This window comes from Solanum verrucosum, unplaced genomic scaffold (genome assembly GCF_900185275.1).
Source record: "Solanum verrucosum unplaced genomic scaffold, falcon-dt-bn FXZP01000263.1, whole genome shotgun sequence".
Classification (NCBI taxonomy): Eukaryota; Viridiplantae; Streptophyta; class Magnoliopsida; order Solanales; family Solanaceae; genus Solanum; species Solanum verrucosum.
Window position 1 is genome coordinate 730,606 of NW_026020353.1, and position 144,179 is coordinate 874,784.

At 33.7% G+C, this 144,179-nt stretch overlaps 3 protein-coding genes across 6 annotated transcripts; 2 read left to right on the top strand and 1 right to left on the bottom strand.

The window, feature by feature from the left end:
* Positions 1 to 25,992: 25,992 nt before the first annotated feature.
* LOC125837583 (protein ENHANCED DISEASE RESISTANCE 2-like) lies at positions 25,993 to 41,987 on the top strand. Of its 3 annotated transcripts, none has more exons than XM_049516676.1 (20): positions 25,993 to 26,141; positions 26,644 to 26,718; positions 26,816 to 26,869; positions 26,948 to 27,063; positions 28,305 to 28,435; positions 28,528 to 28,574; positions 28,659 to 28,759; positions 28,983 to 29,078; positions 29,145 to 29,209; positions 29,287 to 29,358; positions 38,704 to 38,850; positions 38,939 to 39,228; positions 39,598 to 39,658; positions 39,768 to 39,946; positions 40,473 to 40,574; positions 40,731 to 40,781; positions 40,867 to 41,010; positions 41,456 to 41,551; positions 41,655 to 41,756; positions 41,845 to 41,987. In XM_049516676.1, the coding sequence occupies exons 1-20, from the start codon at positions 25,998 to 26,000 to the stop codon at positions 41,947 to 41,949; spliced, it is 2,178 nt and encodes a 725-aa protein (XP_049372633.1). In that variant the 5' UTR covers positions 25,993 to 25,997; the 3' UTR covers positions 41,950 to 41,987. The 3 variants fall into 3 exon arrangements, with proteins under 3 accessions (XP_049372633.1, XP_049372636.1, XP_049372635.1); XM_049516679.1 differs by having other exon boundaries at positions 25,996 to 26,141; positions 26,651 to 26,718; positions 26,803 to 26,869; positions 41,845 to 41,986; XM_049516678.1 differs by having other exon boundaries at positions 26,001 to 26,141; positions 26,803 to 26,869; positions 41,845 to 41,986.
* A 16,696-nt stretch (positions 41,988 to 58,683) lies between these two features.
* On the top strand, positions 58,684 to 75,380 carry LOC125837579 (peptide chain release factor PrfB1, chloroplastic). Of its 2 annotated transcripts, none has more exons than XM_049516673.1 (7): positions 58,684 to 59,005; positions 59,304 to 59,375; positions 61,853 to 62,073; positions 62,621 to 62,824; positions 68,297 to 68,512; positions 74,331 to 74,517; positions 75,072 to 75,380. In XM_049516673.1, exons 1-7 carry the CDS (start codon positions 58,792 to 58,794, stop codon positions 75,374 to 75,376), a joined length of 1,419 nt encoding a protein of 472 aa, XP_049372630.1. In that variant the 5' UTR covers positions 58,684 to 58,791; the 3' UTR covers positions 75,377 to 75,380. The 2 variants fall into 2 exon arrangements, with proteins under 2 accessions (XP_049372630.1, XP_049372631.1); XM_049516674.1 differs by having other exon boundaries at positions 58,704 to 59,005; positions 59,313 to 59,375.
* A 1,143-nt stretch (positions 75,381 to 76,523) lies between these two features.
* On the bottom strand, positions 76,524 to 87,215 carry LOC125837577 (protein SUPPRESSOR OF GENE SILENCING 3). Its single transcript, XM_049516671.1, has 6 exons — positions 87,077 to 87,215; positions 79,497 to 80,481; positions 79,065 to 79,359; positions 78,706 to 78,950; positions 77,973 to 78,130; positions 76,524 to 77,252 (listed from the first exon to the last, which is right to left on the bottom strand). The coding sequence occupies exons 2-6, from the start codon at positions 80,460 to 80,462 to the stop codon at positions 77,021 to 77,023; spliced, it is 1,896 nt and encodes a 631-aa protein (XP_049372628.1). The 5' UTR covers positions 80,463 to 80,481; positions 87,077 to 87,215; the 3' UTR covers positions 76,524 to 77,020.
* Between the last annotated feature and the right edge of the window lie 56,964 nt (positions 87,216 to 144,179).

Consider the following 144,179-nt stretch of genomic DNA (forward strand, 5'->3'; position numbering starts at 1 on the left):
AGCTTGTTTATTCTTCATTCGAGAATGAATTTTCTCAAGGGGGAGATATTGTGACACCTCGAATTTGAGAAGATGAAAAAAATGATGTTTTCCAGTATTTGGTGTAGAGACCAACGGAAGCCACCGATGGACCATGTGTTAGACCACGGATCATAGGTGGGGTCTCATCGTTGGGTTCCAGAATTAGGGTCGCTGATCCCACCCATGGAATACCAGTATGGTCTGTGGTGGACCGATGACGGACCGTAAATTTGGTCGTACGTGAGGTTCAATAGCTATTTAGAGCAAAATGACTTTTGGGTCAACTTCAACTGGTCATATCTTTTAGTACAAAATGAATTAGGTGGCCTATCATAATGTCTTGTAACTTAAAATACATTTGCGACTCAAAAACACCAATGCATAGATGTGATATCGGGGGAGGTATATAATTGAAAATAGTTAAGCATACCATATAACCCTTATATTTAGTCATTTTAACGGTTAAACAAAAGTTTTAGGCCAAAGAGATCAATAAAGAAAAGATTCAAGTTTAAAGGTTCATTGTAGAGGAATACTACAAATGATCTCATTTCTCATATGACTTTGAACATGCATATCTCCTAATATATAACGAGTTAGAGGGACTAAACCCTTTCCAATTAAAGGTATTTAATTCTAGTTTCTTGAAAAATAAACGGCTTGTTAAAACGATATCGGAGTAAGAAGTTATGTTCGTTCTACGACAGACGCGCGCACTACCCAATCACTGCAGGACATGTGGCACTTTAGAGAAAGTCGGCCAAACTTGTTGTTTTTAGATTAGAAGTTTGGGATATACTTTCTCATACACTCAAGAACGTGTAAGGACTGGTTTCAACTTATTTCTTCAAGTTTTTCTCATCTTCAATCCTCTAAAGCTTAAGGTAAGTTGGTTTCTTCAAGAATCAAGTGTCTTCCTCTCCATAGACCTATATATATACTTGGCTAAAAGTTTTCTTGAAGAAAAAAGTATTGTTCTTGGAGAATAGAAAAGGGAAAGGGCTGCTTTTCTTGGATATATAGGTATGACTCCCCTTCTATCTTCATAAATAGTCTTCCAAGGATGCTTTAAGTATAATTTGCGGGTAGGACTCACGGGACGGTGATAGGAAGCCGTGAGTCCATATTTTACCCATTGTATTTGGTGTTTTAGTGAGGAGGGAGTTTGTAGAAAGTTGTGTTGGTTGTTGTTTTGACCAAATGAGGGGTCATTGGTATTGTATTGGGGAAGTAAGTTGGTTACATTAAAACGGAAGGCGAGGTATAGAGAACACAACTCTTATAGTTCTTGAAAGTTTGTCGCTCACCAAGTGTTTGATGAAATGCCTAAATCGCTAAGAATATGTTGTAGCTGGTTATATGAGCTCCTATTATTTTAATTTGTGGCATTAATTCTCTACCAACTTAAACTATGAGCTTATAAAGGAATTTGACATCATTAACAAGGAACCCATGGGATGGTGATCGGAGGCCATAAGTTTTACTTTTATGTTAAGTATGGATGATTAAGGGGGCTGGTTCTTTATGGTTAAAGGATTGAGGAGTATTATTGAACATGTAAATAAGTGATAAGCCTACTTGGAAAGTAGAGAAAGAGAAGGGTGTGGTGATACACCATTCATCTATGGCAATTGTTGAGATTGTCACTCACGAACTATTATTGTGTTTTTCACATTGTTGTGACTCTTGATTAGTTTCTTATACTATCATATTATGACTTTATGTTACAGATAAAGTTGTGAGCAAAGGAGTTTGATGACGTAAGATAGTAAGTCCCAAAGTAAGGTATGTAAAGCTAAAACCTCTTTTGCCATTAAGGCACGACCTAAACTCGCATGTTCTTCCGATAAATGTCACTGGAGATTCTATGATACTTGAAAGAAAGTTATCCTATCTTATAAACCCTCTCATATTGAGTCTAAACCTATAGAGTTACAATACTCTTCAAGGAAGCAATACATTTCACACAACTACATTTGTCTACAGTTGAAACTCTTAGAAGTTAGCGATGTACATGTTGGATAAATTTAAAGAAAGCAACCAGCCACAGACTATTCGTAAGGGTATAGTTCACCAGATATATGATTCTCAAGATAAAGAAAGTAATCATGAATTGTATCACGATCTATATGATTCATGAATTAATTTTTATAAGTAATTGCAAGCAGTTGAGATTATAGACTACTCTGTAGCGTGGGGTGGGTATTTTTAGGGCTACTACGTACGATGGTACTCTGTACACAGAATTCAGATATAGTCAGATAGAATTTCCCATCATGAATTCACCTGACTGATAAAGGCCTGCGGGAAAACCATACAGGAGCCCTGGGGGCGTACCTTGATAGACTTCGTTACCAGACTATGGAATTTCACGCATGGTCGTGACAGTGGGCTACATATGCCACACATGGTTCACTAATCACCGTTAGTAGGCCATCATGTGATTCCCTGACAGTTAGTTTTACAAAGAGCAAAGAAGTGATATAATGAAGTAAAGATATCTCTTAGGCAACTTATAGGGGTTATATATATAAATGACTAAGCCATGAAATGTTAGATGAGGACCCTTGAGGTTGGTCACAATTCCAGCTACGGACTATGTCTCATACATACACATGCTCAGATTTGCCTATCTTGATAATTGATGCATTTTAACATTTTTACAAGTCTACTTGTTATTCAGTCTGCTTTACATACCAATACATGTTTTATATGTACTGACATCCCTATTATTTTGGCGTTTCATTTGTATCACTACAGGCTCAAGTACTCATGACAACAAGCATTTTCAGTAGACTAGAGACTCCCAGTTTAGCACTTGGTATGCTCTACCTCTACCTGGTGTTATCATATATTTGAGCCTATATTTTGCTACGTATGTACATATATCATAATGGGTATGTCGGGGACCTGTCCCGACTAGTTATCAGATTCTCAGAGGCATACTCTTTAGAGTCTTCATAGACTTAGTTTTGTTTCTGTTGTAACATAGCCCAACGGGCCCTTTTGTTATCTATGTTTTAGTATGTGTCTTCATATAGATTCCGCTACTTATGAATCTTCAGCTTTAGCATGAGATTAGTAAGATAATTAGCAGGTGCCTGTGTATATCCTTGATGTCCGCCCCTTTCTAGTTAGAGGTGTGACAAACTTGGTATCAGAGCCAAAGGTTCAATTGTCCCAGGGAGTCTATGAAGTCGTGTTTCGTAGGACCTTTCTTATAAATGTGTTGTGCGCCATATTTATAATTTAGGGACTACATGGGCATTTAGGAATTTGTCCTTCTTTCATAATCTAGATTGTGCGATACAGCTAAGTCATAGAAAGTTAATTTTGACTCGAACTTTTTTTTCATTTGTGATTCAGATCATGTCTAGTACAGGCAAGGATAAAGAAGGCCTGAGGTCCATTTCTAGTACTACTCATGAGGCACCAATTTTAGAGCAGTTCCAACTAGTAGGTAATCACACCAGCGGTCAACAAAGCTTGCCATGTCCTATGTTTCCAGGTCCTCAGATTCCCATGACAGAAAGAGCTACAGGAGTTCCTACGCCTCCAGTAGTACCAACGATAGTTCATTTACCGCCTGTACCGCCACCAGGTGCCTCAGAGCAAGATCTTAGAGGGGCAATACAGTTGCTCACTTAGTTGATAGCTGCTCAAGTCCAAAGACAAAATGCAGTTGTAACTAGTATGGTTCAGGAAGAGGTAGTTGGATCCAGAGTACGTGATTTCCTCCATATGAATCCCTCAGTATTCACAGGTTCTAGGGTGACAGAGGACCCACAATGGTTTATACATGAGATCAACAGAATTCCTAGGGTCATGCATATATTTGAGACTGAGGCAGTTGAATTAGCCTCCCATCAGGACAAAATGCTCCTCCAGCAGTTTGGAAGGAGTTCTCTAAGGCCTTTATGGGGCACTTTCTTCCACTAGAGCTTAGGGAAGCGAGGGTTGATGAATTTTTAAACTTTCGACAAAATAACCTTAGCATTAGGGAGTATTGCATGTGATTCACTCAGTTAGCTAGATTTTCGAGATGGTTAGCACCCAAAATGCAAGGATTCATCACTTCATTGGTGGACTTGGGGATCATTTGATTGGTTCTTGCACCGTTGCTGCATTAAATCAGGATATGGATATTGCAAGACATATGGCACGTGCTCAGCAAATACAAGACCTTATACAAAATCGTAGAGCTGAGAGATATAGGGAACAAAAATAAAAGGGCTAGGAGTGTTGGAATATTTCATGGAGATGCTAGAGCTTACTCCAATAGAAGTCCTCCCAAACAGGCTCAACCACTAGACCGCTCTACTGCTAGTGCCCCAGCACAGTCATCGAGACCCAGGCAAGAGCAGACTCAGACCTCGAGGGTACCTAATCCCCACTACCATAGAGTTGCTAGTCTAGGACTACCGCCTCGACCTACTTGCAGGCACTGTGGCCGATCTCACTTAGGAGAGTGTCGATATAGATCTACCGCTTGTTATGGGTGTGTAGTTGAGGGTCATAAGATACATCATTATCCCAAGTTTCGAGTGGAGGGTATAGGTGATATGCCACAATATATTGGCTCTACAAGAGCATCCTCACCATCAGGGCCTTCTTCATCACGTGGCCCTCAACCACCACTAGGGAGAGGTATAGGCAGGTGTAGAGGATCTGGTTCTGGAGCTGGCCCAAATCGAATGTATGCACTAGCAGGTTGTCAGGATTCAGAGGCATCCCCAGATGTGGTTACAGGTACCTTATCTATTTTCTCTTATGATACATATGCATTGATAGACCCAGGGGCTACCCTATCATATGTTACACCATTTGTTGCTAAGAAATTTGGAGTAGAGCCAGAGTTATTACATGAGCCATTTGCAATATCGACTCCGATAGGAGAATCTGTTATAGCTAGAACGGTCTATTACGGGTGCCTAGTAACAATATGTGGTCGTGACACATTGACAAATTTAATAGAGCTGGAAATGGTTGATTTTGATGTCATTATGGGCATGGATTGGTTGTTTTCTTGTTATGCAACAGTTGATTGTCGAGCCAAACTTGCTCGATTCCATTTCCCGGGTGAGCCAGTCCTAGAGTGGAAAGGTAATTCTATAATGCCTAGAGGAAGGTTTATTTCCTATCTTAAGGCACAAAAGTTTATAGACAAAGGGTGTTTATACCACCTTGTCCGTGTAAGAGACCTTCAAGCTGCGAAATAGATGGCGACTCTTCACTCTGTGCCCGTTTTGAATGAATATCCAGATGTGTTTCCTGACAAACTTCCTGGACTACCTCTAATTAGAAAGATTGATTTTGGTATTAACGTAGATCCCGATACCCAGCCTATATCCATTCTGCCTTATAAAATGGCACCAACAGAATTGAAAGAGCTAAAGGAGCAGCTAAAAGATTTACTTGACAAAGGTTTCCTTCGCCCTAGCATATCGCCTTGCAGTGCTCCAGTACTATTTGTACGCAAGAAGGATGGAATGATGCGGATGTGTATAGATTACAAACAGCTTAATAAAGGGACGATAAAGAACAAATACCCCCTTCCAAGGATAGGTGATCTATTTGATCAATTGCAAGGATCTAAGTGCTTTTAAAAGATTAACTTGAGATTCTGATATCATCAACTGAAGATTTGAGAAGTAGATATTCCCAAAACAGCCTTCCGAACGAAACATGGACACTTTGAGTTCCTTGTCATGTCATTTGGACTAACAAATGCTCCAGCAGCCTTTATGGATATGATGAATATGATTTTCAAACCCTTTCTTAATATGTATGTGATTGTATTTATAGATGACATCTTGATATATTCACCTGATGCAGAGAACATGCAAATCACCTGAGAGTTGTCCTACAAACACTCAGAGAGCACCAACTATATACCAAGTTCTCTAAATGTGAATTCTGGATGAACTCTGTGGATTTTCTTGGCCAAGTGGTCTCTGGTGAAGGCATTAGAGTAGACTCCCAAAAGATTGAGGATGTAAAGAGTTGGCCTCGACATACTGCTCCGACGAAAGTGCGTAGTTTCTTGGGACTTGCTGGATATTACCTCAGGTTTGTAGAGGGCTTCTCCTCTATTTTTGCACCATTGACCAAGTTGACGCAGAAGGCAGAGAAGTTCCAGTGGTCCGATGTGTATGAGAAAAGCTTCCAAGGGCTGAAAAATAGATTGACTAAGGCGCCAGTATTGGCCTTACCAGAGGGTACAGAAGGGTATGTAGTTTATTGTGATGCTTCAGGAATTGGCCTAGGGTGCGTCTTAATGCAGTAAGGGAAGGTGATAGCATACGCTTCTTGACAATTTAAGAAACACGAACAAAACTACCCCACTCATGATTTGGAGCTTGCTACAGTGATATTTGCGCTTAAGATTTGGCGACACTACTTGTATGGGTACATGTTGATATATTTAAAGATCATAAGAGTCTCCAATATCTTTTCATGCAAAAAGATTTGAATATCAGGCAGAGAAGGTGGCTAGAGTTGTTGAAGGACTATGATGTGAACATCCTCTACCACCCAGGTAAAGCTAAAGTGGTAGCAGATGCTCTTAGTCGACTATCTATGGGCAATCTAGTACATTTACCATGTGTACAACAGGAAGTAGTACGAGATGTTCACAAATTAGCCAGTCTGGGAGTCCGACTTCTAGAAGTCGAAGATGGAGGCGTAGTCGTGCAGAATACTGCTAAATCATCATTAGTGGCATTGGTGAAAGAAAAATAGTATGACGACCCAATATTTCTATAGTATCAAGAAGGGATTCGTGAGCACCGAATTACTGCATTCAATTTAGCAAAAGATGGCACCTTGAGATGCCAAGGCAGACTGTGTGTTCCTAACATAGATAGGTTAAGGCAGAAAATCATGGATGAAGCACATTGTTCCCGATACTCAATTCATCCAGGCTCCACAAAGATGTATCATGACCTTAAGGAGGTGGAATGACATGAAAAGGAATATTGCGGAATACGTGGCACAATGATCCAATTGCCAACAAGTTAAAGCAGAACATCAGAGGCCCGGTGGCCTAGCTTAGACTATAGACATTCCAATATGGAAATGTGAGGCTATTAATATGGATTTCATTACAGGTTTGCCTTTCTCTTTAAAGAGACATGATTCTATTTAGGTGATCATGGATCGGTTGACTAAATCAGCCCACTTCTTGCCATTTAAATCCAATAGTACAACTGAAGAAGATGCCAAGCTATACGTAAGAGAAGTTGTTCGCTTGCATGGGACTCCACTATCTATTATTTCAGATAGGGGTGCCCAGTTTACGGAACATTTTGGAGATCATTCTAGAAGAGTTTGGGCACACAGGTGAACCTTAGCATTGCATTTCACCAACAAACAGATAGCCAAGCCGAACGCACTATTCAAACACTCGAACATATGTTGAGAGCATGTGTTTTAGACTTTAAAGGTAATTGGGATGATCATATGCCCTTGATAGAATTTGCCTACAACAATAGTTATCATTCAAGCATTGGCATGGCTCCATTTGAAGCCCTCAATAGGCGTTGGTGTTGATCGCCTATTGGTTGGTTTGAAGTAGGTGAAACTCAAATATTAGGACCAGGCCTTATTCACCAAGCCGTTGAAAAAGTAAGGTTGATAAAAGAGCGACTGACAACGGTTCAAAGCCGACAAAAATCATATACAGGCGTATGCCATAGAGACATAGAGTTCCAGGTTGATAACTGGGTATTCTTGAAGGTATCCCCTATGAAGGGCGTTATGAGATTTGGGAGGAAAGGTAAGTTGAGCCCCAGGTATATTGGGCCATATAAAGTTATACGTAGAGTTGGCCAGGTAGCCTATGAGGTGGATTTGCCTCGAGAGTTAGCTACAGTACACTCGGTTTTCCATGTGTCGATGTTACGCAAATGCTTAGGAGATCCTACACAGGTTATTTCCATATAAGGTATAGAACTCTCAGAACACTTATCTTATGAGGAAGTCCCAGTGGTAATATTGGACCGACAGGTCAGGAAGTTGAGGACAAAAGACATAGCATAAGTCAAGGTACTTTGGAGAAGTTAGAATATAGAAGAAACCACATGGGAAGAAGAGGTTGACATGAGGGCCAAGTATCCCCCACTTATTTCAGTAGCCACACAAAGGTTCTTAAAGTAATAACTCCTCTCATTTGAGTATCAGTTTTGCCCGCACTTTGTAGTACTGCTTTATTATATGTTATATGTTCAGGTACTTGAGATAGTTACCACATGTTCCTCAGAGTTGAAACATCCACAGTATAAGCTATGTTATATTAGTTAGTGTAGTTTCCATTCTAATAAGGTCAAGCAGAGCCTAGTGAATATATGTTGCGTATTATTACGTGGTGATGCTCTGTGAAGCATTATGTGTTGTATCTTGGTTGGCTGACAGGTTTTGGATAGGCCTGTTTATAAGAGAGTTTGAATCATCTTAAGAATTTGCCTTCATTCGAGGATGAATGATCCAAAGAGGGGATAATGTAATATCCTGTAACTTAAAATACATTTGAGATTCATAAACACCACTGCATAGATATGATATCGGGGGAGGTATATAATTGAAAATGGTTAAGCATACCATGTAACCCTTATATTTAGTCATTTGAAGGGTTAAACAAAAGTTTTAGGCCAAAGAGATCAATAAAGAAAAGATTCAAGCTTAAAGGTTCATTGTGGAGGAATACTACAAACGATCTCACTTTTCATCTGACCTTAAATGAGAATATCTCCTAATATATTACGAATTAGAGAGCCTACATCCTATCCAATTAAAGGTATTTGAGTCTATTTTACATCAAAACAAACCGCTCGTTAAAAAAATATCGGAGTAAAAACTTATGTTCATTCAACAACAGATGCGCGCACTGCACAATCACTGCAGGACATGTCGCACTTTTGAGAAAGTCGGCCAAACTTGTTGTTTTTATATTGGAAGTTTGGGATATACTTTCTCATATACTCAAGAACGTTTAAGGACTAGTTTCAAGTTATTTCCTCAAGTTTTTCACATCTTCAATCCTCCAAAGCTTAAGGTAAGTTGGTTTCTTCAAGAATCAAGTGTCTTCCTCTCCATAGACCTATAAATATACTTAGCTAAATGTTTTCTTGAAGGAAAAAGTATTGTTCTTGGAGAATAGAAAAGGGCAGGGGCTACTTTTTTTGGTTATATAGGTATGACTCCTCTTCTATCTTTATAAATAGTATTCCAAGGATGCTTTAAGTATAATTTGTGGGTAGGACTCACGGGACGGTGATAGGAAGTTGTGAGTTCATGTTTTACGCATTGTATTTGATGTTCTGGTGAGGAGGGAGTCTGTAGAAGATTGTGTTGGCTGTTGTTTTGACCAAATGAGGGGTCAATGGTATTGTATAGGGGAAGTAAGATGGTTACATTAAAACGGAAGGTGAGGTGTAGAGAACGCGACTCTTATAGTTCTTGAAAGTTTGTCGCTCACCAAGTGTTTGATGAAATGCCTAAATCGCTAAGAATATGTTGTAGCTAGTTATATGAGCTCCTATTATTTTAATTTATGGCATTAGTTCTCTACCAACTTAAACTATGAGCTTATGAAGGAATTTGACATCGTTAACAAAGAACCCGTGGGATGGTGATCGGAGGCCATGAGTTTTACTTTTATGTTAAGTGTGGATGATTAAGGGGGCTGATTCTTTATGGTTACAGGATTGAGGTGTAATACTGAAGACGTAAATAAGTCATAAGCCTACTTGGAAAGTAGATAAAGAGAATGGTGTGGTGATACACCATTCATCTATGGTAATTGTTGAGATTATCGCTCGCGAACTATTATTGTGTTTTTTGCATTATTGTGACTCTTGATTAGTTTCTTATACTATCCTTTTATGACTTTATGTTATAGATAAAGTTGTCAGCAAAGGAGTTTGACGATGTAAGATAGTAAGTCCCGAAGTAAGGTATGTAAAGATAAAACCTCTTTTGCCCTTAAGGCACGACCTAAACTCGCATGTTCTTCCGATAAATGTCAATGGAGATTCTACTATACTTGAAAGAAAGTTATCCTATTTTATAAACCCTCTCATGTTGAGTCTAAACCTATAGAGTTACAGTACTCTTCAAGAAAGCAATATGTTTCACACAACTACATTTGTCTATAGTTGAAACTCTTAGAAGTTAGTGGTGTACATGTTGCATAAATTTAAAGAAAGTAGCCAGCCACAGATTGTTCGTAAGTGTATAGGTCACAAGATATATGATTCACAAGTTATGTGATTAATTAATTAATTATTATAAATAATTGCAAGCAGTTGAGATTATAGACTATTCTACAGTGTGGGGTGGGTATATTTAGGGCTACTACGTGCGACGCTACTCTGTGCACAGAAATCAGATACAGTCAGCTAGAATTTCCCATCGTGGATTCACCTGACTGATATAGGCCTGCGAGCAAACAATACTGGAACCTTGGCAGTGTACCTTGATAAACCTCGTTACCAGACTATGGGATTTCACACGTTGTTATGACAGTGGGCTACAGATGCCATATAGGGTTCACTAATCGTTGTCAGTAGGCCATCATGTGATTCTCTGGCAGGTAGTTTTACAAAGAGAAAAGAAGCAATATAATGAAGTAAAGATATCACTTAGGCAAATTATAGGGATTATATATATAAATGACTAAGCCATGAAACGTTAGATGAGGACCCTTGAGGTTGGTCACAATTCCAGTTACGGATTATGTCTCCTACATACACATGCTCAGATTTTCCTATCTTGATATTTGATGCATTTTAGCATTTTTACATGTCTACTTGTTATTCAGTCTCCTTTACATACCAGTACATGCTTTATATGTACTGACGTCCCTATCATTTTGGCGTTTTATTTGTATCACTAAAGGCTCAAGTACTCATGACAACAAGAATTTTCAGTAGACTAGAGACTCCCAGTTTAGCAGTTGGTAAGCTCCATCTCTACCTGGAGCTATTAGATATTTAGAGCCTATATTTTGCTACGTATGTACATATATCAGAATCAGTATGTTGGGGCCCTGTCCCGACTAGTTATCAGATTGTCTAAGGCATACTCTTTAGAGGCTTTGTAGACTTAGTTTTGTTTCCGTTGTAAAGTATCCCAACGGGCCCTTTTGTTATCTATGATTTAGTATGTGTCTTCATATAGGTTCCGTGTAACGACCTGAGAGCACCCCTAGTCGTTACCGGCGTATTCAACCTCTTGGAGGTCTTATACAAGCCCATAGCATTCATCATAGCATTTATCATAGAAAAATAGCAAAAAATTTAAAACTGTTTCATAATATAACACAAGACATAAAAGTCACCTCATTTAAACCTTTAATACAAAATCGAAGTACTACGTCTCAAGGTAGCCATCTTAAAACACGACTACAACACAAGAGGGACACAGCCTTTACAATACAAAAGAAACTGCTATCTAGTACATAGAACTTAAGGAAACTATTTAACATAAAGGTCCTTGATTCTTTAAGGACACACCCGAACTTGGGAATAGTAAGCCAAGTTCATCAATTCTAGGAAAGGCCTTTTAGCCACCACCACCTACACTTGGTGTAAAAACATGAAGAAGAATGGTGTTTGTACAAAAATGCACTAAGTATGATAACCATGCAAAACATGCTTTTAAAAGGACATTTAGTTGGAAACTATGCATCATGGATTTTTAGAGAAACTTCATGAACATTTAGTACAATAGGCACAATATAAATCCATACATCATCATACATACGGAAACCATTCATAATAGCACATAGAGCCACTTATAACATTTTAGGCACATTCAATGCATACAATACATTACCTTCCTTTTTATCTTAACTCCTTTCCTCAAGCAACCCTTAGGGAATACTTGGTGCAATGTATCACCTTAAGGTTACCAAAGGTGGCCTTACATATAGCCTTCATCAATCCAACCACATATATTCATAGAGTCATAAGCACACCATAAGACATAGTCTTCACATAGGAACCATCACCTAAGACAACCCCTAAGTCACACTAGTGCAATGTGCAAGTAGCATCCCATAATACTACTCACACCAAGTGTTCCTAGGAAGCCACCATAGACTAGGCACATCATATTCAACAAGTCACAACATCTTCATTTAACATTAGACATAAGACCAACATACTTCATAACATCATATAAGGACTCATTCATTTACTACATCATTAGTCATAACCCATTTAGTTCATATCATATGTAAACCACCCTCACAACCCCTTCCCAAGTTCACTTGTGCAATGTACACATGGAGTCCCATACCCCCACATATACTAAGCAAACCCACTAAGAAGTCATAAGTGTAATTCACATGCATAAGCATACTTCATGTCTTGACATAAGTAGAGTAAACCTTAACATGCTTTCATATTAGCATACATAGACCATAGTCTTCATTACATTAAGAGCCTAATCATAACCTCCCTTAGAGTCCACTTGTGCAATGCATAAGTAGGGTCCATAGTCCTACCTACACTAAGTAACTCTTCAAGAAACCATAACTAGAGTTCATATTCTTAACTTAGTTCATTTCTTAACTTTCGGGAGACATTGCCATAATCGACATAGACCATGTGAGCTACATGGAATCCGGTGTTCTACTCCCACATCAAAAAGAGAGGGTACTACTTGCCAAAGTAGGACCTACATGCATAATAGCTATCTAGTGGATCCACTAAGCTAAGACATACGGGGGCACGTAGTTATGGAACAAGGAGATTGCTACTAGAAAACCTTGACTTACTAAGCGTGGAGGTTTCCATCTCATGAGACAACATTTATGTTGGGAACCCGGACTTGCTAAACGTGAAGGTTCTCTTGTGGGAAGCCGGACTTGCTAAACGTGAAGCCTCACTCTCATTTTTCATGTTCACTCGGTGCTAAGCTCCAACTCCCTTTTTAAACATCTTTAAGCCTTTATTTAACATTAGTTCATAAGGTAGGCTTTAGGGACTTAATCCCTCATATCATATAGTTCAAAGGTTTCTAAGATGAGAATGACCTTTCATCATAGAACCTACACTATATGAGAATGACCTTTCACATAATCATACCATATTCATAACATAGTATAGTTTAGAGTACAATTAAGGAAACCTTTCAAGAGACTCACTTTCACTAGATTATCATAAACCTTATTCATTCATTCATGTGTGTGTGTACATATGTGAGAAAGCCTTTCACATAAATACCTTTATACAACACATATTCATACCCTGCTAATCATACACTATGCATGCATAATAAGATGTAGGGGTTCATATAAGAGTTAACCTTTCAATAGACAGCATAACACATCATATTTATAGCTATACATGTAGAGTATGTGTGCATATTAGTCCTCATAGTGACATAATAGCAACAACATTGATATTGAATGCACTTCCCTTAAAGGGATCACCACACATTCACAATGTCCCCAAATCATGAGCAATTCACATATAAAGCCCTTAGGGATTCTAGACCACACACCCACACTTCATCATAGGAGACAAGGATACATTCAACATTGAATAGGTACTCCTAACTTGTATATGATCAAACATTCATATAGGGGTCATATAGGTAGAGGTCATTCCACAATACTACCTAACATAATCAATCATATAGACCACACCTTATCCCTAACATTATCATTCACATTATACTCCTCATCATCAACACACTTTAAACATCATGCTAGCATTGAGGATTTCATACATAACCTTCAAAGCATAACTTCATAAACATATGCATCATAATCATCAATTCACTTCACATCTATTGTCTTCAAGGCCATGATCTCAACATGCATAGATAGACAAGAAGTGAACACCTCCACCATAAGTGGATCAAACCACACAACATCAATTCTCATACTATAGACTAGAAGTTAGGTCAACTTACCAATTCTCCAAGCCATGATCACCATGGATCAATCCTCAACAATTCATAATCAATTGACATAGGTAGAAATAGGAATCAACAATGTAATTCAATATCATAAACAAAGTCTAAGTACAATTCCATAAACAAAGGGATCAACCCATAACTTTGCCCATAAGGCCATAATCCTCAAATCATCAATATACCAACAATTCAACATGAATAAGTATAGATAATAATAATAAACATCAATAAAATCTAATCTAAACATAAGTTCACCAATAGAGATCATATTCACAAAGACCCACATCATAGGACAATTTTCGAGAATTTGGGGATCATGGGTTCTTCAAGAATTCCTTTGAAAATTATCTTAAAAACCTTAATTCCACATTGATTCATCAATAGAATGATTTAGAAAATCGTTTGATAAAGGACCCATGTTTAGATTGAAAATTGGGAATTTTGGTCTTTGAATCACTTTTGAAAATCTTTGATAGAACTCCTTGAATAAAAGGTTATTCAAGAATCAAGAGTTAGCATACCTTAATTATTGAAGACCCATGAAATTGAAGAAGAAATCAGTTGAAAACCCATCTTCTAGCTTGAGCTTCATCAAGGTCTTCAATGGAGTTTTTGAGAGAAACTATTTTGAGAGGGAAGGGTCAATTTGAAGAATGGGGTCTAATTTTAGGTTTTGGGGTTTTAACCAACTTAAAATACCCTAAAATAGGTAGAATAACCATTTATAATAACTCCCCAAAGTACCCAAACTACCCCTCACTTAGTTGGACCTTTTAAACAAGTCAAACTTGAGTTTTATTCTCGCAAATTTTGTCGGGAAACAAGTTCGCGACGCGGAGGTGTTCCCACAAGTTTTCTGGAAATTAAATTCGAGACAGTAGAGTCTGCGACATGTCCACGACGTGGACCAAACATTTGGCCCTTGGTGGAGCTAGTTCGCCACGCGAACATGCTCCCTTCAAGCATAACTTCAAGCTGTCTTGGCAGCTTGCTTGGCCAAGGTTGGGGTCCTCCTCGGGGACCCTTAGGGTGGCCCCCAGGGCGTCGTATCAGAACTTTTTGACCCTAAAAACATTTATTAAGACACTAGGGTCACCTCCACTGATTTTAGACTCCAAACAACATACTAGAACACACCAACACGTAAAAGACTAGTTTCCGAACGTCTTGGTCGTCCCTTGACGTTTGACTTTTAAACTCTTTAAAGCTAACTAAAAAGTCTATTATTCATTATTTTAACAAGTTATTAATGCATAAAACTCATGTGAGGCTCTACTTTATCTTACTTCATTTTGAGGGTTTTTACATTCCACTGCTTAAGAATCTTCAGCTTTAGCATGAGATTAGTAAGATAATTAGCAGGTGCTTGTGTATATCCTTGATGTCCGCCCCTTTCTAGTTAGGGGTGTGACACCTATGACCTATCAAATTAAATATAATTGAATCATCTTTCCAAACCTACGAGTTTTCTAAAATCCAAGCTCGGAGTAAAAATTTATGTTTGTTTTAGTGAAGCCCTGTCAGGCAGACCTTGAACCACGACCCAGTTGACGGGTAGTGGTTCAAACGATGGCCCATCTATCCCCTCGTGAGTGGTACTTCGTCAGCTTTAAGTCAGGGTTGCTTTTGTATTTTCCCCTATGCTTTGGTTACTTAAACTACATCATTTGATGACTAAACTACGTCGTTTTACTCAGTCTAAGCCTAATACTCTAGTAAGACATACCCAAAACCCTTATTCTCCAAAAAATCATCCAAGTTAGCACGAAAAGAAGAGAAAGAGGCGTCAGTTTCTTTCAAGAACAAGCACCAATGTTCTTCAAAGTTCAGCCCAGAAATCCAAACTCCGTAGATTTTGTCACCACATATGTGGGATTTAACTAGTGGATTTCTTTCATCCACTAGGTCCCTAGAATTCAGCCAGTTCCTTGATTCTTCATAGTTTGTTTAGACCTAGGGCTTATAAATCCTTGGAGATTCATGGTGATTTTTGCTGATGTAGATCCTTAGTCAAAATAGTATGTTTTCTTGGAAACTTTGCATAAATGTTTCATTCTCAATTAGCATGTCAGTATTGTGAGCTACTCAGTATTTAGTGCATTTTAGCTTCATGAATATTCAGTTTGGAGTAGACTTAGCATCGAGTTGGACTAGGGTTCAGCGTACCCTCAACATCCCAAAACTGTGTGCCCGCATAGGGTTATAAGTCCCCTTTATTATGCATCAAGTTTAGGGATCATGCCACGGTCATGCCTCTATACCTCTTGCAAAATATATTGGGTCCTCTCGATAGGGTGTATACATCGGACTCCATGTTTAGCTCACGTGGTTTATGTCAGTTAATAGTTGCTCCAACAGTTCAACTCTTAGTGCAATGACCAGGTTTTCAGCATTTACATCAGTATACAATTCAGCATGTTACCTTCATAATTAGTACTTGGTCATTGCATTCAGTTCAGTTTTCAGTTATACTTTAGTACACATCTATATCCTTATTTAGATTATATCATTGCTCAGTTATGCATTGTTCAGCTTATATATTTTTTTCAGCTTAACATATTTATATCTGCATGCTCAGTACATTCCAAGTACTGACGCATACTTTGGACTAGGGTTCAGGAACTCAGTATCCAAATAACGCTTAGATCGATTCGCGATTCGACTTCAGCAGCTTCAGTAGTGAGACTTCATACTTCGAGGACAATATACATGCTTTCTATTTTAGTCTTTATTTCCCATTTTCAATTTTGTTAGAGTTAGCTGGGGGCATGTCCCGACAACTCAATTCAGTAAAGGCTTTTCAGACATATTAGTAGATTCTTCTTGAGTTGTTATGTGGTTGTTTCTGTTATAACTAAACTCATATTGTTTTATATATATTCAGACTAGTTGAGTTTTTCCCTATTTCAGATATCCACTATTTTTAGTTTCCGCATAGTACATATTTTATGTAGTCATTCGTAGTATACTTGATATATGCCAGACTCAGGGTTAGCTTGGGGTCACTTGTAATCCTAGGTCCCCTGTTACATCTAAGGGGTAGCCTCTGGGTGTGACATAAATACAACTAAATAACCAAGTAGTGTTTGAGGAGTGTACCTTAACCATTGCATGCACTTTTTGATTAGTTGTGGCAATCTCGTCAAGCTCTAGAAAGTTCTCATTCCAGAGTACTATAATGCCTCCTGGTTCCCATTAGCTAGGAAATCTATTAGTTTATTGAATGGAAAGCTTTCGAGGATTGTTTGGTGACTTTTCATTTTAGTCTCCAATAAAGCAACAAGTGGTGGTTTGTGCCAATTAAGCAGTGATCTAAAATTTCTCCTACAGTTGGCTCTGTTACACCTTCTACAATTTCATATTATTATATTCAATACTTTTTTTTTGTTTCGGGGTACTATCAATGGGAGGTTCCTCCTGGACTCTACCTATAATACTTGATTCCTCAGTAATGTGTTCATTATCAGTATGTAGATCCCTATCTGAGGGTTTATCGATAAGGATTAATTTTTTTTGTACTGAACTTTGTAAATCATTATTTTTATTTCTTTTAGTACTGTTATTTCTTTCCTAGTTTCTCTCATTAGTTTTATTGTTTCATCTATTTCCACTTTGTTCATAGTAAGAGGGTGAGCTGGTGGTGGGAGCGTGAGTGAGACGGTACCTTGGAGGGAGATAGTATGTCATCCGGCACCTAGTTTGAGTTGCCTATAGATCATGTTTATACCATCACTGGAAGTGGAATCCCCTGTTGGTACGCCTATAGTGGGTTGTAAAGGAGGTCCCCCATTTGGTTTGGTAAAGGAGATGGAAAATAAGGCATCTCCTCTGGGTTGTGTTGCTCTAGTGGGTGCAATAGCGATGTCTCCCTAGTGGGTATGTGAAAGAAGGGGATATGTGGGAATGGGTAGCTCATCTGAGTGTTGAGCACAGTAGCTAGTCACACCTAGTTGTTGCATGCTTCCATTACTAGAAACATCCCCTCTTATACGACCTGGGCAAAGAAGGATGGGTTTTGTACTACTATCACAACCTATCTTCCCTTCATCATCACTCTCAAGGAGAGTGAGTGTCCCTAGAGGCTCATCTCCAGCCACGACATAGATGTCGCATTTGGAGGTGGAGTTGGAGTGGCGTATAGTTGGGTCTGGGTTGTTTGTGTCGTGGAGTTTTGGTTGGGTTGTCTGGGTTCTCCATAGTAGGGATGTTTGTTTGATAGTGAGCTTGGAGTAGTTGTAGCCTTTCTCTTTGGTGCCTTGCTTGGGAGCTAAGGGGTGAGCGAGGCATCCTTTACTTTTTTTGGTAACTTTATAGATATAGAGTTGGTAGGAATAATAGTATTATTTTGAGGTTGATCTTTTTGGCTTTTAACACTAGTACTAGGGATAGTAAAAGCAGTTTCTTATTTTAAAGTATTTGTATTGGATAAGTTGGTTTTGGAAAGGGGGAAGAGGGAAGTTCCTAGGGTTTGGGGCTAGATGGGCATCCATCATTTCACTAATAACTGTAAAATAGCTGGAAGAGGTTATGACGCTGAGTGGATCCACGTGGGATGGCTGAAGTGGAGTTGAAGAGTATTTTGCTGAGGGGTCCTTGGGATTAGATAGCTTATCTTGGGTGTATCCTATATTTTGGTATGTAGGGGGTATTGTAGGGTCTTTTGGTAATGTTTAGGGATAGTGTCACTATCTAGGCGACTCTAGATGCTAGGGGTTGGAGTAGAGGTCCCTAGAGTTGTTGAAGAGGCGTTAACCACCATTTCTTGAGGAAAGTCAATGTTTGTACTAGTGCTTGCGTTGCAAGTATTATCATTTGGTTTACTATAATTAGTTATTTTATTTTAGTTTTTGTACTTGTGTTACCCTTAGTAATTATGTCTTTAATATTAATATTATTTGTGGATTTAGTAATAATATTTGTAAAGTTGTCGACCTTACTGTAGCTAATATTAGTTTTATTATTATTTTTATTAAGTGTTTCTTCCCCATTAGACGTCACTGCTAATGTAATCACTCGAAGTAGGAGGATGTGTGGGGGCCTACTCATTGATTGTTGGAGCTGGTGTACTTATCAGATTCCCTCTTTGTTGGGAGTGCTTTCCTAATTTGTTAGCTAATGTATTCCCTTGATTTATGTGTTGCGGCTTTGATTTATATTGAAAGAGTTGTGAGTCAAGATACTTATCTGATTTGGCTTCGAAAATCTTTACGTTTATGCCTGATGCATTGTATTTGGCTGGGCTTTAAACTCCTTTCGTTTCCGTGATAGATTTTTGTGTTGTGCTTTGCTTGTGTTGTTTTTTTAAATTTTACTGATTGCCATTGTGCTTCCTCTTCCTTGGTTTCGTCTGCTGCCTCTATCTCTCACGTGTGTATCCTAGTTTATGTGTGTGTTGTTGATGCGCTGATTGATTTTGGGTTGGTTGTTGGGCATGATAGTTGTGTATGACCCACACAGCCACATTGCATACATAAGATGCCCTTTCATTCATAAGTGATACCCTATTTCAATTTACCTATTTTGATGTGCCTCTTCACCAGAGTGCCAATCGGGACTTCGACACAGATCCTTGCATAATGCCCTTGGAGTGTGGACGATGTGCATATGTCTGTTTTGACTAGCTGCCCCATTTTGTTGCCAATTGTTGCTAAAATTTTACGAGCGTAGTACTGTGTCGGCAGCTCTAGTAGTCTTAACCATATGGTTGAATAGGTTTCCTTTGCTATAGAGGCTACAAAATTAGGCTGCCAGCATTTGATAGAGAGGAAAAAGCCATTGATGAACCAAGGTCCATTGTGAAGAGCTTTGTTCATATTTTCCTCTTTTAAGAATTTGACCATGTAATAGTCATACCCTTGGTCAATTAGGAGTATATATTCGGTTACTTTCCATAGCGTTGTTAGCCTACTTTTCAAGTACATATGTGTCATTTTCTTTCCCATAGGTTTAATTATTACTGAATAGGACCAGGGTTGGTATATTCTCATCATTTCCTCGTTGGATAGGTGGATATTATCATCATCCTTCATACTCCAGTGTTTGTCTTTGTTCCCATATGAGATTTGGCTATTCTTATCTTTATGTATTTCTTTGTCCACTAACATGGCCTCTAGTTTGTTGGTGGGTATTAATTCTATTGGACTTGTTTGTTGGTAAGGACTTTGGAAGAGCCATTGTAATTTTGCCTAAGGGAACTAAACTCAATATAAAGAATGATATGTTCTCTCCCAAATCTCGGAGAAACTTGTTGAATTTTAAAGATATCCATGAAAATGGTTATCATATCCAATTAATTGATGAAAAAAATCATGAATATCTTGGTATCACCAAGAATGTCTCTGTGCAGACATGTGTTATAGACAAGTTCCTTGCTTTATCTTCTGTGTATTGGACAAGAATTAATGAAATTGAGGCACATTAAATATTAAATAAGAAATTTACTGATTCCAGTACTTTGGTACTTTGGCATGATGGTCTGGGACATCCTAGGTGTATAATGATGAGACGGATTATAAAAAATTCAAATGGACATCCATTAAAGTACCTAAAAAATCTTTTAAATGGTGAATTTTCTTGTATTGCTTGATTTCAAGGCAAGTTAATTGTGAGACCATCACCAACGAAAGTTGAGATTGAGTCCCCCTACGTTTTTGGAACGTATGCATGGAGATATTTGTGGACCTATTCACTCACATAGTGGGTCGTTTAGATACTTTACGGTCCTAATAGATGTTTCTTCTAGATGGTTTCATGTGCCAATTGTCATCTCATAACTTGGTATTTGCAAAATTGTTGGCACAAATAATAAGATTAAGAGCACTGTTTTTTTATAATCAGATTAAGTCTATTCGTCTTGATAATACTGCAAAGTTTTCATCCCAATCATTTAATGATTATTGTCTATTAATTGGGATAAGATTTGAACACCCTGTTGCTCATGTTCATACTCAGAATGGCTCCATGGAGTCATTAATTAAACGTCTGCAGTTAATAGCAAGATCATTGCTTATGAAAACTAGGTTGCCCACTTCTGTGTGGGATTGCAATTTTACATGTTGCAACACTTATTCATCTCAGACCGACAAATTGTCATAAGTTTTCACCAATGCAATTGCTTATAGGTGAAGAACCTAATATATTACATCTAAGAGTTTTTGGATGTGATGTGCATGTGCTTGTGGCACCACCAAACCACACTAAGATAGTCCCTCAGAGAATGTTAGGAATATATGTTGGATTTGAATCGCCCTCCATTATTGGCTATCTTGAACCATTAATAGGAGAAATGTTTATTGCTCGATTTGTAGATTGTCGGTTTGTTGAGACAATTTTTCCAAAATAGGAGGAGAAAATAGTGAAATAAAAAGAAAAATTTTGTGAAAATTTTTATCATTGTCTCATATTGATCCATGTTCTTCTATTTTTCTATTTGTGAGCAAGAAATACAAAAGATTATTCATCTGCAAAAATATGCAAATCAAATGCAAGACACATTTACAAATTTGAAAAGGATTACTAAATCACATATTCCTGCAGAGAATGTCCAAATTCGAATTGATATCCCTATAGGACCATCCACTAGTGTAATAGCTAATGAGTCAAAAGCACGCCTAAAGCGTGGTAGACCATTGGGTTTCGAAGGATCAAAATCTAAGAAAAAGAAAAATTAAATGCCTAGATGACACTATGAAATAATCTCATATGAAAGTTCAAAATTTGAATAATTTTGATATCCATGAAGGAATCAATGAACTTGAAACTCAAGGATATAATGAACCATCCATAAATTTAAGAGATGTTGAAACTAATTTGAATCGATCAAAAATAGTGGTTGATTATGTCTTTACATATAATGTTGCAACAAAAATCATGCAAGATAGTGAGGATCTTGAATCTCAATTAGTAGAATGTCGACAAAGAAATGATTGGCTGAAATGGAAAGAAGCAAATCAATCAGAGTTGAATTCACTTGTCAAGCATGATGTTTTTGGACCTATAATTCAAACACTTAATGATATCAAACATGTTGGATGTAAATGAATTTTTGTGCGAAAAAGAAATAATAAAAATTAAATACAAAGGTATAAATAACGTCTTGTGGCACAAGGATTTTCACAAAGGCCTGGTGTCGATTATGAAAAGACATACTCACCTATTATGGATGCAATAACACAACGATACTTCATTAGTTTCATGGTCCATGAGAGACTTGAAATACATTTGATGGATGTGGTTACAACCTATCTTTATGGATCGCTTGAAAATGATATATACATGAAAATCCTGAAGGATTTACGATGCCTAAAATATGTAGTTAAAATCTTGCAAAATGTATTCAATTAAATTGCAAAGATCATTGTATGATTTGAAACAATCTGGACGCATGTGGTATAGCTGTCTTAGTGAGTATTTGTTTAAGTAATGTTATACAAATGATGCAATTTGCCCATGTATTTTTATAAAGAGAACAACATCGAAATTTGATGTACTTGATGTTTATGTTGATGACATGAACCTTCTTGGAACTCCCATAGGGCTTCAAAAGGCAATTGATTATTTAAAGAATGAATTTGAGATGAAAGATCTTGGTAGGACAAAATTATGTCTTGGTTTACAAATTGAGCATTTGACAAATGGTATTTTTATTCATCAATCTACCTACATAGAAAAAGTGTTGAAAAGAATTTGTATGGATGAAGCGCATCCATTAAGTACTCCGATGGTTGTTCGTTCACTTGATGTGGATAAGGATCCATTCCGACCTAAAGAAAAGAACAAGGAAATCCTTGGTTTTGAAGTACCATATCTTAGTGCAAATGGTGCACTAATGTATCTTGCCAATACTACAAGGCCTGATATAGCATTTTCTGTTAATTTGTTAGCAAGATATAGTTATGCTCCTGCTAGGAGACATTGGAATGGGATCAAACACATTTGTGATATCTTAAAGGGACAATTGGTATGGGCTTATTTTATTCTAACATTTGTAGTCCCAGTCTTGTTGGTTATGCTGATTTAGGATATTTATATCTGACCCACACAAAGCTCAATCTCAAATACGATATGTGTTTATATGTGGGGGTACTACCATATCTTGGAGATCTACAAAGTAGTCTATTGTAGCCACTTCATCAAGTCATGTTGAGATAATAGTCATTCATGAAGCAAGTAGAGAATGTGTGTGGTTGAGGTCCATGATACATCTCATTCGAGAAAAATGTGGTTTGGGTGTGATAAAATACCCACCACTTTATATGAAGATAATGAAGCATGCATAACACAACTAAAGGGAGGATTCATAAAAAGAGATGTAACAAAGCACATTTCACCAAAGCTTTTCAATACACGTGAGCTCCTAAAGAATGGTGCTATAAATGTACAACAGGTTCGTTCAAGTGACAATGTGGCTGACCTATCCACCAAGTCTCTACCAACTACAACTTTCAAGAAGATGGTGAATAAGTTTAGAATGCGAAGATTCAAGTCCTTGGATTGATGTTCTCATTAGGGGGAGTTAATACACGTTGTACTCTTTTTTCTTACGAGGTTTTGTCCCACTGAATTTTCATTCTAAGGTTTTTAATGAGGCAGCCTAGATGTGTATTAATAGATGTGTACTCTTTTCCTTCACTAGACTTGTCTTCTTTTTTTTACAAAAAGTTTTTTTTTTGTAAGGTTTTTAATGATGCACATAATTTATGAATTACACATTCAACGGGGAGTGTTATAAATATAGTGAATGTCTATCTATTAGAAAATATTTAGGAACCCTATCTTTGGGATCAAGTCAATTTTCCCCTATAAATAGAGGGGTCTCTTTATTGTAAAATCACCCCTCAAGAGAAAAAATAAGTCTTCTCTCTTCTCCCAACTTTCTTCATCTTATTTATAGGTTCATAACAATTTTAATTTAATTAAAAAATTTATAATAGATATTTAAAATAATTTCTTTCTATAAATAATTTTAACATTTAAAGTGCATTGATACTTGTCTTTTTCATAATTTGACTCTTAAAAGTACTTTAAAATGATTATACAAACATAGTTTCTTATCAAAAACATTTTTCAAATGAATAAACCAACATAAATTGTTTTTTTTTTCAAATGTACTTTTTTGAAAAACTATTTTTTTTTAAAATGCTTCTAAAAATAGGCAGTTTTTAACAGGCTGAACAGGCCCTAAGTTTTTTTATCTTCTTTAAATAGAAATAAATCACTTTTTTTACGCTTTGACCAATACTTGAAAGGTGTTAAGTGCCCTCTCTTAATGATCATTCATTAACTTTCAAAGTAAGCAAACATGTTTCAATATGACAGTTTTCCTCTTTGTCATAAGGTATTTCAAATTTATATAATGGATCACTAGGAATGTATTTAGAATCTCCTTAAATTTACTTTTGATTTTTGACTTTTAAGTCAAAAGGTATAAATTAAAAAATCCTAATTTGTGAATTTGAACTTATTTTTATCTTTAACTAAAACTTTAGTGCTTATAAAACTTTTTAAATTTATCTAAAACACTTAAAAGAAATTAAAAATACTTAAATAAATCAATTCAAATAGGTTCTTAATCTTGATCAGATGAGAAAGCCTTTAAATTATGATCAGAAAAATCACACTACAAATAAGGTCAACTAACTGAAATTTTAATAAATATTAAATAAATAATATATATTTAATTCTATAGGTAGGTAATATCAATAATAATTAAAACTACAATAAAATATATCATATTGAAAACGAAACATAAATACTTCAAAATCACTATTTGAAACACCAAATAAAGAACAATAATTTAAAATATTATAGTAATAAATGCATACAAGAGGATAATAGGGATTTTGGTTAATTTGTTAAAAAAAAAAAAGAAGATAAAAGTAAATATATAAATATTGACAAAAGTTATCATTAACAAATTTAGTTACTTCCTCCGTCCAATAATGATTGTCTAGTATACTAAAAATAGTTGTCCAACAATACTTGTCCAATTTAGAAAATTAAGAGATAATTTACATTTTGTGTCTATTTTAACCTTGCTATTAAATATTATTTTTATCATCTAACACATTTCTCAAAACATTAAATTTAATAAAGTCAAAGGATAATATAGTAATATTACCCCAATTATTTATTGTGTTATTATTTCTTAAAGTGTGTTCCAAGTCAATAGCAGACAACTATTGTTGGACAGATGGAGTAATAAGCTAAGCGTATATATTGATTTACTATTAACTGTTATAACCTACGGAGTTGCTAAATATACTAATTTTCTCTCGTATAAATTTTACATTAATATTATTTTATTATAAGCTTCATTTTGAAATTGTTCAATAAATCTATATTATGATTATATTTATCAATTGATCGCGCATTGTGTCGTGGTTTTGAGTTCGTTGGCTTGTGTTCTAATAGTAACCACAGGTAGAAAGCGGGGATCATGGTCCCTAGTCTCGTTTTTGCCAAGCCTGATTTTGTATGGCATCACACAGGTACTATTAGTACTAAAAAGATTTTTTATTTTTTTTAAAAAAAAGAGTTTGTGATTACATGATAATATAGATGGACAAAACTTAAACCAAAAAAGAGAAAAAAGATATAACAAATTGTTAAGAGGTTTGTAATTTGTGTGATTAGTAAAATTGGTTGAGAAATGATTGGTGGGGTGTTGTAATATCCAATTTTGAAGAGAAGGGAAGAGAGTAAATATAGGAAGTTGAAAGTGAAACAGAGAAAATAATGTGAAGAGAAAGGAGAGAGGAGAAAAAAAATTGAGTATTTGTTTAAGCGCGGAGAAGAGGAGAAACTGGAAAAGAAACAGAAAAAGGGAATTCAAGCATTGACAGTTTGCCAAGAAAGTGTCATAAAACAACTCCGGCGGATTGATTCTCTGATTCCATTTTGTGGGATCAGAGGATCATATCATTTCATTTGTCACCCTTCACATTTTGCTTGCTTTCGTATCCTATGAATGGTTCCTCTCAAAATTATGTATATGATATTTGAATTTCATATGTAGAAAATCTAATCTAATCTTAGAGGAAAAACGAGAAATGGGATTGCAAGGAAAAATGGAGGGGTGGCTTTGCCTTATGAGATTGAACAGGTTTGGTCTGCAATATTCGCGTAAAAGGTATTTCATTCTCGAAGACAACTGCCTCAAAAGCTTCAAATTCATTCCCACTTCACCAACAGAGGTACTGCAATCATATTCATCGATAAAAAAAGTCTATGTTGGTAGGTGCAGGGGCAGACCTATGTGAACGACAGGGGTTTACCCAAACTCCCTCGATAAAAAATTACATTGTTGTATATAAAGGGTAGATTTTCAATATTTCTATATATATACTAATTTTGAACCACCTAAATCAAAGAAGAGAGATAGCCCAGTGGTATTGGACTGTGCAACTTGGGCTACTTCCTAATTTTTTTAAATGTAATTCTTTGGACTTTGTACTTTGCACTCTAGTTCACACATTTATATTTTTATTTTCCAAACCCGTGAGTGAAAATTCTGAATCCGCCACTAGGTAGGTCTATTTATGCCTTTGCACAAGTAAACTCCTCTCTTTATCCTTTTGTTACTTCTTCGTAAGTCAGTTGAAGCAAGGTACTAGATGGGCTTTTAGAATTGTTTCATCTTTAATTTATTCATTTGTATGAGAATTATATTAATATTGGATTTCCGTTGTATGTTAGGAGCCAGTAAGAAGTGCAATAATAGACTCTTGCATCCGTGTCACCGACAATGGAAGAGAGACCTTTCATAGAAAAGTACTATGTTTTTACCTGTTTCATACTTTTAAGGCTAAATCAAGGGTTGCCTTTCTCCGGTTTTTTCTTATTAAATGATCTCAGTTGCTCCTTGTAGGTGTTATTCATTTTCACCTTGTATAATACCTCTGATCACAATGATCAACTCAAGGTACGCTCCGTTACCATTACTAAGTGAATTCAGGATATAACTCAGATATACAAGTCATTATATTCATCTTTTTTGTAGTTGGGAGCGACCAGTCCTGAAGAGGCCGCTAATTGGATACATTGTTTAAAGGATTCTGCACTCAACACAGAAAGAAGCTTAAATGCCCCTTCAAGAAGAAAATGGCAACCTTTCAGGTTAACCTTTAATTTTATATTCAAATAACTATTTGTACAACATATACACTAGAAATAAAAGATATATGTTGTACCTAATTAAACAACGAGCGTTAAGAAAATAAACTTTGTTCAACTCAACCTCAAAAGTCAGCTTACAAAGTGAGGGTTGTCCAATACTATGTAAGGAGACTACTCATTCCGTTCATAAATGTAGGCATGCTAACATCCTATGCACACTACGGATTGTACATCTTAAGTATGGATAACATATTAATATTAGGATATACATTAATTACATGGATTGGACTGGCTCTGATATCTTGTTAAGAAAATGGATCTTGGTCCTAACCCAACCTCAAAGCCAACTCATGAGGTGAAGATTATTCAGAAACCACATAATGAGACAACAACTCATTCTCTCAATACGTTGGACAATATAACAACTATGACATATAAGAATAAAATGAAATCTGAAGTCTTTCATTTTCTTACCACCCTTCATATTTTTTTCTTTCCTTTATTAATGTCATCCACATACTTTACTTTGACATGTTGTGTTCAACCAGGGGTATAAGCTTATAATAAAGTGCCACGTGGTTTCTTATTTTACTTTCTGTTTGCAGAGATTTGATCTTAGGTTCTTGTATATCTATTTAGGCAGGCAGCACTGCTTAGACTGCTCATAAAATGAACTCCATTTTGTTTAATACCAAGTTGAGCATAAGGGAGCATTATGGAATATAGTGTTTGATTGATTAAACAGAAGAACTAGAGATTCTATTAAAATAATGAAATACACTTCCACATAGTTCTCAACTTGTTTATATGTAACTGTGACATAGTTGATGTTATAGTGCCCTTACATGATTGAGTATAACAACTGAAGGTTATTAATGAAGAAATAAGCAATTTATCCATTGAGAATTAGTTTGGATTGGATACTCAAGGAAAAGATTCAAATATGCCATCGAACTTTGAGAAAAGGTTTATCTATGTCATCTGTTAAAAGTTTGGCTCACATTTCCATTCGAGAAAAGTATCATCCATGCCATTATTTGTTAACTGAAATGACATAGATGAGCCAAAGTTTTAACGGATGACATGGATGAGCGTTTTCTCATAGTTCGATGACATATTTGAGCCTTTTCCCTTCTTTAAAATATTCAAAATTGATTGCTAGTTCACTTTTTGGTCTTGGTGGCTTTATCCAGGTGGAGCAGGGTATCTGTGCTCTCTGAATTGTACTTATGGTTTTGCAGGTTGAGTGTTTCTAAAAGTATTGCTCATAAGAGCTCCATTGATATGGCAGCTGCTTCTTTTATGCATGTCGATGCGATGACATTTGATGTTATTGCTCCTTCTCCATGGAAGATATTTGGCTGTCAAAATGGTACCAGTTAGATCTTTTTTACTTTATATGAAAGAAGACTCATATTACGTAAGACAGAAATGATAGATGTTAACCTTTGTGTTTTCACACAGGCTTGCGGCTGTTCAAAGAAGCGAAGGACAAAGGTTCAAATGGGAAGGTATATGCTATTTACATATGTTATGTATGAGTTTCTTGATTTAGGTAGATATTTCCTTGGTGTGACATTTGTTTTGTAACTCAGCAAAGGGATGGTTCTCCAGCGATAATGGCAGTAGGTGTGATTGAAGGAACATCTGGGGCCATTTTCCGCACACTCATGTGTCTTGGTCCATCAAGAATAGAGTAATATTTTTGACTCCTCTTACAGTTCTTTCGATTATTTGGCATATACTTGTTTCAATAATAATTATGAGCTTGTACCGTTTCCTGTGTGATGACTAATATAGTCAACCTAAATGGAGTTGAATAATGTTCTGCGAGGAAATTCGTTCATGTCTTTGCAATTTGACAAGTTCTAATTAGTCCAAATTCTGAAATGTACCTCTTTGTACTTCTCTTTCTACAGATGGGACTTCTCTTTCTACAGAGGCTGTGTGGTTGAGCACCTCGATGGTCATACAGATATAGTACATATTCAACTATACAACCATTGGCTTCCCTGGTGAGGCGCATAACTATTACAAATTTGACCTCATAGTGTAAGTTTGGATTAACACTCATTTTGCAGGGGAACAAAAAGAAGAGATTTGTTACTACGGCGTTACTGGAGAAGAGAGGAAGATGGCACATATGGTAATCAAACAAAATGTTTTATGAACTTATTAAAAAAAATTGCCATATGCTGAGTTACTTACTCTATCTATATGCAGTTATTCTCTATCATTCTGTCATTCACAGCAAGTGTCCGCCACAAAATGGATATGTTCGTGCTTGCATTAAAAGTAATGTATTTTTTAACTTTGAGATTCTGAAATGGAATTCGTATGTCATGTAGTAGTTCCCATTTCCATTCTATGGTCACCATGCCTATATCATCTAAACCTCAATAATAGGATAGTTGGGATTGGCTATTCATCATAAATTGACTAGTTTTATGTCGGCTGCCGACCTACTGCAAGCCACCTTCTTAACAGGTTTGGGACTGATAACATAAGTAAGCTCAAACAGGTGAACCACTCCTATCCTTCAAACATTATTTTCTCACCGATAAATTTTCAGTTTCAAATGTGTAAGCTTAGCTTCCTTTTATTGTTGCACTCATTTCATTCTTTGTCATTGCCAATGAGGTTCCAACATTATCCTTCATATACCTAGAACTTATTCCCAAGAATCCTAAAGGAAAAAAGGGTTATTGTACCATAACACTGTCCATTGGACAAAGTACGTGTGTCGGCAAGATCTGATGATCTCTTGTTTTCAGATTCATACTCAAATAGGTTTCTTCAAATAGTGTCATTTGAAGTAAAACATGAATCTAATGTTCTTCCTTTTTCTAATATATTAAAAGCGGCAAAGCATGTTAATAAATATTTAATGAGTTTTAAAAGCTTAGCTAGTACTTTCTGAATTTTCTCAAGTATAAATTGGTATTGTATTCTTTCATACAAGAAAAAGATGTAGCGATGCCTACTTGTTAGAATGGATGCGTCCACTAGTGATGACTGGACCAGGTCCCTCAACAGAATAATACTGAGGAAAATAAATAACTCAAAGTAAATCAAGCACAAGGATTTTACATGGAAACCCCCTTGCTCAAGGGAGGTGAAAACCACGACCTGTACTCATAGGATTTCAACCCAAACTCCATTTCACTCAAACGGAGCAAAGTTTCAGATTACAAACTCTTGCAACCTAGGAATTAAACTCTTAATCCTTTCCCACTCACTGTAGCAACTCTACTACAAAAGAAACTAAGCAATAACTCTATTGCCCACTAAACCCACTAACTCTAGTTGATCTAGAATTCAACAACCCAACAAGGCTAACTCTAGCCACCAACTCAGATCTCGAAGATAAGAGCATAAACAAGCAGCAACTTTGTTGCACTCACACATCAACTAACTCTAGTTGACACTCCTAGGCAACTCTACCCAAGAGAACATCAAAACAATGATGTAAAGAGGCTTGCCTAAAACATAGATGATTCGACTAACTAACTCTAGTTAATCTGACTCAACCTTTAGACTTAGACAATCAACCGATCTACTATCCTTTATAACTTAGGAGTAGATTTATAATATAAGAACACAAGACACAAAGCTTAAAATACAACAAAGACTCTTCAGCACTCCATCAGGTCCCTTGCTGAGTATGAGCAGTGTTTATCCTTGAAGATGGCTTCTTCTTTGTAAGCTTATGAATTTTTAGAATTCAAGACATTGTTTGCCAAATCTTGAGTTGTGTCTTTGGAGAAGAGACTAATATGATATGGACACAAACCCTTGGAGCAAAGTCATTGGCCGAGAGCCTGCTACTCTAAAAAGTCGTGTACCAACCATGTCAGATTTGTCAGCTTTTAGAAAGTTGTCTTTTGTCTTTTTCATGTACGCGGTCTTTCCTCGACCAGGACCCTTATTAGATCTGAAAGTTTGTTAAATCATCTACACTTCAAATCAACTTAAAATAACAATTTTCCTCTTTTTGATGATGACAAACTAATATCCAACCACTTCAACTTTCGTCCCTTGGTTTCGCTCATGCCCCCTATCATCGGTCCCAATACCAAAAGACCAAGTCTTTCCTGGATCTGGTCCCCTGTTATATCCCGAAGTTTGTTAAATCATCAAAACATAACATCAACTCCAAAATAACATTTTCCCCTTTTTTGATGATGACAAACTTATTCAACTTCTCCCCCCTATCAGTATGACTCTTCAAGTAACTGGCATTGGTCCTTTTGTTTCATCATTCCCGAGGTTTGTTAAATCATCAAAACTTCAAATCAACTCCAAAATGACCTTTTTGATGTTGACAAACTTATTCAATTTCCCTCCTTTAAATAGTTCCCCCTATCATTATCACCAGGTCACTCTTTCAAGTTGCTAACATTGATCTCATACCTTAACAATTTCCCCCCTTTTGACATCATAAAAAAGAGTGAAAGCAGTAAACCAAGTTGACAAAAATGCAGTTTAAGCGAATTCATAGCCACTTGGGCAACACTGAGCATGACTAAAAATGCATAAAGTAATGAGACAAGTCAGTAGAAACAAGGCTTTTTTTCATTCAGAAATAAAAGATCAGCAGTCAAAACATTGCAAATATTATTACGAATGAGAACTAGGACAATACCCACAAAGTTACAATAGAAGAGGAAGAACAGGGACTAACACAAGAATTTAGGAAGAGAGGGGGGGGTCTTAGGAGCAAGGGATTGAAAGAGTAAGGTTAGTAGAGCATTTTCCTGAGCATGGTTTTGCAGAAGCCTCTCTTGAACTTCAACATTTTTTGTTACCAGGGCTTCATGTTGAACCTTCATGGGGTTGCCAGTTCTTTTCAATCTGGTCCCTCTAATTGTGCTTTCAGAAGTTGAGCCTTCAGGAAAACTTTTTCAGTATCCCTGTTAGCAAGAGCAACTGTCATAGCTTCCAACACAAGCTTGAGTTTCTCAGGTTCCACCAATAGCTTAGACATATTACTCTTTTTCTTTGGTCTTCCCTTCCACACATTCACATGCCAAGTCAGAAGGTACCCATATCTCATGTTATATGTACCATCCTTAACAGATATGATCATGTGCATGTGTTCTAACATTATGGCAGAAAGATTGATAAATTCAAACTTACTCAAGGGCTCAAGATTAACAGATCAGCAGCCAAAGAACCATTTTTTTTGTTTTAAAAAGAAACCTAAGCAAAAACACCTTAATGACAAACTCAAAGAACAATGAATATTCCCCTTTAAGATACTTCTTAGGAATACCTGCACCACTGAGATTTGAGAGTTTGTTGACTTCCATAACAAACTATTGAACTAGAACCTCCAACATCCAACTTGATCTCTTCCCTCGGGCATAATCAGAATATCTCTTGAAATTTCCTCATTCAGATCGAAGAGATAATTGCCTACCCGAGTATTTAGACTCCCATCATCTACAACAACCATGTTGTAATAGAAGTCCCTCATTTCTGACTCATGCAACCATGTAAGTGACCTTCAAACAAATGGGTCCTACTCTGAATCTCTACAACATCAATCAGACTCCTCATGCTTGATTTTGTTTTTCATTTCAAGGTCAGACACCCTCCTATTGAGAATATTTTGAGTTCTCAGAATATCAACCCTTTATTTTTTGGACATCATCTTTTCCACCTTTTTCTTTTTGCTTGTTGAACCTGGTCCCTCTTCTGACTCAAGAATTTCTTCATCAAAAAATTCTTGAAAAGAGGACAAAAAAGGGTTTTGAAAATTTCTTATTTTTAAGGGGATTTGAATTTTCTGGGGAGATTGAAAGAAACAGTGAGTACAAAAGGGAGTGAAAAGGTGTATCATGTCTCCTAAAATGAAGTGTCATTTGGTATTCAAATGATGGGACAACCGTCAGATACTTGGATGGCAAACACGTGGTAATTGCAATGGTTCTCATGCATAATTCAAGATGCAATGTTAAGAGTTCTAACCTTCGAGAATGGACCGGGTCCCTCTCTATAATTTAAATGTAATTGCTTAGATCTATCTTGACCTTTCTTTTCCTTCAACAATTCTACCATGTGCATTTACCTACAAAAAAAGTATAAGACTGAATTTGCTAAAACATATATAACTGAAAAACAAGGATACCCACTCCCTTTACATAGTCATGAGAGGGTTAATTGCTTCAAGCAAGATCCATTCAGTCAAGTTTCAGCATCCCCAACTTCAATTTGTTTATCTCGACCAGGTCCCTAGTCAAGTTTTTTTGTGAAGATATAAGCAATTTGATCTTTGGTCTTTTAGAATTGCATGATGATATTTCCTTTGTCAACATTATCCCTCAGAAAGTGATGCCTCACATCAATATTCTTAGTCCTTTTATGATGGAGTGGGTTCTTAGACATATTGAGAGCACTTGTGTTATCACACAAGAGAAGGATAGTCTGACTAGACAATCTAAAAACTTCAAGTTGTTGTTTGATCCAGAGGAGTTGAGCACACCAAGTTGCATCTGCTACATACTCTACCTCAGTTTATGAAAGAGCAACTGAATCTTGCCTTTTAGTTCCCCATGAAATGAAAGATGAGCCTAGAAAATGAGCCATTCTTCATGTACTCTTTCTATCAACTTGATACCTTACATAATCAGCATCAACATATTCGTCCACATCAAAAAAATCTCCTCATGGACAGAATAGAACCAGGTCCCTGTCTTCTTCAAATGTCTCATGATTCTCTTGGCAGCCTTCAAATGTGATTCCTTCGAACAAGCTTGGAATCTTGCATTAATTCCAACAGTGAAAACAATATCAGGTATGCTATCAGTGAAAAATAGCAAGGATCCAATGATTCCTCTATACGTTGTATCATTTACATCTGGACCAGATCCATCAGCATCCAGCTTCGAGTTGGTCCCTATGGGATTATCAATTTTCTTAGCATCCAAAATGTGAAACTTCTTCAACAACTTCTTGTACATTTCTTGACATACGAAGGTACTTTTAGAAGTTTGCTTGATTTGAAGCTCCAAGAAGAAATTTAATTCTCCTATCATGCTCATTTCAAAAACCACTACTCATGAGTGCAACAAACTCTTCACACGGCGGTTGCTCCAAAGATGATATCATCGATATATATTTGAATGATCAGAAATTTCTTTCCTTTTGATTTCAAAAGGAGGGTTTTTTCAATTTACATCTTTGGAAACCATTGTCGAAAAGGAACTTGGACAACCTATCAGCTGGTCGAGGAACCAAGTGTCATGCTTTGCTTTTTTCAAATTGAGCTTGATCAGCTTCTTCATTCTCACCTTCAAAATCAGCATTATTAGTTTGAACTGCATCATCTTTATTCAAAATTGTGTACCAGACTAGGTCCCTCACTAGGTTCATCATTTGTATCAGCTTCTTTGGGATTTCTGGATTCCTAAGGAGGATGTTCTTTAGCAAGTTCACCGTTTAGAGTGTCTCTCTGAATCTAAAGGAGATTTTTAATCTCAGAATTCTCTTTGTTCAACTTCTCAATTCTTCTAGACTCATCAAAAATCACATGAACACTTTCTACAATGCACAATTTTTTTATATACACCGATAAGCCTTGTTGGAGGAAGAATATCCCACAAGTACTCTTTCATCATTATTAGGATCAACCTTACCAATATTGTCCTTCCCAATGTTTAGAACAAAATATATTACGACCAAAAGCCTTTAGTTAACTCAGTTGAGTCTTTCTATTGTTGAGCAGTTCATAAGGAGTTCCGTTGAGGATTAACCTGATCAAACACATGTTGGTCACATAGAAACATAGTCCAAGTGAACCTTGAGAAGTCATGCACGATCACAAGAATATACTTCCTTCCTTCTTTGATCTAAGTCTTCACTAGAACATACAGATATATATGGAGAAGCTCAAGAGTTTTTATGATGCTTTCTTGCTTCTTCTATTTGAATGATGAGCTGGTTTGCTTCCCCTTAACATGAGTATTACAAACTTTTTCATCTGCAAATTTCATCATTGGTAGACTATGAACCAGGTCCCTTGACACAAGTTTGTTTAGTAGAGAAGCACTCACATGTCCAAGTCTCATGTGTCATAGGTCAGTATTCTCACCTTGAGCACTAAGGCAAGTGAGGTTGTTACTACGAGTAGTGTTTAGATCAGCAATATACATGTTCTTGCATCTCTTTTCTGTCAAAATCACCATCCGAGAGATCAAGTTTGTAACCACACATTTATCTGATAAGAACTTCACTCCATTTACTTTATCACAAATCTTTGAAACACTTAGAAGATTGTACCAACCCATTGACACAGTACACAACTTCAATGGAGTGTTCCACAGACTATCAAGTCCTGCCTACACCAAGAATGTAACCTTTCTTGCCATTGACAAAAAAGATACATCCACCTTGAAGTGCCTTGAGAGAGAGGAAGTTTTTAGTTTTTCCAGTCATGTGCTTTGAGCATCCACTATTCATGAACGAACACTGACCGATGCTAACTCCTCTCACTTGCATAGCAAATCACTTCTTAGCCTTCGGAACCTATTTGAGACGGAGTTCCCAATAAGCAGATAAAGGAGTGATAATTTCCAGTAAGGCAGACTGGTTTTCTTCAACTTAGGACACAACTAGGGCCCTTCTTGTACATGTTCCTCTATTTGGAATAGTTTGAAAAACTTTCTTCATGTTTTTTCCAAACAAGACAATCTTTCTTAAAATGTCCATTTCGACCACAATGCACACATAGCAAATTATCAGCAACAGAAACATATTTGTTGTGAGGATTGTATGATGGATCTATCTTCTCACAACCCAGCCCTCTTCTGTTGTTGTTACCCTGAATAATTAAATGTGTAAGCATTTTAGAGGACGTGGTCCATTTGAGGGATTTGTTTAGTTCCTCTTTTATACGAACCAGGTCCCTCTCCAACACATGATTTCTTTCTAAAGCCAAATGCATCTTCAATTTTAGCAGTGCACAACTTATTTTAAAGTTTAAGCTGCAAGTTGTTGGCCTCGTTCTTTCCTTTAGAAATCATTGCGGTCACCTTTTTTATCTTTTCCTTCGGTTCTAGATTTTCAGTGTCTAAAACAACCATTTGTTTTTCTATATCAGATGTTTGGGTAACCAGAGTAATTTTTCCATCATGAAAGATGTCTAGGCTATTGTTTAACAGATCCTTCTCAGTGGTTAGCTCACTGATCGAATCAATTAGTACAAGAACTAGCTTTCTCAATTTTCCAATAGAGAAGATATTCACATTTTGCTTGAAGTCAGATAGGGTTACCTCTTCATTATCATCATCCTCTTCTGATTTTGCCATGAAGGCAAACATATAATCAAATATTTCTTCGTCTTCTTTTAAAGTGAACATGGAAGAATCATCAGGGTGTTCAGAATCACCTGAATCACTTGAGGTATTTCCCAGACGACCAGAGCTTTCTAAACCATATAATCAGCAGTTTCTCTTCTGCTTGAGTTGTCAGCGACTTGGTCCCTTCTTTTGTCCTTGTCTCCTCCAGACTTGACATATTCCTTGTGCTCACCCTTGTGCATAGGGCTCTCTGATGAAGTGACCTGGTTTACGACACTTGTGACACAAGTCATTTGAGTTTGTAGCCTTGTCAAGATTTACTTTCTTCATCAGATCTCCATGTTTTCTCACAATTTTTTGAAATCTTTAAGTGAGATGGGCCATGTTCTCGTCTACTTCAGGGATTTCACTTTGTGACACCTTTAGAGCAAGTGATTTATCCTTTTTTGCATCTTTCTTCCGATCAGACTCATTAATCGGATTCAACCTTTTGTCTTTACCCTTGAGAATGAGACCGTCCTTTCTTCTATGCATCTCATGAACTTGAAGATGTTCAAATGGAGCATCCAGCGTCAATACTTCAAGATCCCTTGTCTCATCAACAATATCAACTTCATCCATCCAAGATCTGGGAAGAATGTCTAATATCTTAGTGACTTGCTTGCATGCAATGATACGTTCTTCCAGGAACATGGCCTCATTTATAATGGTGAAGAATCTAGTACGCATATCATGAATAGATTCACCTTCTTTTATCGTGAAGCTTTCAAACTAAGTAGTGAGGAAATCCAACTTAGATTTCTTTATTTGCTTAGTACCTTCATATTGTGTTCTTAAACGATCCCAAATTTCCTTGGCTGATTCACAGAAAGAAATTAGATCATATTCATTAGCCCCAATGCCACACATTAACAACTTTCTAGCTTTGTGATTTTTCTCAATTTTCCTTTTGTCGGAGTTATTATATTGTTGTCGGGTTTTGGGAAGGACCCTTATAACATGCCTATCTTTTACTTCTATATAGTTGGCACATAAGGATTTTCACGAATAACATCCCATAGCTCACTATCCTTGGCCATAAGTCATACATCTAAAAGAGGTGGCCTTGTAGGAGACTGACCTTTTTGCAAGTTTAGTGGAGTCGCCATTTTTCACAAGAATCGCTCACTTGATGTTACCTAGATAGAGAGCCCGAGCTTTGATACCAATTGTTAGAATGGATGCGTTCACTAGTGATCACTGGACCAGATCTCTCAACATAATAATAGTGCGGAAAATAAATAACTCAAAGTAAATGAAGCACAAGGATTTTACGTGGAAATCCCCTTGCTCAAGGGAGATAAAAACAATGACCTGTACTCACATGATTTCAACCCAAACTCCATTTCACTCAAATGAGCAAAGTTTCATATTACAAATTCTTGCAATCTAGGAATTAAACTCTTAATCTCTTCCCCCTTACTGTAGCAACTCTACTACAAAAGAAACTAAGCAAAAATCTATTGCCTACTAAACCAACTAACGCTAGTTAATCTACACTTCAAGAACCCAACAAGGCTAACTCTAGCCACCAACTCAAATATCGAAGATAAGAGCATAAACAAACAGCAACTCTAATGCACCCACACATCAACTAACTCTAGTTGACACTCCTAGGACACTCTACCCAAGAGAACATCAAACAATGACGTAAAGAGGCTTCACTAAAACATAGATGATCCGACTAACTAACTCTAGTTAATCTGACTCAACCTAAAGACTTAGACAAACAACCGATCTATTATCCTTTATAACTTAGGAGTAGATTTACAATATAAGAATACAAGACACAAAGCTCAAAATACAACGAAGACTCTTCAGCACTCCATTAGGTCCCGTGTTGAGTATGAGCAGTGTTTATCCTTGATGATGGCTTTTCTTTGTAAACTTATGAATTTTCAGAATTCAAGACATTGTTTGCCAAATCTTGAGTTGTATCTTTGGAGAAGAGACTAATATGATATGGACACAAACCCTTGGAGCAAAGCTATAGACTGAGAGCCTGCTACTCTAAAAATTCATGCACCAACCATGTCAGATTTGATAGCTTTTAGACATATGTCTTTTGTATTTTTCATGTACGCAGTCTTTCCTCGACCAGGTTGTTTGTTAGATTCGAAAGTTTGTTAAATCATCAAAACTTCAAATTAGCTTAAAATAACACTACTTTTCAAATTTTTTTACTCCTTCATATTTGTTCTGCTTGATTTTTCCTTTTCCTAGGACTATGTCTTAATTAAGACATGCATGAGTTCCCTTACATTTTTTTTTCTGATGCATTATTTTGGAAATTGTTTAGGTGGTGGACATGTTATAACTCCAACCAAACATGATAAGCCATCTATTATTAAGCATATGATTGCTATTGATTGGAAGTTATGGAAACCTTATATGAGGAAAGGGGCTACGGTATCCATGACCATCCGCTTCCTTGAGAGAATTGCTGGTATTTTTCAGTGCACAAAAAAGAAATGGACCATTTTATAGTGCATGTTTCATTGATATGTCTTGTGTTGTCTTCTTTTATGTTACAGCATTAAGAGATATGTTCAAAGCAAAGGAAGGGAACTACTTCTCAGAGTTGTCACCGGCTGTGCTGACAAGGGATATTGACCTGCCTGTTAGTGAAAAGGAAGAGATCAAAACAGAAGTCGATTATAAAATGATCACGGATGAAAGAGTGACAAATGAAGCAAAAAATCCAGTATCCTCAAATCTCACCAGATTGGATGATGCAGCTGATGAGTTTTACGATGTTCCTGAACCATCAGACGACGAACACCACGCTTGGGCTTCAAATGCAAGTCCAGAAGTGGGTTGTATGGTACACTCTTGTATCTAAATTTTTCAATATCTTGTATTACTTTTTAGAACTGGTTGAGTATGAAGTCATTTATCACACTATATCAAAAACAACTTTTAGCAGCACTAAATATACACATTAACAAAGAGTTTGAAGTCTTTACCGACATTAGTTAACTGTCATTAGATCCAGTGTCGCTATAGGCCTTAGGAACATTTACAAAGAATGCTAATTGCCACTAAAAATACATATTTAGCGGCAATTAAGCTATTATCGTTAAATAATTGCCGCTACATTTTTTTTGTTGTAGTGTCATTATTATATCCTTTATCAAAATTGTTAAATATTGAATTGTTTCATGGCAAAGTTCTTTCATCCCTTAATTTGCAGGAATCTTACCACACAAAATTGACCACGGCAAATATTGTGAAAAAGTTACACGATCTTACAGGTTAGTGTTGTTCTATTAAAAGGCAGTGACGACTTGAAAATGAAGAATGCTTTATTATTGTTGTTACTCTGAGTTAATGATATGTTATCTACGTTTTCAAATGTTGCAGTTCAGAAAAAGGGTTATATGGACTTGCAAGAAATGGCTCGGGATCAAGAGTGTGTGTCATTTTGCTATGGAGAAACTCTTCAAAAAGATCAAAGTTTTGGTATGCCCTGCAGTTGGGCTGCTGTCGATCCATCGTCATTTTTGATTCGTGCTGATAGTTACTTGGCAGACCAGGAAAAGGTTCTCTCTCTTATTAGTAATGACTTGTAAAAGATCACGCACTGTATAATACTCTTAAAACTTACGGTTTTTAGCTTTTATATTATATGTCACTTAAAAAAAGTAAATCCAAACACGTTCGTCATACCCAACATTTGGTTTTTAGCTTATTTTTGTACTTTTCCAGCCTAAAAGAAATTGTTAAGCACTTTTTGTGTTTCTCAATCACCTCTAAAAATAAAATTAAAAAAGCTTAAAAGCCAAAAGGTGCTTAAAATAAGTCAATCCAAGATTCCTAGATATATGCTACATATAGTTGTGGCATGAACATTACATAAGAATAGGACTTTGTACAAATGGTAACAAATCCCCCTCAAGAAGAGGCGGATGAAGCCTTCCCTTTAATATTGATGTGGAAACAAATTTATGCATAAAAATTTCAAGAAATAGTATATATGAACCCATAATTTCAAAAATACAAACCTTAAAGTTGAATCCATGGCTTGTAAATGATATATTGATTGTAGTAGTTCATCATTTCTGTTAGGTTAAGGCCAAGAGTACCTTGATGCAAATGGTTGCAGCTGATTGGTTAAGATCTGACAGACGTGAAGATGACCTTGCTAGTCGTCCCGGAGGCATAGCGCAGGTAACTTGTCATTCTTTTTGGGACTGATGCCAATAAGGTGAATAAATGTGATAAAAGAAGGTTGTAAACAATAAAAGCAATCAATATATTCATGCGACAAGTTCCACCTTGTTTTTCTATAGATTGCCTATCTAAAATTTCTCTTGCAATGTACAGAGATATGCTTCTCAGGGTAGGCTGGAGTTCTTTTTCATTATCAGCATCCAGGTCATTTCTTCAGCTTACAAATGTATAATCATCAAACACCTAGACTTTCTAATCTTAAATATTCCTGTTCCGTTAAATGGATCAGGTCCCAGGTGCAACCACTTACAATCTTGCTCTATATTACATGTTGACATCTCCTTTGGAAGAAACACCGTTACTTGAGCGCTTTGTCAATGAAGATGATTCTTTTAGGAATTCAAGATTTAAGCTTATACCATACATCTCCAAGGTTGGTATATTAGGGGCATGAAGCAAGAGTTTAGCTAAACATAATACACATAATACATAAATATGCCCTTTAACTTGGCTTCAGCTGACATTTTTGCTCTCCAACTTTGAGTGCGCAACAAGTAGACACTTAAACTTGTATAAAATTGAACAGATAGACATGTTCGTCCTATATGGCGTCCTACATGACAATTTTGTGTCCTATGTGGCATCTTATGTGTATTATGCCACATAGGACATGCGTGTTTATTTATTGGGTTTTATACAAGTTTAAGTGTCTAGTTATACACACTCAAAGTTGGAGGGTATAAATGTCAGTTGAAGCCAAGTTAAAGAACATATTTATGTATTATGCCAACATAATATAAGCTAAAGTTCATTTCTCTTCACTTGGATGAATATACAGGCATCCCATATTAAACCTTTTACTGACTAATAATCCATAGGGATCCTGGATAGTGAAGCAGAGTGTTGGTAAGAAAGCTTGCTTGGTTGGTCAAGCACTAGAAGTGCATTATTTTCGAGGAAGAAATTACCTAGAGGTAAAATGCACGACTAAAGAGGACATCATTACTGACCAAAAAGCTCTTTTCTGTTACGCTCTCATTTCAAATACTAACCAGGAAATTTGTGTTGATATTTCAGCTTGGCATTGATGTTGGATCATCAACAGTGGCACGGGGTGTGGTCAGCCTTGTTCTCGGATACTTGAACAATCTTGTTATCGAAATGGCATTTCTGATACAGGTATAAACCATCGTCTTCTTAATAAAATACTCTACTTCTTTTCTCATCTTGAAAATAGTTGCATATTGTTTAATTCATATTTTTATAGGGTAATACACCAGAAGAACTCCCAGAGTTTCTTCTAGGAACGTGTCGATTGAACCATCTAGACGTATGCAAATCGATTCAAACAGACTCTGTAAGCATCAGCTAAACATAATATTTTTCAGAAAAAAAAGTTGCATTACTGCAGGGGTTTATTAATCTAGCAGAAGAATGAAGATAGGTAATGGAAAGCTCATATTGATTGATTCATATTTTTATTTTGTTAATATATCCATGCACCTTAATGATGGTGATTAGGCATTTGCTTAATCTATATATGTATTAATTAATATAGCAAAAATACATAACAAGTGCCTTGGATATTTATTCAATCCATATAGGCAAATATAGGCATTCTTTTACATCAAATTCATTTGAGTTTAGAAGTATATATTTATTGATTTTTATTTGAAGATGGGGGGTTATTAATCTGTAAATTTTTCTCAATTTCAAATAAAATTTCCACTCTTGGAACATACAAATTCTTCAATAACTGCTCTTGTTAGTTTCTATATTTTATAGATTTAAGTATATGTTTGGCAGCAAGAAAGAGAGTATTATAAATTACTTATTTAAATGGCATAATATAATAAATATGCTCTTTAACTTGGCATCATTTCATATTAATTATATCCTTCAACTTTGAGTGCACAAGTACACTTAAATTTGTATACAAATAGACACACACGACCTACGTGACATCCTACATGGAAATTTGCATCTTATGGGGTGTCCTACATGTATTATGTCACATAGGACTCATGTGTCTACTTGTTCAACTTTGTAAAAGTTTAAGTGCCTACTTGTGTACACCCAAAGTTAATGGTATAAATATGAAATGAGGCCAAGTTAAAGGATACATTTATGTATTATGCCTATTTAAATTGGTGTGTACACTGCCCTTAGAGATACTCATAGTGTTACCATAATAATAATAATTATGAAGTAATGGTCATTATGTGGAGTTAAGTAATATTTAGTGTATCTCGACATAAAACAATTCTTTGAGGACGCGAGTAATAACTTGTGAGTTATTGTTACAACAACATCTTTAGCGTATCTCGACATAAAACAATTATTTAAGGACGCGAGTAGTAACTTGTGAGTTATTGTTACAACAACATATTTAGTGTCTCGACATAAAACAATTCTTAAGGACGCAAGTAATAACTTGTGAGTTATTGTTACAACAACATATTTAGTGTAATCTCCTAACTGACAATGAGAGTGTATATGGATGGGTTCATTTGAGTTTATCAAATATCAAATCAAATTATTTGTGTCGAATTTTCAAATCTATAAACCAAAGCAAATTAATAAAACTCAGATTTTTCAACCTCGATTTTTTTTTTCTGACTAAGTATTCATAAAATATAAAAAGGCATGGAGTCGTAGAAGCTGCTAACAAGAACATCAAAGAGATCTTGAGAAAGATGATTGATAATCATAGAGGTTGGCATGAGATGTTACCATATGCTTTATTGGGATACCAAACCACCGGTCGAACATCAATTGGAGCAACTTCGTACTTGCTAGTATATGGGGTAGAAGCAATGATACATGATGAAGTTGAAATACCTTCGTTGAGGATCATTCAAGAAGACGAACTGAGCAATGTTGATTGGGTTCGTAATCAGATTGAACACTTAGCCTAAATGGATGAAAAGATGATGACCGTTGTTTTTCATGGTCAATTATATCATTAGAGAAAAATTTGTGCTTTCAACAAAAGAGTGATATTTCGACCATTTGAAGAAGGACAATTAGTCCTCAAACGTATTTTCCCTCATCAAGATGAGTACAAGGGAAAATTTGCACCGAATTGGCATGGACCATACATGGTTCGTAAAGTGCTATCCGGAGGTGCTTGGATCCTGTTAGAGATGGACGGACAAGAGTGGCCAAAACCAATCAACTTACATGTTGTCAAGAGATACTACATCTGAAGATTAGTTTTTCTCTCATATCTTTCCTTGTAATCGTATCATTTGCTTACAATTACTTTTGCTTATTTTTTATATGTCTATAATAAACTACGTCTTACTTGAATTCTCAAGAATGAGATATGTAGGCGGCCTCAGTCACCCTTTTATCATTTTTTTTTATATTTTCTTGTGTTTAAACTACGTGTGACCTGAATTCTCAAGAATAAGATATGTAGGTGTCCTATGTCGGCCTCAGTCATTTCCTTATTAAAATTTCCTATTCTCTTTATGTTCAAAAAGAAGGAACTACGTTTGACCAGATTTTTGCCTCAAAAGAATACGTAGGCATCACAACGCACGGTTATATACCCCATAAAATTTCCATTTCCCTTTATAATGGAAACTAGGGCAGGCTTTTTAGAGGAACTTAAAAATTCATAATATAAAGATCTTTCCCCAACAAGACAAGATTGAGGATGCATCAAAAAAATGCAACTAGGAAGAATTTTTGAAAAGATCTCCAAAATTCTGCAAATCTTCCTACCAGAATTTCAAGAAATGCCAAGACATTCACTGCTTCTCAAAAATTTCATCAAGTACTGTCAGAAGTTCAGAGTTAACTTCAAGTAATCTTCGACGTGATCAAAAGCTCACGATCAACTCCAAATGAACCCCAAAATTGCCAAAAATTCAAAGTCAATAATCTTCCGATTTTACAACTTAATGGAATTTCAAACGTTCCAACCAAGCTATCGTATATGTCAAAATCTCAAACTGGAGTGTTCATTTAAGCTTTAATGTGACATGAGACTTGGCAGTGACACTCCCCAAATTACTTTTCAAAAATATAATTTCCTTAAAACTGTATACATATATCAAATTAGTTTGTATAAAATATAGATCTATCTTATGTCTACCAAGAAGCGAGAAACTAGAAGCAGTCAACCAAAGATAATGAGAGGAGGAGTAAGCAATCAAAGAAGTCAACACATATTAGTTCATTTAAAACTAATAAAAAAAATTATGGATGCAGGTTTACAAGGATATCATATATGATATCACCATATCCCTCTGTACAACAAATATGAAAAAATCAAAAGAGAAAAAACACTCAAGGATGACATTTTTTTCTTGGATACAGAAAATGATATTGATATTACTGAGACAAAAGCAAGCAATTTGGTATTTCGAGTAACAATGTCTTGCTCATATTTCCCAGAAAAACAGGATCCACAACGAACATACAAGTGGTCAAAGGAAAAACAGGTGAAAGCACTGAGAGGATGTTACTTTAAGATGTACAAATGACATTCATATCGCATTTCCTAGCATTAAAGATGTCTGAAGGGCATACATCAGACACATCAAATATTGGAGAGAATTTGAAGTGCAACTTGCCAAAAAATATCCATTGTCACGTTAAATTCGAAAGAGGCTAACGTTAGAGGATATTTGTAAGTCACATCGATACCGAACGTGGTCATGTGCATTGCCAAAAGGCCATTTCACACCATGTCATCAGAGGTGGTGATGTTATTGTCGAGAGGGCCATCAACATTAAATTATAAGAGATGATAATATTATTACCGAGAGGTTCATTCTTATTATATTATTGAAGGTGATAATATCATTGTCAAGAGGGTCATCAATAATATATTATCAAAGTTGATAATATCATCACCTAGAGGGCCATCCATATTATATTATTGAGGTGATAATATCATTGCTGAGAAGGCCATCAACATTATATTATCAGAGGTGGTTCATTGTCGAGAGGGTCATCCATATTATATTATTGGAGGTGATAATATCATTGCCGAGAGGGTCATCCATGTTATATTATCAAGGGTGGTAATATCATTTGCCGAGAGGGTCATCCATACCATTTGCCAAAAGAGGTGATATCTTGCCGAGAGGGCTATGAACATATTACATCATATAAATTCATCGTATATGGTGTCAAAACTAGAGGAGGCTAACATTCGAGAAGTATATTATAATCACACCAACTTTGGAAGGGTGCTCTATCTGCTCTACGTCAAAATCGGAGGAGGCTGACGTGCCAATGTAGTAAAGACAATACTTTTTCTATTTAAATTACAGTTTCTACTAATAAGTATTATCTTAGTCTTTATCGAGAACATCCAAGAAGATGCGGTCTCAATTAAACCACATGTGCAGGTGTCATTTAAAAGGATGCAGCCCAATGTGTAACTTTATCTTAACAGTGAACTGGGACATAGTATACAGATGAATATCAAACTCTTTGGACGCAAGCAGAGGAGAGACTTACACCACAATCAAACCACAGCCATATCAGAAGGCATGTCGATATTTTCTTGGGGTCTTTTAGTTTTAGTTTCGCATCCAGTGTAATTTTCAACTCCAATTGGAAGCAAATCGTCAAATCCGAGTGACAATACACCAGAAGTTTTGAAAATTATGTCCGTGTAAGTTCTTACTTATGGATGTGAAGAGCTCCAAATTCATGACTAAAAGGTTGCAAACCTCTATTTCATAACTTGACTTATTTGTCACTCTTCCTGAACCAAAGGTTATCTTAGCATAATAGATTGACTTACCAACCAATGGAGTTGAACCACAAACAACCTGATTCCTGGGGTCAAGGGATATGTAAGGTGGGCTCCATGTTGAAAACTCAGATGTATTCCCACAATCTCTCTTGAGTCTTATTTTCGAGCATTTCGATCTCTCCATAATTTTATTCCAGATATCTTTTGAGTTTTTTTCCAAAAAATCATGCGCCAAATCAAGCGTTGTTTTGAACTATAAATGATTTGACTTCTCATGTAACTTGAGATATGTAGGAAACTCAATGCCAGGGTCCGATCATAATTTTTTTTTAATTTGTATCGAGTCTTTCTTTCAAAGAGATGGAAATAAGTTCGGTCAAAATTAGATTCGTCAATCTTCTTTGTCAAGTTCTCTTTCATCAACCCTATCCAAAGTATGGGGTAGTTGTTGACACCCAATTTTGACCCTATGCAATTTGAGTTAATTATTGAGCTTTTTCAATTTCAAACAATTTGAAATAATCGTCTTTGAAAAATCCTAAAATATTTTAAATCTTTCTCTAGTTAGTTTTGCTATTTTTGTTTTCCAGAAATAACTATATAATTTTATATATTGATGTATATATAATTTTTTTCTTTTATATAAATATTTAATAAATAGCCTAAAAATAGTGTTTAGTGTAAATACATATTTATTTCCTTTAAATTAGCGAATTTTATAATTATGTATAATTAGTTTTCCATTTTAAGTAATGAACTTATGTCTTGATAATTATTTTGTCTTGTTTAAATTAAGAAGCTCAAATAATTAATCGATAATTATCCATCTCATTTTAATTCTGTCTGAATTTAGTTATTTGACTCAATTTGATTATACCTAAGTCTAATTCGGTTAGAATAGCAACTCAAGTGGTCAAATTTTAAATAAAATAGGTCATATTCTTAACTCTTGCACACATGTACACATATACATATATTTGCAGACACTCTCCCACACTCTCCTCTCTCTTTTCCTTTTCCAGTCCTCACGCTCCCTCTGTCTCTCACGCCCTTCGCTCTCCCTCTTCCCCTTTACCACATCATCTTCCTCAACTCAGAAGGCCATAACCCTAGCCCTAAGCTATCGCCGATGTTACATAGCCATCACCTCATGTCTCATTTTTTCCCTTTTCCAGGGATTTCTTGTCTACCTTGGAAGAAGTTTGAATTTTTTTTCAATTGCCTCAACAAATTCCCCCCAAAACGTCCAATCTTCTCCTATAAATAGCCCTCTATACTTAGTGATTTGGAGAGCAATCTGAAGTTGGATTTTGAGGGCAAAGAACATTGTTCTTGCAAAGATAAACACACAAAGTTTTAACCCTCAAATTTTTTTATTTCATTTCGTTCATTGGAGTTCTCGTTGGAGCTTCAGTCAGTGGTGGTGAAGTCCTCTTTCTTGTTGTCTCGGTTTGCTGCCAGAAAAATAGTGGGATGAAACCTGACACCATTATAGAGTCAATTTTGATGAAGTACATGCCTCAGAAGTTCAAATGCTAGACTATATGCAACATGATTTGTGAAAAATATACATCATATACACTGATATACATCACGTGTATTCAAAACGAGAATTGGGTTAAAGCCCAAAAATTGTAGCGAATTTGGCCCAAGTAGGGGCCCGAATTCATTATCTCTTTGTTTTTCTAATTGGTTTGATTATGTTTTGACTAATTTTATTTAATTATTAATTTTGTTAATTATCTTAATAAGATTCCTCAAAAGATGAACGGTTTCCTTTGTGTTGGTTTACTTTAATAAATTTTATTTTATCAACTCTTGCTTTCCTTATTTACATAAATCAAATATTTTTAGTCAAAAATTTCACTTCTCTTCAATTAATTTAAGGTAGTTTCATGCCTTTATTGCAAAATTGGTTTAAGGCATGATCTTTAAAGTGATTCAAATAAATTCCTACATAATCTATTTTTAAAGTTTTAATCTTAATCTATTTTTAAAGTGTTAATCTTAATCTATTTTTTCTCAAGTTTTAATCACTTTCTTTTTGTTTCAAAAGTTTAAGTTAGGTTTCCTTTTTCTAAAAGCTCCCCAAAAAATGTTCTTTACTTAATTATTTTCTCAAAATTTAGTCAAATATTTCAATTAAATCATCGGATAACTGCGTGTTAGCGGTTATTTTAAGTGCTAATACCTTCTTAAAGTAGAGATAAGAACTTCTTACCTATTTTCTCTAAATTCTTAAAGGTTTATCTAAGACCTTTTTAAATTAAGTTATCTTAATTTTAAAAAAAATAAATTTAAGTGATTGTTCTTTTTCTAAGTATTTTTTAAAAATTATTTTATACTTAGAACATTTCAAAAGCGGTTTTTCTAAAGATAGTAAAATCAAGACATAACATACTTTCTCCATCCAACAATAATTGTCCATTATACTATTTTAGGATATCCACTAATACTTGTCCACTTTATGAAATCAATAGATAATTTTACTCTTAGTCCCTAATTTACCCTTATTTTTAATTATAATCATTTCACTATTATATTTTTCAAAACATTGTATTTATTATATTCAAAGGGTGATATAGTAAAATTATCCTTCTATTTATAATTTCTTAAGAAGTGTACACATTCAATAATGAACAAGTATTATTGAACAGAGAGTACAACTTAACAATAATCATACTCACCTACCAACCCCACACACACAAAAAAAAGAGTAAAAACGTAATCATCAATGAACATACACATCCAAAGTAGGATTAGATTGTAAAAAAGCATTATAACAAAATAATACTTCTCAAATTTTGTAATTTTAAATATTTTATAATATATTGAACTGATGATAAATTTTATATATTACTTTATTACTCCCTCCATTCCTATTTACTTGTCAAATATTTCCTAATTTGATTTCTCCTTTTATTTTGCATTTTTGACAAATCAAGGAAGGACAAATTTATTTTCCAATTATACCCTCAATTTATTAACATTGAGCTAATATCTTTGCAAAATGTAGTGAGTAAATATGTTATCAATTAATAGAAATAAAATAATAAATTCATTATTCGAATCATTATTTTCTTAATAAATTTACCAAGTCAAAATTTGACAAATAAAAATAGATCCGGGGAATATTTACAAGTGTTGTAATCAAGGTGTTTTTCTAGAAATGTGTGTGGCCCACTTTAGTACTAAATGTATTTACCTTATTTTTCCTTTTAATTTTGATATATATATATATATTACTCTTATTTAGAAATGGGAGTTTGGAGGACCAACATTGCACTAAAGAGTTGGACTAAAAGCTATAGAAATTGTACATTGAGGCCCACCAAAAAGATGAACTAAAGTAACTTCATCTACTTCTACTTTTTCTACACATATTTTTCTTTAATAAAATAATTATTGCCTCCATTTTTTTTTTAATTTTTAACATTTATTTTTAATTTTAAAACATTGGAAATTTTATGTTAAAAATTTAAATAATAGAAAAAATGATTTATTTAACTTTTATCATCATCAATACTACTAATTTATTTGACGTTTTTTCTTAATCTTCATCTCATCATTAATGTTATTTATATAATTTTCTTAAATCACTTATTTTTTCTTTTTTAACTCTTTTATATATATAAAAGTTGGATATGTAAATGATGATGTCACATTTCTTAGAAGCTAAGATTACTATTTATCTAATTTCTCCAAATTTTTAAAAAAAAATGAAGATATCATACGCAAATTTATGGTTAAACTTAAACTATTTGATTCTCGAAAAATAAAAAGTCTCACATAAAATGGGACAGACAAAGGATAACTCTCAATTAAATTTATTTCACTTTTTATTTTCCATTTTTAACATAATTTTTCAAGTTGGATTTCTAGGAATTCTATAGTAGACTCATTTAAATTTTACTTTTTTGTTTTAAATTAGAGAACTTGGCCGCACTTCGCGCGATCATTTAAATTAAATATTTTTGATTAATTTTATATTTACTTAGTTGTTTAATCGTAATATTATTATTTGTCTTAATAATATGAAGATTGTGAAAAAAAATAAAGCTTCACAAATTTTACATCTATTAAATGAGGAAGAATATATTTTTTATCAAATAAGTTAAAATATATTTGCTAATAACAAATTCTTCCATTGCATGAAGTTCATCCTTTAATATATAATATATATTTCGATCTACCATTCTCCTTAAATGTCTAAAAAATATCTCATAATGTCAAATAAGACTGTAATACTCCCTCTGTCCCTAATTACTTGTCCACTTTTAAATTTACACATTTATTAAGAAATCAATTAATGACATAGTGAGTTTATCATTTTACCCCTATTAATTATGAAGTAGATGAAAAGTTCTGCAATTTTCAAAGTAATTAGTCATTTAATTGAGGGTATAATAGGTAAAAAAATATTCTTTCTTGATTTGTCAAAATGGACAAGTAATTTGAGACAACTATAAAAGGAAAAGTAAACAAGTAATTAGGGACAGAGGAAGTACTAAACAAATGCATCAACAAATGAAATTTATATTAAAAATATATTGAATAATGACGTAATGATACCTTAATAGAATTTCCTATCCATTTACAAAAAAAAAACCTTCACCCTTTCAATTTTGTTATATCTTCTTATTTAGTAGAAGAATCATCATTTATTATATTCTACTCCACCTTAATTTATACCATCAGAGTTTTAAGAATAAACATTAAATTTTAAATCGAAATAAAAATTCATTGAAAAATGACAGAAAAAATAATAATAGTATATGAAAATTAAAATAAGGTGCAAGAAAAGCCTTTTCATGATAATTTTTTGAAATATATTGACAACAATTAAAATGAAGCTGTTATTTTATCTTTAAAATTAAGTTTGATTGAATTGAATTAGTACAATGAGAAAAAATATTAAACTAATGACTTTTTCATGTTATTAAATGCATTTTATTTTTAATTGAGTAGTAGATTAAAAGTTCCGAATTAGGATATTAGAATAATATCTTACTCTCTCCTTAATTATTATGGTATTGCAAACATTTATTTTCCTTAAATCGTGATTCATTTTCCATTTACAGTTATATCCAAATAATTTCTAATGTATTGAATGTGGTTATGGGATATTGAAATAATATCTTTATTTTTCCTTAATCATAATAAAATTATAATTTAACATTTATTTTTCTGAAATGATAATTTTGTTTTAATTCCTAGAACATGTTGTTTACTATATTAAATGTAATTATAATAAAACATATTGTATTTAGTATGACAAAAGAACTAAAAAATTGGAGAAATTAGATAAATAGTAATCTTAACTTCTAAGAAATGTCACATCATCATTTACATATCCAACTTTATATATATAAAAGAGTTAAAAAAGAAAAAATAAGTGATTAAACAAAATTATATAAATAACATTAATGATGAGATGAAGATTAAGAAAAAACGTCAAAAAAATTAGTAGTATTGATGATGATAAAAGTTAAATAAATCATTTTTTCTATTATTAAAATTTTTAACATAAAATTTCCAATCTTTTAAAATTAAAAATAAATGTTAAAAAAAAATCGAGGCAATAATTATTTTAAAGAAAAATATAATCAAAATTGTCAAAAAAAATTAATAAAAATAAATAACTATCTATTAGTAAGAATGGTGTCACTACATTTTCTATTTTAACTTTATTGTTACGTATGGATAGAAACTTTTACAAGAACAAATGATCCAAAAATTTAAAAATAATGATTCCTTAAATGGTGATTCCTTTTCCATTTACAACTTTTCAATTAATTTTTAATGTATTATATATGGTTATGGATATTGGAATAATAATTTTATCTTTCCTTAATCATAATAAATTATATTTTAACCTTTTTTTTTGTGAAATGATAATTTTCTTTTCATTCGTACAACATATTGATTAATATATTAAATGTAATTATAATAAAACATGTTGTATTTAGTATGACAAAAGAATTCAAAAATTTTAAAAATTAAATAAATAGTAATCCTAACTTCTAAGAAATGTCACAAATATATATATATATATATATATATATATATATATATATATATATATATATATATATATATATATATATATCTCTAAGAAAATGATATAAATTACATTAATGATGAAATGAAGATTAAGAAAGAAGTAAAACAAATTAATAATAATATTGATGATGATAGGAGTTAAATAAATCATTTTTTATATTTTGTAAATTTTCAATATAAATTTTTCAGTCTTTTAAAATTAGAAAATGCTAAAAAAATAAAACTAAAACTAAAAATCGAGGCAACAATTATTTTAAGGAAAAAATAACAAAAAATGTCAGAAACATTGATCAGAATAAATAAGTATCTATTGCTAAGAAGGTGTCACCACACATTTTCTATTTTAGCTTTATTATTACATATAGATAGAAATTTTAAGATGAAGAATGATCCAAAAATTTTAAAAATAACAAATCAATTATGTAAAAATACATGTGTAATTCTTATAAAGTTATAATAACTAATTTCTTCAAATAAATAATTAAATGAAAGAAAAAAAAGTAATTAAGAAAATAATATAAATAACACTAATTATGAGATTAATAGCATTGATGAGGAAAGGAACTAAATATGATCATCTTTTTAAATTCTTTTTAAGAAAATATATATAAACTTTAATTAAAGATAAATAAGAAAAAAAAACTTTAATTAAAGATACAAAAAATCAAGACAAAATAAAAGAAGAAAGAAATTAGAAGAATAATGAGATTGAAAGAAATAATATCTAATTTTCTCTCTTTTCAAATCACAAAATAAATTTTTGCTTGTTCTCCTCCTAATTTGATACGAATTCCATAAATAGAATGATTTTTTCTCCAAATAATTTTTCTTACCCTTTGAAACACTAATCGGACTTCTTATAAATTTCTCAACCACAATGAATTTTCTCTCCTTGTAGGAGGAGGAATAAACATTTTTTCAAAAAGTCTTTTATTTTGAAAAGAATTTTTTGTTACATAATCTCTTTCTTTACATCAATATCTTCACAAGAATAATGAGATATTCTCTCTTTCTCTTTTGTTAAAAAAGTCACATGACCTAGAAATTTGATGGACATCTTAGCGACAAAAGTTGATACCATATATTGATCATTATCGTCAGAAGAAGAAGAGTCAAAGTGAAGAAATTTGTTCTTATTTGTTACAAATGCTCAACTATTTTGTTTTTATTTTATAGGCTAAATAATTATAAACAGTTATAAAAAATGAATAGTTTTTATCTTTTCATCTTCCATTTTCATTTACTTAAATCTATATTAGTGTAATGGATGTTATAAAGGGCATAATTAATCGGGTATGACATAAATACTTTTTTTTTAAAATACAAATAAAAAATACAAAATAAAGATAAAATGTCAAAAAAAGGAAAAAAAAAAAGATGAATACAAATATTGGTCATAGAGAGATGCCACATCAAATTGTCAATATTCAGCTTTATATATACATATATAGGTTCATGCCCTTAGATGTTATTTTATTACTTTAGTTGGCATCGACATTTTTGTAAATCTGATATCTACTTTGGAACATTTATAATGTGGCATAGGCTGACAATTGAGATCATAAATTTAAAATAATAAAATTTAATTTATTATAATACTAATATCAATATATATATATATATATATATATATATCATTTAAAAAATATATAAAAAGTATTATAAATTGTAATAATTAACCGCTTTTTTAAAAAAAATCATATAACTAATTTGATTTACACTCCAAAATTCATAGGTGTCACCTAATTTACACATTAATTCTTCATTACTTAATATATGTAATTATATCAATGACATATAAATTGAAATTAAAAAATACATATTTTATTTGAAAATCACGTAATAGTACTATAAGGTATAATAATTAACAACTTAACATATTTTAAAATTTTAGTTGACTCTCCGAATTCCATATGTCTCATGTAATTGAGACAGAAAAAAACATATATTGGTTTAAAATTAATAAAAATATTATAAATTATAATAATTAACAACTTAAAATTTATAAAAAAAATCCTTTAAAATTTTTTAGTTGGCTCTCCAAATTCAATCGGTATTACAATAATTAAAACATAGAAATTAACATAGATTGGACTCCTGCTGACATTTATGTTTCCTTTTTCTAAATTTTTTCTTTTATACTTTATATAAATAATTTTTTATGTAAAAAGTATTATAAATCATAATAATTAATAGCTTAAAATATTTCAAAACATATAAAAAGTTTTTGTTAACTTTCAAAATTTCATCTATACCGCATAAATTGGGAGAAATATAGATATATAGATATTTTAAGTTGTTAATTATTGTAAGTTATAGTACGTTTTATGTAATTTTCATATATATTACTCGGTCCTGATTTATGTGATACAAATGAAATTTCAAAAGTCAATGAATTTTTTATAAGTTTTTTTTTATATTAACTTGTTAATTATTGTGATTTCTAATATATTTACGTAAAACATACTCTAAATACAAATAATTAGCAACTTAAAATATATAAAAACATACTAAAAAATTGATTAACTTCAAATTTCATATGTACCACATAAATTAAAACAGAAACAGTAACATATATTGGGCCCCGTGCTGGCACGGGGTCCCATATCTAGTATATATATATATATATATATAAATGTTATGTTAAATAATTATAAATCATAATAATAAACAATTTAAAATGTTTGACTATATTTTAAACAGAAAAGGGCCTAAAATATCCTCGAAGTATTGAAAATGGTACAAAATTACCCTTCATCCACCTATTGGCTCCAAAATACCATTGTCATTCACCTTTGGGTCCAAAATTAACCACTTATTTAACGGTTTTAAATTTAAATTATTTAAATATTTTTTGGAAAAATGCATAACTACCCCCAACCTATGCCCGAAATCTCAGAGACACACTTATACTATACTAAAGTCCTATTACCCCCTCAAACTTATTTTATAAATAATTTTCTACCCCTTTTCGGCCTACGTGGCACTATTTTGTTGGCCCAGCGCGTGTTGACAATTTTTTCAAGCAATCTGGTTGATAGTGTCACGTAGGCCGAAAAGGGGTAGAAAATTATTTATAAAATAAGTTCGGGGGGGGGGGTAATATGACCTTAGTATAGTATAAGTGTGTCTCTGAGATTTCGAGCATAGGTTGGGGGAGTACTTATGCATTTTTCCATATTTTTTTAAAATACGTGACACTCAACTATTGATTATAATTTAATTTAGAACAACTTTTACATATAGCAAACATAAAAATCATATTTGTATGTTATAGCTATAATTTGCATAATTACGCTCCATAACATATTCTATGTTTGCTATGAAACTTTTGATTTGTATAATTTGCTAGATACATCCAATTTCATACAAATTGTTCAGTTTTGTATAAATTCATTTATACATTGTAATTTGTATAGTAAGATATGTATTTGTATAATTATAAGTGTATAGGACGAAAATATATGTATTTGTATTTGCATATACACTTTTCTCTTGTTTTATACAAACACAAACACATTTTATACATTTGTATACCGAATGGGTAATTGTATACCCAAAATGGCTAATTGTATATCGAATCAGATGACAAAAAAAAGGGGATGTTTGCTGCGAATTGCAAATAAAATAAACTATGACTATAACATTTAATTTGAATTAATAATTTGCTATTTCATACAATTTTCCCTTTAATTTATTAATATAATTTATAAACCCACCCATTACTAATTAAACCTGACCCAATTAATAAGCCCATCCCAAATCCACCTTATAAACAAAACCCTGAACCCTTCCTTTCCAAGATTGTTTTTTAGCAACTTTCACATATAACAAACATGAAAATCATATTTGTATGTTATAACTATAGTTTGCATAATTGCGCTTCATAACAAACTTTATGTTTGCTATGACTATTAATATGTATATTTCGATATACATATACAAAAGAAACAATTGTATAATCTGTTTCGGTATACATATACAAAAGAATCAATTGTATAATTTGTGTTTGTATAAAGCGAGAAAGAGAGAAAGACAAAAATAAAAGTGGGGCAGGGGAAGATCTGTATTTATATAATCATAAGTGTATATGATGAAAATATACGTATTTGTATTTGTATATACAATTTTCTTTCGATTTATACAAACACAAAGGCAATTTATATATTTGTGTTTGTATAAAGTGAAAGAGGCGAGCGAGATCTGGGAGAGTGGCGAGCGATATCTAGGAGAGAGGAACGAAAAGATATGTATATATACATTTTTCTCTCGCTTTATACAAACATTAACACATTTTATATATTTGTGTTTGTATAAAGTGAGAGAGGTGACGAGAGACTGCCCAAAGAGAAACGAGAGTGGCGAGCGAGAAATTCAGAGAGAGGCGAAATGACAACAGTTTGCTACGGGTTACAATTAAATCAAACTGTGATTATAACATTTAATTTAAGTTAATAATTTTTATTTTATATAATTTTTCCATTGTTTTTTTCTCCGTCGATTTCTCCTAGGTTTATAAGATTAACAACCAGAAGCCATGGAAGCCAAAGAGAGAGAAGTAAAGAATATCATAACATTGTGTACGAAGTCGGAGAATTTTCTGTAAATAGGATGAAAAGAGAATCTGTGCTTAATACCGTATATTAAAGAGTATAGGAGCAAAGAAGTGACAGAAAGTCATTATTTTGGGATGGGTGGTAAAAGGATCAGTGCCTTGATATTATAGCTGTATAAAGTTGAGTAAAATGGTGAAGAAGAATCCAACAAGTGTGATACTACTCTGTTCCTGTATAAAAATGGAATTGAAGCGATTGGCAATCTTATAAACGTAGGAGAAATTGATTGAGAAAAAAACAATCTTAGAAAGGAAGGGTTCAGAGTTTTGTTTATTAGGTGGATTTGGGACGTGTTTATTAATTGGGTCGGGTTTAATTAATAATGAGTGGGTTTATAAATTATATTAATAAATTAAATTATAACCAATAGTTGAGTGCCACGTATTTAAAAAAATATTTAAGTAGTTTAAATTTAAAATCGTTAAATACGTGGTCAATTTTGTACCAAAGGGGGATGACAAGGGTATTTTGGAGCCAATAGGTGGATGGAGGGTAATTTTTTACCATTTTCAATACTTTGAGGATATTTTAGGCCCTTTTCCGTATTTTAAAAATAACATAAAAAGTACTAAAAATTATAATAATTAATAATTTAAAATACTGAAAATATTATAAATTTTGATTGAGTCTTAAAAGTCTATTAGTGCACATAGATTAAGACAATGAAAATAACATATATTATTTAAATTATAAATCACAATAATTAATAATTTAATAATTATAAAAAAAATTAATTGACAATTCCATTTGTATGGTATAAAAGTTACATCTCTCCCATTATATGATTTACTTTTCTTTTTACACTTTGTTTGGATCATTGTTACCCATTGTATTGTATTGTATCGTTACTATATTTATAATGTTTGTTTTGATTGTTATTTAAAATGTGTTGTATTGTATTGTTAAATTCCATTGTTATGTAACAATGAAAACCCCCATTTTATGGAACAACCAATTTGGTGTGTTTCCATTGTTACTTAATTTCTTTTTCCAATTATATCTTTACATAATATTTCATAATATTATTTTACCCTTTATCTTATACTCCCTCTGTCCACAATTAATTGTCATGATTTTCTTTTTTAGAGTCAAACAATAAGAACTTTGACCAACATTTTACGATGTATATTTTCATCATATAGATATGCAAAAAATTGCAACTTATAGTACTTTTCGTATAGTTTTTGAATATCTAATTTTTTTTTTAAAAATATCGAATTAACCTAATCTAATTTAACTTTAAAAATTAGTCAAATTGACTTTCGAAAAGCGCAACATGACAAATAAAAGTGGACAGATGGAGTATTATTTAATTCTAGTCAAACCTCCTACCATAGAATAATTAAGGATATTTTAGTAAATTTATAAATTACAATACAATACGATACAATCAAACCAAACAATAAAAATGTTATTAAACAACAAACAATACAATCTAGTCAAATATTGTATCAACCATACAATACAGTACAATACAATACAATACAATACATTATGAAACAATGAGTAACAATGATTCAAACAAAGTGTTAGTCAATTTAAAACAAAATCACAGATTTCTATATTTAGTAATAATTTAATTTTAAAATGTCTATTTTATTATTATGAAATGATAACTTATTTTAGACCATAAAATTTCAAAAGTTTATTTTTATTTTATAAATTTTGTATTAATTTAAAGTAACAGATATAAATTGAGACGAGAGAGGAGAGAGCTGGTGGTTTGGGAGTTATGGATTAGTCGACAAATTGTTCCATACACTTTATCTCTTTTCAAGGCAGAGACAGGTGGAGACAGCTTCTTTCTCCAGCCATGGAGATTGTGGTTCAAAGTTCAGTTGGTCAATATTCGAAACCCTTCTACAGCTTAGCTAGAAACCGAATAATGGCAGCATCAGTTCCAATTACAAGAGTTAAAGCAATGGATAGGAGAAGAGAGGGAATTTCACAACTCACTTCTCATTCTTTTTTTCCTGCTATTAGGAGAATAAGAGCAATGCATAGGAGCATCACTTCTTCTCCAACGGGTATCTACTTTTTTGTTCCTGCAACTCCCTCGTCTTAGAGATTTTGTTACTTTACCTTTATCGATTGTAAACTATATGTAACTTTAATTTTCAAAATTCCACTAACGATGAGTTTATGTACTTCTTAAAATTGGTGTAAATTGGGACGGAAGGAGTAATTCTGAGTTTTGAATTATTAATTGTCACCTAGCTTCTCAGAAATATAGTAGTTTGGGCCTTTAATTTGCTACTATTTGTATTTATCAGAAAAAAATAATAATTGTGCTTACTATGTGGTGTTCCATTAATTCCATTGAAGGTGATACAGTTTCTTTTGCAACACCTGAGGTGGGAGTTAGCAATACTGAAACACGTGAATGGGCGATGCAAGGTAAATTTATACAATGCCAAAATGATGTTATTTCAGCCTTAAAGAAATAGTATGATGAACGCTTGAGATTTTCTTTTAATAATTTTGATAAGAAATTTTGGTTATATTGGATCGTTGTACTCATTAACGTCCGAGGTGCATTCTGAACTTCCTTTTCGCTTTCTTGCATTTTGTATTATGTTTTATTTTGGATAATGGTGGTCTCTGGGCAACTTGTATACACCTCGACTAATTCCACGTGACACCTGCATTTTGTCTTATGTGTCTTGTCTGGATTTTGATAGAACTTTTAAGTTGAGACATAATGTTTGGACCATGGAAACAAAACAATGTGTTATGGTGAAGTATCTATGCTTAGCTGCATCTAGATTTTTACTTCAGTAGTATTTACATGTATGTTCTTCATTTGTAGTGGTTGTGTGGCCATGCTTTTGTAACTTTGTGACAATATGTCCTAGAAGAACTGCACACCTGACACCTTAATAGCAAGGCATTATGTATTTACCCATACTGTGCTGTTAAACTCTTGTTACTGAACTTGACAAGGGGCTATAAGACTGTAAATGTGTTTCTCCATCCTACCATTCCACATCAACACCTTTTAGAAGGTTGCACATTCAGAAGTCTTTGTTTCAACAACTAGTTGAATATTCTATGGAGTATGAGGGGAACTGTAAGCCCATGAAACCTGTACCGACAGATCAACTTTAAGGAAATGAAAAGTTCTATTGTCAACTTTGTAATAAATTTTGCGTTTCTTTTAGATTATAAGTACCAATATTTTGGTGGAGTGATACCTAAATTTTTTGCAAGTGCAATATTACCGTGCAACCATTGCCATAAACCCAGGCAGCCTTCATAGGAAAAAAAGGAATTGCCAACTATTTGAAAGAAATGGAATGAGTGGGACCTTAAGAAAATAACATGAAGGTGGTGGCTCAGGGGGTGTTGAAGCTAAGATGCTAGGGCTCCTTATAACAGAGAAGTTGTCAAACATTAATGTTATAAAGGTTGTTTTTGTTCTTCAGGAGAAGGGGTCATGATTGATGAGGATGGCAAAACATATCATCAATCATAAAATATGGGTAACTCATGGGTATCCACCAATTACACTCTCCTTAAAGTTTGTAACGATGTAGAAACCTATAAAAGTACACTTATTAAGGGTGTGTTTGGTATGAAGAAAAAATATTTTTGAAAAATAATTTCAAATTTTCTAATTTTGATTGACTTAAATGTTTTGGAAATATTTAAGTGGCTTATTTTTCTCTAATTTAAGAAAAATGATTTCCGTACATAAAGTAGGGGGGAAAATTCAGAACTTTTTTTTAAATCACGAAATAATTTTTCAGAACTTCCCTTAAACCTCACCACTTAAAACTGGTCCGGGATCCGACTTCCGACCCCGACTCGAGACCCAAAGATTGACCTCCCAACCTCAATTCAGGACCACTAATTTTCCAAAAAAATATATTCTAGAAAAAAATGAAAAAATATTTTCCTTCATACCAAATACACACTAAAAGGAGAAAGAGAATAAGAGAAAAATCTTGTAATTTGAAAGTATTTATTTCTTTACATAATAAGAAGCAAAGTCGAGTCGGATATTCTATCAATTTTCACCTAACTAATTTTGACCAACCCATATCCGACTCTACCCACCCATTTGCCACCTCTAGTTGAATGTTTGTAGTTTGGCATATGTGTGTACCTTACTTTTTATATTGTAGTTCATTTTGTTAATTCCAAGTGAGCCATCTATTTATTTTTTGCTAGTAAGGAGTTATACGAATAGTTTATTCATTTAATTTTTTTTTTAATTAATAAAATTGAACTTTTTGTTACCTTTCTCAGAAAACAAAATATTTCCAAGGGATTTTTTCATAGGTGAAACCATGTGCTTCAACAAAGTGTACACTTCAAACAATGACGTGCAAAGTAATCCAAACGAAAAGCAATTGGTTCTTTGAATCTCAACTCCGAGGAGTTGGATTATATAGACATTATTGTATATTGGATGTTGAAATAATTTATTTTGATTATAATTTGATTATTGTATCACTAAATTTATCTATGTTTTTGTATTTTTTGAACTTTTAATATTTGTGCACTTGTCTTCCTTGTGAGATTACGCTTTGTTTGTTGTTGTTGTACGCTTGTCTTCAAAGAAGCATGCACTTCACTTCTTGCTTTTCGCTTCAAACTGCATGGACCTTATCACTTAATTGCGCTTTTCAATTTTAAAAGACTGCTTCTGAAATCACGTGTAGGGAAGGGACTCTTTTTAGTCATCTTTGAATGAAATTCACTTTTCTAGAAATCGAAATTCAAAGTTGTGGATGGCAAGTAGCTTCTACAGTCACAATTTTCTGGGTAGCACTTAATCTTTGTGCAATCTTCTGCTGAACTTTTCATGTTTTATGGAGTATTTGGCTCCTTATGTGTTGGAGTGTTTGTACTGTTTTATATGGCCACAGATTTCTATACTTTAAGGAAGGATGTAGAAACTGTCTTAGAGCGTGTTCAGGAGATCAGAGCTGCTGCTGGTCTAAAGCAATTACAGGAGGATCTTGCTGCTTTAGAAGCAGCAGCTGCTGATAGCTCTCTCTGGGATGATCGTGCTAAAGCTCAGGAAACACTTCAGGCTTTGACTGATTGCAAAGACAAATTAAAGCTTCTCCGTGACTTCAAGACACAGGTACCTATACTTTCCTTCAAAGAGAGATGGAGAGCAGAAAACACTTGTACTATGTTGTTTCCTTGTTAATATCAAAACTCATTTTTCCATTTTTGCTGAAACATCTTTGTACTATAATAGTCTTGCACTGGAGGTCCTATTGTATCTTGTGAGGCGTATGTCACCTTTAACTTTGATTTGTCTTTGCAGTAAATGGTTAATGGTTCAAGGACATTTAAGAATCCAGTGGTTACTAATCTTATTCTTCTGGAGAATCTCCTTCATTTCCCCTAAATACCTCCTTCTGTCCATAGTTTGGAATATTGATTAAAAACTAAAGAGGAAGATAATAGAGTGGACAGATGTCCATTTGAAAGATTAAAAAAAAAACATTTTTTCCCCTTTGATGTGCAATTAAAAAATTTGCAAAGCTTTTCTGTTTGGGGCACTTCTAGAATTTTCTTCTAGTCCTTGAAAACATCTCAGGTATCTCACCACGTATTTAGATATTTATTCATAAATCAGTGTCAGTACGACAGTGACAATTCAGTAATTCACACTTCCACAGGCTGATGATGCAGAAACGATTGTTAAGCTCACTGAGGAGATGGACTCAATTGATTCAGTGTTTCTTCAAGAGGCCTCTGGTATCATAAAGGAATTGAACAAGGCACTGGATCGTTTTGAGTTGACTCAACTTCTTTCAGGCCCCTATGATAAAGAAGGTGCAGTGATTACTATCACAGCTGGTGCGGGCGGCACTGATGCACAGGTAATGCTGGATCTGTAGCAAGGGGCAAGGTCTATTGATTTTTTTTCTTGATAACCTCGGTGCTTGGGTCAGTTTTCGCGCATCTCGACTAATTCAACGGGATATGTGCCGCCAAATACTAGGTAATCTGTCCACCAATGCTAAGGCTAGTGTTGCTTAATTGAGTGAAAACCAGGAAAAGAACAAAAGAAAACTTATGAATATGAAGGAATAAACTAGTAAAAGGGAACGAAGAACTAGAAAGAAGAGAGCTTATGAATAGGAGCGGAAAAGTATGTTCTATTTCACTGCAATTAAAACTTACATTTATAATATAACATTAACTTCAAATACCTAAATATCAGCACAAAATCTGCTGAAAATAACAAACTCCTAACGACTAGGAAAAGAAGTTATCTCAAGAAAACTAATTTACTGCAGTAAATAAATAAAGCTGCAGTCCTAAAACATACCATCTAACACTCCTTGCTTTAGGATCTGCACATTCCTAGTTTCTTTCTGAAAAACTCAAACTTGTCGAGGGGAAGGAGCTTGGTGAAAATGTCAGCAACCTGCTTATCACTTTTGCAGTAAAGAAGCTTCACTTCTCCATCTTTCTGCACGTCTCTCGAGAAAAATAACTTAACCTTGAAATGTGTTATGTATCTTTAGGGAATGATCGATTCACAGGCGATATATAAATTCAACTCGTTAAAGGGAGGCTGAAACCTTAGAGTTCATTAAAAGAGAACTCCGATCTCTTCAACTCTTCAAAAGGAGACTGAAACCTTAGAGTTCAATGGAAGAGAGAACTCTAATCTCTTGCGTTTTGTTGAAATATGATTTCTGATTTATTCCTCAAAAGCCTCTTTAAATAGGAGTCTTATTACATCAATAGGAAGTCTAATTCTTATGAAAGTAGGAGACCTAAATCCTATTCCTGTTACGACCCAAGGTAGACCCTAGGTGTAACATGGCGTATAAGACCTCGAGAGGCCCCATACAAACCACTTAGCATACATCGTACAAGATAATAGAAATCAAAGATTTAAAAGACACTGTCAAAACATACAATTTTGTAAAACAAGCGGAAGTTTAACAATGTTTCAAAGCCATCTAGTACAAAAGAGTAATTGGGACATAACCCGTACATCAAGATCAAAACTAAAACGTAAAGACAGTATGAAATAAAGGCTTGGTCCTCGGAACATGAGGACTCACCAATCTTTAACTTCTACTAAGAGATCCTTAGCAACGGAGGTGCGAATCTGGAGCGTCGGACCCTACATTTGGGGATAATGTAGGCAAGAGTATGCGTTAGTACAAATATGTACCAAGTATGATAGCAATGCATAGAGTATAAATCATGATAAAGGGACATTTTGTGATATGCAATGACCAAGCTAAAACACGATAATAAAGAGTTAGAAAACATACGTCATAAAACATGGTCAATGCAAGTAGACATCATCTTAAAACACATGTGAGATACTTCTTGAAGTAACCTTGATTCATTAATGTGGGAGGATTACCTATAACCGACATGTAAAACCATGTGAGTTATTAACATGGAATCCGGTGTCTACCCCACACCGATAAGAGGTGTTCTCACTTGCCAAGGTAAGAACCATGAACTTTCTAGCTTACGTGGATCCACTAGCTAATGTCTATCTAGACAACCTATGATGGCGCATAGTTTATGGGACACGGGTAATCGCCACTTGTCCACTCGGTACTAAGTATACCTCCCACGGAATATTCATTAGTCTTATTCATCTTTTCTTTAAGGGACTTGGGTAATCACCTCTTGTCCTTATCTCATGTGACATGGGTAATCGCCTCTTGTCTTTTGTTAGAGGGCATGGGTAATCGCCACTTGCCTCATCATTAGAATAACTCCTTAACTTTGATTCATTTTAGGTGAGAAGACCTTTCAACCTTAGAATCCTTTATGATAAAATCCTTTCACAACAATCAACAACAACAACAACAACAACATATATGCTTTACTCTCAAAGCAACTTACATGAGATGGACATCTCTACTTACGCCAATTTTCTTTGTTTGAGGTTGATAGACCTTATATGCTTTGGAAATAGTACTATAGCCTATAAAGATGCCAGGAACTGCGTTCTTATCAAGTTTATATCTTTTAACCTGGGCACATAACAGAAACACAAGCAGCCAAAAATCCTAAAAAATTGCAATGAGGGTTTATGACCATACCATACTTTATATGGTGTTTTATCCTCTACTGCTCTAGAAGGAAGTTTGTTTTGCAAAAAAAATAAAATAGCAGTGCTAGTGGCCTCTGCCTAGAACATTTTTGGTAGATATTTCTCATATATCATGCACCTAGTCATCTCTATTATACTTTGGTTTTTCCTCTCACTGACTCCATTTTGTTGTGGACTATAAGACAGTTAGTTGATGTTCTATACCAGCTTTGTCACAAAATATTTTTAACTACTCTGAAGTGTACTCTTTCCCATTATCATAATTCAGACCTTAAAGTCTAAATTGTGTAGCACTTTGATTTTCCACCTTTGCTTTAAAATTCCAAAACACATCAGCTACTTCTGACTTGAATTTTAAGAAAAAAAATCCAAGTCAATCCTATTAGATGATCAAAAATACAATGTAGTTGTTAAGAAGTCTCACATCAGTAGAGGAATGGGAAATTGATCTCCTTATATGAACTTGGACAAACCTTCCCTCATGAGCTAGTTTTTGGGGTTGAGTTAGGCGCATGTGTCATATCTTTACAGTAGTAAAGACTACCATTCAATGATGGTGTTCTGTGAGGTCCACGCATATCTGTATGTATGAATGGGCTGAAGCTTTCTTGATGGTCTCCAAGTTGTTTTTGGAAAGGGGTACCTGTTCATCTTGCCAAGTAAACAAGCTTATCACTGATTTTGTATTCTTGGTAGATCATTCACAAGTTTCTTTCTTTGCATGAACATCATACCTTGATGATGAAAATGACCCATTCTTATATGCCAAACTTCTGTAGAGTTGTCTGACATAATAAAAGCTATCTGATCTTCTTCCAAAGGTTCTTGCCCTCCATTTTGACCTTGAATACTTCATGACCTGATGGATCTTCTATCACACAAGCCTTTTTTTTTAAAGAACATGTTGAATGCTTTCTCCATTAGGCATTGATTGACCAACACTGATCAGGTTCCGATCAAGGTCTTGGACATACAAAATATCTATGATAAACTTAGATCTAGAGCAACTTGTAATGGCTATGGTGGCAACACTCAGCATTGTAAATTTTAACTTTCTTTGTCTCCGTGTTCCTTAACTCTTTGAACAACTTTTTATCAGATGTCATGTGGTTAGAACAATCATTATCAGTTAACCAACTTTGACTTGAATCAAGGCATGTGAAACTGGTTGCAAAAAAAGAGTTGATCTTCTTCTTTTTAATCAACGACTTGAGCTTCAACTTCAGGCTGCTGAATTTTGGCTTTGCATATTACAACTTCATGACCCTGTGAATTGCAGTTGTTGCATTTTGCATCAGGTCTCCTCCAACATAAAGGAGGGTAGTTAGCCTCTTGCTTTTAGTAAAATTCTCACTATTTTGTCCTTGTATCTTCTTGTTCTGCTTCTTCTAGTTTCTTCCATCTTCTTAATGTTTGACTAGTAGGGCTCCTTCAACAACTCCTTCCGGTCTCATTATACGGCGTTGCTCTTGTGCTTGAAAAGCACTTAAGAGCTCTGCTAATATAATTTTGGACAAGTCCTTAGTATTTTCTAAGGTTGTAACAGTAGCCTCAAATCTTTTAGGTACCGTTAGAAGGACTTTCTCAACGATCCTTGAATCGTTAAAAATGGAACCCAACAATCTGACACGATTTGCTATGTTAAGAAGTTGATCAGAATACTCCTTTATGGTTTCACTTCCTTTCATCCTTTGCAACTCAAACTCATGTACCAAATTTAGCACTTGCATTCCACGAATCCTTTCATCTCCTTCATACTCAGTCTTGAGATAATCCCATACCTCTTTTGCTGACTTCAGGGACATGATACGAAAAAAACGGTGGATGAAACTGCAGTTTGCAACATGCCTTTTCCTTTGATTTCATGATTTTCTCTCTCCTTGTGATGTTTGATTTGCACCATCGTGGGATTGTTTGGTAAGGGAACAATCTCTTAATCATCTTCTACAGCCTCCCAGGGATCCAAAGCTTCTAGCTATGTCTGCATTCTAACGGCCCAGATTTGATAACTTTCTCCATTGAAAGCTGGTGGTGCCATTGAAAAAAAACTTGTTTCTCCGTCCATGGAATGCAGTGAAACAGATTAATGAATACACATAGGTCCCTCAAGAATAAAATGCTCTAATACCAACTGTTGTTTAATTGAGTGAAAACTAGAATAAGAACAATTGAAGACTTATGAATATGAGGAATAAAGATAGTAAAAAGGAATGAAGAACTAGAAAGAACAGAGCTTATGAATAGTTGTGGAAAAGTACGATTTATTTCACTGCAATTAAGACTTACATTATAATAAAACATTTATTTCAAAAAATAAAACATTAACTTCAAATACCTAAATATTAGCACAAAATCTGCTGAAAATAAACGAACTCCTAAAGACTAGGAGAAAAAATTATCTCAAGAAAACTAATTTACTGTAGTAAATAATTAAAGTTGTAGTCCTAAAACATAGCAACTAACAGATAGGACAGATGGGAAGAAATTAGCTAATGGTTTCTATCTTTGTTGGGATTTGTATCTGAGACCTCATGGTTCTCAATTCACTTCATTGACCACTAGGCCATACCCTTGGATACTAGGTCTATTGATTTTAGGACATGGAAGTGTGAATGTTTGTGCATATGAACCCGGATGATTAAAAATTTCATACTCGTTCACATTTTTCATGAACTTCATCATGGGTGTTCACCTGAGGCGGTGAGATAGTTTTCGATACATTCTGCCAAGTGTCAGTGTTATTTCATATAAGCTGATCATGATAATGCTGTAATGAATTTTATAGAGCCAGAAAAGTTTTAGGTGCCTTGCTACAGTGTAGAATTTCATTCTTTGCTGTGATCATTAACTATCATTGTCCATACAGATCTCAACTCAGTATGTCTATTTCTATTTAAAAGCCTTTTTATATGATCGAACAGATGATTTAAATGTTTTTGAGCTTACAGTTTGCTCATGACGAAGATCTCAAATAAAACATGATATGACATATTATTTTTTATTATTCATCTCTTCAAAAAGAATCGAACAAAAAAAAAGATATGATGTGGAGTAGACATGATTGAAGCTCTCTAACAATTTGTATATTTTGCTTTGAAACCTTATCTTGCTTTTTCTTCATTACAGGTTTGGTCCATCTATTCTCTACTAGTCCTGTTTCATCAGAAAGTTTTCAAGTCTTCAAAAACTTGCAAAATCAGTGTCACAATTTTCATTACCTCTTTTACATAGAATATTTTGATTAATTCCAGTGCAGGATTGGGCTGACATGCTTCTCAGGATGTATGTGAGATGGGCAGAAAAGCAGCGCTATAAAACGAAAGTTGTTGAGAAGTCTGTGGGAGAAGAAGCTGGGATCAAGTCAGCCACTGTTGAAATTGATGGACGGTATGCATATGGCTACCTGTCTGGGGAGAAAGGAACCCACAGGATTGTTCGACAGTCTCCCTTCAACTCTAAAGGCCTTCGTCAGGTTATATATCTTTATGTGATAACACTCTTTTGGGCCTCCTTATATTCTGTATTTTCTAGATACTCACGCATATATGAAAGACTTCGTATGAGTTTGAGTGGGCTACTTCATACCAAAAGTCCCTAAGCATGATAATTATACCGTGTGAGCTTGCTTACATTGTCAGTCCCAAGTCGGAATAAAGGGTGAGAACTAGCGTAAAAAGCCAGTTCATGATGAATTCTCACAATAGTATCATTGGGACATACTCATCAAGGAACACATTACATCGCCACCTGGATGTGATGAAAAATAAGCTAGTGATTCTGTCAAATTACCAATTGGATGTGACGGAGTATGAACTGCGGTTCCTGCATCAGTGGTGGCCTGGTGGGTACGAGTAAAGAGGTTAGTACTGCCGCATCAACACCTTGATGTAGTACAACATAGGAAAGGGTCCCATGTCATGGACAAATCTAGGTAAAGAAGCTAGTATACATCCTGGATATGGTAAAAATAGGGAAGGGTTCCCGCATGATCAACTGATGAGGGTAGGAAAGCTAGTCCAAGAGAGTTGAACTTGAGTAGATAGCTGGAACATAGGCTTTTTGATTGGAAAGTCGATGGAATTAGTAGATACCTTAAAAAGGAGGAAAGCTATATTGCATAACTACATGAAACTAAATGGTCGGGGCAAAAGGTTAGAGAGATGGCAACTGTGAGAAATATAGGAAAAGAATATTATTGAATTGTTGTTGTGTCTACATTATTACATTGAGACCCTATTTATAGACCCTAGAATACAATCCTTTACCAAGTAGGATACTATTTAGTATTCCTATATCTATTTCTATTCCTATTCCTATTCTAATAGGATTGTATAAACATATTCCTATTCTAACACTCCCCCTCAAGCTAGTGCATACAATTCATGTACCTAGCTTGTTACAAATGTAATTAACATGAGGACCGATGAGGGGCTTGGTGAGATATCTGCAAGTTGATCACTCGACTTCACAAAATTGACAGTCAATCTCAATGTGTTTGTCTTCTCATTAAATACTGGATTTGATGCATAATGTCAGTCAATCTCAATGTGCTTAATCTTCTCATGAAATACTGAATTTGATGCATAATGCCGATAAAATAGAGTGATAAAATTACAGCGTTGAACTTCCCAAACCTAACTTGCAAAGACTGTTTCAGACCATAGAGTGACTCACATAATCGACATACAAGGCTACTAAACTCCCCCTGAGCAACAAAGTGCTCAAAATCTAGTATAAAGTACATGGATCATGTTGGAATCAATAGATTAGTCGATATTAAACAAGTCACCGAAAAATTGGCCGAAACATGCTCATATGCCGGAGTATTAGATTTGATGGCTAAAAGTAGTCACAATCTAAGAAATAAAATTATATGGGTAGGGTCGGAAAGATGTCACGACCCAACTAGAAAATAAAAATTATATAGGATAGTTCAAATTGATGGAACAACCCCATTGAAAAAGAGAAATAATATGGGTAGGGTCGGAATGATGGCACGACCCTACTGAACAAGAAAAAATTATACGGGTAGGGTTGGAATGATGGCACAACCCTATGCAAATCAGATTTGAGGAGTCACCGGAAAGACGAATGGAACTATGCAAATCAAATCTGAGGAGTCACTGAAAAGACACATGGTACTATGCAACTCAGATATGAGAAAATAGTTCAGAAAAAATCCACGGTACTACGCAAATTAAATATGAGAAGTAGTCCGTAGAGATGCACAGTGCTACACAAATAAGATATGCAAACAAAGGTAGTCACCGGGAGGATGGCATGGTGCTACACAAATTAAATATGAAAAAATAGTCACCGGAATGATGGCACGGTGCTACACAAATTAAATATGAAAAGTACTCACCGGAATGATGCACGGTGACCCTACTTTTGCTAACATAATCGTTGACCGGACGGGCTGCATATATGGATAATAGCCGCCCGCCGGCAGCGGAAGCTCTTTGATTTTCTACCAAGATCGTAGAGGCACTGATACCATGTGAGAAATATGGAAAAAGAATATTATTGAATTGTTGTTGTGTCTACATTATTACATTGAGACCCTATTTATAGACCTTAGAATACAATCATTTACCAAGTAGGATACTATTTAGTATTCCTATATCTATTTCTATTCCTATTCCTATTCTAATAGGATTGTATAAACCTATTCCTATTTTAACAGCAACATAAGCGATAAATTATGGTATTGTGGGATAGAGAAAAATAGTAATGCGGTGGGAGCTATTGTAGAACAAGAACTTAAGGATTAAGGTTGTTTGGATACTATTATTTCATCAAGTCTTGCATGCGTAAATGAGAACACTTAATGTCATTAGTGCCTACGCTCTGCCAATAGGATTAGATGCAGAAGCTAAACCTAATTTTTTGTCAAGATATGGATACCTTGGTTCAAGTGAATCCAAGCAACATATAAGGTAAAGACTGACAGTTCTGAACATGTAGAATTGTCCATGGGGGATATGGTTATGGTACTAGGGGTGATGAAAGAAAGGATACTCGTGAGTTCACCCTAGCTTATGGTTTAGTTGTAGCAAACATATTTTAAAAAGGGATATTCTCGCCTGATAACATTAAATAGTAGGGTAATCATAGTCAAATAAACTTTATCCATTCTAAAAGACGTGATAGAACCATATGTCCGGGGGTTGGAATTGAAGACTGCTAACCAATTAGCGTTTCAAGAAAAAACTTTAGGAGGAGGGAACATTGACTTATAGGGGGACACTGACATCTAGTGGAAATCCAATTGTAGTAAGAAAGTAGAAAATGATGTGTTAGGCAAGTCTAAAGATAGGACTTCAACCACAAGAATCCTAGTGTTAGTATAAGGAGATACTAAGAGTTATTAGAGCTAAAGAAAGTGTTATAGGAAGTTATCAGATGAAAAAGAGGAAGAAGTTGTTGAATATTATAAGAGAGCTAAGAGGAAAGTTAAGCTTAAGAATATTATTAGTAAAAATCTAGGGAAAAACTAGATGGATTGTACCAAATGTTAAGGTCACAAGAATGAGAGAATGACATGTTTAAACTATCATGGTTAAGAGAGAAGAAGCGTAAAGACTTAAACAAGTGTACATAATGAGATCAATGGAGAGATGCTATTTTGATCAATTGTTCAACTCGAACAACGATTATCACATTTTGGATCTCTATATATTTGTACACAATATAAGCTTTAGCCACTCATAGAATTAGGCCATAGAGGTATAAAATGCATTGAAAAATATGAGAACTGGAAAAGTCTGGTCCAATGGTGTCTCTATAGAAATTTGTGAGTTGCTCGGAAAAGTTGGTGTAGGATTACTAACCAAGCATTTTTAATGTTGTACTAGGAAGTGATAGAGTAACTTGATTTATATTTTATAAGAATAGAGGAGATATTTGAAGTTGTATGAACTATCGTGACATTGAATTTATGAGTCATATGAACTTTGTAAAGGATTGACAGAGCGGCATATTGACACCACATGTTAGGTCTAGGGAGGGTTGTGTATACGAAGCCTTACCCCTACTTAGTATACTCTTTCCTGATTTTCATAAGGGGTTTTCAAAGTATTCAACTTATTAAGTATGGTAAGAAGAAAGTATGGACAATTTCTAGTTCTCATTAATTTTATCCTACATAATGTTGGTGTGGGATGCATTTAAATGGAGAATTGTGGTCAGTTAGGATTTATATAGCCGACCTTAACTTATTTGGGATTAAGGCGTAGTAGTTGTTGGTTGTTTTATACTTAATTGTAGCACCAGGTGAGCTATTTACTATTTAGAAGCAACGTGGCCCAACAGTCCAAGCTTATTTCTCTTGTGCTCCCATTGTTGTTTGCAACATGTTTGAGTAGTTTCTCTTTCCTAAAATTTAAGTAACAATTTGCCAAGTGGATACGTTCTGAGGTAACTTCAAAGGGTTGATTTATTTTCCTTCCATGAGTTTGTTGTGAAACAAGGGAAAAGGTAGTTCTCCATATCTGATATCTTCCCAGAACTCTGACTACTTGTCTTGAATATCATTTGATAGTTATTGCAGAGAAAAGGGAAGATAGTGATCTTTTTTTTCTATTTAATATTGGATTATTAATTCAGTCAAAAGTGTAACCAAAGAAAAAATTCTAGATCCTAATAGCATTTCTATGAAAGACACCGACAATATTTGAATAAGCATTTAAACATATTTAAGAAGTACCAGTCTGTGACTGTTTTCTGATTAGATAGTACTCCCTCTTTATCATTTTATATGATGGTATATGATCAAAGTATGGAATTTAAGATGTTAATGTGACATATATATTATATTAATGACAGTGAAATAAAAATATCAAAGTAATGGTTGAAAGGCATTGATATGGAAAACATTACATCAAAGTTTATAAGTTGAGTAATTTAATAAATTTGAATTATTAAAAGTTATACGATAATAGAATGATGCCAAACAATTGGGAAGTACCCAAATTAAAAAAAGAAGAAAATGGTCATGTAAATAGAATTGGAAGGAGTATATCTAGAGTAAACTCTCTGCATAATCTTGAGAGACATTGCTGCAAATGAAACTTGGGAAGCTATCTCTGATGGGAGAAAATGGTTATGCTTGCTTCTTTATGGTACAAGTTACCTGATTGTATAATAAGAAGGAATTTGTGTACATACACTTGAAAAAATTCAGAGTATGACAAAAGAAAAAGTAATCTAGGGAGAAAATGGGTTTGCTTGCTTCTTTATGGTCTAACAAGCAAAGAACATTGATGGGGATATTGGGAGGGAAAAAGGCGATCTCTGATACATCTAGAGGGGGAGCAAAGATTTTGTTTGCCTCTTTATGGTCCAAAGAGCAAGAGCTTGTATGGGTTTATTGTGTTGATTGATCTAAAGTGCAAAATAGAAAGTATTGGTGGTTGATCGATTTGTTTCACGAGTATTTCCAGTTTCTATTCTTTTATTTTCTTTGGGCATAATCTCCCTGTAATTGCTGTAGCCTAATGGCCATTCCATGGGGACTTTGGAGATTTTCCCCCTTCCCCTCGCTTGTCTGGTGAGGGTTCATTGCTGAATGTGGCAAGTTGTGTAGAATGTCTTGTCTTTAGCTTAAATGGTCACATAATGATGCACATTTTTTCCTGATGTAGTTCAATAAATGAGCTTTGATTTTATTCAAAATATGCTCATTTTGATTTTAAAAAATACCCCGTCCTCCCATTTTGTAAATTAGATTTCTTGAAAGTGTGAAAGTTGCATCAAATGGTTTTATTGGTGAGTGGTGCCAAATATGTTTACAGTTTTTTTTTCTTTATAACGCTTTTCTTCGCTAAAGCTCATGCTTTAATTGCGCTTGTGCTTAAAACTTAAACAGATTTTGGCACTTTTGTGCATTCCGCTTTTGAAAACTCTCTTTTCAGTTTGTCCCGAAAATAATTTTGCCTCTCTATTTTTAGAAACAAGTTAACTTTTAAAAGTTCATTCTAACCTAAAAAACTAAACCTGCTTTTAGAGTGCAGACACCTTAGCAGTTTGACGCCTACACTAAAGTGCCAATTAAGCCAGATGAAGCGCACAAGCTGGTTTTCATCAAGTTCCAAGGTTTAAGCGTGCTTTAAACGAGCCTTTAAGAACACTAGTGAAAAATGAGCAATGTATCATTGTTTCATTAACCACTTTATTCTGATACCGTGCATCTTAGTATGATATATCTGTTTTTCTATCTTCATAGCAAAAGAATCTTGTCATTTTCATACATAGACAATACATAAATTTTTGAAGTGGCCACTGTGCAGACAAGCTTCACTGGCATTGAAGTTATGCCTCTTCTTCCTGAAGACTCAACAAATGTTGAAATTCCCGAAGAAGCCTTGGATATCAGCTTTACAAGAGCAGGTGGAAAGGGAGGTCAAAATGTTAACAAGGTTGAGACTGCAGTTCGCATCACTCATATTCCCACTGGTGTAGCCGTTCGCTGTACAGGTTCTTCTTTGAAACCTTTTTTTCTTTATTATATTATGTGCACATCTGTAGCGAAGAAGTTTGTTCCGGCTTTGAGATGGAGCGGCCTTTTTGGGTCTAGTGGATAAGTGTTTGATCTTTCTGAATTCTGACATAGATTGACATATGGACTCACAGAGATTAGAGTTGTAAAGTTGTTATAAGCCCAATAAACTATCATATTTGCTCTTAGCTCGTTATGTTTTTGTTCACTTCCCATCCTTTGCTCTTCTTTCTCTTGTTAGATTTTGAACTATGGTTAAAGCATTAATTTTCTTGTCTGAAATTCTTGCCATCAAGTATTTCCTGATGTACTACTATTAATCGCAAAATCTATTATAATATTCTAGCTGCTACTGACGTAGACATGGAGTCTTAGTGGAAGAACAATACAAACAAACACGATCAAATGTGTACGGAATAGACCAAAAATCATCTTCTTTTTTTCCCTAGATGTATAGCTTATACTACAGGGCTAAGGTGTGGCTTATTTGGAATTGATGTGTGATACTAATAATATAGCTTCACAATTGCAGAGGAGAGGTCACAGCTAGCAAATAAGATTAAAGCTCTAAGCAGATTGAAGGCAAAATTATTGGTGATTGCAGAGGAACAAAGGGCATCTGAAATAAAGCAAATAAGAGGAGACACGGTGAAGGCGGAATGGGGCCAGCAAATAAGAAACTATGTCTTCCATCCTTACAAGCTAGTAAAAGATGTAAGGACTGCTTATGAAACTTCTGATATCACTTCTGTGATGGATGGTGAGTTAGATCCTTTTATCAAAGCCTACCTTAAGCACAAGTACAGTTTGGCAGCAAACCCTAGTGGACTCACTTGATTATTTGTATTCTAAAATTATGTAAATGAATCACTACAACATCTTTAATGTTGTTTTTACCTTGTATTTGAGATTTGTTTGTGTCTAAATTATCATAAATGAAGAGATTTTGATCCCATGTTTCAATATTGTGTTTTTAGTTAATAGTATACAAGTGAACCTATGGAAAATGTGGGACTAGTGTCAAAACTTGACATTCTCATTCCTAGGTATTTGAGGTTATGTTCAGAGACACTACCACAAAAGCGGTATGCCCACAACCAACAAAAGGTGACTCTTGTCAAATTTTATACTTCAAATATAAACTTGTCTATTTTTTCAGACTTGCAAAATTGTCAGCCTTAATGATACCTATACAGTATATAATATTGATTTAGTATCAATTATGTGAAATTAGTTGGGGTATATAGTTTAATCATTTTGTGTGGTATGAATGTAAAGGGGTATATGTTTGTAATTATTTTGCTTTTATGGAGTATTTAGTTTCCCTAAAAAAAATCAGCTGATCCACATGAGTAAAAAGACAAGAAGAAGAATGGAAAAAACAATAATTAAAAATCGGGAAGAATTTCAAAAGAACCATTGAGTGAAAGGCGAGAGAGAGCTAATATTTTAATCAATAATGGTGTTGTACTCATTGGGGAAAGAAGATACCTGCCTCTATCTCAATAGCTTTCAAAACAGAGTGATTTGATTAGCTTGCATCGAAAGATCGTCTAAAGCTAGCCCTTGCTATCAGTCCAACCAAGGGCACCCCTTCCTAGTCCGCTTAGTCGGTTGAAGGACAAAAGTGACTTTTTGAAAGGCCTCACACGCCTAAAGCTTTTGTATTACACGCAATTTGAACAAAAATGTCACATAGACAGGTTAAAAAGGTATTTAAAATGTGTGTTTTAATAGAAGGGTTTAGTTGGTAAAGTGGTGAGTAGAAGATCCAACTGACAAACAGAGTCAAGTACAAGGGTCTCCCAAGTCATTCCGCCTTTAAATTTTGAGCATTCTTCAAAGTGAGATATTAATAACAAAAATTACATTTGAAATATCTTTTTGTGTGTGTGTGTGAGAGAGAGAGAGATGAGACGCGTTGGAGCAAGACCTATCTACCAAAATAATATTCAATCATAAATTCAGATATTAGAGCATAAGGAAGAAAAATAAAAACCAACGAGAAAAAAGAATGACAGGAGATGAAGCAAGCATTTTTGGTAGAGGGTTAGAGCAAATGCCCATTCCTCTCACAAAAGTAGGTTGTACAAGCACTCTGGTATCCTAACACAAGTAATAATCAGATCAGATCAGAATTAGCAGATACCAGTCTCTCAAGATCAGCCACAATTTAAGTGATCAAATATAGGGTGCTAGACAGGTTTTACAACAAATAAAGTATCTGAATAGCATCTGTTGCAACAATAGTCATAGACTAATAGTTCAAGGGCATTCGCTTGTTTTAGCATCATCAGAACTCATGGTCAGACCAGGATATAAAAAACATTTTGTGCAGCACGAAACCTCATTTTCTTGCAACTAGCCCGCTTTACTACTAAGATAAGGACCTTCCCTCACATGTTTTAAGCCATACCTCCTAAGTTCATCAGCAATTTAAAGCGCGCCTATGATATTTGAATACTACTATAAGAATGTGGGTCACATGGTGCCACTGCTATTGACCTCATCTGATTGCTTTGGAGAGTACTTCTCCATCAGCTTAGACAGTTCAAGGTCGAATTTCCTCTCAAGTTCAACCTCCTCTTCCCAGTATTTGCGTCTCAATGCAGCTATCCTATCGTCATGAGTTCGCATCAGATTCTCCCTCTCTTCCACAAACTCCTCCATTTCCTTGTCCTGGAGTTTGATAAATTTGGCAACTTTGTCTGCCCTGAAATGCAAATGACAAATAAAATATAAGGAAAATCTGGATCATTAGAAAATTATCAAAGCATCAATTTTATTGATAAAATATCTCAGGAAGCGTAATATAAGGTCTGAGATTTCCCTTGCAACACACATAGAGAGATCACAACTATAATAAACCTGAAGTGGTGTCTAGATTGAGAATCAGCTGGCTTTTGTTCTGGTATTAGGAGAAAATACTTTAGTTTTGTTTTTTCGCAAAACAAACGTGAATGTTTGGATTTGGGAGATCTTTGGGTTTTTCTTCTTGAAAAATTAACACTCAAACCCTACAGCAATATTTATAAGGGTAAATTATTTCTTATCAGGTAAAGTGGCAGCTTTCATAAGGGTAAAATGATAGAGGAAAACCAACTAGGAACCAAAGGCAGTATTTTTGAATAACAAAAGAATTTATTCTGAAGAAAAATAAAAAGAACTCAAGGAATTCCTAGATGAAAAATCTAGACACAAAATTGTAATTGCCAAGTTAAAATAGGGGCCAAAAAAGAATACTTTTGTTCTGGGCCCCTAGTGGAGCCACTAATTTTCATGCAGAAATGGATCATAACGAAATTTCTTCCAACACAGCAGGGGATAGAACAAGAATTAATTTCTCTGATTCAGTTCCAGAGTTAACAAAGCAAAGGCAAAATACCTACCAAACTACAGGTACCTAAATGAAGCCTTTAAAAGAATGTTTTACCTGACCCGATGATCCTCAACTGAGGAAGTATTTGCATTAGATTGTTTAACCATCTCACGCTGCTCCTGCTGTGTCTTTTCAAAATTGTCCTCCCTGGCAGTCCTGGCATCGTGAATTATTTTGATCTGATCCTTGAAGAACTGTTCTTGAAACTCCATCTACAGAAAGTATAACCACATGAATCGGATTGCATGTAGAGAGGAGGACAACATTCTAAAAACACAAGGAAAGAGTTAAGGGATGATTTCCCCAGAAAAAAGAATAGAAAACACCAATGACATGAAAAAAAATATCCAAATGCAGAAGGCAAAGAAAAGTTCAACGATTGACTTCTATGAATAATTGAATGTCAAAGCAAGACAAAGTTGTCCCAGTGTCAATTGTAAGCAATTTTAGAACGTAATATCAGACACGGTTTAGTCATACCACTAAACAGAATTTAATATCAGACATTGCAATTAGGAGTTAATAATCAAAGAATATATCATCATCTAAATACATGAAGCCGTCAGTTACTGCAGTTTTAACCTATGTTGCTTGGATTCTCCAAAAAGAACTGCCGCACCCGTGTCAGATCCTCCAAAAATCCACTACTTCCAGAGGATCTGACATGCATTCGCCAGCATTTGTGGAGAGTCCAAGTAACATTGGCATTAACGTCTCAAGGATTCAAATTTTGATCAAATGGTGCTAGTAGTACCCACATTACTATATCTGTCATTTTCTTACATACCTCTTCCTTGATTTGTTCATGGTGCATCTTTGTTTTCAATCTGACTATCTTGTTCTCTTCCAATGTCTGACGGTGTTTTTCACTCACCAAACTGAGAGACTCTTCAAGAGCTTTAGCCTGCATTTGGTGTTTAGCAGCTTTGTTCTTGAACCATATTAGTTGTTGATTATCTTCCCTCATCTGTTTGGCTGGATTCCAAACAGCTTCTTTGTATGACCGCATCTCAAACTTCAACTTTGATTTCCCTACAAATCACACGTGAAATCAAACTTCAACAGACATATTTGTTAAATACAGGGAAGATCAACATTTCACTGAAGTACAACAATTTGTTCAGAGAAAAAAATAATCACAAATACCAGCTGAATGCTGATTAAAGTTATCTATGTCTTTTTTATCTGCCATGTAACCATAGAGCAGACGTTTCCCCCCAGGATAAAAGCGGGCTGAACGACGTTCCCATGCATCTCTATTTCTTCCATTTTCAGAAAAATGCTCACTGAGACGATCAGCCTCAATGTATCCCACTGCAGAGGCCTCAAAAATCAACAAACTCATGCCACGATGGCCTTGTGGACCATATGAATGTCGAGCCTTGACAGCAGCATAAGAGCTAAAATACTCAAGCAGCTCCTGATTCCCCATTCCAATCCACTGTGAAACACAGCTCAGAGAGAGAGAGAAAGAGAGGGAGAGAGGTAGGGGGAGTGGGAGAGAGGTATTAGACAGCCATCCAATAAAGTGGTAAATAAAAGTAAATCAAACAAACAGAAGACAAATAATCACTCTACCTTATCGTTTTCATCTTTATCAAGCCTTGTGTTCATGATAATCACCATTGGTGGCCACACAATTTCTTTATCTTTAAATTCCATGCCACCCCATCTTCCATACACTTCACCTGGAGGTACAACAGAAGTACCTCTCTGACGAAGCTCTTCCTCCAAAAGTTCAGCAAGTTCTCTGTGTATTTTAACCCTTAATCCTTTCGTTTTTGCATGGGTCATCAATGATTGCAACCCTGTAAACCATTCAATTGCGCCTGGACCACCTTTGCATGCAGGGCAGTGCCACTGTCGTTCAGGATCATTGATCTCAGTAACAGTCAAACTGTCAAGAGAGTCAAAAAGTTGATTGAACCAAGGATTTTTCTTGCGTGTCTCATAACTCATTTCACCCACATCTGAATCAAAGTCATCACTGTGAAGGTCATCATCACTTTCATCAAGAAAATCCAATTCATTATCCTCAGCATCATGTTCACTGGCCTTATCATCATCATCAGCAACAGGGGAATTATCCTTGGGATGAGCTGAGGCAACTCTAGCAGACCAATCCCAACCATTCTTCAGAGCAGGAGGAACTGGAGCAGATGATGGGAAACCTCCATCATATAGATGCGGCCTTGCAAGTTTTTGAGGATCACTAGGTGTAGACCAGTTATTTCCAGAACCCCGCCCTGATCCAGCATTGTTACGCATTCCCGATTTCTTACCAACATCTGGATGACCCCAAGCTTTAGTATTCTGGTTTCCCCAAGCTTTTGGACTAGGATTCTGAGGAGCCCATTGCTTCCCAGCACTGCTTCCACCCTTGTTCTTGGGCTTCCTAGCATACACTTCCCATCCTTCATTCTGTTCAGAGTTCAAACCAATATCTCCAACACCTCGATTTATCTCCTCAACTGTTGGTGTAGAGGAAGCTTTCTGCTTTTCTGATGAATTTGAAGGCCTCCCAACCCATTTGCTGGAACTCATCTTTGGATGAAGCTGTTAGCTGGAGACAAAAACATATACTCATGAATCAACATTCAATCACTGCCAAAAATAAATCATAGGTAGCGCAACGTTTCACCAACATAACATGCATGGCTGATAATTAGAACAAATAGGAAAAACATCCAAAATATACACTTGTCACATGTTATTATATATATATAGATATTCAAATTTCACCTAAAGCATTTTCAGTACACATAGATACCAGCCAGTATAAATTAAACTGTAAATAGACAGCAGAGATTAAACTGCAAATCTGAAAAAGTAACACTCAGCAAAAAGAACAAACAGGAACACAAACAAGGGAAATAAATGATGGAACAAGAAAAGGCAGGTACACTTTGAGAGCATGAACCCCAAAACCTAATGTGTAACACAGATATTAGAAAGAAAATGACGAGAGACAAACCCCAAAACATAATGTGCACTAGGCCTGCACCACATAAATTAAAATGAGTTCCCTACTCTTCTTCTTATGCTCCATTCATGGGAATAACTAAGAGATACTACCAGCATTTGTACATGAATTGATCTCAAGATTTGTTCCCCAAGATTTATTTTCATGTATTAAAAGATGAGTAGGCCAACTGAATCAAGTAAATTTGTAACCTAGATAGATTAGTGTCAACTCTAGGAACAGAGCACACACAAAAAGGGAACTTTTAATCATGAGACACAATGTTGGTGTAGATAATGGTGAAGCAGTAACGAAGAAGAAGACAGAGGTCTGCTAGGCGTGTTTCTTGTCCGAAAAGGCTTCTGGAAGATTAGTCATATATAATTTTGTATTCCTTGTAATTATCTTTTAATTTGTTAGATAAAGTAGGACACGTTAGTCTGTTAGGTAAAGTAGGACATGTTTCATAGTTGGTCAGTCATGTTCTCCATTATCTTTTCACAGTTTGTTATTCACGTATTCCATGAGTTGTATTTATACACACCTTTACAGTGATGTCAAATACACAGAAAAGTGATTTTTCTCTCAATTCCTTTCTTGCTATTTTTCCATGGCATCCGAGCAGGTTAGAATCTGCCTAAAATCCTTAATTCGTTCTCTTTTCTTCATCTTCTCTGCAATGGCACCCACGTCTTCTACTTCCAATCCAATTATTGAAAGCACTCCAGCTACTCTTTCTGCTGGAAATAATGTCATCGATCCAACTCATCTCTACTATATTCATCCCTTTGATTATCCAGGGATGAATCTCGTTTCCACAGTGTTTGATGGGAAAAGCTATAGTGGATGGAGAAGGGCAGTTATAATTGCGCTCTCTGCCAAAAACAAACTTGGCTTTACTGATGGCTCACTGACGATTCCAATTGCAGATTTGGCTCTCCAAAAGGCATGGTCACGCTGCAATGACATGGTTCTCTTGTGGCTTCTCAACTCTTTATCTAAAGAGATAGCTGAATCGGTGTTTTACTCCCAAAGTGCCAAAGAACTCTGGAGCGACTTGGAAAATAGATTTGGTCAGACGAATGGTGCAAAATTGTTCCAGTTACAAAAGGAACTGAATGCTGTGGTGCAAGGTAACTCTAGTACATCAGGTTATTTCACTAAAATGAAGAGTCTATGGGATGAACTAGATGCGTTAAACTCTTTTTTTGTTTGTGTTTGTGTGTGCGAGTGAATGAGTCCTTTATTGGTGTTAGAAGCAATATTTTGTTGTCATCCCCTTTACCCTCTATTGGACAGGTTTATTCCTTGGTTATCCAAGATGAAAAGCAACGAGAAATTAATACTTCTCCTGTCTATCTAGGGGACTCTACATCTTTTATCGTAGCAACTCAATCAGGAGGAAATAGAAACTACTATAGTTTCAAACCACCAAAGGGATCTGTTGAATCAAAGAAGAATTCAAGCACATGTACCTACTGCAAAAAGGCAGGACATAGCATTGACAAATGCTACAGGATTCATGGATTTCCTCCAGATTTCAACTTCACAAAGCAAAGGAAATTCCAAACCTTGGCTAACAATGCTTACCACGTTGTAGAGGAGGTTGATCAAGGAGGCAATGGGTTTTCAAATGTGAAAACTCTAACTCGGGAGAACATGGGAGAACTTTTGCAATTACTTCAACAATTCAAATTGGGACAGCAAAGTGATAACAATGCCGAAGCCACAACGAGTGCCAATTGTGCTGGTATGAAAAGTTTTTTTCAATTGTTATGCATTTTTGGTTAAAATAGACATCAATTCTTGGATATTGGACAGTGGTGCATCTGAACATATGACTTTTAACATGTATCTTCTTTCCAATTTTAAGTCATTAGGAAATCCAATCATGGTGACTCTTCCCAATTCTCACAAAGTTAAGGTCACACATTGTGGTTCTGTGACTCTTCTGCCAAACTTGATCTTGCATAATGTTCCAATCATGGTGACTCTTCCCAATTCTCACAAAGTTAAGGTCACACATTATGGTTCTGTTACTCTTCTGCCAAACTTGATCTTGCATAATGTTCTCTATATTCCATCTTTTAAATTCAATCTTATGTTTGTCCACAAGTTGTGTAAACAACTTAATCAACATGTTCTCTTCACTCCTGATTCTTGCTTTCTACCGGGCCCTTTTGTGAAGGGCCACTGGAGATTGGTGAAGATAAAGGTGGACTCTACATTCTAAAATCGAAGTCTAAAGCTGCAGCTTCCGGAGATAGTTTTATTTCTAGTCAAGTTTTAATTCCAAGAAGGCACATCTTGTTCCTATTTTAAATGCTAGTTTCAATATTCCTGTTTCAGATGTAAAAGAGAAGCTATGGCATTATAGACTCGGTCATATGCCCTTAATCAATATGAGAAAAGTTCGGTCTATTCCAGTATCTCATTGTTCAAATTTTCTATCTCCGTGTATTATTTGTCCAATGGCTAGACCGTCCAAACTCCCTTTTCCTTCTAGTTCTATTTCTACAAAATCTGCTTTTGAATTAATTCATGTAGATACTTGGGGACCCTACAACAATCCTACTCATGACAATTTCAGATATTTTCTCACTATAGTAGATGATTTTAGTAAAGGAACATGGACTTTGTTACTATCTTCCAAATCAAATGCTTTTACAGTACTTGAATCTTTTCTAATCATGATAGAGAGGCAATTTCGCACTACGGTCAAGAAAATAAGATCAGATAATGCTTTTGAATTGGGGACGGGAAAACTACAATCAGAGTTTTTGTCATCTCAAGGCATCATTCACCAAACAACTTGTGTTTCCACTCCACAACAAAATGGAGTTGTGGAAAGGAAACAGAAGCATCTATTAGAAACGTCTAGAGAGCTTCTTTTTCAATCGCATTTACCAATTAAGTTTTGGGGTGATTGTCTTTTAACAACCTATTTGATTAATAGGTTTCCTTCCAAAGTTCCCAGATACAAAACATCTTATGAGATTCTTTTTAAGTCTAAACCAAATTATCAGTCTTAAATGTTTTGGTTGTTTGTGTTTCGCTTCCACTCTTTTGGTTCATAGGACAAAGTTTGAACCTAGAGTTGTGTCATGTGTGTTTTTGGGATATCCTCGTGGAATGAATGGTTTTAAGTTAATCTTCAAACCAAGAAAATTTTTGTTTCAAAACATGTGATATTTCATGAAAACATATTTCCTTTTGCCTCTACTAAAGTTGGTGAATGTACCGAATCCTTTCTACCTAAGGATCATATTGTTGGTCCTAAGGATCCTTTGCCTACTTTAGTCCCTCATAATTTGTCCATAGAGGACAATTCTATTCCTATTTTACCTATCACTAAGTTTGCTTTTCCTGATGATCATCACCCTGGTGTCTTTGAATCTCCATCTTCTCCTATTATTCCTGCTAACATTCCCCTACCTTCAGTTTCTCCTATGGTTGTAGATAATATTCTTAGAAAATCTTCTAGGTCTCATAAAACACCTAGTTATCTAAAGGATTATATCTGCAACGCTTTGCAACTCACCAATGTCATAAGTTCCTAATTTCTTTCCCCTGTTACTCCTCCTCAATTTTCTTTTTCCAATCCACAAATCAAGCATTCATAAATTCCGTCTCAAACCTCCAAGAACCTACCAGGTACACCCAAGCTATGATGCACCCAGGTTGGCAAAATGCCATGGCTAATGAAATTATAGCGCTTGAACTAAACAAAACTTGGGAGGTTGTGGAGTTACCTCATGGGAGAAGGCATTACCCTGTAAATGGGTGTATAAAATCAAACAACATTCAGATGAAAGCGTGGAAATACTCAAAGCTCGATTGGTAATTAGAGGCGATATACAAAGAGAGGAAATAGATTTCAATGAAACATTTCACTCGTGGTTAAAATGACTACAATTAGGTGTATCTTGTCTATAGCAGTCAAGAAGAATTGGAATTGGGGATTATTTCAACTGGATGTGGATTATGCATGTTTACATGGAGATTTAGATGAGAAGGTGTACATGAAATTTCTAGTCGGACTTACTCCTCCTTCCTCAAATCATGTTTGTAGGCTGAAAAAATTCCTTTACGGGCTTCGACAGGCATCTCGGCAATGGTATGCCAAATTGACTTCTGCCTTACATTTCAAAGGTTTTACTCATTCGTTAAATGGCTATTGCCTTTTCTTAAAGAAAAGAGATTCTTCTATATGTATTGTGGCTATCTATGTAAACGATATCTTGTTAAGAGGAAATGACATCGAAGAGATGAATGGACTTAAAGTTTTCCTGAATCAAGTGTTCAAAATTTAAGACTTGGGAAACTTGCACTATTTCCTTGGTATGGAGGTTCTTCGCGAGCAGCGGGGTCTAATTCTTAGTCAACGCAACTTCACTTTGAATTTGTTGGCAGAATTTGATATTCTCAGCCTTACTCCAGTATCTTCCCCTCTTGATCCCACATCAAAATTGATTGCTAATTCGGGTGATCTAATCAAAGACCCAACTTTGTATCGCCATCTACTTGGAAAGTTAGATTATCTCACACATACTCGCCTAGATCTTGCCTTTACAATACAACATTAGAGACAATATATGCAAGATCCAAGGGCCCCTCATTTGAATGTTGCTCTTCGTGTCTTTCGCTACTTGTTGAAGGACCCTGGTTTGGGGTTATTCATGTCTTCATCACCATCCTTTAAGTTGATAGCTTTCTGTGATTCAGATTGGGGGACTTGCTCTAATTCTCGAAAGTCAGTAAATGGATTTTGCATGGCTCTTGGTGCTTCTCCTATCTCCTAGATTTCAAAGAAGCAGACTTCTATCTCCCTCAGCTCTGCTAAAGCTGAGTATAGGTCCATGAGTTGAGTTGTTGCCGAGTTGACTTGGTTGGTGCGATTATCCATTGATTTTTCAATTCCTATAGCTTTGTCGGTTCCTCTTCACTCGCATAGCAAAGTTGCGATACATATTGCCGAGAATCCCTTTTTTCATGAGCGAACCAAGCATGTGGAGCTTGAATGCCATTTCGTCTGAAAACAATTTCTTGTTGTTTTAATTTCACTCTCATTCACTCCATCTTTGTCTCAATTAGCCGATTTATTCACCAAGCCCTTAACAAGGCCTCTTCACCGTAACCTTTTGGGCAAGTTGGGTGTGTTTTCCTCTCCCTCCAACTTGAGGGGGGGGGGGGGGTGTTGGTGTAGATAATGGTGAAGCAGTAACGAAGAAGAAGATAGAGGTCTACTAGGTGTGTTTCTTCTCCGAAAAGGCCTTTGGAAGATAAGTCATATATTTTTTAATTCCTTGTAATTATCTTTTAGTTTGTTAGATAAGTAGGACACGTTAGTTTGTTAGATAAAGTAGGACATGTTTCATAGTTGGTTAGTCCTGTTCTCCATTATCTTTTCACAGTTTGTTATTCACGTATTCCGTGAGTTGTATTTATACACATCTTTGCAGTGATGTCAAATACACAGAAAAGAGAATTTTCTCTCAATCAATTTCTTGCTATTTTTTCACACAAAGGGATACGAAAACCAAATGCAAGACATTGTATGAATCATCACTATCATACACCAATTCAATTAAATCTAAAACAAATAATGAGATATTAGCCACTTATTCCATCCCCATGAACACTAAAACACCAACTGAATCAGTGTTCCTCACAAATTAAATTAACCATCTCCCACAATTCGCTTCCCCAAGATGTAGTTAGCTAGTTTCTACATATCCGAAATCAAAAAAAGAACCCATATCCAATTTAGTTCCAAAATTGGTCAAAACCCAGAAATCCATCTTCAGGTTTTTCGCCAGAAAAAAATGTAAAGAATTAAGGGTATCATCTATTAACCAAAAAAAAAACAACAAGGAAATTGGCAAGTCAGAATCAGGGTCACTTTATGGCACAAAATCCATCAACAACCCCAGTTAAAAAAATCGCACAAAATCAGTAAAAGGGTTTAGGGTTTTGATCGACAAAAAGGTGAGAACAAGGGTCGGCATTAACAACAACAACAACATTTACTGACAACTCAAAACCGTGAAATTCATCTTTAGGTTTTTCGCCAGAAAAATGTAAAGACATTAAGGGTATCATCCATTAACCAGAATCAGAAAATCCACTTTATGGCACAAAATGCATACAGAATCAGTAAAAGGGTTTAGGGTTTTGATCGACAAAGAGGACTTACAATTGGGCTTCACCCGAAAAGATGACCGGCGGTGGTAGAAAGAGTAGAAGCGAAGTTCGCCGGAGAAAGAAGAGTGAGCAAGTGTAGAGTTAGCTGGTCTTTGAGTGAGAGAAATGGAGAACAAGTTGATGAATTCAAGAATCTGCTACTCACACTGTGACACCTTTATATATATATATATATATAAAACAATTGTAGTCTATTTATTATTGTGTAATTTTAATTAATTAATTTATTTGTTATATAACTTTGCACACTTTCATCATTCAAAATGTGTGATGTTGATCTTTACTTCCTCTCTATTTCATATTTACTAAAAGTAGACGTTTGGTCATGCGATATCATATCATGATATAAAATTGTAAAATGAAATCAGTGTTTGGACATGTGATATCATATTATGATATAAAATCGTGAGATGGAATCAACGTTTGGATATACAATTTCACGCTGATTCCATCTCATGATTTCATATCATGAGATGAAATTCTATATTCTCCAAAAATCATGATTTGGGAATTTCATATCATGATTTGAGATGTTTTAAATACAAAAAATTGATCCACAAGTTTATATTTTGTTAAAACAACCCACATTTATATTTACTAACCATTTATTTCATATGTAAATAAAATTTATAATCACATCATTACTTTTTAAAATTTATTATTCTCACCAATATAGAATTTATTATTATATTAAATTTGGTGAATATAAATGATAAAGTAAGAATTGATTTGGTGAATATAAATAAGAACGGAGGGAGTAATATTTTTTTGGTTTTTCATAATAATAATAAAAAACTTCTCTCTTTTGACCAACATATGACTCAAAGTAACAATGTTGATTCGTCTTCTTGGTCATATGATCGAGAAATGCAAGTTCAACGTGAGGAGATTATCTGTACTATGTGGGAGGAAACTATTAAAGACTAGTACACCACAATTTATGTTCAATTTATTTTTATAGAATTAAAGTTTGATCAATTAAAGTTAGATGAAACAATTACTTAATTGGAGAACAAATAACTTTGTAATAATTTACTTTGCATTTTTATAATATTTTGTTTATTTGGTAAGATTGAATAAACAATTGGGGTTATTTTAATAGTTTTACAACACAAAAATTTCATATCGCATGTCCAAACAAAACTTCAACTTCATCTCATGATTTCATATTATAATATCATATCATGATTCCATATCGCATAACCAAACGGGCCCTAAAATTTTTGTGACTTTTTTTTAGTTCAAAATCATTGAATTGTTCAAAATTCAGAATTGATGTTTGGAAACTTTTCCATATTACTCTTTCCAAGTTTGATATTTTCTACGGGATAAATTACACTACTTGATTGGTTATATTTATGATTTCATAAAGGACAATAGTAGAAAGTATGATCTAAATTATGTCTTTAAAATGGTTTTCTTAATATGCGTACGTTGTTTCACAAATTCAGTTAATATGAAATAAAGGGAATATAAATTAATGAAATTATTATTTAAAATATTCAAATATTTAAAAAAATTAAAGGTGAAAGCTTTTAATCACAGAAAATTGCTATGACATTATTGATAGATTTAAGGAGCTCGTCCATCAACTAAACCTTTTTACAAATGTAATTATATTTGAACTTGATTAGTAACTATTGAAAAGTAGGAAAGCTCGAGTTACAAATGAACCAAGAACATATCAAAATGGAGAAAAATGGGACCAATTTATATTTTAAAAATAATTATTTTAATTGTACATATGTTTTAAATATATAATTATAATTTGGATTTTATATGCATAATTTTCGAGCCTTTAGAAAACACTAACCCTTCATTTTATTTTATTTGTATATATTTAAAATAATCATATGTTAAACAGTTAACTTTTGTTAACTTTAAGGATCGATCACATACTTCAAATAATTGAAGATTTATGCATAGTCAAGTAACACAAAGACTAAAATTGAAATCATGGATAATACAGGGATTAAAATTGTTATTTTCTCCAAATTTCTACTCTCTCTAGCAAGGGCGTAGCTACATACTCTTTAGGGAGTCCAATTGGACACCCTTCGTCGGGAATTATACCGTATATATAAGTAAAAATAATATACACAATGGTTAAATAACATATTCTGGACACCCTTAACACAATAAGGCGTTGTAGCCTAGTGGTTTAGGTGCCTTGAAAGAGTCAAGCCTTTAAGCGTTTGTGAGTTCAAATCTCACTAATAGCAGCTTTAAGCCTCTCTCTTTTCAAATGTTTTCCTTTTTAAAAATTTCTAGTGTACCTTTCATCTTTTTCCTCTTTTTTAATTTTTTTTTTCATGTATATTACATACTTTTTTTTCAATTTTTTTCATGTATATTACATATTTTTTTTCAATTTTTTCATGTAGATTACGTAGTTTAATTTTTTAAATTTTTTCTAGTGCACTCATTCATCCAAAAGAAAAAATGTATTCGTGTATATTCTTGGACACCCTTCGTGAAATTTCTGGCTACGCCACCGCTCTCTAGTTGGTCAAACCTACTTTTAAGTCAGTTTTTGATTTCTGAAAGTGTTTGGCAAATATAAAAATAACTTAAAATAAGTTCGGAAGTGTTTGACAAGGTTAAAACTAACTTAAAATAAGTTTAAAATGACTTAAAATAAGTTAAAAATCACAAGTAGGTTTCCTCTTACTTTTTATTTTTTGACTTAAAAGTCATTTAAGTTTGACTTTTTATTTTTGACTTAAAAACTACTTTTTTAAACCAATTCAAACGGGCTCTTAGGTTTTTTAAACCAATTGTCAGATTCTTTTTCATAACTCTAAATAAGTGAATCTTTTGAAGTCCAAGAGGATTGTTAGGACTTTTTTTTCATATTAATCTATTTTTAATGACGTTCTTAAATACTTATATTTCCTAAAAGAATAGTTTAGGAATAACCAAAAAGGTAAAGTGGATACCAACCTTTAATTTTTGTCCACTTAATATAGCTCAGAGGGAGTATTAGTCGATATAGTTTGCACGGTACGATACATATTGACTATTATCATATTGAAATTGAATTTTTGATATTGTGATTTTAATATTATGATTTTTGGTATATATTTCAATTTTTTGTGTAGTTGATTAACGAATGAAATTGCTTGTATTTTAAAAAAAATAATATTTCTACATAAATAAAGTGTCAGTATGATATAATTGAGACGCTTTTAGTTCTCTTTTATTAGTTTAGATGGAACCTATATACTTAAAGTAGGGGTGGTCAGGGTATGGTATATACAAAATTATCATATCATACCAAATATTTTAGTACCGTTGTTTCGGTATTATGGTATTTGGTGTGGTATGTGGTATACATTTTAATATTCGGTATTTGATATTTACAATAATATACTGAAATACTGAATAACAAACCAAATTATATAGGTGCATAAATAACATATACATATTATTAAAATACTAACAAATATGCAACCTAGTATTAATATAAACTAAAAATTTAGAAGTTAAAACTTTGACTACTCTATCTTGATTGAAATGTATTTGAATTGTAATTGATTAACAAAAGGAGTTGTTTGTACTTTATTTTGCATATATACTTCTACATGTGTAATGTGTTAGTATAATACAATTGAGACATTTTTTAATTGTCGAAGTCAAAATACTCTATTATACGAATATATATTAGTCGAAGTTAAGAAAAAAATATTAGTCAAATTTGAACAAATTATGGTTGCCGATTTACCAAATCGTAGAATACCAAAACCGAACTTCAATGTACTGAACCATACCGTATTAGATTGGTATGGCAATGATATAATGTTTTAAAAATTGAATACTGAAATTATGATTTCAAAATTTTCAAATATCGTATCGTACCATACTATGCCCACCCCTAACTTAAAAGAAATGTCCAAAAAAATTCTATACTTAAAGAAGAGTAATTATGAAAGATAAATTGTAGAATAAGTAAAATCAACACAAGTATTTAACATGAAAAATTCTTTACTTAAGTAAGGTAAAACCTTGACGTACCTTTATATGATTTTTCTCAAACTCTTCACAAAGCTCAAGCAATTTAGGGGTCGTTTGGTAGGGTGTATAAAAATAATGTTGAATACAATGTATTAGTAATGTTTGTATAAGCTATGCTTGCATTAATTATACATAGATTATTTCTTATGCATTGTTTGTTTGGTGTATTAAAAATAACATGCATTGCATAAAAATACTTATACAATGATATCCTTCGCAATTATGATGGAAAAGATGTAAAAAAAAAAGGTTTTGAGGGGTAATTGGGTCTTTGACCATGATAATGCATGTATTAAATCCCCAAAAATTACTAATACTTAGAAATCTATGGTATTAGTAATACAAACCTTAATACACATATAGAGGGTATAACTAACATAACATAAAAAAATGTACCAAACAAGACATTAATAATACACAAAATTAATGCATGTATTATTTTTATTAATACACTCTACCATGACCCCTTAAGATTTACAAACTCCCTTGTAACATTTTATCACGATCCAAAAATGGACATGATGACACTTGTCTATTCCCACCAAGACTAGTCAGCCTCAACTCAACGAAATGAAAGAAATGCGGAAAGGTAAAACAAAAACAAGCTATAAGCGGGAAAACTTATTCATTCTATTAACACCCTAAAACCTGGTTGTCACGTGTACAAGTCTCTTACAAAAGTGCAGAATTGAAATAATTACATAGTCTCAATGTCTTTGTTTCTCAAATAGAACAAAGCATAACATAAAGGAAAATAGGGCCCGCCGGGATGACAAGAAGCTACCTCTCAATAGTCCTTTGACAATCCTCGGAGAGTAGGAGAAGAAGGACAATCACACAGTACCTGGCTCAAAACCTACACAAGTGTAGAAGCAATGAGTGAGTACCAACAACACGATACCCAACAAGCAACCTAATAAGCAAAACAACTAGCTAGAAATCGAATACCCCTTTTTATCCCAATAGAACCTTCTTAAACTACAACCTACACAGAAATTAGCCCAGCCTAGCAATTCTACAATTCATAGCTCACAAGGCTCAATATTACTATCCAATAGTCACAATCCAACAACCAATACGAATCATTTAAGTCAACCTCAATGTCAAGTAGATCAATCACACTCAATAAGTGATCAATCACAATTAGCAAGTAAGTCACACATAAGCATCAAAATTCATCAAATCACAATAATCAATCCCTCGCCAGAACCATTTCCCATCGGCATTATATCATGTCACTAGCCATAACAATTTCTCATCAGCTTTTATATTAAATCACTAGCCGAAAATGACCTCGACATTACAACACTTGTCGGAGATGACCTCGGCATCATAACCATCACATGTGTCATCATGGTGTTCAAAATTCAATGCACACAAGCAATGTCACACCACACGGAAGATACAACAATTCATGCAATTCAAGTCCACATTCATACTATCAAACATTTCATCAATCAATCAATAAGGGTCACAACAAAGTAATGTACATAATTATGATCATCACATAACCTTTCTATTTCTACCCCTTTTTATTCATTAAGATTTATCAAGTGGACAATTAACCCTTCTCTTTATCCCCATTACTCCCAGCACATACAACGAAGGAAATACAAGAATGCTACTTGAATACAAGGTTTAGGATAACACTTGCCTTAAATAAATCAATTAGTCACCACAAGAGTTGAGGCTTCTCCTTCCGACCAATGTCCAAAGCCATACAATCTATAACAATCAAGTAGTTATAATAAATTTCCAGAAACAACAATGTCCACGTTAATTCCTTTGAAAAATGGATCAATCAACTCAAAATTCAATTTCGAAAATAACGTTTGAATCCGAAAGTTAATACTTAAATATGATACTCAAGGCTTTAGGAGCTCATTGGTGAAAACCATTTCAAGAAAGGACTCAAAATCAGTTCACAATCTCCATTTTAGTTTAGAACATGAGTTCTTGAAAAAACTTGTCATTTACCAATCATGTTAAAATCTATAAATAATCAAAGGGAAATGAAGTTTTAGGATAAAAAATCTTACCCAAAAGATTTAGCACAAGGAATCCTTTCAAAATCGCCTCCAAGGGTTTTGCTAAGCTCAAAAATAGAAAATGGGGCTTAAACACCTTTAAGACCAAAGACCCTCTTTGATGTCCTTTAAGCGACCATAAGCGAACCCCACAAAAATTAAGGGTCTCGCTTTTGCGAACCAGGCTTCGCTTAAGCGACCAACGTAAAGCGAGCCATGGTTCGCTTAAGCGAACCCTATGAAAAATCCAGCCTTCGCTTAAGTGATCATACATTCGCTAAAACGGAGGTCACTTAAGCGAAAGGCCTATCGCAGAGGTGAAGAGTGCAGAACTCAGGCACCAGAAAAACAACCAACACTCAAAACATCAAAAAGGCCCTGAAGATTCGTTTGGAACCCTGTCCACACTAACCACATATACAAATCTATTATACTGGATGTTTCAGACTCATAGGAATCGTCGAAACATGAATCCAAGGTCTCCTTGACTGAACATCCATGAAAACTTCAAGAAACTAACTCAACACCTAAAAAGGCTAAAATAAGCTTGAGACCTCTCAAAATCAACTAAAACCTCACTTAGGCCTAAAGTCATCCCTTGAACCCAACAGAACTCTCGAAATTCCAATCTGAGTATCCGAACCCTAAATGTTGACCAAGGTCAGCCCAAAGGCTAAATTTCTACAATTTCACAGCTTTGGACCTCAAATCCTAAAAAAGACTTCGAATCTGAAACCAAAAACTCTCAAAGACCAAATTCCACATTCTAGGATTGATGAAATTAACGAAATTCCATTTCGACCCTCAAAACTCCAAAAGACACCAGATTCCACTTACTTAACAATATTAGCATTTCAAACTCAAATTTTAAAAAATTCTCAACTCTAATCTCAAAGTTTGAAACCAACTTTCAAAACTCAATCATAAAAAATTCGGGGTTGATATCGGAAAGGGTAAAATGGTAAATTCATAAAACTTTCCAAAAATGACTGTCACCTCCCGAGCCTACACCTTGGGCGGGACTAGCACTCGAGAACCATTGTTGGCCCTAAGCGGACCCTTGGCTTGACTTAACTTTTAGCGGAAGACATAAATAACAAGAAACATTCTCAAAAGATAACTCATGCAATAACTTAGAATGTCTTAAAATAAACATTCGACTAGCCAACATGGCAACTCAAGTCTTAACATAAACAACTGAAAATGAAAGACTAATGAACTATAATTATCCGTCTATGAAGCCTCTAAAACTATGAGGGATGTCGGGACAAGACCTTCAATCATCCTAACAACTGAAATAACAAAGCACTAAAAGGGGATCCTCCGAAAAGCAAAGAGGCTCACCAACTGACTCTGAGTGCTCAACGAAGTGCTGGATGCTGATCCTGGTTACCTATATCAGCATCATAACGCGATGCAGGCTAAATGGCATCAGTACATTGAATGTATGAGCATGTGAGAGGAAAACTAAATATGACATAAGCTTGAACTGAATTCTGAAAGAAACACTTACCTCAGCTTTACTCAACTCATGGATACTCAACTCAATGCAGAAATAAATAACAGTAAAGATGCAGTTTATATAAAACATTTAAACAGTAGGTAACAACTCAAAGTATCGAAGAAATACAATAACAACTCAATTTATATATAATAAAGTAATATAATTTTGTGGGAGTTTCTCTAACCGACAACCATCACTATGAGCTATGTGATGATACAACGTCTCCCCACGCTGCCAGAACTATCCTATAACTTGCCGGGATATAGAACGCCTCAACTAAGTGGATCCACTAGTCTATGCTAAAAAGCATTAAGGAATCATCTAAAAAGTATGACCATTTCTACCCACGTTGGCTACATGGTTTATGGAGACTTGAGTTATTATGAACTCGTCCCTATATCGGTGCTCAATACTACTCCCAAAATATACTCAGCTCATATGTTTAAAAACATAACTATTTCTCTGTGGTTTGAGGTTATTACTAAAAAAGCTTATGGAACTCAAAACTACTCATGAAAACTCATTTGGAAATCGGTGTTTCCTTTTATCTTAAATGTGAAAACATTTGCTCTTTGAGTGTACTTAGTCCCCATATACTCTTTTGAAGAAATGAACTTCACTCTTTACTCTTTACTCAACTCAAAACTCAAGTCTTAAAACAAGTTTAAAGCATTTGCAAAAGAGTTTTGAAAAAACTCTAAGAACTCTCTAGACTTGGCTCCTAACTTTCCTTGAATTTGAATTTATGGATTCAAGGTCATGATTCATGTTTATGGATGATATCATGATGTTTAGATGTATCTTAGAGTGTAGAAATCAACTATAAAACATAGGTATGTTTCAAGGGACCTCAAACAGAAAGAAGTAGGAAAGGGTAGAAGACGTGGTGATCCTGGCGCTCTGAGTAACGCCGGGCGACAGAGGCCAAACTATAGAGCTTGGGTTGGGGTGCTCTGAGTGGCGCGACGCCCTAGAGCCCAAACTACATAAAGTTATGTGGGGCGCTCTGAGTGGCGCGGAGCCCCACCCCTCTTCCCCAAACACTTAGATTCGAATACCCAACTAAAATATAGAAGAATCTACTCAACAACAATCTTAAATCTCATCAAATCATCTCAAGAACTTCTCCAACACTCAACAATCAAGATTCAAACTAAGCTGCAACAACATTCATCAAGAACTCATATTTTCTACCTTTAAGAATGTAAATACGCTGAATTTGATCATGATTGGCGCATGGGTGAATGAATCCAATGCTATGTGATCTCACATACCTCGCAGGGATTAACCCTTGGCGAAATCCGCAAGCGAAACTTCAAGAACGATGATGAACCTTGGCTTTTCTCCTCTTTTCTCCTCTTTTCTCTTTTCTCAAAGCCCTAGCGTAATTTTGTAAAGAGTAGACTGAACCAAATCAGTTTAGACCATAATTAATTCACTAAAACGAATTAAACCAATTGGGTATGGAAAAGACCAAAATACCCTTTTAAAATCCGGTTAACTTTCCTTATCTAGACTGTCCAACTTCGAACGGGCATATCTCCCTCATACGAACTCGATAATGAGAAAATTTGGTGGCGTTGGAAAGATAATTCAAAGACCTTTTATATAGTATCTTGTACCCCACCTAACGCATCTTGTGCCAGGAGTTATGGTCGTTTGAAGTTGACCCAAAACTTATACTTAGCTTAACTTGTAAAAATTTCCAAATTTGATTATTTCCAAAAATGGCTTCTTTCTAATTCTAGTTCTTTAAAATAGCGGGGTGTTACAATGATAGACCAAGTCATTACATATCTAGGGAACTATTCATAATCGTTCCTTCCTTTAACTTTTAACTTTTAACTTTTCTCTTCAGTGACTCTACACAATTAATGATGTTATTTGCAACACAAACCAATACCTACTATAATCAACTAAGAAAGTAATCAACATCTTGTTTTGAAACCACAATACACAATCAATGATATTCTTTGCAACACAAACCAATACCTACTATAATCAACTAAGAAAGTAATCAACATCTTGTTTTGAAACCACAAAAAGAAAATAACTATTGAAATTCAAGAATAATATAGATAAATCTTGATAGGAACATGTTATTTCAATGTAGCAATTGCTACTTCTTTGAGACTCTTTGTGTTGACTTTGTCTCCTCCAATGAGTCGGGAATTTTTTGTTCATTTTAATCTTTTAGCCACCAAAGTTATGTCCACAATGCTCATTTATTATCTTTTTTTTATTATATAAAAATGTGTTTGAATTTTAGGTATGAAGCATAAGGATGACATGGGGACAAAAGAGACTATGCCAATAATTTGGAAAAATAGGTAGAAGGGTGATGCTTAAGATCGCACAAGTTGAATCGAGGCATACCTGAATGGAACAAATATCATCGGATGAGACAATTCTCAACCCCAAAATGCCATTTAAGGTTGGTGATGAAAAAAATCTTTCGGCAATCTTAGTCGAGATCGTCGAAAGTAACAGATGCTTGAAAGACAAAATCAACTTTGTGAAGTCGGTATACGATGGAAACAATAGTTTGGCATATCAATGATCATGTCAAGATCCAACCCACTGGACCATGTGAATACCTACTCTAACACCTAGATATGAGAACCATTTCACACAATTTTAAAAATGGGAAATGCAAAAATTAACAAATTACCATAAAATTTCTTTAATACAGTAACACTTCATGAAATAATAAATCTTCAAATAAACATTTTTAAATGACCAAAAAATCCTTCCCAAGAATCTAGTTTGAACAAGTACAAAAGCTACTAGAAGAGTGGAGTTTATTTAAGAAAATAGAACACAACCCCCACCATAAGGAAAAGAAAAATGGAAGCTGCCGGTGATCCTTATCGTCTTCACCTATAAAATATCACTAACCCTGCAATCAGACCATGCCAAGTGGAATAGAAAGAGTAGTATCAATACAAACAACACGTATTTGTAGGTATCATTAGTCGACCCGAACCTACCACATAATATAAAATAGACATTCAGAAGAAACATACAATTACCACCAAACGACCTCGACAAGAACACTCAATGTTAACAATGAAGAACCAGAGAACCACCCCGTAATTATTATCTTTTCCCACCTTAACAACAATAAACAACTACCTTTTACCATCCGGACTCCATGCCCGAAAGCTTAGGCACGAAACCTCCCGTTAATCAATAGAATATCATGTAATTGGAAATAGGTCTAAACTATCCTGTTAAAAAAACCTAGTCTACCTGAGTCCCAAGCGTCAGTTGATGAACCTTGCTCGTGAACTTTCGATTATGTGAGAGCAAATCGTGATGAACGAGCACTGGATTTTATTATGTTTTGCGTGATAATATCTTCCCTCCCTTTCTTCCTTGTACTGAGTTCCATGAATGGGTTTTTGGAGCAGCCCTCGTATATTCTCTTTCTTAAAAAGTGGGGAAAAAAATAAAAGAAGTCACATTAACTAGGGTCTGAATTTACTTTAGCTCGCTATAGCGGCCGTGTAGGCACTATAACGGCACCACCATAGCATAAGGCTTCCCTTTATGGTCGGCTAACGTCAGCACATCCAATTACAAAATAAGCCCATTTAATTCTGTGCTCAAATTTTTAAATTTCACACCATATTTTCAGAATTTTGGGATTCCGCATGAGATGACTTTTAGTAACGACGTATCAGATCATTACAAATCAGTTCAATGATTCCGATTAGATCATTGATTGGTCAAAAGATTTGTTGAAAACATACAAATAGCCCTTTGTAGAGAGAGAGAAAACAAGTTTTCACTTTTTTGAAATATTCTTGTATTGCAAACTCTTCTATTGAGAAAAAGAACTTGTACTTGAAGATTGTGAGAAACTTCTTGAGATTGAAGATCTTTGTTATTAATTTCTTAGGATTTTCAGTCAACTAACTTCTATGAGTGCTAACTTCCATAAAATCTTTTTACCTTCGATTATGAGTTGCTAGTCTCTCTATTATTAGAGGTGTGTAAGTGTATGGATTCTTAATTTACATTTGGGTGTTTCTTAATTGCTTAATTGAATTTTTATTTGATATGGGTTCAATGGCTCTTTATGATTTCACATATAATTTGAGGTTGTAATTCGTGTTTACGTTAAATCTCCAATGCTTGTGAAAGATCGTTAGGGTGAAAGAGATAATTGATAATGACTCAATTTAATTTGTTTGATAGCTAAAACTTGAAATAGTTTGATAGAATTAAAGTCTTAGACTATCTATCTATCCATCTATCCATCTATCCATCTATCCATCTATCTATCGATCTATCGATCTATCTATCTATCGATCTATCTATTGATCTATCTATCTATCCATCCATCCATCCATCCATCCATCTATCTACCTACTGAATTTTTATTTGATATGGGTTCAATGGTCTCTTTATGTTTTCACATATAATTTGAGGTTGTAATTCGTGTATACTTTAAATCTCCAATGCTTGTGAAAGATCGTTAGGGTGAAAGAGATAATTGATAATGACTCAATTTGATAGCTAAAACTTGAAATAGTTTGATAGAATTAAAGTCTTAGATTATCTATCTATCTATATATATATTTATATATTACCTTAAAAGCATGAACTCCTAACTTGAATGTTAAATTACTATAATATCCCTAACTTAGGTTGTGACTTTTTCGATTAGTTGTGACTTTTCTGATACGTTGTGACTTTTTTTGAAGGGTTGTGATTTTTTGATGAGTTGTGATTTTGCCAATGAATTGTGACTTTTTTAATAAGTTGTGACTTTTCGAAAAGATTGTGACTTCTAAAAAGGTCATAACTTTTCCTATCAGACACAAAAAATACTTGTTCATATCACCCTTTGTTGACTATAAATAGAGGGGCTTCCTCTCATTTTTTTCAACCACATTTTTTTAATCTTCTACTCTTCTTCTTCTTGCATTTAAAAAGATTTCATGTGATTTATTGTCATTGAGTGAGTTCGAATAAGGCTGTAAGTGATGCCTTTGCTCTTAGTATATGTTGATTACTGTCGAGGTGTGAGTGGAAAGAAAGATTTCTTTTTGATGAAAATAGAAAACGTACATTTTTGTTGGTGTATTACTTGTGCCATTAGTTGTATGACAACTTGGTGCTTCCTTTTCTGCAATAACTTTATCATATCAAAATAAATCAGTTTCTAATAGTGGTCCATTTGTAACTTGTTAAGTGCATGGTAGTGGTGTTAACTCCCATTTGATGATATGCATGCTTCAATGTTCTACCAACAATAGAAGAATTAAGCAAAAAGAGGAGAAATTTTATCTTGAGGATTACATGAAACGTATCTATCCTTTCCCTTCACTCAATATTTATGTGGTGTCTCTACGTTGCATTTTGTACCTTCACCTTTTCTCTTCTTTTTAACTGTTTGTGAAGGAACACACCGTCATTATTATTGTCAAAATGTGATTGTCTTTACCTCCCCTTTTGATAGTGATCTTTGATGTTTGAGTGAACTGCTTTATTTTTTTTCCTCAGAGTTGTTGACTAATGAACTTCTCAATTGGCACTACCGAAAGACCATCAATTTGGATAAGATATACATTAGTATGTAATGTTCCAATATACGAAGTTAACATGATGTAGTCTAAATTCATTTGTTTTTTTTAACAATTTCTCTTGTCATGTAAATATATGCTTTTGGACATCTTTTTCCAAAATTATTAAACTTCTCATGAGTTAGAGAATTGTCACAATTTATTTTTTTGATGCTCAAGACAAAAGAATGACTTTATTTATCAATGTTACTTATGTGATTTAGAATGTTAGGAAGTTTGCTTCAAAATAGTTATTACTATATAAACATTGCCTTTTTGTTTTACCTATTTGCTATTTCTTAATATTACAGTATTTTAGACGAAGAAAAGTTCATATATATATATTTGTGTATGTATTGGTATTTAAATTAATGTATTATATATGTCACAAATGTATTATCAAGTTAACAAGATCTTTTAACTTCAAAATATATTATTTTAAATTGTTTCGAGTTTTTTTTTAAAAACTCACAAAATATGTGAATATAGATGAATCATTTAAAAATTATCATTTACAAATAGATTTTATTTTCAATAATATGGAATAAACATTTTCATTTTGTCCATACACTAAATTAAAATCTAATAACTATATAAAAATATAGCAACATTAATTAAAAGTCCTATTTATATATGTTAGTATAAAATTTATTAGAAATACAACTATTGCACATTAATTCTTTAGTTATAACATTATAAATTATCTTAGTTATTACTAATTATTGCAAATGTTATTCACACTCTTTAACATTCTTTAGTTATAAAATTATGAGTTCTCTTAGTTATTACATTAATTATTTCTATCTTTCATCTTCTCTTATCTTAACTTTTGACCAATAATTTTTCATATTATTATACTGACCCATATATAATGTGATAACACAGTGTTGTTATTTTTCCTTGAACGAATCATGCTTTATTGAATAAATTGAAAATTGTTTACAAGTATATGAACTACATCTTTGTTGGTGTAAGATAAACAACTGATTATATATATGATTTCACAGATAGAATATATTCTTTAGTTTCAACTTTTAGTTTTTCCGATAAAAAAAAGGAAACATTTCTCAGTTAACTATGGGCTGTCAGATAACTAGCTTGATTTATTTACATTGTCAATATGAGAGCCAACAACAAGAACGTCATTTATTATGTTATAACTTATAAAATAAAAATTAATATACAAAAATTAGTTCTTAAAAATAAAAAGTAGTTGTTCTCTTCACATGTTCATATGACATCTGAATAGTTATGTGAAATACACGTGCAAACACATCTGGTTAGATGACAAGAAAAATACACAACAAATATTGTCTATAAGGTAATATTATTGAGATACAACCAATTACGTGATTGAACCTCAGCAAATTGAAATAAATATACGCATTAAACTAATAAAAATTTTCATTGGCCATCTTCATAGGTTCGCGTGAATAGGAGATATATATGATGATCCACATTGAACATTCATAAAAAATGTGCAATATTATTTTGTGCAAAGCTTATTATTCAAATCTTCTCTTAAATAAGCAATACTATTTACTATCACATATATTTTCTGTGGTAATCACGTGCAACGCACGTGTCCAAAAACTAGTGTGTGTGTATATATATATATATATATATATATTACCTTAAAAGCACGAACTCCCAAACTTGAATGTTGAATTACTATAAAACCCCCAATTAAAAATACTCAATTTATTTTGTTTATATATTTATTTAATTATATTATATTAAAAGTAGATACCTTTTCACATTAAAGGGTTCTGACTTTTCCGATGAATTGTTACTTTTCCAAAGGTAGTGAATTTAATGACGGCTTGTGACATTTCCGATGAGTTATGACTTTTCCAAGGATTGTGATTTCTCCAAAGGGTTGTGACTTTTCCAAAGGGTTGTTCCTTTTCAAACAAAGCCCAAAAGCAATGAAGGAAAAAGAAGACTTAAAGCTTGAACCCTAGCTTTCTTTCTTGAACTTGAGAGAGAATTGGAGAGGATGAACTTGAATGGGATTAGGAATTTTAGAGAATGAAAGGGTATGGGTCGAATTAGATTGAAAGGTAGTTATAGGTGTTCAAATTAGTGTCATAACGACATAGTATAGGTATTAAATGCATAGGAAAAAACCCAAATACCCATAATATATAATTGCCAGAGAACCCTACGGGTTTGACCTATGGACCTTAGATGTAACACCTCGAACCTCAAAGTGAAGAAAATCCTAGTTTTCAGAAAATACTGGTGCCAGTACCGACGTAACTACCCACAAACTGTAGGTAGAACCACGGACCATAGGTAGGGTTCCGTGTTAAGGCCTAAATGTTGATGATCTCTGAACCAACCCGCGGTCGACCAGGACGGTCTGTGGTTGGACCTACGGATCGTAGGTAAGGTTCAACAACCATTTTGAGGGAAATGGATGTTGGGTCAACTTCAAACGGTCATATCTTTTACACATAATGAATTAGGTGGCCCATGACCTATCAAATGAAAGATAACTGAATCCTCTTTTCAACGTCACCGAGTTTGCTAAAATCCCATATTTGAGTACTGTTATGCTCATTTTAGTGAAGCCCTATTGGGCAGAGATTGACCGACGACTCCTACCAATGGTTGGTAGGTCAACCGACGGCCCATCAGTCTTGTAGTAGGTAGCACTCGTCAGATTTAAGTCAGGGTCATTTTGGTCCTTTTCCCTATGCGTTGGGCACTTAAGCTACGTCGTTTAATGCTTAAACTATGTCCTTTTACTCAGTTTAAGCCTAATGACTTAGTCAAGCCTAATAACTTAGTCAGACATACCCAGAACCTTTATTCTCTTGAATTCACCAAGCTTAGAACAAAAAAGAAGAGAAAAGAGGTGACCCAAAACCCTCCAAGAACAAAGTAAGTTTTCTTTAGTTCTAGCCCTGAAATTGAAAGATTTCTTTGTGAAATTCGTCACCAGGTATGGGGGATTTCACTAGTGGGTTCCTTTCGTCCACTAGGTCCCTAGAATTAGTCAGATTCTTGATTCCTATATCTTGCTTAGACCTAGGTTTTCTAAAACCTCAGATATGAGTATTCTTAAACAGATTATCATGTTTTCGTGGAATCGTTGCTTAGTTCTTTGTATGAAACTCAGAACCCCAGTTGTGTAGATTCTCTTAGTTCGTGAATTACACATGCTAGGAAAGTTAAACAAATAATCATGCTTCCGTTTTCGAATGTCACATTATCAGTATATAATTGTTACATTCTCAGATTTTACATGTCAATAGTTTGAGCTATTTAGTATTTCAGTCATAATGTATCATATACATATTCAGTTGGGAGTAGGCTTAGCACCAAGTGGACAAGGGTTTTAGCGTACCTCAGTCCCAGAACTATGTGTCCCCGTAGGTTAAGTCCCCTCTTGGGGCATTAGTTTTAGTGATCACACCAGTCATGCCTTTATACCCCTTGCAAGGTATATCGGGCCCTTTGATGGGGTGTATACATCAGACACCACAGTTAGCTCACGTGGTGGTTATATCGGTTCCTAGTAGCTCCCACAGTCAGACTCTAGTGCATTTGACCAAGGTTTTCAGATATACTTTAGTATTCTGTCTCAGCATGTTATGTGCTTGGTCATTGCATTCAGTTCATTTCTTTTCAGTATATATCAGTATTTCCATCATGTTCAAATTATATTATTGATCAATTATGCTTTATTCAGCTTATATGTTTGTTCAGCTTTTATCCTATCCTACATGCTCAGTACCTTCCAAGTACTGACGCATACTCTGCGCTACATTTTTTCATAATGTAGGTTTAGGTCCTCAACATTCAGATCGCGTGTAGATCGGTTCCTAATCCACATTCAACAACTTCAGTGGTGAGTCCTCATACTTTGAGGACAATAGACATTGTCAGATTCAATCTTTCATTTCAGTTTAAGTTTTGCTAGGGTTAGTTGGGGATATGTCCCAACAACTCTAGTCAGTAGAGGTTTTTTCAGACAATAGTATTAGATTAAGCGTAGTTTTTGAGTGATTATTCAGCATCACTAAACTCTTAGAATTTATATATATTCAGACCAGTATTGGGTATTCACCATCATTCAGTTATCTCATGATTTAGCTTCCGCATTAGTTTATCTTTTCATAGATTTTTTCAGTTTGCTTATGATATGCCAGCTCAGGTTTAGCTTGGGGTCTCTCATGATCCTAGGTCCCGTGTTTATTCCCAGGGGTAGCCTCGGGGCGTGACAAACTTGGTATTAGAGATTAGGTTCAAGAGTCCTAGGATGTCTGAAAGCCGCACAAAGTAGAGTATTTTTCATAGGTGTGAAGTGCACCACATCTATGAGAGGGAGGCTACGAAGTGTTATAAGAAAAACTTTACTTTCTTTGCTATTATTGTCGTGCGTGAGTATGAACTCTATTCAATCTTCTTCTAACTCCAGCTCTTCACATTTTGGAAAATGCTTCCAAGAAGAGCTAACGCAAGGAATCAACCAACATCTCTAACAGACCCATTGAAGGAGGAAGTTATGCATGCCGAGTTCAGGGCTGCTTACCAAGTACTTGCTCAGGCCATGACTACCCAGGTCAATCAGTCGTCTATGGTCCCAACTCTTCCACAAACTACCACTACTACAGCAAGAATCCAAGACTTTACTCAGATAAACCCTACATAGTTTCATGGGTCTAGGAGTTTATGTATTTTCTTTTATTTTGAGTACTGTACTGACTTATAAAAAGGTTGAGTATTTGAGTTTATTGAAATAAATTCAGTTTTAAGCTTTTGTATGCTTGAGTAAGTCTTTCACTTGTAGCTAGCCATGATGAGGGTTCGCTTGGGGACCTGTAATGATTCTCGAGTGTCGGCCACATCCAGGGTGTAGACGCGGGTTGTGACATGTTGGGAAACCACTCAAATGAAATCAAAAGGATCTAGAGTCATAATGTAAAGAATACGTGGGATTTAGTGTAGCCTTCAAAAGGAGGCGAGAGCAATGATCTCATTGCAAGGGCCAAAAATGTATCTTCAGAGGGAGTGCGTAATTGGGTTTAGCGACACATGGTTCCATCTCTTTTGCTCTAGTGAAGGTGATAATATTACGTGTCATTCATATGGGTTAAAAAACTATTGGATAAGATTTGAGAAAGAAGTCTACAGACGTTTGGCTCGAGTGTGGTGATAAGTTCTTTTGTAATTTCGAGTTGGTAACTGGTATGGTTGAAATCCAAATTTAAGTCTTTCATTGTAAGTCTATGTTTTTTGTAGTATGTTTGTCAAGGTGTGGATTGGTAAGGTAAGAAATGATCGATCACATTGAGTATTGAGCATTTCGAAGGACTTGTGCATGGGTTGGATTGTAAAGTTTATTTATTTTTATTGTTAAAGGACCTAAAAGAAAATTTTACTTAAAAGTGTTGGTTCAGAGTATAAGGTAAAATGGCATGGGTTGTTAGTCAAAGGATAAGATTAGTAAGCGATTCAGTGAAAAGAGCAAGAGTCTCGTGTATTGAGAAATTCAAGATATTTAAAATTTGGCCTATCAGCCTTGGGTGGGACCCATATCTATCATGGGATGCTTAAATGGAAAGAGAAGGAGCCATAGTTTGAATGTTTTGAAGGCGACAATGTGTTTTCTAAGAAAACTTTGATATGAGTCATGACGATTTGAGAGTAAGGTAAATGGTCAGTATGGTTATGATATTTGTTAGTATCAAGAGTGTTGGCTTCAATGGAGTACTGTGAGAAGTATGTGGGGTTTTAATAAATCCAGTATGTGTACGATTGTAAGAAAGACCAAACCGGTTGATTACATGTGGCTAAAAATCAAGGAGATGGAGCCAGATGAATGGAAGTGTTTGATATGGGCACTATGGAAGGAGTATCTTTTGTTTTTCGACTTTGGTTCTGTACATTTTTATGTGACCATCTTACTCGTTTTGGACATTATTTGGAGTATGATTTACTGCTTATGCCACACATGTTTCCATATCTATAGGTGAATCTCCAGTGGTAGATCAAGTGTACTGATCCTGCGATTGTCCTCATGGTAGGGTGGCATCCTTGGGATACTTCATTTCATTTATGAAAGATTTGGTGTTATTTGGGATAGTTGAAGTAAACTGGTGATTCTACACGCACAACATTACTTATGAGAACTTATAGAAGAGCTATAGTGAATAGATATAGTTTTTCAATAGTTTTAATATACATCTCATAGTCGAGGTCACGTTTCTGCTATGTGTGGTTGAATGTAGGGCTATTTCTACCATTCTTAAGGGTTGTTTATAATCACAGCTATTGGTCTAGCATTTCGATCGTGTTGTTAGAAGTTCTACATTCTCAAGTGTACCATTTGTGGGGTGGTTACTTGATCTTGTCTTCTTTGAGTTATATCTGTTTGATTCTCACTTGATGAGTACCTGATGTCAAAATATCAAATTTGTAAACTTAAGCTCGTGGAAAGATTATGCTGTGTGAATGGAATCTCTATAAGATCAGTGATAATTTGTGCATTATGAGTGTTTTGTGGTTGGTTTAGGTTCACTTATGGTTGTAGCCAGTATTGAATCAGAATGTTATTGTGGGTTAGGTGAGAAAAGATTCATCCTAATAATTGTGTTACTGTCCTGTGGGTTTCGGTTCAGATTGAGTTAGTCTTTGGCTTGGTAATCACCCCTGATTTATAATTTTAGTTCTAAATTATAGTTCTTAATAGTTGATCTTAATGAAATGGTCTTAAGGAGGATCTCACTTTGAGAGATGAATACATACTCTGAAAAATCATAACTCAGGTTTTTGGTAACGTCGATTATTCTTCCTTCTTCTTCATTATGTTAGAGGACGAACATGATTTTTTGTGGTGGATAATGTAATGATCCGTAAGGTCATTTATGGAAATTTTTGTAAGGTTACTATTTTACCCCTTTCGATAGTTGGCCCAGTCATTTTTGATCAATTTATGAAATTGGTTTGGGAATTTTGAACTATTCGTTTAACTATAGTTAATTAATTGACGACTAGTTTTTAATATTCTGTTTAATTTGTGGCCAATAAGCTAACCCATAATTTATTTAATACCACTTGACCCATATTTATTAGAATAAGTTTCTAGGGTTTGTCACTTTTAATACATAATTATTTTATTTAGAAAAGAAAATAGATAAAAAATAAAGGAATAGGCGAGGGGGAGTTGGACGACTAGCAAAGGGGCGGCACACACATCATCAGGTAAGAGCTAAGTGAAGCTTAAACTCTTTGTTTAAAATAGGCTAATTTTCAAGCTAAATTCCTGGTCCAAGGATCCTGACGGCCTAATCCAAATTTTCGTTGAAAATATTCTTAAACTTATCACATTATGATTCAAGTTTTGATATATTGAGATAGATGATTAATTATTATTATATGTATTGTATTATATGAATAATATTATATTTATGACATTTGGAGGAATTGAGACTTAACCCTAACCTTGAAATTAGGAAATATGAGGCTTGACATGTTAATTAGCATCAAGATTAGGAACTTGATTATAGATTTTGGTGGGTTTTTTAGTCTAGGCTAGACATATAGTAATATGGGTGTTTCTAGTTTTGAAATTTTACTATGATTATTTATTTGAATAGATTGCATTAATTTGCAAGCCCAACAAATTGGGAAGGCTCAAGTCCCAGAGTGATTGTTCAATTTTTTGAGGCAAGAGGATTTCTCAATCCTTGTTAAGTGTATAGAATTGCGTTTTTCTTTGTGGTATGTGTTGGGGAGTAATGAGACTTGGTGATGGGTTGACTTGTCCGTATTGAATAATTCTAATGATGAAAAAGGGGTTACAAAAGGCAATGTGATTAATTATTGATGTGTGATGTGTTGAGAATGGTTTAAAAGGGTTACTGATTTATTGTTGATGTTGTATCACGATTGTGATGTTGTGAATTGTGCATTATTATTTATAAAAATTATCATCTCATCATTATTTGTGTGAACATGTCATTTGCATTGGTTCTGAAATATGGTTGTGACAAGTGTTATGTGAATTGAGGAAGGATAAGAAATTAAAGAGGATGTATCATTTTGAGGGACGTGTCGTGCGCCGCGATGGATTATATGATTCGAGAGAGGTGTTGCACGTTGCGACTGATTCTATTATCTATGGACGTGTCACACGTCGTGACTGATTTTATTATCGAGGGTCATATTGTACGCCGCGATGGATGTATGAACAGGTATGTCTCCCATGGATTTCGGACTGAGAGACAATGGGTGTATGTCACTAGGTAAGAGATGCATCACTATACTTGACATTAGATTTAATTGCAATGCATATATTTATTATTTGTGAACTTCTGAGTGCCTTTCTGTGAAACTTGTGATTGGTGAACTTGATTAGGTTGGACTAATTTTATGCATGTTGTAGTTGTGGAGGTTCAGTTAGGATGGCAGGAGTACCCGTATTCTATATTCTTAACTTGTGTTTAGGAGTTCACTTGCTGAGTTTTGAATACTTTTATGTTATATATCTGTGAATATAAATATGGTGCTAAGGAGCTCTATCATAAAAGATTGATGCAAATGAGATCAATTTGTTTGGTGTTTTCAACACTTTGTTCGCCTGCAACATAATTTCTTTTTTTTTTATTTAAATAACTTTACCCAATTGGGCTGATTTTATATATGTAAACTACTAAAATAGTTCAAAAAAGTAACAAAAAACGTCTGACTAGCCCAAAAGTAGTTGGACAATAAATTAAACAAAAGAACAACTAGCAAAAATAAATTGGAAACAAATTTCCTTTGGAAGGGTCCAAGAAACCCTCTATGTTGTCTGCAAATTGTAAAGTCTTCTCCACCTTCACCATTCTTGCTTTAATGGTATGTTCCTTTCCATCTACATCTTCATTGTACACCCTTTTTTCTTCTTCTAAGGATTTGTCATCTTCAACAATAAAGTGCAAAAGGTGTTGTAGAGTTGAGCTCAGCCAACCAACCATTTCCATTGAAAATCGATGTCTTGATGTCGGGATGTCCTTAGCTGAGTTCCAAAGTGATTACTTTCATTTTTATCTTGCATAGCATCTATGTCGTATCCCCTTTTTCGATGTAAAAATCCAATGCTAAATCTAAGAAATTGTATCTGCAACTTTCTCGAGAAAATTTTCATCATCTTGTTGTTGTATCTATAAGTTGAGAAGAATTATTCTTGTAACTCTTTTTCTGAAAATTCAATGCAAACCATGGGCTATTATTTCTACTTTTTTCAATGATAAAATTGTTAGTTCTGCTCGAATTCATGAAATGATTGATATTGCATTATCCCTTCTCCCCTCTCCTTCTCTATCTATCATTCTTATTCTTATTCTGATATTGGGTAATTGTTGCTTGTCTAAATTCACAATTTTTTTGCTTGACTTGGTAACTCTACGAAAGAATTATAGACAATTCTGTCTGGATTAAAAAAACGCAAATTGGCTAAATAATCAGCCCAAGTATTTCCTTCTCTGTAAACATGTTGGATCTGAACATGACATTCTTGAGAGAGTCTCCAAATATCGTTTATTATCATTGCTATACTCCAAGTCACTTCCCATATTCTAGTGAGAATTTTTATCAGAACTTCTGAGTCTGTTTATAGACACACTTGCATAACTCCTTCCGTAACACAGTGTGCTAAAGCCTCTCTTATTGCAACTGCTTCTGCCTCTAGATTAGTGCCTTCATGTATCTATTTTCCTTGCGCATAGACTAGATCGCCTACAGAATTTCTTAGACAAAAACCATATGAAGTTCTTCATGGGTTACCTCTAGATGCACCATCCGTATTGCACTTGAGTATACCTTCTGGTTGTTTCCAACACACTGGGAGATAGTATAGCTTTGGTTTATGCTTCTCCAAGCAAGCCACAATGTCGGACCATCTTGTTGACAAATCTTGTAGTTTAGGATATATTGTTCTCCCTAGTTTCCACAAATTTGAATTGACCCTAAAAACCAAGTTGTTGTAAGAGGATGGTCTGCCATGTTTTAGACTGTTTCTCCTCTTCCAAAGATTCCATATGATAACAGTTGGTACAGATCTCATAAGTGGCTTTAAAATTGGACAACAATCACTTGTCCACCACTTAATCACCACTTGTGATAGTTGCAATCCTTCTAAACTAATACCTGCAACATTAGCAAACAATCTCCACAACTCTGTAGCTGTATAAGAGGTTAGAAAAAGGTGAGACATAATCTCGGATTTAGGTTGAATGGAGCACTAACATCTTGATACAAGATTAATCCCCATGCTTTGCACCACTTCATCCACAGGCACTCTGAACTTCCACATCCTCCATATAAGAAAAGATTGTTTAAAAGGCAGTTTTTTACTCCACATATATGTAAAAATGTCTTCCTCTTGATCTTTCTGCCTAATATATTCCCATGCACTTCTCACAGAGAAATTACCACTGGCCTCAGGCATCCTAACTGGCTTATCAACTCTACTAGTTTGCTTTGGTGGTGGCAACTTTTTAATAATAAAAATAACATAATCTTCCGAAATATGGTCTCTCAGCTTCTGCTCATCCCACCCATGTGCATCAGTGAATTTTTTTACTTCAATTTCTTCCTCTCCTGCTTCTCGAAGGATGTGATATAGAGTCCCCATGGTGGTCCAATTGTCATACCAGAAACTAGCATCCCCTTTCTCAATTTTCCACCATATTTGATGTTCTATGAGCTCCTTGAGAAAAACTAATTTCTTCCAGATGGGGGAGGCACCGCTACATTGAGCCACAACAGGGTGTAGCTTTTTGCAATACTTGTTAATCATAAAGGCTCTCCATGGTGGTTTACTTCTTAAATTTCACCACAATTTACAAAATAAAGCATTAGAAACATCAAAAATGGACCTGAAACCAACACCTCCTTCTACCTTAGGGAGACATAAAGTGTCCCAACATAATTTCTTTATCATTCGGAGAAAGAGATAAAATGAGTCACTATCTTAAAAGATCATTGAACTATGAGAAATTATCTAATCCTTAAATTTTGTTTCGTATCAATAAAATCCATCAACTTAATATTTTTATCTTTAAAAATCACTCAACTACATTAATCATTAAAATAATTTTTTTATGACAAATAAATTATTTTATATTCCACTTAAATATGGATCCCACACTAAATATGGTTTAAAATTATCATTATAATTCTTCTTCTTCTTATTCTTCTTAATTTACCATTAAAAATATTTGACATGACGAATAAATTATTTTTTATAATATGTTAAATATCAATGTACATCTTCGTAAATCATCAATATTTATTCTTTCATCAAAATATATCTGAATTTTGAACAATATTGTCCATTCTTCAACCCATATGTTGAGGATGCAATTTCATATTCTGAAATAAAAAACCAACAAAAATTTGGAATCATGAAAGGTAACCCGTAAAATTTGCTCCGAGTTTATCTACCAAGTTTCAAACCTTGCACCACCTAGTCTGAGGGATTAGCCCAAAAAAATCCTACAAGAAAGATGTTTTACTATAAGTCACAGTACCCCCATGTTCTGTTTTGTAAATAGTATAATGTACAATAATTATATGGGGTATGAGATAGCATTTTTGGTGATAACTTTGAGTATTGAAAGTTAAAAACAGTCTATGTACTGATTGGAGCAGATAATATGGACTAAAAACTAGAATAATTATAATGGAGAATGACTTCTGCCCATTAGTGACGGAAGTTATCTTTACCCTTTTGATAAAAAAATACTTTCCTTAGAGGACGCATTTTCCACAATTCACGGTAACACAAAACACTGAAATATAATTTAATCAAGGGAAACAAATTCTGGGAATAAATTCTGCCACATAAAATACACCCAAGACTTTAACTTTTCTGAATGCAAAATATGCCACAAGGTAGCAATTGTTTTTACTAACTTTCTGGATAAACAGAAACTATAATACATGTTATTCCTCAACCCAAAAAATTGGATACACATTGTTAATCTCAAGTTATTTATTAATCCTTCAATTGTACAACCACATATAGTATGTTACACTTAATACTTACATAAACATAAATTCATTACCATTTATGTACTGTAAAAGGTGAATCTAGTTAACCATAAAACTTAATGAACTGTCAACTTAACCAATGCTAGTTCCTACATTTCCTAAAACAATCACTACCAACAAAGTACATGACGGAAATTCAGAATTTTAAGAGAAACAAGAACTCAAATAAAAGAAACTTCCGAAAAAAAACAAAGATTAAGAAAATGAACCATCTCTTGAGAGAGGGGATTGATGCCAGTAAGGTTACATTGTTGTACAACAATGTTTTGGAGCTGATAAATCTGGCTAATTTCCTTCTGCGAGTCGAACAAGCTTGAGAACGACGTCGTAGGACTGGTCAAGGCCAGTTGTAATTGATTTTCCATTGTACACTCCGCCAATCAAAATTCCAACCGACCTCGAAGCAATAGATGGAACCGATTCATGCATCAGATTCAACAAGCAATTGAAGAAGAGGAACAAAGCTAAAATCCATCAGGATCAGTTCTACGGTTTTCACAGCTATGCAAATGAGGGGAAAAAGAGGAGGTGGGGAACAAAACAATTTTTGTGTTGTCTCTTTGCTGATAGTGAACCAATGAACTTTGATGAAGCTGTTACTGACAAAAGGTGGAGACAAAGCCACGGAGGAGGGGAACCAGTCAATAGAGAAGAACAACACTTGGAACACTTGGGAGTTAACAACTCTTCCCAAGGACCACCGAGCAATTGGAGTCCAATGGGTATACAGGATGAAGAGAAATGCCCATGGAGAGGTAGAGAGATACAAGGCAAGACTTGTGGTTAAAGGCTACAAACAAAGGCATGGCATCGACTATGACGAAGTTTATGCGCCTATTGCCCGCATGGATACAATCCATCTATTGATCTCTTTAGCGGTGCAAATGAAGTGGAAGATCCATCAACTAGATGTCGAATCATCATTCTTGAATGGAAGATCCATCAACTAGATTCTTCAAGAATGATGATTTGACATCTAGTTGATGGATCTTCCACTTCATTTGCGCCGCTAAAGAGATCAATAGATAGATTGTCTCCATGCGGGCAACAGGCACATAGACTTCGTCATAATCGATGCCATGCCTTTGGTTTTAGCGTTTAGCCACAAGTCTTGCCTTGTATCTCTCTACCTCTACATGGGCATTTTTCTTCGTCTTGTATACCCATTTGACTCTAATTGCTCGATGGTCCTTGGGAAGAGTTGTTAACTCCCAAGTGTTGTTCTTCTCTATTGAATGGATCTCCTCCTCCATGGCTTGTCTCCACCTTTTGCCAGTAACAGCTTCATCAAAGTTCATTTGTTCACTATCAGCAAAGAGACAACACAAAAATTATTTTGTTTCCCACCTCCTCTTCTTCCCCCCATTTACATAGCTGTGAAAACCCTAGAACTGATCCTAATGGATTTTAGCTTTGCTCACCTTCTTCAATTGCTTGTTGAATCCGATGCATGAATCGGTTCAATCTATTGCTTCGAGGTTGGTCGGAATTTCGATTGGCGGAGTCTACAATGGAAAATCAATTACAACTGGCCTTGACAGGTCCTATGATGCCGTTCTCGAGCTTGTTCAACTCGCAGAAGGAAATCCTCTTTAGCCAGATTTATCAGCTCCAAAACATCATTGTACAACAATGTAACCTCACTGGCATCAATCCCCTCTCTCAAGAGATGGTTCGTTTTCTTAATCTTTGTTTTTTTTCTGAAGTTTCTTTTATTTGAGTACTTGTTTCTCTTAAAATTCTGAATTTGCGTCTTGTACTTTGTTGGTAGTGATTGTTTTAGGAAATGTAGGAACCAATATTAGTTAAATTGAAAGTTCATTAAGTTTTATGGTTAACTAGATTCACCTTTTACAGTACATAAATGGCAATGAATTTATGTTTATGTAAGTCATAAGTGTAACATACTATATGTGGTTGTACAATTGAAGGATTAATAAATAACTTGAGTTTAGCAGTGTGTATCCAATTTTTTGGGTTGAGCAATAACATGTCTTATAGTTTATGTTTATCCAGAAGGTTAGTAAAAACAATTGCTACCTTGTGGCATATTTTTCATTCAGAAAAGTTCAAGTCTTGGTGTATTTTATGTGGCAGAATTTATTCCTAGAATTTTTTTCCTAAATTAAATTATATTTCAGTGTTTTGTGTTACCTTGAATTGTAGAAAATGCGGAAATATTTTTTATCAAAAGGGAAAAGATAACTTTCGTCACTAATGGGAAGAAGTCATTCTCCATTATAATTATTCTAGTTCTGTCACAACCCAAACCATCGTGATTGGTACCCACACTAACCCTCCGATGGGAGAACTGTTACTACAACCGAACAAACAAATTTTATAAAAACTAAAGCATTTAAAGATACGGAAGCAGGTTTAAATGACAATAAAAATGGAGTCCCCATAAACTCCAAAGGTTTAAACAATTAACTAACCAACTAATGCAGAAATTCAACCCCTAGAACCTGAAAGTCATTGTAACAAAACTCTACTAACGACAGGTCTAAGAACAAAGGGTACAACCCCGAAACTAAACAACACCTTAAACAAATAGTTTGAGTCCTAAAGGAGTAGACTTAAACAAGAGAGATTCATGTCAGCTTGAAAGAACTGGCTCACCCTTAAATCCGGTCATGCTCAATAGTCACTTAGCTGAAGTATATCAATAGCCGCCTAAAGATGCCCTGTACTCAACAAAGAACAAGCAAATGCAGTATCAGTACACAACCATAGTGTACTGGTAGGATCACGCGTCTATGAACCTAATTATCTACCCCTCTAAAGACATCTATTTAGCTTTGCAATAAAATAAAATATTCTTTTTCTAGTCTCTCTCTAAAGGTTGTACTACATCCCACTATTTTTCTTCATTATAACTCTAGCTTTTTAACATTCTATTCGAGTGGTGTCCTACCATCTCTTATAATTTTCCATACAACCACGTTACTCACCAAGTATTAGAAAACCACAACCTTAGATACTCGCAAGTCGTAATTACTATACAAATTTCGCTTAACCCACAATCTTATTATATAATTGCATCCTGTAACAATCCACCACGAACTCTTATTACCATTATGCTATGTTAGGCCTGACTATAACTACGAAGTCAACCTTTACATCAACACAACACCTCAAACTCAAGTACACTCAACAAATTTAAAGGACTAACCCAATCTTGGTACGCACTTTCTTACTAAAATCATCAATTTCCTTCACCCGAGTATACTCAATGGAACTTTCTTTATCCATAAGCTTGTCATTCTGGTATTAATTCACTCCCTTATTGATTAAGATAAAATCATCATTCCTCATACTACCCTCCTTCTGCTTAACAAACAAGATAGGAGCACCCCACTTGGAAACACTAGGACGGATGAACCCTTTATCAAGTAGCTCTTGGATTTGAGCCTTAAGCTCTCTTAATTCTACTGGAGCCATACGATATGGAGGGATGGAAATGGGGAAAGGGCCAGTTTTCAAGTCAATGCAGAAATCTATATTTCTATCCGGAGGCATACCAAACACATCCATAGGAAAAACTTTCTTAAACTCAGACACCACAGGAACAGACTCAATAGAGGGAGACTCAACCTCAACATCCCAAACATGAGCCAAATAAGCCAAACAACCCTGCCCTACCAGTTCCCTAGCCCGAATGGAGGATATGATCTTAGCTAGCTTAGGCATGTACATCCCTTCCCACTCTAATTTTTCCCTACCAGGGATCTCTAGAATTACAGACTTAGTATTACAATTAAGCCTGATATAATAGGGGGACAATGAAGTCATGCCTAAGATTATATCAAGGCAGTCATATTCAACATAATCAAATCAACCCAAATCTAAAAATCCATAACCACAATAGGACAACACGATACACATGGGTGAATATGACTAACTTTTCAACTAGGTAGAAACATGGATGGGGGCATCAAGTATATCACAACCCATATCAAATCCCGAGGCAATTGAACTAACACATACGAATAAGTAGAATCCGGATCAAACAAAACAATAGCCATCCAGGCACAAAAAAAGTAGCTCTTGTGACCACTGCATCACACCCTCAAACTCGGTCTTACCCGAAAAAACATAAAACTGAGCCATGTCCTCTTGACGGGCAACCTCCTCGCCAGGCTGCACTACCCATCTACCTGCATTACAATTTTCTCGGCCTCACTGATTTACTTTTCATATTCCTAGGTTCTCCACAATTTAACACACCTTATAACTTATATTCGATTGTTAAACACTAAATTAGATCGCAGGGGTTAGTTCGGGTATGATTCGGGGTCCATAATTATGACTAGAGGAAAACAGGGGAGACTGGGCTGAGATTCTGTCTCGCCCTGTCCCGCTCTGGTGGTTTTGCCTTGGTGGGAAAATTCCGCCCCAGCGGCTATAATGGAAACTAAATCCTTGCCAACAATTTTTATGGGTTTCTTTTCTTTCCCAATTTCACCCAAAGGTTCCCAGCTATAACACATGCATTTTTAGAGTACACAATCCTCTTAGCTAGGATGATCGTTGCCTACCCCGAGTCAACCCAACGATACACGCTCAAAAATCCCTTTACATTACTTCAAAACTACAACATCCTCGTCCCCAGGATATACCCAGACTCTCACATGGTTATCAATTGGTCGCAACGCACGTCCAAATTTCTCTCTTACAAACCACATCGTAATTTATCTAGACCCTTGCACCTAATCTCGTGATGACTTTATTTTCACAACAAGTTTCACGACTCTCAAGCAGTTACAACTTGCAGACAAGTCCAAATTCCTTAATTAGTTTGTTCCATAGACGACTACTGATCATTTATGCCTTATACGGCCTCTAAGGCGAGATACCAATTAGAACCTTCTCAGTTCCAATTAACTTGCTTGTGTCCCTCCACCCGTGACTATGACGTCTAGTTCACTTCGTTGAGATACCAATTGGAATCGGGAGATACCAATTGGACTCAACTAATACCACAAGCGACAATAGTAGCTAGTGAGCCCCATAAAACTGCTAATTTCAATCACAGAATTTGGTCGAACCCAATTCTTAACCGCCTCAATCTTTAATGGTAACAAGATCTTATATCAATCTTAGAGAAAACCGATGCACCTTGAAATTGGTCAAGAGGTCATCTATCCGACGCAATGGATTGTTCTGAATGGTGACCCTATCCAACTGTCGATAGTCCATACACATCATCTCTTGCTAGTGATGGTGTTACCACTTTTGTTGCTCTATTCCGAACCATAGATTTCGGAGGAAAGATACCAATTTGTATCACACAGATACCAATTTGTATCAAGTCATAGCACGAAAGAGTAGAAGGAAGTGAGTTTTTCCTAAAGTCCTATAGCCTCTCCAAGAAAAGTACAGAAGTCATCGTACCATTCCACAAGACTTTACTAGAATCATTTTGGTACAATAAGATCCATTAACCTAGGGCTCTGATACCAATTTTTTCATGGCCCAGATCGTCGTGATTGGCACCCACACTAACCCTCCGGTGGGAGAACCATTATTGCAACCCAACAAACAAATTTTATAAAAACTAAGACTTTTAAAGATACGGAAGCAGATTTAAATGACAATAAAAATGGAGTCCCCATAAAATCCAAAGGTATAAACAATTAACTGACCAACTAATGCGGAAATTCAACTCCTAGAACTTGAAAGTCATTGTAACAAAACTCTATTAACGACAAGTCCAAGAACAAGGGGTACAACCCCAAAACTAAAAACCACCTTAAACAAATAGTTTGAGTCCGAAAGGAGTGGACTTAAACAAGAGAGATCCATGTTAGCTTGAAAGAACTGGCTCACCCTTGAATCCAGTCACGCTCAATAGTCACTTAGTTGAGGTCTATCAATAGTTGCCTGAAGATGCCCTGTACTCAACAAAGAACAAGCAAGTGTAGTATCAGTACACAACCACAATGTACTGGTAGGATCACGCGTCTCTAAACCCAATTATCTACCCCTCTAAAGATATCTCTTTAGCCTTGCAATCAAATAAAATATTCATGTACTACATCCCACTATTTTTCTTCATTATTACTCTATCTCTTTAATATTCTATTCAAGTAGTGTCCTACCCTCTCTTATAATTTTCCATACAACCACGTTACTCACCAAGTATTAGAAAATCACAACCTTAGATACTCGCAAGTCGTAATTACTATACAAATTTAGCTTAACCCACAATCTTATTAAATAGTTGCATCCCGTCACAATCCACCACGAACTCTTATTACCATTATGCTCTGGCTATAACTACGAAGTCAACCTTTTCATCAACACGACTCCTCAAACTCAGGTATACTCATCAAATTTAAAGGACTAACCCAATCTTGGTACGCACTTTCTTACTAAAATCTTCAATTTCCTTCACCCAAGTATACTTAGTGGAACTTTCTTTATTCGTAAGCTTGTCGTTCTGGTATTAATCCACTCCCTTATGGATTAATATAAAATCATCAGTTCTCATACTACCCTCCTTCTGCTTAACAAACAAGACAGGAGCACCGAACTTGGAAACACTAGGACGGATGAACCCTTTATCAAGAAGCTCTTGGATTTGAGCCTTAAAATCCCTTAATTCTGCTGGAGCCATACGATATTGAGGGATGGTAATGGGAAAGTGCCAATTTTAATGTCAATGCAACAACCTATATTTCTATCCGAAGGCATACCAGACACATCCATAAGAAAAACTTCCTTAACTCAGACACCACAGGAACAGACTCAATAGAGGGAGACTCAACCTCAACATCCCAAACATGAGCCAAATAAACCAAACAACCCTGCCCTACCAGTTTCCTAGCCCGAATGGAGGATATGATCTTAGGTAGCTTAGGCTTGTACACCTCTTCACACTCTAATCTTTCCCTATGAGGGATCTCTAGAGTTACCGACTTAGTATTACAATTAAGCCCGGTATAATAGAGGGACAATCAAGTCATGCCTATGATTATATCAAGTTAGTCGTATCCGGCATAACCAAATCAACCCAAATCTTAAAATCCATAACCATAACAGGACAACACGATACACATGGGTGACTATGACTGACTCTTCAACTGGGGTAGAAACATGGATGGGGGGGATCAAGTATATCACAAACCACATCAAATCCCGAGGCAATTGAACTAACACATACGAATAAGTTGAACCTGGATCAAACCAAACAATAACCATCCAGGCACAGACAAAAGTTGCTCTTGTGACCACTGCATCACACCCTCAAACTTGGTCTTACCCGAAAAAACATAAAAATGAGCCCTGTCCTCTTGACGAGCAACCTCCTCGCCTGACTGCACTACTCATCTACCTGCATTACTATTTCCCTGGCCTCACTGATTTACTCTTCATATTCCTAGGTTCTCCATAATTTACACACCTTATAACTTATATTCGATTGTTGAACACTGAATTAGATCGCAGGGGTAAGTTCGGGTACGATTCGGGGTCCATAATTGTTAATTGGGGAAAACAGGAGAGACTGGCCAGAGATTCTGTCTCGCCCCGTCCCGCTGTGGTGGGAAATATCCCGTACTAGAGGTCTCGCCTTGGTGGGAAAATCCCTCCCTAGCGGCCATAACGAAAACAGAATCCCTGCCAACAATTTTTCTGTTCTTTTCTTTCCCAATTTCTCCCAAAGGTTCCTAGCTATAACACATGCATTTTTTAGAGTACTCAATCCCCTTAGCTAGGATAATTGTTGCCTATGTCGAATCAACCCAATGATACACGCTCCAAAATCCCTTTACGTTACTTCAACACTACAACATCCTCTTCCCCAGGATATACACAGACTCTCACACGGTTATCAGTTGGTCGCAACGCACGTCCAGATTTCTCTCTTACGAACCACATCATAATTTATATAGACCCTTGCACCTAATCTCGTGATGACTTTCTTTTCACAACAAGTTTCACGACACTCAAGCAGTTACAACTTGCAGACAAGTCCAAATTCCTTAATTAGTTTGTTCCATAGATGACTATTACTGATCATCTATGCCTTATACAGCCTCTAAAGTCAGATACCAATTGGAACCTTCTCAGTTCTAATTAACTTGCTTGTGTCCCTCCAGCCGTGACTACGGCGTCTAGTTCACTTCGTTGAGATACCAATTGGAATAGCGAGATACGAATTGGACTCAACTCATACCACAAGCGACAATAGTAGCTAGCGAGCCCCACAAAACTGCTAATTTCAATCACAAAACTTGGTTGAACCCAATTCTTAACCGCATCAATCTTTAACTGATGGTAACCAGATCTTAAATCAATCTTAGAGAAAATCGATGCACCTTGCAATTGGTCAAAAGGTCATCTATCTAAGACAATGGATACTTGTTCTAAATGGTGGCCCCATTCAATTGTCGGTAGTCCATACACATCATCTCTTGCTAGTGATAGTGTTACCATTTTTGTTGCTCTAGTTCGGACCATAGAGTGAAGAAGGAAAGATGCAATTTGTATCACCCAGATACCAATTGGATTCAAGTTATAGTACAAAAGAGTAGAAAAAAGTGAGTTTTTCCTAAAGTCCTATAGCCTCTCGAACAAAAAGTACGGAGGTCATCGTACCGTTCCGCAAGACTCTACTAAACTCATTTTGGTACAATGAGATCAACGAACCTAGGGCTCTGATACAAACTTTGTCACGACTCAGACCGTCGTGATTGGCACCCACACTAACCCTCCGGTGGAGAACCATTACTACAACCCAACTAACAAATTTTATAAAAACTAAGGCATTTAAAGATACGAAAGCATGTTTAAATGACAATAAAAATGGAGTCCCCATAAATTCTAAAGGTTTAAACAATTAACTAACCAACTAATGCGGAAATTCAACCCCTAGAACCTGAAAGTCATTGTACCAAAACTCTACTAACAACAAGTCTAAGAAAAATGAGTACAACCTCGAAACTAAACAACACCTTAAACAAATAGTCTGAGTTCGAAAGGAGTGGACTTAAACAAGAGAGATCCATGGCAGCCTGAAAGAACTGACTCACCCTTGAATCCGGTCGTGCTCAATAGTCACTTAGTTGAGGTCTATCAATAGCCGCCTGAAGATGCCCTGTACTCAACAAAGAACAAGCAAGTACACAACCACAGTGTACTGATAGGATCACGCATCTATCCCAATAAGTGAAACACATACAAGTAACCACAACATAATAAAACAGGCATATACCGAACATATACAATTTTAGTCATCTTTTCAGGATCAATGGTTATCATTTTAGACCAACATACCGTCTTCCAATATCAATCATCATTAGATATGAACGTAATCATCACAAGTATATACACAACACAATTTAATGGTTCTCTCACGGAACCCAATTCAATGGTCCTCTCATGGAACCCACACCCAAACTGTTAGCATACCTGAACGTGGTACCTGATCCAATGTTTATGCTGGAATGTGGCAACTGATCCCATATTTATGCCGAAACGTGGCAACCGATCCCGTGTTTATGCCGAAACGTGGCAACCTATCCAAGTTAGTGTGTCGGAATGCAACACTCGATCCATTCAACAAACCACAATCACAATCACAATGTATATTCTCACAATCATACAACAAGAGGTGATTCATGGCATACAATTATCCTCATCCACAAGTAGTGTGATCAATAGTGCAACATTCGCATACATACACGTATTATAATGAAGCAATTACAAACATATATCACACCAACATGAAATCACAACCATCACCTACCTCGAATCCAAGCTTGAATCCCCTAAGGCACTTGAATCCTTTTCGGATTCTTCCCGCTTGTTCGTGGTCTAAAAACATACAATTAACGCAAGGATCAATAAACGAGGTCTAATTACCCGGATTATAATCAACATTATCAACCCTAAGCCAACCCAAGATCCCAATACCTAAATTAGTGCTTTTTCCACCATTAACTTCAGATCAAAACCTTTCCCCAATGATAATTACCTAAGAAACTATGTTCTACGGATCAAAAAAATGGATTCGGGGAGTTAAAACCTTACCTTTAGCCTCAAGAATGTTGAAAAATGGTCAAGAACTCGTCTGGGGTCGTCCCTTAGCTCTCAAAGTCAAAAAGTGCAGAATAAAGACGTTTTGGGGTTTATTTACGACATTAAGTCTTGTCGGACCCGCCACATCGGTCCTCACCCCGCTACAGCCGCCATGGCGGCACTATCCCGCTCTGGCGGCTTGCACGAAAACAGTGAGCGAATTTAAGAATTCCAAACTCCCATTTCACAACACACCTTCATCCCATGACACTCAAAAAATACCTGATCACGCTAAGATCAGTTTCGAGAGTTCTACTCACCCGAATTCAATTTCGTAAAGTTGTACGGGTTCCTTAACATCTTAGCTATCCACTCATGTAATCAAATTCATTAATAGATCTCTCATTTGTTACAAATTTCCTTAGACCTCACTTACTCTGATTTCGTCCAAATCTAGACTAGGCTAGGAAATCTCAAGTTACTACGAAAAAGTTTTCTGACTCCAATTTTTTCCCCATTGGCTTTTCCATAACGATGGAAATCAGGTCGTTACAAGTTCTTAGTCCATATTATTTGTTCCAATCAGTACATAGACATTGTTTTTAACTTTCAATACTCAAAGTTATCACCAAAAATGCTATCTCACACCCCATATGATTATTGAACATTATACTATTTACAAAACAGAATATGGATTTATAGTAAAACATCTTTCTTGTAGGATTTTTTGGGCTAATCTCTCAGATTAGGTGATGCAAGGTTTCATGTTCAGCGTAATGTATTCTTACAGGACTGAGACGTTCCACATCAAGAAAGGTAACCCGCAAAATTTGCTCCACGGTGATCCTTTTGCTCATCAAACTAAGAAGAACACGAAGAGACAATGATTAGAGCTAATATTAACACATTAATAAATTATTAAAATATATAGATGTTTAACTGAGTTTCTATATATAGCATACAAAATAATTTATTTGTTAGGCCAAATTTATTTAATGTTAAAATAAGAAGAAAAAGAATTATAATGAATTTTTTTTTAATTATGTTTATTTTTGGGTTCACATTTACATGACATATAAATTATTCTAAAATACAAAATTATGTTAATATTCTGAAATACAAATTATATGTGACTAATATCAGTCAATATAGATCAAGTTTAACACAATAGTGATAGAGTTTTGGTTCATACTACTTACTATTTGAATTATACGACTCACAATATGCTTATTTTTCTGATTAGGTTCTTCACTGAAGTATTATTATGTTACCAATAAAGCACTTCTTTCTATGGTTTCAAGTAATATTTTTTAGCTTCAATCCATTTCCACCTTCTTAAAAAAAAAGAGATTAATTAATATAGAAAAGAAGTTCAGAAATTACTATAATTGAGAATAAAAAATGCAACAAAAAGTCTTTGATATTAGCTGATGGAGTCATATTAAATGGGTTTGTTTTTTAAAAATTTAAAGAATTATTAATTTATAATATTAATGGAACCATTTATTTATATAGGTGATCTTCCAAAAATATATTATCTTATTGAAATGAATGATTTTCTCCAACTCGCCCAAGTTGAGAATGATAACCGATAATGCTGATACGTAACATGACTTTTCGTATTACTAGTCAATATTTACACATAAGCATATTCTTGCTCTAGAAAGAAGATAAAAGGGGTCAAAGGTGTGAGGTTCAGAAAGCATTTTGCACACCAAACATTAATTAGGCAGATTATTGGACTTGGAAAACAAAGGTATCAGATTCTCTCGTGTAATACAAGGAAACAAAACTATAAATACATGATGGCAAATAACACATATAGTGAATTCTAGCAGTTGTTAACAAATTAAATAGTTTTAAGAAAAACGTAACACAGAACCTCAGAGCATCGTATTGTCGTCATGAAGAATCAACAGGCAAAAGAGTTGAAGTACGGGTCATTTTCAAAGACAATTAGTTATGAGGATCTGAAAATACGTAGATTGATAGATGTTCCTCCATATCCTAGTATTCGTTATATGTCTCGTGGATTCGAGGCGTTTAGAGATCGGGAAGAAGAGAATGTGACGAAGAAGTCAGCATGGGAATTGGGATTATAGCATTAACGAAGACAAAGCAGAAGACATAAATGATGAAGCGGAGGCATTCATTAAGTCGATGCACCGTAAATTTGAAGTTGCCTAATTGATCTCCACCAACTCTTTTTATTGAATAATCACTCATATATGCATCTTCTTAGAATTTGTAACTAAAAAGATAATTAAATAAATAATTAGATGTTATTGTGTTGGTTTAACGTTATTTTATAATAATATATTACATCATGAATTAAAATATATATTGTGCACGTACATGGCAGTTTCATAGCGTTATATATCATCCCGTTATGCAATTAAAATATGGAAAAATATTTTACGTTGTTATAAATCCATTGCATTGTGTGGATTATCCATTAGATTTATTCAAGAATTTATTGGATTCATGTATGGATGCTTCCAAGGTGATAAGAATCTTAAGGGATGACTATGTATGTACTAGTTTGGTGACCTTTGTGAGTGATATCTCAACACTATAAATAGAGATATCACTCACCATTTGGAATACACACTTGAATAAGAAGAAAAGTCTTTTCCTACATCTACTTCCCTTGTCTTCTTTTTTTTATACTTATATTTCTTTAAGCTTGATTTTATAACACGTCATCAACAAGAGTCTCTATATTAATATTATGATGCTTGATAGCAATATAGCTAGCAGAGTTTGTATACTTATAAAGCTGATACACTCAACGACAGAGTTGGCTTGTTCCAAGTTGCATCCAAAATTGTTTATCATCATGCTTCTATAATCCAGAGTTGGAGTTGATTATTAAATCAACTAATCATATGTAAGCTTTAGAAGGTATTGCTTACATTTAATTATGATTTGTCGGCTGTACTAAGTATTGGAGAAGTAGTAATAATATGAATATTCGGTTCCTCTGAATAAGTGAGATGATTTGACTAATTTTATCTGTACATATATTTGAATAAATAAATTCTCTTTTTAAAGATTAAAATTTCCAAATTTAGTTGCACTAATTGTATAGTTGAGGTGGTGCAAGAAATTATATAAATGGAAATAAAGATTCCATTGATATTTGCTGAGAGCAAAGAGGCGCTGAGATGAGTCCATTGCACTTGACCTGATTGAGGGTAAGACGATAGATTCAAGTTCCATTGCACTAAAGGATAAAACATCAGGTTAAAGTTTGGATGCACCATAATGAAAATGTTTGAGGGTAAGACAGTAGATTCAAGTTCTATCGCATCAAGAGGGTAAGACGGTCAATTTAAATTTTGATCCACCATAATGATAATACGTTATGTCCCATCAATTTATGACCTAAGACGGCTTTATATGGATAAAACGTTGGATTTAAGTTCTAATGCACCATAATGATGATTTAATGATGACTATGACAAACTAATTGTATTTTTTTTTATGAGAAGTCATGAATTTCGCTCAACTGATTTGCTCCATTCTCTTATGTGAATGTGGTAGCAGTACATGATACGTCTGAAAGATGACGGTGATTATTGTGGTTGTACAAATGAATATGGGCATGAGAAAAAAGAAAATTATAATAGTCAGCATTGTGGTTAAATTAAGAACATTGTGAGTTCTCCAAATATTCCTTCAAAATGTGAAGGTAACTTTTATCATCAAAAGGTATAAAAAGTCACTGGACACGAGATTGTTGTGCAATCTAATAATATGATAAATTTGTAAATCTTCCATCAAAAGAAAGGAAGATAAAGTGGTGGTACACTTGACCTTTCAAAGTGATGTTGAGGTGTGTCATGCAAAAATGATAAAATTTAAGGTCATGACAATGAGCTTACAATGCAAAATTAATGAAGCACATACAAATGATTAGTCCATTCTTTAAAGAGATTGTGACTTGTGATAAGCATTGTGAATGTTTGCCAATTCTTGAAAGTGAATGAGTCAAAATATGAATAAGAACATATTCATGTATGGTTGAAAATATGTCACAACTCACCATTACAGGAGGTTTGAGAGAAATAAATAAATTTTATTTGGCAGAAATGGTCAATGGTATTGTACGTTTATTATACGTCATATATTTTATTGTGATCTACCGAAAGAGCAAAAGAAAGAAGTAATTCTTTTCTATAAGATGGAAGTGCTGGTGCTTTACATTCAAGACACGTATGCTATGGTATGTGAAAAGTCAAAAATGCCCTCAATTTGAATTTTAAAGACAACAAACTAACATGTTGATACCACTACATTACCCATATTTCTATAATAGTAGAAAAGAAAAGAAAAAAGTTTGAGGACATAAAAAATATTTTTTTAATTTTAAATATAATTAAAATAAAATGTTTAAATATTTTGGGATGAACTAATATTAAGAATTTAAATAAAAAATTATCTTTTAGAACAAATAAAAGAATTAACTAATTAATAAAAGAATTTAATTAAATTAACTTTGAATTGAGGGTATTTTTAGTCCAAAAGATGGAAGAAGGGGTATTTTTGAACCATAAACAAAGGTGAAGTGTATTTTTAGACCAAAAGGTAGAAGGAGGGTATTTTTGAGCCTTTTCCAATAGATTAGGGGTATTCTTGGCCCTTTTTCGTTTTATTTTTAGTATAAACTTAACTAGAAAAAGAAAATATTAAAAAAATTATGTGGGACAGGTTCATGCGGCGTGGGATGAAGCGGGTAGAAAATGAAAAAAAGTTGTTAAGCGGGGGGATGGGAAAATGAAAAAAAAATTGTTATGCGAGGCGGATTAAATATTTTACAGGTTAAGCTCAACCCGCCCTGTCCCCGCCCCATTGTCATCCGTAGAAATACACATAGAATTTACCACTTATTTCCTCCGTTACTTTTTTATTGTTATATTGTATTTTTTTTTTAGAGTCAATTTGATTATATTCCAAAACTAAATTGAATTACATTAATTAGTTATGTTTTGTCTTTTTCATGTAACATTACTTTCCAAATTAATGAAACTGAAATACTTAGGGATGGTAATGGATGGGGCGAGGTGGGTTTAAGGCTATGCGGGGTGTGGTGGGTTAAGGTTGTGCAGGGCGGGAGGGATACGGGGCGGGTTGAAGTGAATTTTTTTAAAACTAATGCAGGATGGGGCGGGTTGCAGGTTTATGTGATTTTTGTGGGTACAAATTTAATTTTAACTTTTTACATGTTATAAGAGTGATAGAGCATTATTTATTAAGATAATTTGTTTAAAAGATACTAAAATATTCAAGATAGTAAATGCATACGGTTCAAAAAAAAAATACAATTTCTTGCATGTTTCCAATTGACCTCTAAAGTAAAATTTTAAGTCATTATTTATTAAATTAATAAAACTTAATAAAATAAATAAATTTATCTTTATGAATTTTATTTTTAGTATAAACTTAATTAGAAAAAGAAAATATTAAGTTTGAGGGCTTTCACTCTACCCTGAATCGCATCTTTGAAGAATGAAGGAAAACAAAAACATAGCCAGCCACTACTCACTCTTCACCTTCTCTTCTCTCTATATATACAGATCCCCCAAACTGTCTTAATCTTATCTGAGATTCCACAGCCCCTTTTCAACTATATTGCTACTCACTGCTTCCATGGTTATAACCATTAGTAATCTTGTTGTGGTTTCTATGCAAGAATTTTAGCATAATTCTACAAGTCATTTTGTTTAATGATTCTTCTGATGTACGTTGTTGTTTAGGTGGGAAATCAGGAAGCCATGGATCTCATAAGGTAATCATGTCTGAGGGAAAAAAGCATGCAACTTCCGGTGGCTACGACTTAATTCAGATGAAAAGGAAGACAAATTTGATTAAGTAAAAATCCTTCACCAAAGTTACGACGAGTTCCCCTAATTAAATCAAATAGAGTGAAAAGCCGTTCTGCATGCTGTAAGAAAACCGTCAACAGTTGGATGAACAAGTAAAGATGAATTTGGCAATGAAAATGATGGTCCTCCGGCAAAGGCTAGGCGAGTTTCAACGGTGAACCAAACAAAGAGGAATATGAAAATTTATTGCCCAAATCAAGAAAACATGAGTGGTTTGAACAAGAAGCATCATTCCAATGCTCTTATGTCTGCTTGCAGAGAACTTGGAAACCTTGCTGTGTCAACGGGGTAGTCCAGCTGATATCACTGTAATGATAATCGATCTGACTCATTTCAAATCCTAGTATGGCAGTCATCCTTAGGAAGTTTCAGATGCATAAGTTTAGCCCTGACTGTGATCCAGGTTAGATGTCGCATAGAAAAAATTGACCATTCTTTAAATCTTTGAAGTAGTCATGTATGAAATAGAAATAGCATCGACAATATGATTTGATTAACGCAGTGCTGCAGAGCAGAGTCTCCAATAATTAAAGTTGTATTAGACATGATATGTTTACATGATGAATATATACAGGCTTTCTGCGGCTGGCCATGCAAGTTCACCATCTATGATTTAAAGATATTTAGCTATGTAAATGCTACATCTGGCAAGAAAAGTTTGTTCATCTGCAAGTTGTGATAATGAAACTGAAAAACAATATGGGATTTGTTGTTGTTTTTGAACTGTTTAATATCAAGAATATTCATCATGCTTCAAGTGAGATGTGTTCCTTCAAAACCAGAGAAAACTTCAAATAATTATCTGCTTCAGTGAAGTGAGAACATGTTTAAGGAAAAAATAGACAAGATACGCTGTCAAGTAAATTGCAGGCACGTGGAAGGACAAGTATCAAGTAGCTAAAAACCTAAAGAACAAGGAACACTACCCCAAAGGAATAAACCCGGATTTGAATCAAGCATTCAATAGTGGACGGTAGGGGTAGGGGTAGCAATTTCGGCTCATATAAGTGAAATGACTATTTTTTCCATATTAAATTAAATTATACACTAACAAGAAAAACTATTTTCTACAAAATAGATTAATCATTTAAGACAAAAAATCATAATTTTCACACACACAAAAAGTAAAGGAAGAAGAGTATAAAAAATAAAGTGATGGATTATCGATGTTAAGCTTCAAAACTCAATTTAAACTTTAATTTGGCTATCATCACAAATAAGAAAAAGAAAAGAACATACATAACTTAAGGGCCAACTTTTTAACTATACAACTTAACAACTGTATTTACACCAACATAGCAATACTTTTTTTTCAATTATATAGCAATACTTTTTTTTTCAAAAGTAGAATTTAAATTAAAAAAAAAAAAATTCCAAATCAGCCATGGTTATCCCGATTCCCATAAATTTCTCCAATAATTTTACCTTTACTAATTTATTCAAATATGCTATATATTATCTCCCATAAATAGAGGTTTTCTACCAAAACAAAACTCCCTTTCTCTGAGAAGAACGACTATCGAAAAAATGCATACTAATAATTTCTCAATTCTAATTCAACACAACGGGCGATGGGACTCATCAGGTAATTATATATAAAATAATTCTCATGGTGTTTTATTACGTAGTAGAATTTGATTTTTCACGAATATCTATTTTGTAATTTTTGGTAGTTATTCGTTTTGTTTAGTTTGTCAATTTTTGTTTAAATTAATTCATACAATTTGGTTGATGTTTTGGATCGTCGAAATTTTGGTGTAATTTCAACAACTTCATATGATTTTGTTGTACACTGATGTGTCAAATTTGTTTTTTGTTAAAGTTTAGGTTTAATTGGTATGATGTGTGCCGTATGATAGCAAATATTTTATATCAATAAGTTTGTGATATGTATTTCTATATTTATTTTGGTATGTGATCTGGTATAATTTTCGCTAATAACTGACACCAAACAAATAGCCTGATGTATGTTTTGGTGTATTGTTTGGTCAAATTTATATTATCTTACATATGAACATACGTATATTAAAATGAGTGCAGTAATAAATTATTTGGTGCAATTAGTGGTGTAAAAAACTACAAGTTTGACGATCTATAGTATATAATTAGAACCTCATAAATAAAAATATGGTACATATTTTAGTGTATTTTAAGTATGTGAATTGGTGTAAATAATAATATGAAAAACAGTTCCTACATTAATTGATGGTAACCTGATAAAATTATAAATTTTAAAAATTAGTTTAAGGGTATTTAATATTTGACTATTGTTTTTTACATTTATTAAATGGTTAAAATATTGGTAAAATAGTTTGGTATTTCTTTGACGAAGAATTTGTTATTTTAAACAGGCAATTACGTGGATTACAATATTGAAGGAGTTATGTATGATCCAACCACCAAATACGAAGGCTTGATTACAGCTATATCTTCACAATTGGGAGTGGACACAATAATTTATCATTTGAAACTCAAGTATTTCGTGAATGGTCCATCTCCACCAATGAAGATACATAACGATATGGGAGTGCAAGTTTATTTAGATCAAAAGAGATGCAATTCAGATTTCTTTTCAAAATATCCTTTATGTGTGACAGAGCTATGGAATCCATTGAGTACCAAACTAATGTCCAAACAACACGTCAACATATTTTGGGATCAAACACACTATGTTTGACTAACATGGATCCAATTTTGGAAGGTTATATTGAAGAATCTAAAGGAACTGAAATAATTTCAAATCCTCAACACTATTTGGTGGCCGAGGATCAAGTTTATATAAACAAGCAAACTATATCGGAAGTTATGAAGCGATATGCATTTCTAAGAGAGTTTTGTTTCATTGCAAAAAGATCAAGTCCTATCTGGTGAGTTATTATATATATATATTGATTTTAAAAATTACCAATATATTTTAACAACTTAACATGTATATTAATGCATGAGTTTTTGCAGTTACTATCTAAAGTGTGCTACAGAAAATTGGTCATGGGTTTTTAAATCCTCATGTTTGAATAATTCAAAGTGAGAAAATTCTATGATACATAGTCTTGTCCATTGAAGAACCGGATTCAATCAAAGCGACAATCAACAAGTGGTGTGCTTGGGGCAATGTTGGTTGAAAAGTATGTCGATCTGAAGACCGTTTACACACCAACAGACATACAAGAAGGCATGCTAAGGATACATGGTATTTCAATGACATACATGCAAGCATGGAGAGGTAAAAAAAAGTTTTCGAGAGATTAAGAGGTGACCCTGCCGAATCATATGGAAAAATTCTAACATATCTATATATATTGGAGAAAACATATCCAGGGACAATTGTGAATTATAAAAAAACAGATGAAAATCATTTTTTTATATTCATTTACAGCACTTGATGCAAGTATAAGAGGCTGGGAGTATTGTCAACCAATAGTAGTCGTGGATGGTACACATTTAAAATCAACATACGAAGGCACAATGTTGATAGCTAGCACATTAGATCCAGGAGGTACTGTTTATACCATTACTGCAACTAGATTGATTTGTTTTATTTATAAACAATATATGTTGTATTTATTTTGAAGATATTTGTTGTATAGGTCACATCTTGCCGCTTGCATATGAAATAGTTGATTCAGAAAATGATGATTCATGGTTATGGTTCTTTGAGAATTTTAAAAATGCATTCGGTGAAAGAGAAGATATGTGCTTTGTTTCTGATAGAAATAAGAGCATTTGAAATGCTACTGCATCCCGAATTTAGACATTACACATGCATATACCATCTATGGACCAATTTACTAAAGAAAACATACAGAGATACAAAAAAGGTTAGAACATTATTCTTCAGTTTAGCAAAAGCATACACTGTTCAAGAGTTTGATGAATTGATGAATGGATCAAATTAATCCAAAATACCATGCTTATCTACAAAAAGCAAATTATGAGAAATGATCACGCGCACATTCACCAGTAAAAAGGACTTGGACACTAACAAGTAACATTGCAGAGTCACTAAATAACGCTATTCTTGTTGGAAGAAGGTTACTAGTGGTACCATTGTTGGAATTTGTTAGAAAAACAATTGAAGCTTGGAATGAGAAACACAACGAAGAAGGTAGAAATACTACAACAACCTTGACAAGAACATACAATGAAATGTTGGAGGACAATAGAAATTTGTCTCATCGTATGCTTGTAAGTATTAACAATTCTCTACTATGCATAGTATGTTTTGGTTTTATTATTGATAATGCATGTGCTTAAATGAAGGTACGCGCATCAACAATACACCTTCATACCATTACATATGGTGCAAAGAGGTTTACGGTATGTCTGAATACACGAATGTGTAGTTGTGGCAGATTTCAACATGATGAGATTCCTTGTAGTCATGCACTTGCAGCGATCAGACATAGGAATAAACATCGTGATGATTATTGTTCAGCTTATTATAGTAATAAGAATTATCAAGATACATATGCAATACCAATTGAACCATTGCCTTGCGAAAGCACTTGGGATGTTCCATCACATGTCTTGGAAGAGGTAGTATTACCACCAATTACAAGAAAACAACCAGGCAGACCTCCAAAAAATGATCGCAAAAAGGGACTCACCGAAGGAAAGGGGAAGAAGAGGAAAGTAACATGTAGTGAATGTGGTATAGTTGGGCATAACAAGAAGACTTGCCCAAACAAAACTCATGATAATTAGCTTTGTGGTATTTTTGTTGTTATTTTTACTTTGCAGTTATACAGTTGAAGTATATTACTTTTATTAGATGTATTGTATTTCATTACCTTATTTCAAAGTTGATTACTTTTTGTTATCTTATTCATATTTTTGAATTCATAGTTGTTATAAATGTTTGTATATAATAGATATCATGAACTCTTTTGGATTACGTGTTGTCACATATCCAGAAATATTGATAAAAAAATGAACTTATTGGATGATATTCTACTGTTGATTTGATATGGTAAATAAGCCAAATTCTTGGTGAAATTATGGTAAATAGGCACAAATTTATGGTAAAAATAAAGGATCATAATAATGGTATTTATAGTAAAACAAATGTTTGCAGTATACACCAACCTAAAACAATAAATTGAAAAGTATTAGATGTTAGTATATTAGTTTGGACGCTACAATAATTAACACTCAATTACTGTAAAATTGATTTACTTTGGTTACAACTGGTACAAAACTTGGTATAAATGATGGTATATATAACAACCAAATGTCATAATGATGATGGTATATTATCTTACATATGAACATACGTATATTAAAAAGAGTGCAATAATAAATTATTTGGTGTAATTGGTGGTGTAAAACACTACAAGTTTTGATGATCTATGGTATATAATTAGAACCTCATAAATAAAATTATTGTACATATTTTAGTAAAATACTTTGGTATTTCTTTGATTGTTTTTTTTTAAGTTTATTAAATGGGTAAAATATTGGTAAAATACTTTGGTATTTCTTTGACTGTTTTTTTAAGATCATTAAATGGTTAAATTTTTGGTAAAATACTTTGATATTTCAATAAATGGCTTATGACTACAATCTTGGTTAACACTGAAATCATAAAAACACACGCTATTAAAGAAAGAAAATTGGTTTACATATGAAAGAAAAAACACAAAACTGGGTAAATACATTGGTATGTATACCAACCTGTAACTTTGAAAGAAATCCAATCGATCATATACAAGCATTTAGTATAATTTTTCAATAATTATAAAACCCAATTTATACCTAAATTTATACCAAACTCATACATGTACAAACCAAACTCAAACTATAAATTTTTCACAAAATTTAACCAAAAAAGCAATCAAATAAATGCATAATCACAGAATAAAGACAATATCCAACAACGAACTCAAAATCAAAAACGCAACTAAAGTACTATCCAAATAACAAAAGAGATTCAAAACCATAAAACATTCATGAAATTTTGTCTTAAGAAATAACACTTTTTACTCCTTGACCCTCTGATTTGACCGACCACCTTGCTTAGAAGCTTCATCTTCACTAAGAGATTCAGTATCAATTTTCATCTTTCCATATTCCCACAGTAATGCTCCAAATCTCAACCGAAGATTTTCAGCATTTAAACCCGACATAGTTATGTTCCTATCTCCACGACACACATATTCAGCAAAAACACAGGTATACAGACCACAATCCCTACAAATATTACCCAATCAGCATAATTAGTACAATACGTAGTATAATCAACCATAAAAAAGACACATTATACTTACGTTGAATTGTCACGTTGTTGTGGGATGTTTTCACGATTACCATATACCAATGGATCACTAACTGGCCTTCCAGCATAATGCACAAAATATTCCAATCAATGTCTTTTCTTAAAGCATAATAATCAATAGCAACTAGGAACAAAGGTATCATTCTAGATATTTTTTTAACCAAACTTGTTACTGCATTGGTATGTTTAACCCTATAACCATTTAAAGAATCATAAATGTATAAACACCTTTTTCTTATGGAAAACACAACCAGAAACCAGTGGAATGCAGCACTACTATTGACTGGAATACATACATAATCAACATCCACCCATGGAGTATTAGCAAGAATCCTATCACCTCTTATATATTGTGCAACCTCATGATTTATACTAATCAGACTTCCATCTAAGTAATTGGCCTCCCACGCATCATGGATTTGAACAACCCAACTGATGAAAAAAGGGTCAGTAGTAGTAACTCTTGCACTATTATCAGGACCATACTTGCAAAACTTGCGAAGATAATACATTATCACATCAACATGCTGCATAACAAGTTTTATTAGTTAGCACCAAACAATAAAATAATATCACAACTTGATTGAAAGAATCACCATTATCTGATTATTACCTATTAGACTATATTTAAAATTCTATGTTTGTGTCATTGTAACTATTAAACTATAATTAGGAGTCTATGTTTGTGTCATTAGTTTATTTTCCTAACATACATACCAAAAACAACTGTCCCCAGATAACTAAATCACAGATTCCAGTGACTACAATGAAACCAATTTTACTTACCAATCACTAAAATCACAACAAAAAACAAATACCAAATCTTACTTTAATATAGAGTTACACAGTAAGAAATTACCAAATCTCTCCAAGGCTGTCATGGATAAGCCAAAGGGTGAAACCAATCCATCAGATCCACCCTACCAACACCAAATTCAAAAGGAGGATCGATTGGATTTGAAGCAGCAGTGAAGAAACTGGTTTTCCTATAAAACAAAATGAATAGTTATAGCATATAAAGTGAATGAAAAAATGGTAAAATACAATTACACAACAATACATACTTTCCACGTTTCTTAGATAATTTGCTATCAACCCATTTCTTAAAATGAAGGGTAACTTCACTGTACATATCAAACCCCTTGTAATTTACAAAAGGATGCCTTCATAAACAGTACTTCACTATGTTCACCGATGTGCCACCTGATTCACTTAAGTTTGTGTATGGTGATTGGGCATACTTTCCTGGAATCTTCGTACAAACATGTTGAACTGGAGAGATAAGTGTGTTTTCACCCTCAATAACACCAAACTGATTGAACTTTGTTTTTCCAGCTTTAGCAACTTCCAAAGGTGTGACACAAATATTTTCAGATTCAACTTCTACCAATGATGACACGTATGTTTGTCCAGTTTCAAGAGCAACCAACTGTGATTCACTACTAAAAAAACAGTGAATACCAACCTACAAATACCGACCTAAAACCGACTTCCCAGCTTAGGTCGGAAAAAGCTTGGTCGCTATTCAATACCGACCTCTGGAGGTTGGTATTTACTGACCTCTCAAGGTCAGTTTTTATTTTATGTCGGAATATTCATTTTTTTAAATTCCGACCTCTAGAGGTCAATATTTTTATTTTTGAATTTTGAGATTCTGACCTCCGGAGTCGGTATTTTTATTTTTGTAATGTTGAAATTCTGACCTCCGAAGGTCGGTATTTTTATTTTTGTAATGTTGAAATTTTGACCTCCGGAGGTCGGTATTTTTATTTTTGTAATGTTGAAATTCTAACCTCCGGAGCTCAGTATTTTTATTTTTGTAATGTTGAAATTTTGACCTCCGGAGGTCTACTTTTATTTTTGTATTTTTGAAATTCTGACCTCCGTAGGTCTGTATTTTTGTTTTTGTAATGTTGAAATTCTGGCCTCCGAAGGTCGGTATTTTTAATTTTGTATTTTTGAAATTCTGACCTCCGGAGGTCGGTATTTTTATTTTTTAGTTTTGGAATTCTGACCTCCGGAGGTCAGTATTTTTATTTTTTATTTTTGAAATTCTGACCTCCGGAGGTAGGTTTTTTGCTACAAAACAGGCAGCAAATTGCTGCAATTTTTAGTTGCCCACCTGCATATTTATACCAAAACAACCCAAAGCCAAATAAACTCCATCCAACCAAAACAACCCAAAGCCAAATAAACTTCATCCAACAAAAACAACACAATATTTTCAACATATACATTAAACTATTTCAAAATAAACTTCATCCAACTTCAAAATAAACTAAAATACGATCAAATTAAACAATACCAAAAATATAGAAGTCTAAAATGTCAAATAGATACAACTACTCCTCATCACCCTCACTATCCTTATCAGACTTACCATTCTTATCACCCTCACTTTCCTTATCAGACTTATCTTTCTCATCACCCTCCTGATCAGATCCATCACAGCTAACCGGACATAGAAGAAGAATATTTCCTGATTCAAAAATAAAAGTTAGTTGGGCCAGAAGCGCTGCATACCTCTTTCACTAGTTTAATTTTGACTTAATTCCAACAACTAAATCGGCTAACTAAACGACATTATTTATAATAACTTATTTAAACAACTTAACAACTTTTTAACTTTAACTAGTTTAGTTTTGACTTAATTCCAACAACTAAATTCACTAACTAACCGACATTATTTATTTTAACTTATTTAAACAACTTAACAACTTTTTAACGTTAAATAGTTTAGTTTTGACTTTATTCCAACAACTAAATTCACTAACTAAACGACATTATTTATTTTAACTTAATTAAACAACTTAACAACTTTTTAACTTTAACTAGTTTAGTTTTAACTTAATTCCAACAAGTAAATTAACTAACTAACCCACATTATTTATTTTCACTTATTTAAACTACTGAACAACTTTTTAACTTTAATTAGTTTAGTGTTGACTTAATTCCAACAACTAAATTAACTAACTAACCCACATAATTTATTTTAACTTATTTAAACAACTTAAATTTTTTTTAAGGTTAACTAGTTTAGTTTTGACTTAATTCTAACAACTAAATCCACTAACTAAACGACATTATTTATTTTAACTTATTTAAACAACTTAACAACTATTAAACTTTAACTACCTTAGTTTTAACTTAATTCCAACAACTAAATTCACTAACTAAACAACATTATTTATTTTAACTTATTTAAACGACTTAATAACTTTTTAACTTTAACTAGTTTAGTATTGACTTAATTCCAACAACTAAATTCACTAACTAAACCACATTATTTATTTTAACTTATTTAAACAACTTAACAACTTTTTAACATTAACTAGTTTAGTTTTAACTTAATTCCAACAACTATATTCACTAACTAAACCACATTATTTATTTTAACTTATTTAAACAACTTTTAAACTTTAACTAGTTCAGTTTTGACTTAATTCCAACAACTAAATTCAATAACTAAACCACATTATTTATTTTAACAACTTTTTAACTTTAACTAGATTAGTTTTGACTTAATTCCAACAACTAAATTCAATACTAAACCATATTATTTATTTTAACTTATTTAAAGAACTTACCAACTTTTTAACTTTAACTACATTAGTTTTTGACTTAATTCCAACAACTAAATTCACTAACTAAACCACATTATTTATTTTAACTTATTTAAATTACTTAACAACTTTTTAAGTTTAACTACATTAGTTTTGAGTTAATTCCAACAAATTAATTCACTAACTAAACCACATTATTTATTTTAACTTACTTAAACAACTTAACAACTTTTTAACTTTAACTAGTTTAGTTTTGCCTTAATTTCAACAACTAAATTCACTAACTAACCCACATTATTTATTTTAACTTATTTAAACAACTTAACAACTTTTTAACGTTAACTAGTTTAGTTTTGACTTAATTACAATAACTAAATTCACTAACTAAACAACATTATTTATTTTAACTTATTTAAACAATTTAACAACTTTTTAACTTTAACTAGTTTAGTTTTGACTTAATTCCAACAAAAAAATCCACTAACTAAACGCCATTATTTATTTTAACTTATTTAAACAACTTAACAACTTTTTAAATTTAACTAGTTTAGTTTTGACTTAATTCCAATAACTAAATTTACTAACTAACCCACATTATTTATTTTAACTTATTTAAACAACTTAACAACTTTTTAACTTTAACTAGTTTAGTTTTGACTTAATTCCAACAACTAAATCGACTAACTAAACGACATTATTTATAATAATTTATTTAAACAACTTAACAACTTTTTAACTTTAACTAGTTCAGTTTTGACTTAATTCCAACAACTAAATTCACTAACTAACCCACATTATTTATTTTAATTTATTTAAACAACATAACGATTTTATAACTTGAACTAGTTAAGTTTTGACTTAAATCCAACAACTAAGTTCACTAACTAACCCACATTATTTATTTTAACTTATTTAAACAACTTAACAACTTTTTAACTTTAACTAGTTTAGTTTTGACTTAATTTCAACAACTAAATCAACCAACGAAACGACATTATTTAATTTAACTTAATTAAACTGCTTAACAATTTTAACTAGTTTAGTTTTGACTTACATCCAACAACTAAATCTACCAACTAAATGATATTATTTATTTTAACTTATTTAAACAACTTTAATTAGTTTAGTTTTGACTTAATTTCAACAAGTAAATTCACTAACTAACCCACATTTTTTATTTTAACTTATTTAAACAACTTAACAACTTTTTAACTTTAACTAGTTTAGTTTTGACTTAATTTCAACAACTAAATTCACTAACAAAATCACATTATTTATTTTAACTTATTTAAACAACTTTTTAACTTTAACTAGTTTAATTTTGACTTAATTCCATCAACTAAATTCACTAACTAAACCACATTATTTATTTTAACTTATTTAAACAACTTATCATCTTTTTAACTTCAACGACATTAGTTTTGACTTAATTCCAACAACTTAATTATCTAACTAAACACATTATTTATTTTAAAATATATAAACAACTTAACAACTTTTTAACGTTAAGTAGCTTAGTTTTGACTTAATTCAAACAACTAAATTCACTAACTAAATGACATTATTTATTTAAACTTATTGAAACAACTTAACAACTTTTTAGGTTTAACTACATTAGTTTTGACTTAATTCCAACAACTAAATTTACTAACAAAATCACATTATTTATTTTAATTTAATTCCAACAACTAAATTCACTAACTATCCCACATTATTTATTTTAACTTATTTAAACAACTTAACAACTTTTTAACGTTAACTAGTTTAGTTTTGACTGAATTCCAACAACTAAATTCACTAACTAAACGACGTTATTTATTTTAACATATTTAAACAATTTAACAACTTTTTAACTTTAACTACTTTAGTTTTTGACTTAATTCCAACAAATAAATCCACTAACTAAACGACATTATTTATCTTAACTTATTTAAACAACTTAAAAACTTTTTAGCTTTAACTAATTTAGTTTTGACTTAATTCCAACAACTAAATTCACTAACTAACTCACATTATTTATTTTAATTTATTTAAACAACTTAACAACTTTTTAACTTTAACTAGTTTAGTTTTGATTTAATTACAACAACTAAATCGACTAAGTAAACAACATTATTTATAATAACTTCATTAAACAACCTAACAACTTTTTAACTTTAACTAGTTTAGTTCTGACTTAATTCCAACAACTAAATTCACTAACTAACCCACATTATTTATTTTAACTTATTTAAACAAATTAACAACTTTTTAAAGTTAAATAGTTTAGTTTTGACTTTATTCCAACAACTAAATTCACTAACTAAACTACATTATTTATTTTAACTTATTTAAACAACTTAACAACTTTTTAACTTTAACTAACTTAGTTTTCACTTAATTTCAGTAACTAAATTCACTAACCCACATTATTTATTTTAATTTATTTAAACAATTTAACAAATTTGTAACGTTAACTAGTTTAGTTTTGATTTAATTTCAACAAATAAATCCACTAACTAAACGACATTATTTATTTTAACTTATTTAAACAACTTAACAACTTTTAAACTTTAACTACCTTAGTTTTAACTTAATTCCAACAACTAAATTCACAAACTAAATGACATTATTTATTTTAACTTATTTAAACAACTTAACAACTTTTTAACTTTAACTAGTTTAGTTTTGATTTAAATCCAACAACTAAATTCACTAACTAAACCACATTATTTGTTTTAACTTATTTAAACAATTTAACAACTTCTTAACTTTAACTACTTTAGTTTTTACTTAATTTTAACAACTATATTCACTAACTAAACCACATTATTTATTTTAACTTATTTAAACAACTTTTAAACTTTAACTAGTTCAGTTTTAACTTAATTCCAACAACTAAATTCACTAACTAAACCACATTATTAATTTTAACTAATTTAAACAACTTAACAACTTTTTAAGTTTAACTACATTAGTTTTGAGTCAATTCCAACAACTAAATTCACTAACTAAACCACATTATTTATTTTTACTTATTTATACAACTTAACAATTTTTTAACTTTAACTAGTTTAGTTTTGACTTAATTCCATAAAACTAAATTCACTAACTAACCCACATTATTTATTTTAACATATTTAAACAACTTAAAAACTTTTTAACTTTAACTAGCTTAGTTTTGACTTAAATCCAACAACTAAGTTCACAAACTAACCCACATTATTTATTTTAACTTATTTAAAAACCTTAGCAACTTTTTAATTTTAACTAGTTTAGTTTTGACTTAATTTCAACAACTAAATCCACCAACTATACGACATTATTTATTTTAACTTATTTTAACTACTTAACAATTTTAACTAGTTTAGTTTTGACTTATATCGAACAACTAAATCCACCAACTAAACGATATTGTTTATTTTAACTTATTTAAACAACTTAGCAACTTTAACTAGTTTAGTTTTGACTTAATTCTAACAACTAAATTCACTAACTAACCCATATTATTTAACTTAACTTATTTAAACAATTTAACAAATTTTTAACGTTAACTAATTTAGTTTTGACTTAATTCCAACAACTAAATCTACTAACTAAACGACATTATTTATTTTAACTTATTTAAACAATTTAACAAATTTTTAAGGTTAACTAGTTTAGTTTTGACTTAATTCTAGCAACTAAATCCACTAACTAAACGACATTACTTATTTTAACTTATTTAAACAACTTAACAACTATTAAACTTTAACTAGTTTAGTTTTGACTTAATTCGAACAACTAAATTCACTAACTAACTCACATTATTTATTTTAACTTATTTAAACAATTTAACAAATTTTTAATGTTAACTAGTTTAGTTTTGACTTAATTCCAACAACTAAATCGACTAACTAAACGACATTATTTATTTTAACTTATTTAAACAACTTAACAACTTTTAAACTCTAACTACCTTAGTTTTAACTTAATTCCAACAACTAAATTCACTAACTAAACGACATTATTTATTTTAACTTATTTAAACAACTTAACAACTTTTTATCTTTAACTAGTTTAGTTTTGATTTAATTCCAACAACTAAATTCACTAACTAAACCACATTATTTGTTTTAACTTATTTAAACAATTTAACAACTTCTTAACTTTAACTACTTTAGTTTTGACTTAATTTCAACAACTATATTCACTAACTAAACCACATTATTTATTTTAACTTATTTAAATAACTTTTTAACTTTAACTACATTAGTTTTGACTTAATTACAACAACTAAATCCTTTAACTAAACCACATTATTTATTTTAACTTATTTAAATAACTTACCAACTTTTTAACTTTAACTACATTAGTTTTTGACTTAATTGCAACAACTAAATTCACTAACTAAACCACATTATTTAATTTAACTTATTTAAACAACTTAACAACTTTTTAAGTTTAACTACATTAGTTTTGAGTTAATTCCAACAACTAAATTAACTAACTAAACCACATTATTTAATTTAACTTATTTAAACAACTTAACAACTTTTTAAGTTTAACTACATTAGTTTTGAGTTAATTCCAACAACTAAATTTACTAACTAAACCACATTATTTATTATTACTTATTTATACAACTTAACAATTTTTTAACTTTAACTAGTTTAGTTTTGACTTAATTCCATAAAACTAAATTCACTAACTAACCCACATTATTTATTTTAACTTATTTAAACAACTTAAAAACTTTTTAACTTTAACTAGTTTAGTTTTGACTTAAATCAACAACTAAGTTCACAAACTAACCCACATTATTTATTTTAACTTATTTAAACAACTTAACAACTTTTTAACTTTAACTAGTTTAGTTTTGACTTAATTTCAACAACTAAATCCACCAACTATACGACATTATTTATTTTAACTTATTTAAACTACTTAACAATTTTAACTAGTTTAGTTTTGACTTATATCGAACAACTAAATCCACCAACTAAACGATATTGTTTATTTTAACTTATTTAAACAACTTTTTAACTTTAACTAGTTTAATTTTGACTTAATTACAACAACTAAATTACCTAACTAACCCACATTATTTAACTTAACTTATTTAAACAACTTAACAACTTTTTAACTTTAACTAGTTTAGTTTTGACTTAAATCCAACAACTAAATTCACTAACTAAACCACACTATTTATTTTAAATTATTTAAACAGTTTTTTAACTTTAACTAGTTTAGTTTTGACTTAATTCCAACAACTAAATTCACTAACTAAACCACATTATTTATTTTAACTTCTTTAAACAACTTAACAACTTTTTAACTTTAACTACATTAGTTTTGACTTAATTCCAACAACATAATTCACTAACTAAACCAAATTATTTATTTTAACTTATTAAACAACTTAACAACTTTTTAACATTAACTAGCTTATTTTTGACTTAATTTAAACAACTAAATTCACTAACTAAATGACATTATTTATTTTAACTTATTTAAACAATTTAACAACTTTTTAACTATAACTAGTTTAGTTTTGACTTAATCTAACAACTAAATCAACTAACAAAACGACATTATATATTTTAACTTATTTAAATAACTTAACAACTTTTAGCTTTAACTAGTTTAGTTTTGACTTAATTCCATTAATTAAATCTACTAACTAAACGACATTATTTATTTTAACTTATTTAAACAATTTAACAACTTTTTAACTTTAACTAATTTAGTTTTTATTTAATTCCAACAACTAAATCCACTAACTAAACGACATTATTTATTTTAATTTATTTAAACAACTTACTTTTTAACTTTATCTAGTTTAGTTTGACTTAATTCCAACAACTAAATTCACTAACTACCCACATTATTGATTTTAACTTATTTAAACAACTTAACAACTTTATAACTTTAACTAGTTTAATTTTGACTTAATTCCAACAACTAAATCCACTAACTAAACGACATTATTTATTTTTACTTATTTAAACAAACTAACAACTTTTTAATTATAACTAATTAGTTTTGACTTAATTCCAACAAATAAATTCACTAACTAACCCACATTATTTATTTTAACTTAATTAAACAACTTAACAACTTTTTAACTTTAACTAGTTTAGTTTTGATTTAATTTCAACAACTAAATCTACCAACTAAACGTCATTATTTATTTTAACTTATTTAAACTACTTATAAA

Excerpts from the sequence above, each read along its gene's own strand:
- LOC125837579 (XM_049516673.1), top strand. The coding sequence starts at position 58,792 with ATGGAGATTGTGGTTCAAAGTTCAGTTGGTCAATATTCGAAACCCTTC. Across the intron at positions 59,006-59,303 it reads CATCACTTCTTCTCCAACGG|GTGATACAGTTTCTTTTGCA; the intron begins GTATCTACTTTT and ends ATTCCATTGAAG. Across the intron at positions 62,074-62,620 it reads TCCGTGACTTCAAGACACAG|GCTGATGATGCAGAAACGAT; the intron begins GTACCTATACTT and ends ACACTTCCACAG.
- LOC125837583 (XM_049516676.1), top strand. The coding sequence starts at position 25,998 with ATGGGATTGCAAGGAAAAATGGAGGGGTGGCTTTGCCTTATGAGATTG. Across the intron at positions 26,719-26,815 it reads GAGAGACCTTTCATAGAAAA|GTGTTATTCATTTTCACCTT; the intron begins GTACTATGTTTT and ends TGCTCCTTGTAG. Across the intron at positions 28,575-28,658 it reads ACAAAGGTTCAAATGGGAAG|CAAAGGGATGGTTCTCCAGC; the intron begins GTATATGCTATT and ends TTTGTAACTCAG.
- LOC125837577 (XM_049516671.1), bottom strand. The coding sequence starts at position 80,462 with ATGAGTTCCAGCAAATGGGTTGGGAGGCCTTCAAATTCATCAGAAAAG. Across the intron at positions 79,360-79,496 it reads ATAAAGATGAAAACGATAAG|TGGATTGGAATGGGGAATCA; the intron begins GTAGAGTGATTA and ends TGTGTTTCACAG. Across the intron at positions 78,951-79,064 it reads CTTTAATCAGCATTCAGCTG|GGAAATCAAAGTTGAAGTTT; the intron begins GTATTTGTGATT and ends TGTGATTTGTAG.